The sequence below is a fragment of the Taudactylus pleione genome, unplaced genomic scaffold (genome assembly GCF_031769625.1).
Source record: "Taudactylus pleione unplaced genomic scaffold, aTauple2 ptg001166l, whole genome shotgun sequence".
In the NCBI taxonomy this organism is placed as follows: Eukaryota; Metazoa; Chordata; class Amphibia; order Anura; family Myobatrachidae; genus Taudactylus; species Taudactylus pleione.
In genome coordinates this window covers 837,314-981,492 of record NW_028285567.1, presented here as the reverse complement: position 1 = coordinate 981,492, position 144,179 = coordinate 837,314, and the positions used below count along the sequence as shown (strand labels likewise).

Sequence of the window (144,179 nt, the reverse complement as noted above, 5' to 3'; positions counted from 1 at the left end):
TGTCCTTCCTACTGTACTGGAGGACAGCAGGACAGAGTCCTCAGATAAGGACTTTGCTTCCTACTGGAGGACGGCTGGACAGAGTCCTCAGATTGAGACTCTTCCTGCAGAATTGGGACAATTGCGAATTATCTTTATGCCATTTTCAGCCAGGAACAGTCAATGCATAACTCTCCCCTGGATGAGGGTGTAAAATAATGTGACTGGGATTGTCGGGATTATTCAGGCCCTTTTGTACTGTATTGTACTGTACTGTATTGCAATCTTAAAACAGGATCTCCTTGCTTTTGCTTCACATCAACTGTATATTTATGGTACATTGTAATTTGTAATTTACTATGGGGCATATTCATCATCACTTAATTTTCACAAAAGCAGGTGAAAAAGCACATTTTCACCTGCAATTGTGAAAATTAAGTATTCAGGCCATTTATTAAGTAGGTAAAGCAGGAGATATCATACATATCTCCTACTTACCTTCGGTTTGCGGAATGGCCCGCTTTCCCCATACACTAGTATCATAGATATCTCCTACTTACCTTCGGTTTGCGGAATGGCCCGTTGTCCCCATACACTTGTATCATAGATATCTCCTACTTACCTTCTGTTTGCGGAATGGCCCGTTGTCCCCATACACTTGTATCACAGATATCTCCTACTTACCTTCGGTTTGCGGAATGGCCCGTTGTCCCCATACACTTGTATCATAGATATCTCCTACTTACCTTCGGTTTGCGGAATGGCCCGTTGTCCCCATACACTTGTATCATAGATATCTCCTACTTACCTTTTGTTTGCGGAATGGCCCGCTGTCCCCATACACTAGTATGGGGACAGAATTCATCAAGCTCCGAAAATATTATATTTTCGGAACTTGACTGCAGGAGCATTTGTCATCTTCAGATGGCGAATACCCCCGCTTGTGGATCGCTACCCGCTCTTCCTTATGGGAAGAAGGTCCGGGTTGCGAGAAGGGATCCTTTCGGATCCCTCCGTCCCTGTCCGGCTCGTTCCACTGGACGTCGGGGCTCTTGTGTGCATGCGTGACCTGTAGGTCGCGCATGCACACCGCCGTCACTGCTCCGATTGGAGCAGTGAAAAGATTCACTGTTCCGAAAGGAGCAGTGAAGCCGCTCGCGGAGGCAGCTGATATCACTTCAGCCGCAACCCCACACGGCACAATGCTAAATTGTACCGGTAGCCGCGGCGAGTTAGAATGTTAATTATCGGGGTCCGTTGGATAATTAACATCATGAATAGGCCCCTTTAAAATTTATAATGTATATTTGCCTCTAAATGAGTGTTCATCATGCAGAACATTCTATCGCACATGTTCTGTAAGCTTACGTAACATTCCATAAGTTTCTATTCCTATAAACAACATACAGACTGTGAGCACATCTATACCTGAGAGTGGGGGAACAACCACAATCTGTCGCAGAGCAGGATGATTACACAGGAGAACTATTAATATAGTGAAGACAAGAATATCAGGAGAAGGGAGAACAGAAGATTAATGGAACTGACAAACAGAATTAGAGGCGACGTGTCCGTGTCATAGTGACAGTTGCTAAGCAGCTTTTTTCATAACGTTTAGTAATAGGTAAAGTAACTGCGAGACATAGAATTTATTTGATGGAATGTCACAAATCTATGAAGAACATGACACGGTAAATTGTCAGTAAATGCTGCTTACAACACACTTTAGCCCAGTATTGCTCAGCCTCCCATTTTAATGAGTGATTGCAGCAAATGGAGACTTAAGCTGGCTGGGTATATATCGCCCATTCAATTGAGCAATAGATATATTGCGAGCACGTTGGCAAGTGTGTACCCCCCATATGTCTGTGAATGACATTGTATGCAGATATACTGGTGCATCTGCTTGTGTTTACGGGCGACCTGACGATCGCCCATACACATTCAGCAGTGTCCCGGCGGTGAGTGACAGCTAACTGGATGGGCAAATTTAAATGCCCGCCCAGTTGTGCCGTCAGGCCCGACACATTGGGGGGGGGGGGACTGGTAAGTATATATGCACTTACCAATCATCAGATAGGTCAGCCAACGGGCTGACCCATCAATCTAGTGTGTACCCAGCATTTCCGTAATATTGCAGATATAAGCAGCTATAGAAAAGCATCAGCTTTATCAAATGATTGCAGTAAACAGACCCCATAGATTGATCAGACAGATCAGCATTTGCATAAAGAGGAATTGTCAGACACAAGCATACAGACACAAATAGACATTTGGTTGGCAATTACATTTAGATCATGTTGGTACGATGTGCAGCAAGTTACTTCATCATTACCTGTCCCACCAGAGGCTTATTAAAGGCTAGGAGGCCCATATGCCGTGCCCCCTCCCCCACACCGCTCCATGCAGATGGTCTCCTTCTTCTCTCCCCCGGCGGCCATATTTTGTATGATACTTTCAGAAATAATGGTGCATATGCAGAAGATGTCAGAGGCTCTGGAATATAATATATCACCCTAAGGAGTCCACCGGTCGCAGGTATAGGGCTTCTTGGTACACAGTGCAGTGACACTAGGTTACGAGTGCACTGCACATACCCTGCACCCATTAGAGATACGCCTGCAGCTGGTGATAATCCTAGTCTTTTCACCTCAAGGACAAATGAAGAAACTATAGGTAGTGAAAAATCACACTAGCACTGGAAAAATATCCTCTGAAGAAAGCTCATATAACATTATGGGGCCTATTCGTCATCGATAAATGGCCCGGTAGCCATGCGGAAACACTAGTTTCTGCATATTTTAGTTACCATTCCATTCATCATCAAGTGTCAAAAATGGATCACCTGATATTCAGCAAACTCCGAAAACTGAAAGCAACATCTTCAGATGGCCCTTGTTCTCGGATCCCCGCTCCTTCATCAGGTCGCACATGCGTAGCCTATGGGGAGAGGTAAGTAACGCCTGCGGTACTAACCAAGGGGACAGCTGTTTTTCGGAGCAGCTGTCCCCGCACCAGAGCAATGAAGAATTGCTCTGGTATCACGTTTCCCCCCGCTGCGAGTTGGATCCCTTGCAGCGAGATCAATGAATAGGCCCCTGAGTCATAAAAGATTATATATCACATTTATTATAACAACAAACACAAATAACAATAAAAACTACCCATCGGCAAGGGACTATGACAAATATATGTACTTAGTACAGTGGATGAAATGAATACAATTACCCTTCAATAAGGGAGATGAGAAAAATAATAATAAGTAGAAGTTGACAGACAGACACATATCCTATTAGTGAGCATTGGGACCCTTAGGTTACTGATACCCTTAGGTTACCGGTACCGGATAGTCCTAAGAGGTCAGAAAGCACAATAGGATCCCAATGCTTACAAAGTCCATGAATCACTGGTCTGGTCGCCTCCACATATGAACACCTGCAGCCACTAACGCGTTTTGACCTTTGGGTCTTCCTCAGAGCATGTTGGGTGTGTGTCCTAGATCTCCTTTTATTCGCTAAGTGGGAGGTACTTCCTGGTCTTGTCACAGTATATTTTACTGCACTTCAATGACAATCTGCACACAGATCGTTGTGATAGCAGCTGTCTGCTGGCATCAGGTTGTTCCTGAAGGAGATACTGACTCGCACGTGCAACACTCCCATAACACGCCCAGGAACTTTGCCGCTCCATATCTGATACCGTCTCTCCCGATCGCTCAGAATCTTTGAGCGTATTCTCTGCGTAATGCAGGGAACATCCATATCAGTGACAGGTGTGGCAGAAGTTAACGATACAACATCTGTAAGCAATTTCTGATCATGATAAAGAATAGAAATGTCCGTACATGACTTTTCATTCACAAACCTGAGACCTTTCTTGCCAACATCCCCTGAACCAAGACCAACAAACTGCGACTGTGGACTTCAAAATACCTAGTGCCTGGCTCCGAGCCGCACACAACACGCACTAAATGCAGCGTATATTTACTACTACTCAAGTGACAAAAATTCTAGAAAAACTCCAAGCAGCGCATGCGTTACGCAGAGAATATGCATAAACGCGCTGTTGCGATCAGGGCAGACGGTACCAGAAATGGGGCGGAAAAGTAATTGGCGGTGACTGGGAGGTGGCTAGAAGTGAACGCAAAAAAGTTCAGTCTCATGGGCATATTATGGGAGTGTTGCTGGAGTGTCGGTGACATCGGCTGTGTTCCCAGACGCACGGCCATTGGAGGCCATAGTCAGACGGTGAGACTGCGTCTGCCACGGGGCTGGTGCAAGTGTTCATGGCGCAAGGGATTGTGCGCCGTCACTATTACAGAGTGCAGAGACACAGACACGCCCAGTTACATCGTGCCAATGTGATTCCCTGTGCCTACATACACTACGGTGCGCTTTGGCGTGCACTGCGATCGCACCATGCATCCCTATGGAGGCGCGGTCGCCTGCGGCAACGATATACCTGGGTATATCTGTATCTAGTACATTAATAAAGTGATAGCGACAATCTGATTGGTTGCTTTGGGAAACACCAACACTTGTCTTTGTTAGAAAGTTTGCAAAAACATAGTCACAATTCAGGGTAACCTTTCTGAAATATGTATCTACTGAGCTCAAGCTGGTTATTCAAACACTATAGTCACAGGATGAAGTATACAAAAATGTCTGCTTAGAAAGCAACAAATGGATGTTCAAGGTTCAACACATTGGGCCTGATTCAGAGCCGGTCGCTATTTGCGCTCGCTCGTCCAGAAAATAGGGGTGGCTATTCAAATGAACCGTTCGCTGTTTGCGGTCTGTTCACGCCTCTAGGTCTGAACGAGCGAACAAAACTTGCGGTCGTTTTTTGGGAAACTACGCCCCCTGTCCGCTCGCATCCTACGTCATGTCCGCTATTTATTAGATTAATCGAGTACATCGAACAGGGTATGAACTGCTCGCTATTCTTGTGGTTGGTATTTGCTACCACAATTTTGCGAGCAGTTCTGAGTTAAAAAAAACCAAGTGACGTGGTCAATGACGCTGCTGTATTAATTATGCACTCCCTTAAAACGCCCGTTTTGACCTTTAAGCACGCCTGCGATCGGATTTCCACTCCCCGTTTTCAAACACCTTCCCCTGTTACCACCCACATATGCCTCATTCTGTCACTCAAATTAGCAGGCACTCGCTATTTTGCGAGCACATGAATTTCGGCCGCACTGACTGGTTCGCGCATGCGTATAACGATCCGTACGCATGCGCAGTTGGGCAAACATCGCTCGGAGCGAACGAGCTGCCACTTACGAGTGGCTCTGAATCAGGCCCTTTATCTCCAAATCATCACATGTGGTCACTATAGAGATATACGTAACACTACTGTGCCACAATTACACAGAGATACAGACTCCGTCACTACGAACCAGTCACAAGAAAACACAACAACATTGTTTTGCACCATCAGCCGTATAAACCTCCTACGATTACAAAGCTATGTATTATCACATGTACGACAGTACTTACAGTAGCCACACCGCGTCCCGCCCTCAAAGACAAATCCATTCGCCACAGCTCCATAACGTCTCAGGTCTGACAGCTTCCACTGACCAATGACGACAGGTGGAAGGTCTCTTGCGAGCACCAAGATATCGTTGCACAAGTGCAGAGTAGCAGGTCCACTTTCTAGCTTGGTGCCGGGCAGTACTCCAACATGAAATCTGTGCACTGAGAGAAAAGGAGAAGTAAGTTCTGAGGTATGAAGTTCCACGAACATTGTAGCTGCATTTGCATATAGTCGCAGACAGGCGACCGCCAATAGACGTTGCTGCGTGCGCTTTTGCCTGTGACTCAGAATCAGGCCCAATGCGTCCATAGTAGGGGGTAATATAATAACAATATGAACAATGTAATCATTTAATGTCACTAAACGTTTTCCAAATTTGCATATTTTTATTCTTTTGGCTCAAACCCAAACTGATTTAACAAAAGAAAATAAATGACCAGAACCTAGGTCTTGCAAAGAGGCACAGCTCCAACCCCAAACACGGTGAGACCCTGCCCCCTTCAGCTCTACCAGCCGTACAGCATCGGCGGATGGGGCCTCAAGAGTCTGAGGGCTCTATTTATCCATCTATTTTTTTACACCCTTTTCACATTATTTTAGTTTCCCTGAAATGTATGAAAGGGCAATTGTAGTAGTTTTCATGAGAATGGGAAATGCGATCTGCCTGAAATTTACTAAGGGGGGGATTGTGAAAGAATACCGGGTGGGAGCCCTGCTATAACATCGCCATCTGGAGATGGCGTTAAGTATGGTTCCCCCCAGTTCCCCATCTCCTGCTTTGCTCTGACAGGCAGACGGGCTGGGGGTGGCATTAGCTGGCATCGGCGCATGCGCGGAGGCACTGTCTCTGGACTTTTTGAGAATAATACAGTGAACAGTGCATTGAGGATTCGCAGGGACAGAGCTTTCTCACAAGTTCTGTCCCTGCTTGGGAATGTTGATACATTCTCATGATAATTCTTAAATTCGCAATGCGAAATTAGGCGAAATTATCACACTACAATCTGCATTTCAAATACACATTGTAGTAAATAGGGGCCTAAATGTGGTGGGGGCACACCCACACATTGTAATTACACCGCCATTTGTGCTAGTGCCTGACATTTTTACTGCCATTCCTAATACAATAATATTTTGAATATAGACAACTAATTTTTACTTCTTTAAAGAACACCCCTCCCTTGCTACAGACTCATTTTCCAGCACGGTTAAGTAACAGCTGTAAAGTAATTGTCGTTCTCCGCTATCCCTGATACTGTAGCTGCATCTTGGTTGTAAGCTCTTTGGGCATTACATAGCTGCAGTAACCTCACTTATCTTCCACATAATGTAGTCAAAGTACAATATCTGTCTTTAATTAGAGAGATGTCAATTTTACCCATGATTCATTGAGCCATTTTAATCAACTTTCCATGGTCCAAAAAATAAAGAAATAACTGTGCTGACCTGATAACTATATAACACAGAAACACGGAAATTTAAATACCACATGTCAGATTACAAATAGATTCTGATGAAAAACCACAAACATATTTGCCTAATGATCATACAGCCTGATCTGACTAATTAATTAGTGATGTCTAGTGTATTTGATCAAAGTTGTTCAGTCGTCTTGTTTAAGAGGATGAAGATGTCACTGATGAAATTTCTAATATAGAAATAATAAGCACAAAAATGGCAGTAAAGCAAGTAAAATGACAGCAATGTATTTAGTAATAGTTGCAGAATGTCATGTATTGAACTGGAGGTGGAAAACCACTTTCTGCCCTATACATTGTTATTGCGTCATGTAATATATTGATAATATCTTGTCACTTTTATTTCATGTTACTAGTGGGTATACCAGTATGTTTCGGCGTAACTACCATAGGTGCAAGGGCTGCAGCTACTACGGGGCCCAGAGCTGAGGGGGGCTCATCTTCCTTGCCAAAGTTGCAGGTGTTATATACATTTTTCACCATTGGGTGGTACATAGGGGCCCTTACAAACTTTTACTATGGGGCCTAAAATACATAGTTACGCCCCTTACATGTATATCATACAGCTTGCTGCACACCAGTTTACTGAAATAAATCTCTTTGCCAGGTTTTGGGACACCGAGCTGCCTGTTACCTGGAGTAAATAAAATTAAAGTTGGGCGGTGGGTGTAGAGTATTGACAGGTGAGTGTTGGGCATAAGTCACCTTTCATCAGTAAATTTACTGAGAGTCTATAAAACTGTAATCCAATCTGACAGTACTATGGGGCCCATTGATCAATGAGTTCTACCGTACATAACGAGTTTTAAAACTCATTGTGTGTGATAAATGGTGCTCCAGCCAATCAGCTCCCAACTGTCATCTGTTTGAAAAATGACATTTGGGAGCTAATTGGCTGGTTGCGTATGATAAAACTCTTTGATAACTGGGACCCTAAATTACCCAAAGGATTCATCACACTAATGATTTGGAGTAAACGTTGGGAAATGAGCCCCTTTCCCAACTCCGCTGACCTTTGACATTTTCTCACATCACTTTGTACTAGGTGATTGGCTGTTGGCAGGGCTGTACTAGGTGATTGGTTACTGGCAGGGCTGTACTAGGTGATTGGTTATTGGCAGGGCTGTATTTATAGTCGGCGCTACCATAGACACATGGGTGGGTGTGCTATTGTTCATGTTTGGTGTGGCTACTATGCAAAGAAAGGCCTTGATTCTAAGGCTCAGGAAATCAGGATAGGTTACCTTCTCCTAAGCTGTAATGTATCCGTACATCCCAGGCATTCATAATTTCCTTATTGTCAAACCCCAGCATAACGACTTGTGAGAAACAGATAATTGCAAGAGTTTGGCTCATGCCCTCGTACGAGAGCCCGGCGTCCAAGCCACAGATATCTTCCAGGGTGATGCTGGCCTTCTCTTTGTGCCCCTTCGTCCTGTCTGACTTGTCTTTGTACACTAACATCAGCAAGCAATCTGAAAGTAACAGATACAATATGCAGATAAGACAGTGCACAGTATGACGTATGGATTTGCCTAGACATGAAGAATACTTTAATGAAGTGTTTCATTTCCTGTCACTTTTTTCATTGTTCCATACAGAGCGCAGCTATATAAATGATATTCTCTTCTCACATTCTGTATTATGCTAATAAAACTAGCAATATCATGTTATATATATTATTTTTGTCCATTCTGTATTTAAACCTACGCACGACCACAGCCAGTGTACATAACGGTAACACGCAGACTGGACGTCTGTCTGCTCTCCGGTGTGAGTTACACAGCATGTAAAGTAAGATCATTTTGGACGAATATAACTTAAAGCCCATGAAGGAATGTGTCAGATTTAGGGCGTAAACACAGTCGAGTCACATTATTATGACCACCAGCTAATAGGCAGAGTAACCGTTGTGTACAGCAGCTAGACGGGCTGGGAGTGACTCAATAAGGTGCTTTTAGGTTGGCACAGGTATCTGGAGCCATGCTGACTGCAGTGCATCCCACAGCTGCTGGAGGGTGCGTGGTGGAGAATCCATAGAGCGAACACAACGATCTAGGTGGTCCCACAGACGCTTAATTTTGTTCAAGTCTGGGGAATTAGGGGGCCAGGGAAGTACTTGAAAGTCTTGGTCGTGCTCGTCCAACCACTATCGGACATTTCTAGCCGTGTGACATGTCGCGTTGTCTTTCTAGAAGGATCCATCCGCCTCAAGGAAGACAATCAGCATGTATGGGTGTACCTGCTCTGCAAGGATGGATTCATAAGCAAATCGTTTACAGGTGCCTTCCACATGGATGAGTGGGCCCAAATAATGCCATGAAAATATTCCCCAGGCCATAACGCTGCCACCACCAGCTTGTGTTCTTCCAGCAATGGTTGCAGGGTGTTTGTTCTCCGATGTTTCTTGTCTGACACGCCAACGTCCATTTGTTCGATGCAGCAGAAAACGTGACTAATCGAAGGCAACCCTTTGCCAATCAGCGAAGGTCCAATTCCGATGCAAGCGTGAAAAATTGAAGCCTTCTCCAACAATGCACCTTCGTTAGCATAGGAGCAGTGACCATCCATTTGCTTCGGAACCTCAAACCCAGCAGGTTTTGCTGAACTGTCGTTTTAGACACACGTCTGGTGTCCCCCAGGTTAATTTTGACATTGATCTGCTCCACTGTAGTGTGTCAGTCAGCCCTCACGCACCTTCGTAGCCAACGTTCACCTCACATCAATGGAACATGGTGCTCCGCAGTTTCCACGTTCGTTATTCGCAATGGTGCCATTTGTCCAGTCACGATACACCTTCGCCACAGCAGCACGCGAACCGTACACAAACTGCGCTGTTTCAGAAATACGCCACTCTTGGCCCGAAAGCCAATAATCATCCTTTTTTGCAACTCGGATAAATTGCCCCTTTTACTCAAGACAACGACGAGTGATATGTGTGCAGACAGCCTATCGCACACCTTATATACCCACCAAGCCTACTTCATGGGCTACGCGCTGCTGACGTCAAATGTAGAAGGTGGTCATAATAATGTGACTCGACTGTGTATTTCACTTATTGTATAAGGATGCCTAGAGCCAGATTAAGGAAGGCATAAGGGGCCCCTCTGTCAGAGTCTGCCTCGACCCTGAAAAGGTAGGCACAGCGCAGACTACATGCTTTACCGATTACCCACTAATAAATGGGGAGCTGTATCAAACCTTTGAGAGATGGAATAGATGTATCAAAGCTTGGGGAGAGATAAAGCAGAGAGAGAGATAAGTACCAACCAAATCAGCTCCTGACTGTCAATTTACAGGCTTTGTTTTAAAAATGACAGTTAGAAGCTAAATGGTGGGTACTTTATCTCTCTCCAAGGTTTGATACATCTCCCCCATAAAGTGCAAAAGTTGCCATTTGCAATCAATCAACTTCTAACTTTCATTGTATAGACACTTCTAGATAAATGATAGCTATAAGCTGATTGGTTGCTATGGGCAACCTCTCCACTTTATCTCTCTCGAATGTTTGATACATCTCCCCAATAGCAACTAATCAGATTCTTGCTATTTAGTACATTCTCTAGAAAAAAGAAAAAAAAAGCTATAATTTGATTGGCTGCCATGGGCAAAGCCTTTTCTTGTCCTCTTTAGAAGATTTGGTAACTATCCCCTAAAGACACCAGACGGGTGGCTTAGGTCGGATAACGGGTGCCTCTTTATTTTGTTGGTACAGTATTGTATTTGTAGCTCTGATTCAGAGCTTCCAGTTGCCTAGCAACCAGGTACAGCGGACACACCTCCTGTCATGTTTTCGCCAATTCATTGCAGGCTCACAGCGCTACTGTGGGTTGCTCTCATGCTTAAGGGGGCCCTGTCTTAAGGTTTCAGGGTTTTACTCTTAAAGCAGAAATCCCACATTGTTCCATTAAACAGCAAGTTAAGTGCCTTTTAAGCATCTCTCTCCAGAGGGTAGACAAGTAAAGACCCTCCAACATGACCCTTTCCACCAGGTACAAAATGCTCTGGTCCTGGACTTCCCACTTGATCTAGGATTGCAATCACCAGTGTTACACTAGTTAATTAATGAGAGTGGTGTTTAAACACAGGTGAGTGCATACACGCCTACCCTCCCGGCTTTCGCAGGAGGCTCCCAATTTTTTGGGTAACCCCCCGCACCCCCGGAGGGTTAGGGTTAGGCACTACAAGGGACGGTTAGGGTCAGGTGCCTATCATGACGGTTAGGGTTAGCCGCAAGGAGGGGGGGTTAGGGTTCGGCACCAAGGCGAGGGTTCGGGTCAAGATTAGGGCTAAATAAAACAAAAAAAACCAATGTGTCGACCATTTTTGGGGCAACCTTTTGTCCCTGTCGACCATCTGTACCTGTCGACCTTTTTACATGTCAACCTTTAGTGTGTCGATATTTTGTCCCTGTCGACCTTTTGTCCCAGTCGACCTATTGACTGTCTAACATCTGGTGTCTATCTAGACACTGTTGCCTTTTTACTGTCTATCTGTTACTCCACACCCGAAAAATGGTAAGTAGCTAGCTTCTTACAGCCTACCGCCATGCATTTATGGTAAAAATAAAAAATAGACACCTCATTTTTTTCATGAGAGTGCTGATTTAATAAAGAACAATGAGCAGTAGACAAGGTTTGTTTAGGCAGCAAAAGTTTATTTGCACCGTCACTTGTGGGCATATTCAGTACTGAGCACATAAAGCACCTCAATAATGTATCTGATTCACAGCGAGTTGCAGTGGTGCATATTAAGCCAACAGAGCATTCAATATTGCTCCAGATCATGGACAGATTTCAGGGCCCTATTTATCAACGATGCATAAACCCTTTAGTACTCACATTAGGCTGCCAGCAGCTGAGCGGAGGACCTTGCCAACGAGAAGGACATCGCTGGATCTCTCCGGAGGGGTAAGTAATGATGAATACTGGTGGCATTTTCATTTGTATCACTGCGATACTAAACTAAATATGCCGCTGGTAATAAGCTTCATTAATTAATGGGCCCCCCAGTTTTCAGAGTTAGATGGATGTGGGTCCTCATACTAGTGTATGAGGATGGCATCGGGGATGCAAGGCAAGCAGGCGATATCAGTGATATCTCCTACATAACCTATTTAACAAATGACTCAAAGGTTTGATACATCTCCCCCAGAGTGAGGTGTAGAGCTGGGTGCCACAGGATGGAATATACAACATTTTCTCAGAGCATCGGCAATCATTGGAAATGAAGAAAATATAAGTTTTCAGAAATTCTGCATAACAAGTTTCCATAAATGTATCGCACCCTTATAATTATCTGATGGAAGCCTTTGCCCGCAGCTCTCAGATAGATGCATTAGACAAAGATTTCATCTGTTTTACTAATTTTTCGCATAGCAAATGTGATCATTAGAAAGTCCCTGTACTGACATCTTGACATGAACTCTAGCAGCAGGGACTATACATTTACACAGTGCCGTGACTGAATGGGAGAGCACCCTGTGCCGGCTCCGCCCTTGAACCCGTGATGTCACCCTTAGGTGGAGGGGCAACTGTTTCTAGGAAGTGGAGCACTAGCTGGAGTATCCATAGAATACTCCAGGCTGCAGGGTGCTATCCTAGAGAGTCCCTTGGCACCCTGCAAGCCACATGACACACAACCTTAGTTACAGCCCTGAATGTACACACACATCATATATATATATATATATATATATATATATACTACACATATAGGTCTTTACAAGGAGACTCCTGTATGTACGACAGCCACCCACCATACCTCTAGTCGTGCTACTCCCAGGGCCTCTGGTCACTGCCTACCAGCCATAGGCCCGTATTCAATTAGCGGCGAAAAGTCTGAATCCACGAAAAAGTATAGCGGATGACATCATTTTGCCAGGCGGAAACTATTCGTCCTATTCAATTGCAAACACTTTTCGCGTCCGCGGAAAGTCAATGCAATGTAATAGGCAAAAAAAGTTTTGAATAGGTGGTGAAAAAAAGTGCAAAATCATTATTATGGGGCGCAAAGGTGGGGAAACCACTCAGAACCCTTGGGACAGCCCCCCAAAGGATATCTGTATTAAAAAAATCCCTAAAAAAAAGTATGAACACCCCAAAAAAGTACTTTAATTTTGGGGGCGAAAAAGATCAAAGTTGGTGTACAAGCATAAAAACTAGCAAAATAGATTTTTTCGGGGGGGTCTGCAAGGATGGCTTTGGTGGTTTTTTGATTGCATGTGTTTGATGCTGGGGGGGTTTTCACAATTTTTAAAAATTCACTTTTGAGACTTGGAAACATTCTTGCACCCATTTTCAAGTATCCCAAATTTGACAGGACTACTTTTTTTCACCCAAAAATACTGATAATGCCATTCTTCACCACTAGTACAAAGATACTACTTAGAGACTACTGATACAACTTAACTTAAGTACCCCAAATAGCTTTATTAGGGCTATTCGGGGACCTCTACATTGATCCCCAATGTTAGTGCATCTTTTGGGGGTGTCAGGCTGATTTCCCCATTTTTGACAGCACTTTTCGCCTCTTTGAGTTTCGCCGGGTTGCGTTTTCGCGTGTTTTGGAATTGAATATGGCAAATAGCGGGGGCGCGCACGAAAAGTTTTTGCGGCCAAAACACGCAGTAACGGCGAAAAGTATGGCATGCGAAGAAGTATCGGTTGCTAAACTAATTGAATAAGGGCCTTAGTTGGACTCCAGCTCTTAAGCCGGCTTCCCGTTATTTCTATGATGAATGCAATAAGAGCAGCGTATGTGAAGATGATAGCAGTACAATATAAGTCATCCATCCCAGTGTCTCTGTTGAAATAACTTATTTAGTTACATGATCCGTCCTTGACAGTACAGTCAGGAGGTGACGCATTCTAACTTAGAGGAGGACCCAACGTTACAATGACCTGATAGATTTTGTTAACTAGAGGCTATTCAAGGCCTGCTGTAAGTAGAAAAATCCCCTCTTGCCTTTGATTCACAAAACTGAGCTCTGAGCCTCCCCCCCCCAAATCCTGTCTCTGCAAAAAGCCTTTCTGACTGAAATATAATACAGGTTGAGTCTCCCATATCCAAATATTTTGAAATACGGAATATTTTTAGAGTGACTGAGATAGTGAAACCTTTGATATTTGATGGTTCAATGTACACAAACTTTGTTTAAGGCACACAATTATTAAAAATAAAGTATAAAATGACCTATAGGCTGTGTGTAAGGTGTATATGACATATAAATGAATTTCATGTATGTACACAAACTTTGAGCCACAAAATTATTGAAAATATTGTATAAAATTACCTTCAGGCTGTGTGTATAAGGTGTATATAGAACATAAATGCATTCTGTGTTTAGATTTGGGCCCTATTCCTAAGACATTTCACTATGGTATGCAATTATTCCAAAATACAGAATATTCCGATATCCAAAATACCCCTGGTCCCAAACATTTTGAATATGGGAGACTCAACCTGTCTAGAACAACATTGCATAGTGATTTATTAATGACCTCTCACCAGGACAGAGGCCCCGCTGAGAGCCTGTCACTGCAAAAAGTGTATAGTGAAGTGATACCAATCTCTATCACTTTTCTTCCAGGTTCTGGAACTTACCTGCCAGTCAGCACCCAGGAACACTCCATGCATTTCCGGTCTGCATCCCCCGGCAGTAACCTTTGGGATGTATGTGCAGTGTGTCTTGCACAAATTTAAAACACTGGCTGCTTGCGTCCGATGCTTTAAATGCGCCCCCACCCCTGAATCAGCACCAAAGTGTATAAAGATTACAATAAACTATTAGCACACACAGAGACTTTGGCTTTGGGCCACTGTGCCATAATACAGGGTTTCTAGAATAATCAAGAAACCCTGTAAAGTGAGAGAATCATTTCAGGATTAGTAAATTGTGTTCATTTGTCAAAACCACAGGGGCAGTCCCAGGTTATAAAGATTTGTCCTTGGGAATCTTTGCTCCCTGGGATGTGACTATTTTCATTGTCTATTCCTACTACCAGGGTTGTATTACTTAATATTTATTAGCATCAAACTTTACAATATCAGCAGCCACAGGGGTGTAGATAAGAATGTTTAGGCTGCAAAGCAACTTTGTACTGCTAGAGGAAGACAAAAATATATGAATAGTATGGTCAGGGCCGTAACTAGGGGAGTGCGAGCGGCGTGGCCGCACAGAGCGCACCACCCTGTGGGATCACTGCCGCTCATCCACGGTTCCTGTAACTGGTTAGCAGAGTGCCTGGAACAGCACCCTGCAGCCAGAAACTATGCAGCAGTGCTGCCTGGAGCGTCACTAAGACGTGTACATCCTGAGGATGCCCTGGGCACTGCTGTAATGCTCAGTGTTCGTAGCCCCGCCCTTCCACGTGACATCACATGGAGGGGGTGTGGCCTCACCGGGCGGTGCGAGCCATAGTTACAGCTCTGAGTATGGTAGAACACAGTTTCCCAAACTCCGCCATTATAGTTCAGCTTTTAAGGATATCTATGCCTGAGCACAGGTTACCTCAGTCAATTTGATTTAACCATCTGGACACAAGCATGGATATCCTTAAAACCTGGACTGTAATGGCGGAGCTTTGGAAACTGCGGTAGTAAGCAGACATCGTACACTGGGATGTAAGCTTAATCCCTCCCTAAACGCTACGAGTGAACATGCTCTTCATATGTAATTGCACCTTCCAAACTATTTACTGGTAAAAAAAAAAAAAAAAACAGGATCATGTAGGAAATAACAAAAATCAAGAGGCAAAAGGTAGATAAAATGAACATAAAACCATATGCCTAGTTGGTCATACAGATAACCCAACATGATATAGTACTGAGTGATCTTTCTACTCTCTGGGGCAGATTCAGATCCGCACGCAATGTGCCATCGCAGCTGCGATCTCTCACGGATCATAACTGCGAAAATATGCTAAAGACTCGCCGTCAGGTCACACGATCTGATGTTTCATCAGCAGGTTTTTATAAATCGAAACGTTGAAACATCAGGTCATGTGACCCTATTTGGTCGTTAACCAGGTGTGCTGCCACCTCCATCATACATGTATCTCTTTACAATGGAAAGTACAGACGACGTAGCATCTAGTATTCTAGAATTCTGAGTTTCCATATTTGCTTAAATATATATTTTTATATATATATATATAATATATATATATACACACACCTACACACAGTATATACTTTCAATGGTAAAACAAACAAACTTTACAATGATTTGCAAACTTTGTAAATTGTGCTACTATTCTCTTACCACATTCCATTTAATTTAATCCAGAAAATAAGGGCTAGGGGGCCTATTCATCAAACGATAAATGGCCTAGTAACCATGCTAGTTTCCGTATTTTGAAGTTACCGGGCCATTCATCACTCATATCGATCCCGTCCCCCAAACCCTAATCCCCCCCCGGTATTCAGCAAACTCAGAAAACTGAAAGTTTTCGGAGTTTGCTGCCGACAGCAAGCGCCATCTTCAGACGGTGCTTGTTCTCGGATCCCCGATTCTTCCTATGGGAAAGAGTTCCGGGGATGCGAAGAGGTATCCGAACGGATCCCTCCGCCGCCTCCTCACGCATGCGTTGCCAGGACAACGGGGAGCAGGTAAGTAACGTAGCTACAGAAGTAGCTGCGATACTTTCCACCGGGGCAACTGCTTTTCGGAGCAGTTGTCTCCTCACCCAGTGGCAAACGCAGGATTTCTAGAGGGGGGTTTCCAAATTCTTGATTTTAGAGTGAGTGTGGCCTGTCCATGAAGATGGCATAATTAGCACTTATCCAGCTTTAATATGTTACATATAAAGTATATTGTGTTGCATAATTCCAGCATATACAGGACCAGCGATCACAATAAGCCATTAGATGCGGCAGTAGGGCCATCCTGTCTGAGCAAAATGTTTTTTTTCAGATGTGGGCACCATTCCATATATGTACATATCGTTCTCCTTACACTATACAGTATTAATTATTAACCCTATTGATGGTCTATAGCAGTGCACCCCTAACAGTGCATGTTTTCCACATCTCCTAGTTGGTGCACAGGTATATTTATTACTGGCTGACACATTTTAAAAGATCCACACTTGGTGCTAATCATTTCATTTGTGATACTGAAAAGAACATGCAGCACTAGTAACATTCTATTATATTACTATTTCTATTGTGGTCATGGTGTGTTCTGGTTAGGGGGGTTTCCAGGCAGACGGAACCCCCCCCTGCGTTTGCTTAAGTCACCGGAGCAACGATGAATTGCTCAAGTGTCAGGCTTCCCCCCGCTGCGAGTTGGATACTAAAGTATCCCTCACAGTGAGTTCTAAACTTCATCATATGGCCTTCGATGATGAATAGGCCCCTAGAAGAGAAATAGGAACTGTCACTATTCTCTCCACAATAACCTATTGTCTGTGATGAGTCCTAAAACCGGCTGCAGAGTTTTCAATGTCCTCTTTCCCTCACCCCTTTTCCTACAGCTCTCATACACGCTGCAGAGACTTCTGCGTCCTACTTCTATTTCTGTAAGTGCAATGCGATTTGAAGTAACCAGCCCCTCCTGTCTCCCATTGATATAACTGAAGGAAACAACTTTAACTATTGATCTGTAATATTTACTCTACCTGTAGCTGTGTTCAGACTCCATACTCACACAAGCTACAAACATGTCATCCTTTCTGTCTAGAGCGTTCGGTATTCCGAAATAACAACCCCAGTTAATAAGAACTTCAAAGAAAGAAAGAAATTCACTTTTTTTTTAATCTCAGCGACACAATACTGGCATCACAACGATAAAAGGGTTTTCTCATATTTCGCTAAAGACTTAAAGGGGGCGACAACTTTAATCATCAAGACATACGGTTTTGTTCCCAAAAGCATGTACCCCGTGCAATCTATCTGCATAGCACAGCTTCACACGCAGACTGGCTGGCTGCAATCTAACCGTACAGACTACAAACTGCTTCTACAGGTTCTCTTATTAGTTCATATTGTTTGAACGCCATGCAAGTAGCAAAGGTCCCAAAATAAAAATGACTGTACCTGCCACAGGGGAAGGCTTTCTGAGCAACACCCACCTATTCTTCCACTGAAATGACAAAACAACAGGATACGGTTAGGGAATCACGCGAATAACTATTTAAAATTCTAGGGCCTGTCGTCCAAGGGAAAAAATGCCCATTTCACTGACCTTTTTTCCATCTCTCAATCTGACTTGACCCTCCACCACAACCGAATCCGTCATCTTCAGTCATGGTTCCAAACAGCTGCTCCCTCCTCTCTCCCCTCTCTCTTTCTGAATGTACTTAAGCCCAAGGGTCACTTTCAAAATAGCTTTAATAGCTCTGCCTGGCAGGAGACAGAGACAGGGAAAGTTGAATTTTGTGACACACACGCAGACTGCTGAGCAAATGGGCACTAACGTCTCCAGCCGCCTCCCACCGGCTCTTACCAAGTCTCTCGCCCACACCAGTGGGCACGTCAAATTTAACAGCTGTCTAATCTTTTTTTTTTTTTGGGGGGGACTCTTTAAGGACATAAATGAAGTAAAGATTCCAGTGCAGTTAGCTTGTATTCGGCATAGAACGATTTATTCTGAAAGAGGAGTAAGTGGGAGTGGACGGCTGTTTGGACATGCAAGCCGTAATCCAACTTATTATCTCTTTATCTTGGGGCTTATGAATGGAAGAGGAGAAGTGGGCCGTCAAACAAATCCCACTCCCGAACTGAGAATGAGTTACATAGTGCAGGATATTAATACTGCTCGGCTACAATTAAGATATTTATAAGTTTTGTCTAAGCCCCCACATGTTCATTCATTTATAAAGCCAGATATTCCCTCAGTTGAGAGTGTCACTGTTTCTGAGATATGACACTCAACACAGTGGCCCTGATTCAGAGCCGCTCGCTCTGAATCAGGGCCGGGCATTTTTTTTTTTTTAGAACGGCCTCTTGGCTGCTCACATAGCTGTGGGTGACCACCCGCCCACCAAAGGGGGCGTGCTGTCACTCAACATCGACAGCACACCCCCTTTGGTGCGAGACCCGGAGCAACGGATTGCCCGTCGCTATCCGGGTCTCGCGCATGCGCATGACGGAGCCGGCTCCGTCGTGCGCATGCACTCTGGGCCACCATCGACTCGGTTGTGAGCGCACAGCGCTTGCGACCGGGTCTAAATCAGGCCCAGTGTTCGGTCTCATGCAGCCACACTGTCGATTTGTCCTAAATATTCGTTTCCACCTCACTCTATTGCCACCGTAGACCTTGCTTCCATTACCCCATTATTAACATGCAAACACTGTCTAAAGAACCTCAGTATTCTTTTCATAGGCTAAGAGTAGCTATTTTACAGGTTATCTTTGCAATCAGAAATCCCTGTGCTGCACTGATGAACTTTATTCAGGGTAATAGAGTATGCCTACATGGATTCTGTCACACAACAAGATTGTGAAATGCTCTCTCAGATGTCAGCCATGTTAACTGTATTTCCCAGAAGCCTGTTCAGCTGACTAAGACTGACTTATTTACTTTTATTTTGTTGTTGTTCCCACAGAGTAGCCGAAAGACCTCCCTTAAAAAAAAATGAACATAATAAATAACTCTGCAATGATTTAAATGTTTACCCTGGTAATCTTGTGCCTATTTTTACATAGGGACTACAATGGCACTTTCTCTGTAAGGCCCTATGTAGTTCATTGTTTCAGTGAAAACTGCACATTTATATTATTAATCCATATTTAAAATAAATAGATCTGGACAATCTCCAATAGCCACATGGTCACTGCTCCAAGAAATTCACTTCTAGGGGTAAATGTACTAAAGTGAGAGTTTTTAGAAGTGAGTTTCAGAAGTGATGTTGCCCATAGCAACCAATCAGATTCTAGCTATTATTTTCTAGAAGGTGCTAGTTAAATGTTAAGTAGAATCTGATTGGTTGCTATGGGCAACATCACTTTTAAAACACACTTCTAAAAACTCTCACTTTAGTAAATTTACCCCCTAGTACCTTATGCTTAACGATCATATATGTGATGCCATTTCCTTATGCAATGTTTCCCCCTTTTGGATGAATGTCTTCACTGGATTTTAAAACTTTGAGGTTTGGATCCAGCACAGCAGAGCTGAGCTCTACGATAAGCGATTTAATTCTGTATTATTTTCCACACATCGGCCTTTATGAATGTACCAAGAAACATTGCATCCAACACCTGAGATCTGTTCTTGGTGTTAGAAAATGTTAAATACATTATCCGTCCATGCTCGCCTATTTGTACTGCCTTTGTGACAGGGAATTACGGTTATCAATGTTCCCAGCTAGCAAAAAGGAAAAGTGATTTGGAAGTTGACAACATTCTATTGTGATATATAGGTAGAGAATGGCGCTGAGCGGGGGCACAAAACAATTCATAAGCAGCGTTATCTAGTCAGACTGTGGCGCGTTACAGCTCCCATCATGCCGATACTGAATACAGCAATAGGTTTTATTTTATCTTACTGTTCTTTCTATTCAATTATAACCCCAGAGAATAGGTAAAAAGAACTACACCTATTTCCATCTAATTCCATTATATCATACACAGGAGAAGAGGAGCTATAATGTAATGTAGCTAGTAGGAGTGAGCGGGTTCGGATTTCTGAAATCCGAACCCCCCCCGAGCCCCCCCGATCAGAGTCCGATCCGAGTCAGGCTCGACTTTTCTCGCCTGACTCGGATCTGAAATCGAGGCAAAACGTCATCATCCCGCCTTCCGAGTCTCGTGGGTTTTGGATCCTATATAAGGTACCCGCGTCGGCACCATTTTCTCACTCGGCTGTGGACAGTGAAGAGGGAGGGTGGGAGTTAGGGTTGGCTGGGCTGTGTAGTGTAGTGTAGTGTAGTGCTGCTGTTGTCCACTACTTCAAAGTCCATAGGGGCTGGCTGTGTTGTGCTGTGCTGCTGTTGTTAATAGGGGCTGTGTCCACTACTTCAAAGTCCATAGGGGCTGGCTGGACTGTGTTGTGCAGTCAGTTCTCCATAGGGGCTGTGTCCACTCCAAAGTCCTGTGCAGTGTCCCAGTCCTAAAGGGGTGCTGTAGTGTTGTCCAGGGGGTGCTCTGTCCATCAGGGGTGCTCCCCCCAAGTTCTAAAAAAATAATATATTTTCTGTGTTTGTGAATTGTGTGCGCCATAGCCGCACGTGCATCAACAAAGTAGTGCCAAGCGTGCGCCTGTGTCATAAGTAAAGGGCCGGCTGGCTTGACCGTTAAAGGGTGCTGTAACCCCCAAAGTACACTCCAGTCCAAACCCCCAAAAAAATTATTTTCTGTGTTTGTGAATTGTGTGCGCAGTAGCCGCACGTGCATCAACAAAGTAGTGCCAAGCGTGCGCCTGTGTCATAAGTAAAGGGCCGGCTGGCTTGACCGTTAAAGGGTGCTGTAACCCCCAAAGTACACTCCAGTCCAAACCAAAAAAAAAAATTATTTTCTGTGTTTGTGAATTGTGTGCGCAGTAGCCGCACGTGCATCAACAAAGTAGTGCCAAGCGTGCGCCTGTGTCATAAGTAAAGGGCCGGCTGGCTTGACCGTTAAAGGGTGCTGTAACCCCCAAAGTACACTCCAGTCCAAACCAAAAAAAAAATAATTTTCTGTGTTTGTGAATTGTGTGCGCTGTAGCCGCATGTGCATCAACAAAGTACTGCCAAGCGTGCGCCTGTGTCATAAGTAAAGGGCCGGCTGGCTTGACCGTTAAAGGGTGCTGTAACCCCCGAAAGTACACTCCAGTCCAAACCAAAAAAAAAATTATATTCTGTGTTTGTGAATTGTGTGCGCAGTAGCCGCACATGCATCAACAAAGTAGTGCCAAGCGTGCGCCTGTGTCATAAGTAAAGGGCCGGCTGGCTTGACCGTTAAAGGGTGCTGTAACCCCAAAGTACACTCCAGTCCAAACCAAAAAAAAAATTATTTTCTGTGTTTGTGAATTGTGTGCGCAGTAGCCGCACGTGCATCAACAAAGTAGTGCCAAGCGTGCGCCTGTGTCATAAGTAAAGGGCCGGCTGGCTTGACCGTTAAAGGGTGCTGTAACCCCAAAGTACACTCCAGTCCAAACCAAAAAAAAAATTATTTTCTGTGTTTGTGAATTGTGTGCGCAGTAGCCGCACGTGCATCAACAAAGTAGTGCCAAGCGTGCGCCTGTGTCATAAGTAAAGGGCCGGCTGGCTTGACCGTTAAAGGGTGCTGTAACCCCCAAAGTACACTCCAGTCCAAACCAAAAAAAAAAAATATTTTCTGTGTTTGTGAATTGTGTGCGCAGTAGCCGCACGTGCATCAACAAAGTAGTGCCAAGCGTGCGCCTGTGTCATAAGTAAAGGGTCGGCTGGCTTGACCGTTAAAGGGTGCTGTAACCCCCAAAGTACACTCCAGTCCAAACCAAAAAAAAAATAATTTTCTGTGTTTGTGAATTGTGTGCGCTGTAGCCGCATGTCCATCAACAAAGTACTGCCAAGCGTGCGCCTGTGTCAGAAGTAAAGGGCCAGCTGGCTTGACCATTAAAGGGTGCTGTAACCCCCAAAGTACACTCCAGTCCAAACCAAAAAATAATATATTTTCTGTGTTTGTGAATTGTGTGCGCAGTAGCCGCACGTGCATCAACAAAGTAGTGCCAAGCGTGCGCCTGTGTCATAAGTAAAGGGCCGGCTGGCTTGACCGTTAAAGGGTGCTGTAACCCCCAAAGTACACTCCAGTCCAAACCAAAAAAAAAATTATTTTCTGTGTTTGTGAATTGTGTGCGCAGTAGCCGCACGTGCATCAACAAAGTAGTGCCAAGCGTGCGCCTGTGTCATAAGTAAAGGGCCGGCTGGCTTGACCGTTAAAGGGTGCTGTAACCCCCAAAGTACACTCCAGTCCAAACCAAAAATAAAATTATTTTCTGTGTTTGTGAATTGTGTGCGCAGTAGCCGCACGTGCATCAACAAAGGAGCAGCGCCAAGCGTGCGCCTGTGTCCCATAAGTAAAGAGCCGGCTGGCTCATTTCTTAAAGGCTGGTGTAACCCACAAAGTGCACTACTCTCCAGCAAAAATAAAGAAATATTTTCTGTGTTTAGCCGCACGTATATATCAAATCGATATAACATAAATGGAGGACCAAACTTTCTCCGATAAAAATAAAATAGAGAAAGATCAAGAACCACTTCCTCCTAGTGCTGAAGCTGCTGCCACTAGTCATGACATAAACGATAACATGCCATCAACGTCGTCTGCCACGGCCGATGCCCAATGTCATAATAGAGGGCACATACAATCCCAAATGACAAAGTTCAGGAAAATGACCTTGAAAAAAACATTTAAATCAGCTGAAGAGAAACGTAAACTTACCAATATGCCATTTACGACACGGAGTGGCAAGGAACGGCTAAGGTCGATCCCTAGTATGTTCATGACTAGTGGTTCAGCTTCACATGACGATGGAAGCCCTCCTCCCACTAAAAAAATCAAAAGAGTTAAGCTGGCAAAAGCACAGCGAAGAACTGTGCTTTCTAAGAAGATATCACAAATCCCCAAGGAGAGTCCAAGTGTGGTGGTGGCTGCGATGCCTGACCTTCCCAGCACTGGACGGGAAGAGGTGGCCCTTTCCACCATTTGCACGCCCCCTGCAAGTGCTGAAAGGAGCACCCACAGTCCACTTGCTGATATGCAAATTGAAGATGTCACTGTTGAAGTACAACAGGATGAGGATACTGGTGTAGCTGGCGCTGAGGAGGAAGTTGGCAAGGAGGATTCAGATGGTGATGTGGTTTGTTTAAATCAGGCTCCGGGGGAGACAGTTGTTGTCCGTGGGATGAAAAAGCCCATCACGGTCATGCCTGGGCAGAAGACCAAACATTCCACCTCTTTGGTCTGGCAATATTTCTATCCAAATCCGGACAACAACTGTCTTGCCATATGTACCTTATGTAAAGGAGGAATAAGTAGGGGTAGGGACGTTAACCACCTAGGAACATCCTCCCTTATACGGCACCTGCAGCGCGTTCATAATAAGTTACTGTCAAGTTCAGAAACTTTGGCTAAGACCGTAAGCAGTCCAGGGACACCTAAATCCCGTTGTCCTGTTGTATCCAAGCGCCTGCAAACCACACCGTCAACTCCCTCCTCGTCAATTTCCTCCTTAGTCAGGATCGGAAGTAGTCCTGCAGGCCATGTCACTGGCATGACTGACTCTCCTATCCCGGATTCCTCCGGAGGATCCTGCATTGCTATGCCTACTGCTGCCGCTGCTGCTGTTGCTGCTGCTGGGAGTCGTTCATCATCCCAGAGAGGAAGTAGGAACACCACTACTTTTACTAAACAATTGACCCTCCAACAGTCCTTAGCGAGGAGGATGAAGTACGACAGCAGTCATCCTGAAGCAAAACATATAACTGAGGCCTTGACTGCTATGTTGGTGTTAGACGTGCGTCCGGTATCCGCCATTAGTGCAGTGGGATTTAGACAATTGATGGAGGTAGTGTGTCCCCGGTTCCAAATCCCGTCTAGATTCCACTTCACTAGGCAGGCGATACCGAGACTGTACAGAAACGTCAGAAAAAGTGTCCTCAGTGTCCTGAAAAATGCCGTTGTACCCAATGTCCACTTAACCACGGACATGTGGACAAGTGGAACAGGGCAGACTAAGGACTATATGACTGTGACAGCCCACTGGGTAGATGTATCACCTTACGCAGCAACAGCAGCAGCGTCACCAGTCGCAGCATCTCAGAAACGCCAGCTCGTTCCAAGGCAGGCTACGCTGTGTATCACCGGTTTCAGTAAGAGGCACACCGCCGACAACCTCTTAGAGAAACTGAGGGAAATCATCGCCCAGTGGCTTACCCCACTTAGACTCTCCTGGGGATTTGTGATATCTGACAACGCCACCAATATTGTGCGGGCATTACATCTGGGCAAATTCCAGCACGTCCCATGTTTTGCTCACACAATAAACTTGGTGGTGCAGAATTTTCTGAAAAGCGACAGGGGCATGCAGGAGACGCTTTGGGTGGCCCGAAAAATTTCAGGCCACTTTCGCCATTCAGCGACTGCGTGCCGAAGACTGGAGCGCCAGCAAACACTCTTGAACCTGCCCCGCCATCACCTGAAGCAAGAGGTTGTGACGCGGTGGAACTCAACCCTCTATATGCTTCAGAGGATGGAGGAGCAGCAAAAGGCCATTCAAGCCTATACATCCACCTATGACATAGGCAAAGGAGGGGGTATGCACCTGACTCAAGCGCAGTGGAGAATGATTTCCGTGTTGTGCAAGGTTCTCCAGCCCTTCGAACTTGCCACACGTGAAGTCAGTTCAGACACTGCCAGCTTGAGTCAGGTCATTCCCCTCATCAGGCTTTTGCAGAAGCAGCTGGAGAAAGTGAAGGAGGAGCTAAGACGAAGCGATTCCGCTCGGCATGTGGGACTTGTGGATGAAGCCCTTCATTCGCTTTGCCAGGATTCCAGGGTGGTCAATCTGTTGAAATCAGACCACTACATTTTGGCCACCGTGCTCGATCCTAGGTTTAAAGCCTATGTGGTGTCTCTCTTTCCGGCCGACACAAGCCTGCAGAGGTGCAAAGACCTGCTGGTGAACACACTGTCAGCTGAAGCGGAACGTGACACGTCAACGGCTCCTTCTTCATTTTCTCCCACAACTGGGGCTGCAAGGAAAAAACTTAGGTATCCTAAGCAACCCGCTGGCGGTGATGCAGGGCAGGCAGGACCAAGTTTGGACATCTGGTCCGGACTGAAGGACCTGGCAACAATTTCTGACATGTCTACTGTCACTGCATATGATACTGTCACCATTGACAGAATGGTGGAGGATTACATCGGTGACAGCATCCAAGTAGGCATGTCAGACAGTCCATACCTGTACTGGCAGGAAAAAGAGGCAATTTGGAGGCCCCTGTACAAACTGGCTCTATTTTACCTGAGTTGCCCCCCCTCCAGTTTGTACTCCGAAAGAGTGTTTAGTGCAGCCGGGAACCTTGTCAGCGAAAGGCGTAGGAGGTTGCTTCCACAGAATGTGGAGAAGATGATGTTCATCAAAATGAATTATCAGCTCTTCCAGGGAGACCAGCCTCCAGAACGTACAGAGGGACCTGTGGTGGTGGATTCAAGTGGGGACGAGTTAATACTTTGTGAGGATGAGGATGTACACACTGAAGAGGGTGAGGAATCGGTGGATGAGGAGGATGAGGATGACATCTTGCCTCCGTAGAGCCAGTTTGTGCAGGGACACATTAATTGCCAGCTTGTTTTGTGGGGGCCCAAACGAACCAATCATTTCAGCCACAGTTGTGTGGCAGACCCTGGCGCTGAAATGATTGGTTTGTTAAAGTGTGCATGTCCTGTTTATACAACATAAGGGTGGGTGGGAGGGCCCAAGGACAATTCCATCTTGCACCTCTTTTTTTTCTTTGCATTATGTACAGTTTGGGGCCTAGTTTTTCAAACTGCCATCCTGTCTGCCACTGCAGTATCACGCCTAGATGGGTCACGTGTTTGTGCCGCCCACTCGTGTCGCTTAGCATAGTCATCCAGCTACCTCGGTGCAACCTTTTGGACATAAAAACACTATTGTGAGGTGTGAGGTGTTCAGAATAGACTGGAAATGAGTGGAAATTAAGGTTATTGAGGTTAATAATAGCATAGGAGCAGAAAAACCTACAAATTCTGTGATTTTAGCTGTTTTTATGCTTTTTTTTCAAAAAAATACAGATCCAAAACACAAAACCCAAAACACGGAAGGGTGGTTTTGGCAAAACCAATCCAGATCCAAAACACGAAGAAAGATCCAGATCCAAAACCAAAACACAAAACACGAAAAGTGGCCGGTGCACACCCCTAGTAGCTAGCAATACTGAAAACATTTTTATAAAGGATAACAATTTCCAGGGACAGATGTTTAAAACCAGTATATTATGCTAAAATAGAGGCAATTATCAACTGGTTTTTGTTTCCATGCAATTGCCAGGGCCGTTGTGACATTCATGGGTCCAGGTACTGAGGGGAAAGTGACCAAATCCATGATACATGGCCACAGACACTCAGAAAAGAAAAACAATGCAAAAGCCTAAGGGGGTATATATTTACTAAAGATCGATTTTGATTGATTTGTTGTATTTCTGGGGCTAAATCACACATTTATTAACAGACAATTTTTTCTTTTTGTTAGTAAATGTGGGAATTAGCCTCAGAAACACAACATCGATGTTTATCAATTTTAATAGATTTTTATCGATTTTAAATCGATTAAAATCAGCCTTTAGTAAATATGGACCTCATTCAGACCCGCTCGCAAGCGCTGAGCGCTCGCAAGCGGGTCGATATTTAGGCCCTGCGCACGGCAAGCGGCCACACTCCGCGTGCGCATGCCCTGGAGCGAGAGAGAAATTCTCTCTCTCTAAGGAGCTCACTACAAAAGGGGCGGCTGTCGATGTCGATTGACAGCTAGCCCCATTTGTAGGTGTGGCGGGGGGGTGGTTTCACAAACGGAGGCGTTCCTTAAGGAGCGCCTGCCGTTTTGTGGGCGGCCGCACTGACATCAGCAGTGATGTCAGTGGGGAGCTTCCTGCTCGATTAGAGCAGGAAGCTCCCTGGGGCTTGCGGTTGCCGAGACCCAACCTTAGGGTCTCGTCGCAAGCCCTGATGGTCGCGATGGTCGCGACCATCAACCTGTTCGGTTGCTAAAGCTGTGGGTGGTAACCCACAGCTTAGCTAGCGACCAGGAGGCCACACTTCAAAACCCACATTCAGAGCGACCGCTCGCATTTTGCCAGCGCCTCTGAATGAGGGCCTATACCCCTAAGGGGTATATTTACTAATGTGTGGATTTTTAGAAGGGCAGATGTTGCCCATAGCAACCATCAGATTCTAGCTATTATCTTTTAGAAGTACTAGGTAAATGTTAAGTAGAATCTGATAGGTCGATATGGGCAACATCTCCACTTCTAAACTCCTAAGTGTCCATATTTACTCCGTGTTTGTTGTTGTGAATGCTTTTGTGTATACTCCTTCAGATTGGAGAGTGGGGAGAGAGGGCCTGCAGAATTTAGGGGGAGATGTATCAATCCTTCTAAATAGGACACGTGGAGAACTTGCCCATAGTGAACAATCCGCTTGTATCTTTCATTTTACAGTATGAATGTGTGCCTACTGTGGTTATTTTCTAACCAGGCGAACTACAGGTGCCAGCTAGCCCTTGAAGTCTGGGCATGCTAGCACTTGTTGTTGTGGGACTTGTAGACCGCCTGTAACAAACAGTATTATTTATTTGTCTATTATTTAATCGTTATTCCAGTAGACGATAAGTTGGACGATATGAACGATAACGATATCGTTCATCACGTTCAATATCGTCCAGTGTGTATGCAAGACATCGTTAATGATGCACGCTCCCGCGGAGCTTTCATCGCCCATACTTGCACGGCAACCTGACGATATCGTCAGGTTCTGCAAGTACAGGAATGAGGGAGGGTGCCATCACTGAACGGTATAGTTAACAATAGCGTTCAGTGTGTATGCTGAATGTCGTTAATGACATTGAGCCCGGCAGTGCAGGGGAAACACTTAACGATATCGCTCATGGAGCATATCGTTAAGTGTGTATGCGGCTTTAACTCCGCACTGCCCAGGGGTGCGGGAAATAGCGCAGAGCTTCAGCCCATGGCTGGCTGTCCCTTGGGACGGTAGGCCTCATTTTATTTTTGGAATTAAAGCCCTGGGCTGACCAGGTTGGGGCTGGTTAATGTGATAGCAGGGGGACCCCACACTGATTCAACCCGGTGCTGGTTATTGGAAAATAGGGACAACCCCATGTCGGTTTTCTACCCTATTTTCCCACACCAGGCCAACTTCCTAGGTCCAGGGCTGGTTATGGATTTGTGGGGAACATAAGCATTTTTTTTTTTTTTTTTTATTGTTTTAACTGCTGCTATCCTGGTTGGCTCTGACAGGCTTCTGAGCTACCGGCTATTAGCAGCATCTGGGCCGCAGGTCAGCTTTTCTAGCCGCTGGCTTTTGTTAGCGGCTGTATTATTGTAGTGTGACTGTTGAAATTGCTGTCAGTCACAATACATTAGCACAACCCCTGACAAACGCCTGCCTGCAGCTCAGACACGGCTAATGTCGCGATGGTCTCTGACCATCGGGGCTTACGACGAAACCCTAGGGTAGGGTCTCACTTGTCGTAAGCCCCGGAGAGCTTCTGGCTCTGTCAGAGCCGGAAGCTCTCCACTGACATCACTAGTGATGTCAGTGGGGCCTCCCCCAAACGGTAGGCGTTCCCATGGGAACGCCTCCGTTTGGGCTGCCACCACCCCGGCCCGCCTTCCAAACGGGGCGAGCTGTCAATCAACATTGACAGCTTGCCCCCTTTGGAAAGAGACCCGCTATGACCGGCGCTGTCGGTCGTAGCGGGTCTCACGCATGCGCACGAAGGAGCCGGCTCCCTCGTGCGCATGCGCACTTGACAAACATCGAGGCTGCCGTGCGGTCGTAGACCGTACGGCCACCTCTGAATGAAGGCCTTGATCTCTCTGTGCACCAAGGTGGACTTACGTTAAAGAACGAGCTTTTGTGAGAGGAGATTCGTTCATCCTAAACCTCGGTCGACAGTCTTGCCTCAGTCAGTGTGCCTCAGTCACTTTCTCCTCCCAAAGAGAAACTGATGCAAATAAACCATTCTCACCTATCTCAGGAAGAACGTCAAAGACGACAGTCTGAGAGTCTTTGCCTATACTGTGCTGCTCCTTCTCATCAACTCAACAATTGTCCCAAACGTCCGGGAAACTCCCGCTCCTAACTCGGCAAGGAGAGGCTAAGTTAGGAGTAGTTCATTCCTCTCCAAAGAAAGCCGATTGCACTCTCAGTTTCTCTTTAAGTAGCCAAATGCATCAAGCAAGTCTCTGCACTGTTGGAGTCAGGCGCAGCTGGCAACTTTGTCACATCTGAATTAGTCCAGCGACAGGCATTACCTACCAAGAGTCTGGTTCATTCTATCGACCTCACAGCGGTTGATGGAAGCCGCATCCTAGGGGCTAGGGGGTACAATTACCCTTCAGACTCGACTTCTGCGAGTCAAGATTGATGCCTGCACTCTGAACTTTTAAGTTTTCTTTTCATACCCAGGGCCTCACATTCCATAGTTCTGGGCTTGCCCTGGCTCCATCTACATAATCCTCAAATTGACTGGGGAACCTCACAAATTACCACCTGGGGATATTCCTGTTTTGGTTCTTGTCTTCAAAAGGTTCTTCCAGTATGTTCTGCAGCACCGTCTCATCTTGATACTCCTCCTCCTTCTTATTGAGAAATCACTGATGTCTTCAGTAAAGCCAGTGCTGATGTACTTCCTCCCATGCATGGGATTGTCCAATTGAGTTAATCCCTGGAAAATCTCCTCCCAAAGGGCAAATTTATCTGCTATTGCTCCCAGAAATAAAGTCCATGACTGACTATATCCAAGAGAATTTGGAAAAATGGTTCATCTACTCTTCCACCTCTCCTGCTGGTGCTGACGTCTTTTTCGTCAATAAAAAATAAAAGGATGGACGTTTGCGCCTCTGCATCTACTAAAGGGGCTTGAATGACATCACCATTGAAGATCGCTATCCTCTACCTCTGATCACAGAGCTTTTTGACCGAGTCAGTGGAGCCACCATCTTCACCAAATTGGACGTGCGAGGATCATATAATTTCATACGAATTCAGGAAGGAGACGAGTAGAAGAACGCATTTAACACCCACGACGGTCACTATGAGTACCGCTTTATGCCCTTCAGTCTCAGCAATGTAGTATTCCAGCACTATATCAATGAGATCTTCCGTGATCTGTTGTACAAACATGTTGCTGTTTATCTTGACAATATTCTCATATTCGCCAATGATCTGGAGGAACATCGCCGGCAAGTAAAGAAGGTTCTGACACATCTCCGTACCAATCATCTTTATTGTAAATTAGAGAAATGTGTCTTCGAAGTCAAGTCCATTTCTTTCCTGGGATATACTGTATCATTTCAGGCTCAGGTCTCAAAATAGAATCAGAGAAGCTCCAAGCAATTCAGGAGGGGCCGCTTCCTAATACTCTCAAGTCTGTTCAGCACTTCCTTGGGTTTGCGAACTTCTATCGTAAATTCATAAAGAACTTTTCCACCATCATTGCACCCATTATCGCTCTCACCAGGAAAGGTGCCAATCCAGAGGAAGCAAAGGAAGCCTTCCAAACAATCAAACAGAAATTAGCTTCTGCTCCTGTTCTTCGCCAACCTGATGTCACACAGCCATTCGTCTTGGAAGATGCTTCTTCCGTAGGAGTCGGAGCTGTGCTCTCTCAATGCACTCCCGATGGTCTTCTCCACCCCCGTGGATTATTCTCCAGGAAATTCACTCCGGCTGAGTGCAACTACTCTATTGAGGATCAAGAACTTCTCGCTACTAGGTTAGCCTTGGAAGAGTGGCATTATCTTCAACCTATTGACTGTCAACAATCTGGTATCGACCTATTGCTTGACCTTTTTACTGTAGACTTATTAATCCACACCCACAAATGGCCAATGTTTTCTGTCTGCGCATATGCCTGCATTGCACGACGCATGCACCATTACCATCAGTAGCCGCAGAATGGATTTGGTGGCAGAGAATTTTGGTGGGCGTTTCTGGGTGGTAACAGGGGGGTGGCTTTCTCCCAAGCTCTGTCCCTGCAAGGGATTTGTAGTAAATCCCTGTGATATTGCCTGAATTCGCAATGCGAATTCAGTCGTTAATATCACACTACAATCTGCATTACAAATGCGGATTGTAGTAAATAGAGCCCTAAAAAACTTCTTGTCCAGAGGCTGACACCCACAGGCTCGGTTGTTTAATTACCTCCATGTATATGAAATGCACTCTGTCCTACTGATTAGAGTGTGAACTAATTAGTCGAACAAAGCAGGCCTCAAACTAATTACACTGGTATTCTAAAAGTTGTATAGGGGCATCTATTTTGCCATGTGAGAGTTAAGTTCGCCCATTGGCCCAATTCGCCCCTGCACCTTACCAAATCCCAGTCCTCTCCCAATTAATTGTACTTTGGTGGAGATTCCTTTCCCAGGACCTCCATCATTTACTGTATTCAGCAGAGTAATAGAAAGCAACAGCCCTGAAGACGCCCATCACAATTTCTAACCGATGGCGCCTGCTCTTATATATTGTATATTAATGGTGCACTGAATGGTGCCCGGCTCTTCAACAGAATCGGCATGTCACTGTCGAAGCTGGATTAGTGGCTGAGACGGAATCAGCGTAGAAATTGGCGTGCGTGACGCCATCTTGCGAATGGCAGCTAGACTCCATTTTAGAAACAAGAATCTGCAAGACGCCATTTTGCGACCAGCGCCATTTTAAGTTACAACTCACGAGCTAAGTACAGATGGCAATTTTTTTGATAATCTACCAAAAACAACTAGAAATACAGCCCCTGAGAAAAGTAAATAGAATAGACAATGCACCAGAATACTGTGAGTGGTTTACATACAAATTGGGAATCCCTGTATGTAGGCAAGTATAGTTGTGGCAATTGTAATATAACCCAGGCATTGATCTACACAATTGAATTTGTCTGAATCCTAAACAGGTTTTAGTCCCACACCCAGACAGAATGGCTCCCGGCTTCACAGCTGGGGGTAACACATTTGCATTACAGTTTGAAACTGTAACTAAGGAATGAGATATGTGAGTGTGTGTGTGTATATGTATGTATATATATATATATATATATGTGTATAAATATATGTATACACATATATATATGTGTACGGAATCTCATGCATGAACACCGCACATTACGCACAGTTAAGCTGCTAACATGATGCACAGTAGCGAATGCACAATATCCTGCATGCGAACGCTGTTTATTAGCACATCTGCCCCAAATCAGATAAACCTAACTAGCGTCTTTACATCAAACCCCACATACTCATACATTACATATCCACATACAAGGTTCCATAAGCTTTAAGGTATAAGATTCAAGTATGCACATTTACTATAATTGCTATGAAATAAAGATTATTTTGTAACTAAGGTTTTATACGTGGTAAGTAAGTCATGTTTGGTATTGTACTGATGCGTACTCTCTCAACAGTATTCCAGTAACATCGATGTAGAGATCACAACAGGCATTCTCAACTTATGGACCGCAGAGACTTCAAGCAACAAAATGTACATTATATGACCAACTGTTAGGAATTGCATGAGGCGGGAAACCAGAGACCACCAGTTGTTAGAGGCTGTACTGTGTCTATTTGAACCAACCTGTTAGATGCCTTGTAACATATGCCCTCTCCTTTAGGACCAATGGTATTAGCAACAAACTTTTCTATTGTGTTGTCTATTTCTGGGGGGTATAAATATGTGTGCTCTAACCCTGGGTTTCTAGTCTTCGTGCTGAATGCTGATTGACGGGGGGCTTCTTGCTGATGCCTACATCTGGTCCAGAGCGCTGCGTATGTATAACTGTACTTTTACTTGAATAATACTTTGTGCTTTGGAACCACAGGTTCTAGGTCTGGAGTCTTTATTTACTGTATAACTGTGTACGCAAAATTGCGTCATCCTTAGAGGTTTATAGGCAGGATATCAGAAGGTATAGGAAGGGGTGTATAGAGGTTAGAACCCAGAATCCTTATCACTCATGCCCTCTAGTCTCCGCCTCCCTCCCAACCCAGTCCCCCGCTGTCGTTTTGTACGGGAGAGACGTCATGACATCTCGCCTCCACCGTTCCTAGGGTGAGGAGCTGTTGGGTGGGTCACCATCAAGTGCACAGTAGGATAGGCAATGGCAGCGCAGTGTCCAGCAGTAAGCATTGTCTCCAGCAGGTTTGGCGGCAGCGGACAGCAGCAGCAGGTCCGCATTTACTGCCGCAGCATGTGACAAGTGTCAGTGGGGAGAGTGTTTGATCCCCAGCGGTCAGAATGACTCGTTATCAATGGCGCTGTTCTAGTGCTGCGGCTGCAGACCAGTCACAGTGCATGAATATGAGGGGGTTGGAAGGTGGGGGTGAGGTGGGGATTATTAACCTTGGATCATGAATTAGATTTATGAGAATCCTATTAAAGCACTACTACTGTTACTATTGTGTCGGCATGTTTCTAAGGGGTACAACGGTGTAACGTAATGTGAATTGATACATTTGTGTGGCCACATCCCTTCCCCTTGAGGCCACGCCTCTTTATCTTTGATGCTTGCCTTAGCCGCGCACTGCCGCTGTTTAAAATATAAAGGGGGCATAGCAAGACCCATAGCAAAATTTCCACAGGGCCCCTCTGTGCAATTATTTTGCAGTTTATCCATTTTGATTGTTGATGGTCTAATATTTACACTCTATATGCTATCTGTCTGCTTATCTGACATGCAGGATTAAAAGGAATAATGATTAGCATATAGTATTATAAACAAAAAAATATATATTTTCTACAAAATTATATAGTCTCCCTAATCCTAATTGTTTATGATTAAGGGGCCTATTCATCAACACTAAATTAACGTTTTTAAGGACATTTTCCTTAAATAACGTTATTTTAGTACTCATGAAGTATCTTAACGCAGCAGATATCACTGATATTTCCTGGTTAAGTTCCCCTGCGTTAATTTCCACACTCCCCATAGATTAGTATGGGGATGTGGAAATTATGCTATTCACCAAATTCCAAAAATTATGTATTTTCGGAATTTGATGGAGGTACTATCCGCCACTGTGAGGTGGCAAATAGCAGGTGAGACTTACCTGCGGTGAGCTGGACAGGTCCCCCGGCATCTTCCTCCAGCGCTTTGGTCCCTCCTCTGGCTCTGGAGGCTGGTCGGACACTGTGTTCTCCCAGCAGAACACAATAAAGATTAGAAAAAAAAAACTTTTTTTTTTTCTAATCTGTACTGTGGTGTGCTGGGAGACCACATGTCAGACCAGCAGGACTGAGCCGGAGGCTGCTGCGAGGACAGGAAAGTCCAGGATGGGGGGGAAGGAGAGCGGAGGGGGGAAGGGGGGGTATACAAAATTACCGCAGCTCTAAGTAGTGCTGCGCATGCACTGGGTTTACGAATGTAACAGCGTATGCACAGCGCAGATTCCAGCTGTGGTAAGTTAGTGTAGAGAGGGATAACTATCTATTTTCCGAAAAGCTGTCATCGCAAAAATGAGTAGATAGTTATGGAGAGGAGGAATGATGAATTCCTCCTGTAATTAGGTAGAATTCCATGTGAGTTCTAAACCTAATTACCTCCATCGAATTTTATATGTTAATGAATAGGCCGTTCACGTGAGCGGAGACCACAGAGAGAGCATGGATCTGCCTACATTAAATATGCAGAACGTGCTGCACATGTGACTAGAATGCTTGTCATTATGGAAGTCCATACCATGTGACACAGGAGGGTGTCACGTGGTGGAAAACGGTCCTATTGAAAGCATTGTTGATGGTTACTATGCCAATAGTTCCCTGCTTCCCATAGATATCCTGTTTACATCACGTGGGGGCAGGAGATTACAGTTTAGTAACGGTAAGGTCCTACATGATCTAACCATACTATTTTAAATACATTGTCATTTTTATTTTGGGTAAGTCTGTCTCCTTTATTAGAATATAATGTATGATTAATATGTTGTCTGATTCTGATGTTTGTATGCTAAGTGGTAGCAGCTGCTAATTAGCAGCCATTTTGGACTGGACACTATAAATGGACTTTTTCACAACCACACTATCACCTTTGATAAAGCTGTGGTTTTGGCACAGCGAAACGCGTCAGAATTGTGGTTGTGATAGCCTCCACCACCCCATTTCCTACAAGGAGTGCGAGCTTTAAATCTTCACGTGCCTCTTCAGTTGTACCAGCATATCGCCATACCTATGACCAGGGGATCGGATGTATACGGAAGCTTGCCAGCACTGCTAATTGGGACCCCATAATATTTGGACATTGGACTTGGTAATTATCTGGCTTGGATTACACAGTATTTGAGCACTACCTATATTGGATAAAAACGCCTCCCAGGACATATGGATTAGGATTTTAGGGTGGATTGGATGTTGTTTTTAATGAATGAATTCATTGCACATGTCTTTTAATTTCAATTATATATTAAATATTAATTTTATGGTATTAGATTGTTGTTCTAGCGCTGTATTTCTGTTGTTTTATACTCTAATATATATATGTGTGTGTGTGTGTGTGTGTGTGTGTGCAGGCATTGCAAGATCCCACGTGCAGCCCCCGGAGCCAGCAGCTGCTGCAGCATGGACAGTGCCTTCCCTGCTGTGGTTATAGGGCAATGACAGCTGCAGCTATCAATATCAAATCGATAACACAACCACTACTGGGGGCACTACCACTACTGGGGGTACTGCATAAGGGGCACCACTACATGGGGGAATTCCATAAGGGGCACTACTGCTGTGGGCATTATGTAAGAGGCACTACTATTGTGGGCATTATGTGTATTAGGGGCACTACTACTGTGGGCATTATGTGTATTAGGGGCACTACTACTGTGGTCATTGTGCATAAGAGGCACTATTGTGGGCATTGTGTAAAAGGGGCACTACTGTGTGTCATGACATGAGTAAGGGGCACTAGTACTACGTGGTGTAAGGTGAATCAGGGGCACTATGTGCTGTGTAATGTGAATAAGATTGTGCAACTGGTGAGTAATATTTCATGTGGGTGCATATATGTGTGTGAGTTTTTCCTGTGGGTGTATATTGTGTTTTTCCTTGTGTGCGCTTGAAGTTTGATTTATCTGGGGAGACAGTGCTAAAGGGGTTACGTTACTCGCTAAATGTCCTCCTTCCTCCTTTCAGTACTTAACAAACAGCTCTAAGCTTAGCTTATCGCTGTTTGTCAATGTACCGCTTATGAGTGATATGGTCCCCATTCAGCATACCCCCATATCATCCATATTTAATAGGGGCCCCCACATGTTTGTTGCCCAGGGACCCCGCAGGCCTTAATCCGACCCTGCGTACTCCACATGTGCAGTATGGGTCTGGGATCCTGCACACAGTCCGGCAGCAGACTGTCAGTGGTTAACAGTCTGCTGCCATTTCTGTATGGCGAGATGGTGGATGTTGTTTCCCAAAACGGATACGGTGTCGCCACCGTATGGCTGGAGAGGCTAGGTTCTTCGTTGGCTGTCATAGATTTCCTGGCCTTTTTTTCTCATCTGTGGCAGCCAGCTTGCGTCAATCAGCATGGTCTCTCAGCTGGTCGAAGGGATAGCAGATGACCCAATACTGCGTCCTTCGACGCAGCTCGGATCAGTAGTGCATGCAGGAGGCGTGATACCTCCTGCTGTATTACCATATTACAGTATTACAGCTGCGATACCATATCCGTCCGCATCTGAATCACCCCCTCTGTTCTGCAGTGATTTCTGAAACTCAAATGATTTTGGAAGCTACACTGATTCTGTTCTGTAAGTCAGTCTGCTCCTGATATACCCCATTCCAAACGGTATGAGAATACGCTGCCTGCATTGTCATTTACTCCTAATGTGCATAGTTATCCAGGTTATAGGTGAGGACAGGGCGGTAACTAGACGGTACGCGAGCAGTGCCACGGCACAGGGCACCGCAGGGCAGGGGGCGCTGTTTGGGCCTGTTAATTTTTTGTGTATTATCATTCTCACTTGCAGCTTCTTTTATCCCCAGCAGCTCCTGGCCTCCCCTATCTCTTCCCTGGCCCTTTCCCATGTGGCCATGGCCTTTTTTCAGGTGCATTTCTTATGTCCCCATTTGAAATATAATGGGAGTGGGGGCGCCAATGCTCTTTCTGGCACAGGGCACCAAAAAGTCTAGTTACGGCTATGGGTGAGGACAATGTAAAAAATGAAGGCTGCAGGTGTACTTCAGGGTCCAGTTTTCAACCTAAGCAACGCCGGGTATCCCAGATAGTCTCAAATATATCATCTAGGTGGGATCCGAGCAAATGCAAATCTTTCATGACCTATTCCCCAGGCAGGAGTGCTGGTCTATTGCCTTGCTTTTCTGATACTGAGAGTGTTATTCTTTGAAATGCAGTTCTTAAGAGACCACTCGTAATTTATAATTACTTAGAGGGAGATGTATCAAACCTTGGAGAGAGATAAAGTACCAACCAATCAGCTTCTAACTGTCATTATACAGACTGTGTTTGAAAACTGATGCTTAGGAGCTGATTGGTTGGTACTTTATCTCTCTCCACTTTATCTCTTTCCAAGATTTGATAAATACCCCCCTTATTGAGTTTTACCTGCTTCTAAGCAGTGGCCAATCAGAGGAAGCACTTGGTTATTTAAACTCATCAGCTTTCTTGTTTCACTATACCTGTACATTGTCGTTTGTATCTGTGATCACTTCTGATTGGCTGGCCACCTATTAGGTAAATGGGACATTAACTCATTTTGCGACAGAAGCTCCTCTGGAGCAGTCCGTGACCCAATGATGTATTTTTGTTTAGCTAATAAATCACGTTGGATCAAGAAAATAAAATATAAGTAATTAAAGATACCACTTCATTACAGAAAATATGAGGGTGAAAGTGTAATACTGAACAAAACTAAATATTGTCTAGCATCAAATAATTATCACTATTACCCGTACTTTCCTACTTTTGAAAAAGCATTTCAGGGAGATTGTGACAGCACCTATGAGCGCGGCGGTAAAGTGGGCGTGTACTGTTACATCTGAGAGACGAGCCATAAAACTGACTTAGATCTAAATGTAAATGAGCCTCAAAGCAGTCAGTAAGATCTATTTGTTGATGAAAACACACTGATACTTTTCAGAAAATGCATGTAGCCATAGGCAGGGGCGGATTGGGATGGAAAACCAGCCCGGGAAATTTTTGGAAGCAGCCCTGGGGGCGGGGTATGTTAAGAGGGCGGGGTATGTTGAGGGGATGGGATTCTCTCTCCTTATAGGGCCTGATTCTGAGTTGGATGCAGTTGCGGCTAATACTAACTCCTTGCATGGTGCTGCTGACAGCAGCATATCACCTCCTCACTGACACCATCATATCACCTCCTCACTGACAGCAGCACATCACCTCCTCACTGACACCATCATATCACCTCCTCACTGACACCATCATATCACCTCCTCACTGACACCATCATATCACCTCCTCACTGACAGCAGGACATCACTCCCATAGTGCACTGTTTGAGCCGGAAGCTGGAGCTCATGTGAGCTCCGACTCCGGCTGCAGCTGTGCCGACGCTTGTCAAATGGAGCCTCCCTGCGGCGCCGGGGTTAGGTGTCCAGAGGAGGCGGAACTGGTTCCGTCTCCTCCGGTCCACTTTAACCCCGATGGGGGCACTTAACGTGTGGGGGCCCAGGGGGACGATAGCCCCCGTCGCCCCCCCCCCCGTTAATTCGACCCTGCCCAGTACCTACACCCCGCTCAGCTCTCAATGGCCCTAGCTACAAAAGGAATTGAGGAATTCATAATAATATACTTTCCAAATTACAGGTGTCTGGACCGTATGCAGTCGGGATGCCGACGGTCTAAATGCCCCTAAGGGAGGGTTAGGGTTAGGTGGGGGGGTTAGGTTAGTAAATACTAAAATACTTACCTGTCGGGAATAGAACCGCCGGTCTTCCAGCGTCGGGATTACAACCGCCGGACATGTGTCCGGCAGTATTTCATACCGATCCCGTCTGGACATGGGGCTGGCAGCTAATCGGTACGAATAATGAGACATTACCAAAACTCTACGAGACATTGATATACAAATAAAGGTGAAGTTTCCTTTATAGCATTCTTATTCCACCAAGGACACATCATTTACTACAAGGAGCCATTTTGAAGGTTTTAGAGGCCGATTTATCAAGGTTTTTTTTTCATAAAGTTATTGTAGAACCTACAGTTTCAGCATAAATTTATATATCCCCGCTATGTACTAATAGGAAAAAACAGGAGATTTCACAGAAATCTCCTGCAAATGACTGCAGTCTCCATTATTATCAATGGGGACTATGGTCTGATCCCGGTGTAAACCGCTTTGTGACTATATAAGCCTATTCAACCGGCCCCGGATGCGCAGTGTAAAATTCTGTGGAGTAGTCTTTAGAAAATGTGCAAGACTCCTCCAATATGCTGGGATGTAACTCGCAGGTGCAGAGGTTCTCGCTGCTGCCAGGGACACAGAGAGAGGAGGGAGAGCAGGTACTGATTACTCCCCGTCCCCCCTCTTAGTTTTGTCAGCTGCACCCAGCACACACTGCTGTGAGCTACAGGTAGGCTGCTGCCGCTGAGCGTAGCAGCAGTCTACTTTGCCTGCTCTTGATGGGAGGGCTTCGCGGCGCCAATATTACTTTATGCTATACCTTTTATCGTAGGGGGGCCAGGACCCCCCTGGTTGGGCCATACCACATACAGTACCCGTTCTCGGCACCGCTCTCTGCGGTCCTGGCTACTGCTGTCTTTGTGAGTTGGGGAATTTTTGCTAACAATGTAAAAATCTGTTGCGATATGGACTATTAATTATTGTGGAATTGCTGCAATTATTAATACATAGGGGTCTATTCAGCATCACTAATATTTACATTTTCACCTACTTTTGTATAAATTAAGTGTCAGCCTCATTCATCATTCATGTAATGCAGATATCTCCTGGTTACAAATGTGTATCGATAATTTCCATAGTCCCCATACTATAGTATGGGCATGTAGAAATTATGAAATTCATCAAGGACTGAAAAAGCTTTTTTTTTCGGTACTTGTGTCACTGTACGCCACTCTGAGATGGCGTACAGCCCACCAAAAGCCTTCACAAGTGGAAGATAGCCGCCAAAGTCAGTGGGGAAAGAGCAGGGAGGGATCTGAAAAGATCCCTCCCTGCTCTTTCCCCACTGACTTTGGCGGCTATCTTCCACAGCTCCCTCCCTACTCCCAGTCCCCACCACAGCCCCCTGCACGCTAACTTATCTGCCTCCGGGGCTCTCTGACACTGCTCACTGGCTTGCTCTTCAGTATCACCAATGGCTCGCTGTGGAAAGGGGAAGGGGTCTCGCTGTGGAAGAGAAGGGGAGAGGTGGGGCACCGACACCAGCAGGTAAAGAAGACACTGCAGGGACATCAGGGGAGAGAGGTTACATGGGGAGCCTAGTGCGGCCAGGGAGATGGGAGAGTTCGCCAGCAGGTTCGGCCAGGGAGAGGGGAGAGACGGGAGCCTAGTGCGGCCATTGATAGGGGAGAGATCGGCAGCAGGTGCGGCCAGGGAGAGGGGAGAGACCAGGAGCAGTTGCGGCTACGAAAATGGGAGAGAACGGGAGCAGGTGGGGCCAGGGACAGGGGAGACATGGGGAAGAGGTGTGGTGCTGAGGAGAGGGGAAAAACTGGGAACAGGCAGTGGGCACTGGAGTGGAGGGGGAAGAGACTCCGGGGACTGACTGTGGAGGGGGAAGAGACTCCGGGCCCGGGGACTGGCTATGGGCAGGAGAGTGGAGGGGGAAGACACATTGGGACTGACTGCTGGCAGGTGAGCTCATAGAGGAGGGAGGCAGAGGCTGGGAGAGGGGAGAGACGGGCAGAAGATCATTCTGGGGCCTATTCATCATACTAAAAATGGCCCATTACCCATGCGCAAATGCTAGTTTCCGCATATATAAGTTAGCGGGCCATTCATCATTAGGGGTCCAAATAGGACTACCTGATGCTGAAAGTTTTGGAGTTTGCCTGCGAGAATAAACGCCATCTGCAGGTGGCGCTTGTTCTCGTAGCCCCACTGCTTCCTATGGGAACGAGTTCCGGGGATGCGAAGAATTATCCCTCCACCGCGGCTTTTTTCCAGTCGTTTTGTACAGCGCCGGACCCCTGCAACGACGTGGGACTCCGGAGAGGTAAGTAATACTATGGGTACAGGGTGTGCCGTGCGGGGCCCCACTGGACCCAGGGGCCCGTGTGCCCGCACACCCTGCACCCATTATAGATATGCCCAGGCTTGCTTACCCTCCCGATTTGGCCGGGAGCCTCCCGATTTTCGGGTGCCGCTCCCGGCCCCCCGGAAAGGCAGGCAAGCCTGCCGGAAGCCTCCGACCCTCCCGTCCTCCCCCCTGAAAAGATTAGAAACCCCTGCAGCGGGGGAGCCGGGGACGCGATTCGCGCTGAATCGCGTCATCGCGGCCCCGCCCCCTGCTTCACACTGCCGAAAATAACCCCCAATGCACCACCAACTGGCTGGCCCGCCCCCGGCTCCGCCCCCAATGACCCCCCCCCCCCCGCTGTTAGCCGACAATCAGCTCCCTCCCGGAAGGCTGGAGCTGATTGTCGGCAAGTATGGATATGCCCCTGGGGGTGGGGTAGGGACAGCAGGTGTCTGAAATCACAGTAGCACAGACCCAGGACGCCCTGTTCAGATGGAGTAATTGGCATAGGACTGGCTCAAGCTTCAATGGTGCAGCAATGGTGGCGTCTAACGACGCACTGAGACGGATTAGCGCCATAGCCAGTGGGCACCTCAGTAGGAGTATATTCGGTCACGGCATGGTCATAAAGGCAAGGACGCGTCCTTATCATAAAGTCGCCGACACAGCTGTGACATAAGACGCCGTCGTGGCCACATCCGCAGCTGTGACATAAGACACCTTCGCGGCCACATCCGCAGCTTTGACAAAAGATGCCATCGCAGCCACATTTGTGTGCACCTCTGAATTAGGAATTGTGTTTTTGATTTTCTTTTTGTTTTCGGGTCGAATTCCCTAACAAAAGAATCCGATTGCTCCTGAGGTGAGGAAGAGAGGGATCACCTGCTCCGGGGACTGGTGACGATCCGCATCCACTGTACAGAAACAGAACTTTCAACTTGTTTGATCTATTTAGTCCCTATTTTCCCCTCCTGTGTTTTATTATAAGTTGTATGCTTCTGTGTTAAGGTGACACCATCGGGGGTCATTCAGTCCAAGCAGCTTTGTGCAGTAAAACATTAAGGGGTCTATGTACTAAGCCATGGAGAGAGATAAAGTACCAACCAATCAGCTCCTAACTGCCGTGTTACAGGCTGTGTCTGAAAAAGGACAGTGAGTTGATTGGTTGGTACCAATATCTTCGTTCACTTTATCTCTGCCCAAGGCTTAGTACATAGGGATCGATACAGACCCGCTCTAAGATGCGTTCGCACGCACCCAGCGTATGCAAATCCGGCACACTCCCAGCAAGGCAGGCAATTGCATGGCAAGGCATTAGCACGCCCACTATGTCTTGGCGTGCGATCGCTTTGTGCATGCAGACAAACACCAGCGTGTCTTAAGATGCCCCCTTGCGTACGTCATCTCCAGGAAGTGTATGCAACCATCGGTACCATTGAGTACCATCGGACCCATACGCAGCACTTGTGGCTGACCATACCCTACCTCAAGCACTGCGAGCGCTTCAGTGTAATATTCAACCAAGTGACGTGTACTATGACGCTGCCTCTTAATTATGCACGCCTCTGAAACGGCATTGAGACACTCAGGGACGCATGCGTTCGCACCTCCACTCCCACTCACTCATTCAGGCGGGCTGTCTATGCGCGGTGAGCGAAAGCTTCCTGATCGCTCCGACTGGTTTGCGCATGCGCACTGCGATGCATACGCATGCGCAGATTGCAAAAATCAGCTGTCTGCGTGCAAACGCTTCCTAGCGAGCGGGTCTGAATCGTGCCAATAGACCCTATAGTGCCAATCAGATCCTAACTGTCCTTTTTCACACACAGGGGTCTAGTTACTAAGCTGCGTTAGGAGACAGAGTGAAAAGTGATAAGAAAGTGATAAGGTGCCAGCCAATCAGCTCCCAACTGCCATGCAACAGGCTGTGTTTGAAAAATTACAGTTGGGAGCTGATTGGCTGGCACCTTATCACTTTCTTATCACTTTTCACTCTGTCTCCTAACACTGCTTAGTAAATAGACCCCACATCCTGTAAAGTGACAGGAGCTGATTGGATGGTACTTTATCCCCATCCACTTTATCTCTCTGCAAGGCTTAGTATATAGACCCCTTATAGTTTGTTATTGTAATAGTACAAACAAAACACTACACAGAAGCCTGGTACACAGTGTACTGTATGTGCACATGTAAGCCCATAGCTACTGTGAATATGCACCCCTGCGGTTATTTCGTCATGGGTGGGGGTGCGTACAGGGAAGAGGGACAGGATTACTGCACTCCTTTACATTTTCCTAGTTAAATTCTTAAAGGATATTAACAGTTGGCTTAAAAAGGTTTTCATTCTTTTTTTACATATATTACATTATCATTTACTGACTTTATGAGGTTGGGGAACAATGTAAATGTAATGAAATCTGATCTGCAGTTTATAGGAAAGAGCGGCATGATTGATCGTTTGTGTTATTAGGTCATTCATTAATTGTAAGTGCGACCCAGAAAGTACACACTTCTGCAGAGCAGCATAATTATAGTGTCAAATGACCTGTGAAAGGCAGAACTGTAAGAGAAGCTGCACTGCAATCATACACACAGCTGATGCAGCAATACCCTACTCCAACACAACATCATGGAAACAAGGGACAACTGTGAGCTGGCTTCTATGTTCCATCTCCATTGAAAAATCAGGTATACGCCTTATTCAGTATCCTCACACAGTCCTGACTTAAGGCTTTGATTGCAGCAATCGTGCAATTTGCAATCTATTGTGTATAAAAATCTTTCCCTTTTTCAATCGATTGCAGATTGCAAAATTACCACAATCGATTGAAAAAGGGAAAGATTTTTATACACAATCGATTGCAAATTGCACGATTGATGCAATCAATTGCTGATGTATGGGGGCACATATGCAGTACGCCTGGTCTGGGCTGGACTAAAGCTGGCCACACACTAGACCAACTTACATCCAACCAGCCAACTTGTTGATTGGTTGGAATGAAAATCTGGTAAGGTATGGGAGTAACTGATGATCAGCAATTTGCTCCTAAATGCCAGAAAACAGATGAAAATGGTCGTCAGACAAGTTTGTTAAATGTTTGATCTAAACAATTTGTTCAAACAACAGTTTTTGTCCATTTTCCGGCGTTTGGGAGCAAATTGCTGATTGTCATTTGCTTTCATACCTTACCAGGTTTTCATTCCAACCAATCAACTAGTTGGCTGGTTGGATGAAAGTTGGTCTAGTGTGTGGCCAGCTTAAGGGTCTGATTTAGAGATGGACGGTATTGCACATTCACACGCTAACGGCTGTACAATACCGTCCATCTAAAATGCTAATGCTGCAGAAGGCGTCCACAGAGAAGAAACGCCTCCTGTCAGCATCTGCGATCCCAGCGCAGCCACCGAGGTCGTTGCAGCCTCGGATCACCACTGCGACCATTGGATGCGATGTACCTCGGCATTGGCCAGCTGAGCGAGCCTGTCTGCGAAGCCAGGAAGACTGCGTACGTGGACGCAGACTCTGGCCTCAGCACTCCTTGAAAACTGGGGCAACATGCCTCCGTTTCCGGGAACGCAGTCCGTCCCCGCCCCCCGCACTACCCCCCAAATGATTGACAGGTAGAGACTTGGGGGCAGACTCACAAACCTGCTAATCAGTACTTTAGCAAACAATTTAAGGTCAGGGATGGTACCAGGGGAGATGCACTAATCCTTGGAGAGTGATAAAGTGGAGAGTGAATAACTACCAACCAACCAATCAGCTCCTAACTATCATGTTACAGGCTGTGTTTGAAAAATGACAGTTAGGAGCCGATTAGTTAGTACTTTCTCATTTTCCACTTTATCACTCTCCAAGGCTTAGTGCATGAGTCTTTTCCTGGCATAGGGATCACTATTATTTCTGCTTTTGGTGTTGTCAGGACGAAAGGACATCCAAGATGCGAATGACCTTGGGATCTTAAACGGGGTGCAAAAGTTTAATAGTTAAGCTGGCCATACAAGCTACAATTATCAGGGCGATCCGCCCGATATCCACGGATCGCCCCGATAATTGTAGCATGTGTGCGGGCGACCGAGGGTTAAATATTGCTCGGTTGGGCATGCCAAATTGTCCAGCATGCCCATCCGATGCGATATTTAGGGAGTAACCTGTCAGCCGCATGGGGCTGTGTATGCCCAGCCGCGGGCGTCAGACAGATATTTCCTGTGTTCCTTACGTCCTTCCCATGGAAGGAACGGGGCAAGGTCTCCTCGACCGGGGGCAGAGCGTAGATGTCGGGCTAATACACTGTGAGAAATCTCTCAGTGTATGCTGCGGAAATCTGCGGCTGGCATGCTGCCAGATAAAATGTCTGTCAGTCTGACAGGCATTTTATCTGGACGTGTATGCCCAGCTTAAGCCATAGAGTAAATATCAAACCACGGGGCAAAGAAGGCTTCAAGTGATTTATTTGTATCTTAATTTTCTTCCTCTGTGATATCGTTACTTATATGCACTGCGATGCAGGGGTCAGCATTGGATAATGCCCTCTAAGATAGGCACTGCTTGTTGGGTAGGAGGGACTTGTCTCTCTGTGGGTCTGTCTGGTGACTATCAAATGCTCACTACAGAGATAAAATTGTCAGCATTGTTACTTACTACCAACCGGAGCTACAGTCTGACACTGGATATATAACTACAGTCTGACACTGGATATATAGCTACAGTCTGACACTGTATATATAACTACAGTCTGACACTGTATATATAACAGTGACTTATTTTGGACTTATTGTGGGACATATTGTGAGGGGGACATATTCCAAATCAGGTATTATCTCCTCTCCTGTCCCCCGACTGTTTACTAATTATAGATCCTGGTCAGTCAATTAATACATTTATTCTGGACATATGTGCTTGGTTACTTTTTAGCAGGGGTAGCCAACCCTGGTCCTCGAGAGCTACAAACAGTGCATGTTTTCCAGGTCTCCTCACAGAATCACGAGTGAAATAATTAGCTCCACCTGAAGATCTTTTCAAATGTGCAAGTGAGTAATGAACACACCTGTGCACCTACTAGGTGGTCTGGAAAACATGAACTGTTAGTAGCTCTCGAGGACCGAAGTTGGCTAGCCCTGCTTTATAGGAACACCCTGTTATGTGGAATGCTGATTTTATTCAGCTATACATCCTGATGATTTTGGATTGAAATCATTCTATTATGATGTACCCTGTGTGTTTTTGTATTAGCAGTGCACTCATACTTGCTTGTGTTACTATTTAATACTTGTTTTTATTGACATTGTTGCAACATTGCTGATGTGTTTATTTGATAGTTATCTGTAATAAATATCCTACTATAACCTTGGAGCTATTAGCTTTATCTTGTCCTAAACTCTGTTTATTTTATATTTTACTGATTCTTTACTGTCTATAAACCACACAGAGGATTATTTTAAACAGATGCTAAGGGTTTGATGCATTTTTTTAAATGTGTGTGGTATATTAGCGCCTTTGGTTTATATATATAGTTGTGTCATAAGGCCCCCATACATCAGCAATCTGAAAACCACAATTGAACAATTTGAAGATTTATTGCCCGATCTTAGGATTTCCCAATCGAGCAATCTGCGCCCATACACTACAGATCTTTTTCAGTAATTTGCAGATCGATTGCAACAAACACAGATCTGGCAATCTTGAAAGGCCCATCATTTTGCTAGAAACGGTCTGCAAATCTGCTGATCATTTCCATACACTAGCAATCTATAGCCCCAATCGATCTGTGAAATCCAACATGTTGGACACTCTGATTAAACAATTCCAATCACTTTTTGGTTGCAATCTGTGAAGCCCATACATTGCAGATTTTTATACACAATCGATTGCAAATTGCACGATTGCTGCAATCCATCTCTGATGTATGGGGGCCTTTAGTCAAAGTCTCTGGCTAGTCCTTACAGTGACTCACAAAAACATGGATTGCTCTGCATCATTTGGAACCAGGTGTCACACAGATTTTATACACAAACTATGCTTTTTTTATATATATAAGGTGCTCACATCTTGGGAGACCACACATGGTTAGAGGAGAAGCCTCATTCTATAGGAAGGACTATTTTATTTTTAAGAAATACTATTCCTGTAAACCGTTTGTAGGACTTGATGTGGTCCTTCACCCTCATGAATGTCTGAGGTCATATGTGTACAATCTTTGCATTCATTTCACCCCTGACGAAGTCTGTCTAAGATGAAATGCGTTGGACGAAGGGGCAGGTTTTATTTGGCATTGTGGGGCAGTAGCTACTCTCAGAAGTATGTACCCTTAGTAGGAAGAAATAAGTGGTGACACACTTTATCCCCCACAAGGATTAAAACCAAATTTGTATATGAAGTTTGTGTAAGTGGAATCTTAAAAACTTCTGTTACAAAGATTTTTAATAAAAGTAAGAATATTTTTTATATATCTAACAGTGGACTGTTTGTTGTTTCTGGGTGTCATTTTGGTGTGAGGGTCTACTTACAGAATAGCTTTTTAAATCATCAGTCTATGGAAAGCCTATAAGTTTGAATACCAGTTCTTTTTAATCAGTCTTCAGCGAAGGAAATATAAGCTTGATTACGAGTCATATTTAATCAATCTTCAGAGACATCACACGGGGACTTTGGCCATCTCTGAATTCCATTGAATTGACTCGTTTTACTATTCAAGGACATTTGAACTTCAGGACTTTTAAGTGTATTTAGGTTTTAAAAGTTATCCACTGACCATTCAAAGTAAGATGGGTTTATAAATATCGATTTGAGCGCCCCCTTGATCCTTATTGTTTCTACATGTTTTGTTGGATCCCTTGCTGATAGAGACCCAACTATGGGGGCAGCCCCTACAATGGAAGATTGTTGTTTGTTATAAGCGGTTATAAATATATTATAAATATAAGCAGATGTATAATATATCGTACATAGGGCCCGATGCATCACAGGACGGAATTGCAAAGCTGCACGCAAGCAACTTTGCAATTCCATCCTTGTAACTGTGGTAATGCAGCAGGGGGCGTCACACCTCCTGCATGCATTACTTCTCAGAGCTGCGTCCAAGGACACAGCATTATATAATCTGCCGGCTAAGTGACCCTTGGGGTTACGCAAGACGGCCGCCGCAGATACAACAAAGAGGCCAGGAAATCTCCCTCAGTAGTACTGCAGATCGTGTGTATATGTAATCTGCGATAGATATACACGTGATCTGCGATAGTATCCTGTATATGTAATCTGCGATAGTTATACTGTATATGTAATCTGCGATACATCTGCAATAGTTATCCTTTATATGTAATCTGCGATAGATATACACGTGATCTGCGATAGTTATACTGTATATGTAATCTGCGATAGATATACACGTGATCTGCGATAGTTATCCTGTATATGTAATCTGCGATAGTTATTCTGTATATGTAATCTGCGATAGATATACACGTGATCTGCAATAGTTATCCTGTATATGTAATCTGCGATAGATATACACGTGATCTGCAATAGTTATCCTGTATATGTAATCTGCGATAGATATACACGTGATCTGCGATAGTTATACTGTATACGTAATCTGCGATAGATATACATGTGATCTGCAATAGTTATCCTGTATATGTAATCTCTGATTGTTATACTGTATATGTAATCTGCGATAGTTATCCTGTATATGCAATCTGTGATAGATATACACGTGATCTGCAATAGTTATCCTGTATATGTTTTCTGTGATAGATATACACGTGATCTGCGATAGTTATACCGTATATGTAATCTGCGATAGATATACACGTGATCTGCGATAGTTATACCGTATATGTAATCTGCGATAGATATACATGTGATCTGCAATAGTTATCCTGTATATGTAATCTGTGATAGATATACACGTGATCTGCAATACTTATCCTGTATATGTAATCTGCGATAGATATACACGTGATCTGCGATAGTTATCCTGTATATGTAATCTGCGCCAGATATACACGTGATCTGCGATAGTTATACTGTATATGTAATCTGCGATAGATATACACGTGATCTGCGATAGTTATAACGTATATGTAATCTGCGGTAGATATACACGTGATCTGCGATAGTTATAACGTATATGTAATCTGTGATAGATATACACGTGATCTGCGATAGTTATACATGTGATCTGCAATAGTTATACTGTATATGTAATCTGCGATAGATATACACGTGATCTGCGATAGTTATAATAACATATATGTAATCTGCGATAGATATGCACGTGATCTGCGATAGTTATACCGTATATGTAATCTGTGATAGATATACACGTGATCTGCGATAGTTATACCGTATATGTAATCTGCGACAGATATACACGTGATCTGCGATAGTTATACTGTATATGTAATCTGTGATAGATATAAACGTGATCTGCGATAGTTATACTGTATATGCAATCTGCGATAGATATACATGTGATCTGTGATAGATATACTGTATATGTAATCTGTGATATACACGTGATCTGCGATAGTTATACTGTATATGTAATCTGTGATAGATATACACGTGATCTGTGATAGTTATACTGTATATGTAATCTGCGATAGATATACACATGATCTGCAATAGTTATCCTGTATATGTAATCTGTGATAGATATACACGTGATCTGCAATAGTTATCCTGCATATGTAATCTGCGATAGATATACACGTGATCTGCGATAGTTATCCTGTATATGTAATCTGCGCCAGATATACATGTGATCTGCGATAGTTATACTGTATATGTAATCTGCGATAGATATACACGTGATCTGCAATAGTTATCCTGCATATGTAATCTGCGATAGATATACACGTGATCTGCGATAGTTATCCTGTATATGTAATCTGCGCCAGATATACACGTGATCTGTGATAGTTATACTGTATATGCAATCTGTGATAGATATACACGTGATCTGCAATAGTTATCCTGTATATGTTTTCTGTGATAGATATACACGTGATCTGCGATAGTTATAACGTATATGTAATCTGCGATAGATATACACGTGATCTGCGATAGTTATAACGTATATGTAATCTGTGATAGATATACACATGATCTGCGATAGTTATACATGTGATCTGCAATAGTTATACTGTATATGTAATCTGCGATAGATATACACGTGATCTGCGATAGTTATAATAACATATATGTAATCTGCGATAGATATACACGTGATCTGCGATAGTTATACCGTATATGTAATCTGTGATAGATATACACGTGATCTGCGATAGTTATACCGTGTATGTAATCTGCGATAGATATACACGTGATCTGCGATAGTTATACTGTATATGTAATCTGTGATAGATATACATGTGATCTGCGATAGATATACACGTGATCTGCGATAGTTATACACTTGATCTGCGATATTTATACTGTATATGTAATCTGCGATAGATATACATGTGATCTGTGATAGATATACTGTATATGTAATCTGTGATATACACGTGATCTGCGATAGTTATACTGTACATGTAATCTGTGATAGATATACACGTGATCTGTGATAGTTATACTGTATATGTAATCTGCGATAGATATACATGTGATCTGTGATAGATATACATGTGATCTGCAATAGTTATCCCGTATATGTAATCTGTGATAGATATACACGTGATCTGCGATAGTTATCCCGTATATGTAATTTGTGATAGATATACACGTGATCTGCGATAGTTATACTGTATATGTAATCTGTGATAAATATACACGTAATCTGCAATAGTTATACTGTATATGTAATCTGTGATAGATATACACGTAATCTGTGATAGTTATAATGTATATGTAATCTGCGATAGATATACATGTGATCTGCGATAGTTATACTGTATATGTAATCTGTGATAATTATACACGTAATCTGCGATAGTTATACTGTATATGTAATCTGCGATAGATATACATGTGATCTGCAATAGTTATAATGTATATGTAATCTGCGATAGATATACACGTAATCTGCGATAGTTATACACGTGATCTGCGATAGTTATAAATGTGATCTGCAATAGTTATACTGTATATGTAATCTGCGATAGAGATACACGTGATCTGCAATAGTCATTCTATATATGTAATCTGCGATAGATATACACGTGATCTGCAATAGTCATTCTGTATATGTGATCTGCGATAGATATACACGTGATCTGCGATAGATATACACGTGATCTGCAATAGCTATACACAGGGGGGATTTATGGCCATAATTAAGAAGTTAATTTGGAGTGATAAGTCCTGTGCAGCCTAGGTTACACTGATCAATCCATGACAACTATAACAATTTATAACTTTAATATGTTTATTTTGAAATAAAAATATGAAGCAGAAAAAAACTCATACAGTTATCTTTTATCTGTTTTCTTAGGCATAGTTTTGCTATTGATCCACTGCACGTAGTTGGTGACTTTGGTGTACACTCCGGGCTTGTTGAGTCTTCCACATCCATCTCCCCAGCTGACAATTCCGTATAGATAGAAAATCGTATCCTGCTCGCAAGCCAGCGGCCCTCCTGAGTCACCCTGAAACGACAACCAATAGATTTTCTAGCCAATGAAACACGTCATCCTGCGGCAATTCGTAACTGGGGAAGTCTGTCCTAAGCGTTCTATCTGGTATAAATAAATGACACAGAGACATGTACCAACATTTATGTTCAAGTAGGGGAACGTCACCTGTGTATATTTATTTCTACTATACTGTTGAATTCCACACAGGTCACATCTAGCGAGTTTAAGCAAAATGTGCATGTGCCATAGCGAGCATACGAATGTTTGCGTGACTGGAGTGTCAGTGGACACGGGTGCTGATCCAGCAGTGGACGGAATTGCAAAGCCGCACACAAGCGGTCGCAGCCTGGGGTCACCATCACAACCATCGCACGAAACATGGCTTGCAAAGGCCGGCTGGCTTGTGAGGCCAGGAAGTCTGCATCCATGGACGGAGAACCTGGCCTCGTCCCTTCCGGAAAACGGGGGCGACACACTCCCGGGAACGCAGACTATCTCCGTACATGCACAGAACATGTCCTGCGCATGTGCAGATTACCGGTAATCGGGAATCTGTGTATCACCACACCATCAGCCCCAGTGAGCGGAGCCATAAAGAGAGATTGTTGGGTAGTGTGGAGAGGAGTTATGTCTATCATACTTTGTCATAACATACTTTGGACTGGACTTTCAGTGGCAAAGGTAAGTAAGCCAAGGCAAGGGTATGAGGGATTTCTAGGCTGGCATATAAGGGCATGATGGGGCTCTTGGATGGTGGGCATTAAGGGATCTCTAATACTTATAGGGGCATATGTATCAAAGCATGATGTGAGATATATATCACCGACCAATCAGCTCCTAACTATCATTTTTTAAACATAGCCTGCAAAATGTAAGTTAGAAGCCGATTGGTTGGTGATATATATCTTACAAATTTATCTCACATCAAGCTTTGATACATATGCCCCATAATGTTGAAGCTGGAGCACGCTACTGCGCATGTTCCCTTTTGGCTTCTTTAGGGAGGCTTTAATTCCTAAACAAGATGGGAACTATCTTTTGCGCATGCGCGGCGTCAAACTTGTGGTTCCTTACTGTGTTGGAGTGCACAACAATGCAAAAGAAGAAACTATTCCTTATATGGGGCACTCTCAGGAGTTTATTGGAACCCTCTACTTTTGGTCTATTATCTAATCATGACCTGGAGATCAAGAACAGAGGCAATCTGCCCAATTAATGAAACATAACTTTTATTACATATCCCTAAAATTCAAAGCAAGCGAAATATGACACACACATTAAAATTTGTAATTTGAATATTCTACAAATAAATGATATATAATGTCCCCAGTTGTCTTGTGCTTTTATTTTTACACTTCTGTTCCATATTTATCCGTGTTGTCATACATTAAGTGAAAAAAAGAAGGGCTTATATATTTATCCAATAGTTTTTCACCAATAACCTGTAGGATGACTGGGATCCAATATGTTTGTACCTCCTCATACCCCTTTTACACCAAAGTCCCCGGGCTGACCCGGGATTTGGAACACGTTTCCAACCCGGATCAGACCTGGGACAACCCCCTTTTACACTGCGGCGCCGACCCGGGCTATGCCCAAGTCGGCACCATTCACATCTGACCCGGCTGAGCACTGACCCGGCTGTCCGGCGAAGGTGACCAGTGCTTTTTCCCCTCCCTCCCCCTCCGCGACCTACTTACCTTATCCTGCAGCGGTCCGGAGGCAGAGAGAGCAGGTGGGGTGCGTTGCTTCGTGCCGATGATGCCATCTCCAAGCGCCACTGAAGCCGGCCAATCAGGCGGCATGCGGCGCGACCCGGGTCATCGTGAGCCGCGCCGCACCGTTTACATTGCAGGGTGACACGGGAACAACCCGCGTTCAACCCTGCAATCGAGCAGGGTCGGATCCCCGGGTCACTGGACCCGGGTTGATCCGTTTACACCGACTAAAATCCTGGGGTTATGCGCGTTCACGTGCATCAACCTGGGATATTTCAGTCGGTGTAAACGGGGTATCAGTGGTGATAATTGGAATGATTAGTATCATATCATTGTATTATTATCATTCAATATCAACTAAGTCAGGTATCAGATATAAACTTCAATATTATCTTAGTATATGGGATGTGTATTAAATCCTTCCTATGATTGATCTTCTCCTATTACTGTTTTTAGAGAAATATTCATTCATTCACTATGAATGTTTATCCAAATTATAAGTGCTGGGCTCTCATTACAGGTGATTTATAAATATCACATCTGGTGACAGCCTTATTATCTCCCTGAATATTTATTTTATTGTCACTGTGTGAATATAATATTATTGCTATGATCAATGAGGTTCTCCACTTAAATTTAAATTGTGTAATGTTTCGTATTGCACAACATACATTAACGTTTATAGAAAGCGAAGGTTGCATAAACGTGAGATTAAATAAGAATCCTTGGGTTTTTGCTGATTGGCTGTCTTGTACAGCCTTGTTACTGGGCAGATTAAGTGGTCTCAAGGGTCAGGTGATTGTTAGGTGACCAATGGTGTGAATTGTGGGTGTGCCTGTGATTACGGGTATAAAAGAGGTGGTGTGCATGTGATCAGCCTCTTTGCAGAGTCTGGAGCCCACCCTCCCGCCCAAAGCTTTGCTATTTGTATTTTGTTGTGTTTATTATTTCCTTATTCAGGGAAGGCTCAGCATGGCGGGAGAACGCTGCATCTCAGTGGCTTTATTGTGGAGCAAGAGAGCGTTGTGAGGGCACTGGACCTCGAAGTAACATGGTGAGTTTGTCCTTCTCGTACAAGGGGACCCTAGTGTTTTTGTACGGAAACGCTCGGACTAGGCTGGACCAGGAGGGAGGCGGGACCTTCGCAACGTAAGTGCGTCTTTAGGGCGAGAGTTTCAGTCGTTCCCCGTTTGTGTCTCCAGCTTGAAAGCTAGAACTGAGTATGCAGCGTCTCCTGGCCACCTTGGTTAGGTGAATTAATTAATTCGGAAATAGAAGCTGTGACCTTTTATCCAAGCTGTTATGGTGTCCGTCTCTTTATTTTATAGATAAGTTAAGTGCTAAGTAAGTAAGGATGTTTAAGGTATTTAATTAGCAATAAACCAATGGAGAACTAGTTCACTTGATGTTGTAATCATATGCAACATAGTAGCAATATTGTTGTAACTCCTGTGTGAATATCTGATTTAACAGCACATTCTATATTGCACAATATCCAGTTCATTCACTTAATCTCATGATCATTTGCAGAATTGCAACATTATTTTTGCAAGTTCCTATTACTGTGTAAGTATTCGATTTATTAGCACTTGTCTAGAGTATAATCAAATCTATCAATTGCAATCATTTGTATTATGCACCAATATTTGAATAGGGCAGCATTGCCCTGGACAAACACCTAATTTAGTTATATAGTTACTCTTAGAGGGGCCCATTTATTAATGATCACATTTTGCAATGCGATCAGGGCATGCAGTACCACCCCTGATCGCATTGCAAAATGCGATCCTATCTGCCGGATGTATTATCCGGGACATGCAGGGAGACGGGCTCCGAAAAGAGCCCGTCCCTGCGATGTCTCCGGAGGGCAGGTGGAGCTGCTGCGCATGCGCAGTCCCGCGGACTGCACATGAGCGGCTCTCATTGCCGGCGGAGGGATCCGTGAGATCCCTCCGCTGGCTAAATATGCGGTAAGTCCCCATAGGCTACAGCGGCAAACGTTATCTTCAGTTGGCGTTAGCTGCTGGGAACAATATCCGGAATGCTTTGCATTCCCGATGTTGATACATTTGGCAGCATCACATCCCCCATAGTCCCTCCTTCATACATCCGGGGGATACTTAGTATTTGGGGTAAACCCCCGAAAACAGGTGTTTTCGGGGAATTTACCGCAAATTCACTTTGATAAATGGGCCCCTTAGTGTACATATCCCTATGTTCCAGTACAGACACCAAGGTAAACAATGTAACAAAGCAATGAGGAAGGCAAGTCAGATGCTTGGTTGCATAGGGAGAGGAATCAGTAGCAGGAAGAAAGAAGTAACATTGCCCCTGTATAGGTCATTGTCACGGCCTCATCTAGAATACTGTGGGGCATTACGTAAGTGCATTACTGAACGCAGATTCCCGATTATCGGGAATCCGCACATATGCAGGACCAGTTCTGAACAATTTCTGTGATGGCCGCTCTGATGCGCACGTGCAGGTCAACCAGCGTTGCTGCAGGCGGTGGTACAAACACACGATCCTTGATGAAACCCCAGAAGAAGACATCACACGGGGTGAGATCTGGGGAGCGTGGTGGCCAATGCAGCAGTTCTTGATCCGCAACAGCTACAAGGCCAACCCGTCTGTGCGGCTGGCCCCCAATGTCATCATGCACCTTGCGAAACTTGCTGGGACACGTTCCACTGCTTCATCCCCTATTCAAGACACCCAGTTGATTTTTGCTTGCAAATCCAGCCAGTGTCTTGAAATTGTGAATACTACCACAGACATGACTTACCGCTTGGTGGGTCACCTACCAAATTTTGTCCGAAAATGCAGTTATACGCTCACTCAGACTAGTTTGTATGAAATTCAAGAACAAAGAATGCTTTATGCTTCCCGCTAGTCGCCATTTTCCTCAGCTGGCTCCTGGCGGATGCTAGCGGAATCAATGAGGAACCGGCAGCCGGGAATATGAACTTTGAGAGATTGCCTTTCAAAACACACATTTCACAACCACAACCACTCATTACATTTCGCAAATCATGAACATCATTTTGTGCATTTTGTGTGTAATTCGTGTATTTCTCCCCCTGTCAGGGCCAATGTGTGTTTTTTTGTTACATATGTGTTTTTTTGTTACTGGCGGGAATGAAGGGGGAGGCAAGGAGTTGTTGGATTGGGAGTGGGAGGAAAGTATGCGCCACAAATTCTCGCACAGGGGGCCTGATTCAGAGCCGGACGCTCTGACCAGAGCGCTCACTCTGAATCAGGGCCCTCCTACCTAAACTTGGAGCGGCCTCTTGAGGGCTCGCATAGCTGAGGGTTACCACCCACAGCTTATGCGAGCGTCCATGATGATGGTCGCGATGGTCAAGACCATCGCGACCATCGGGCTTGCGACGAGACCCTGCGGTAGGGTCTCGGTGACCACAAGCCCTGGAGTGATTTTGGCTCTATCAGAGCCAAACTCACTCCCACTGACATCACTAGTGATGTCAGTGGGGCCGGACCCAGACGGTAGGCGTTCCCATGGGAACGCCTCCGTCTGGCAGGCACGCCCACCAAAGGGGGCGTGCTGTCACTCAACATCGACAGCACGCCCGATTTTGTGCGAGACCTGGAGCGACGGCTTCCCCGTCACTCCCCGGGTCTCGCGCATGCGCACGACGGAGCTCCCTCCATCATGCGCATGCGCACTAGGGCACCATCGACCCGCTTGCAAGCACTCAGCGCTCGCGAGCGGGTCTGAATCAGGCCCAGGATGCTAGTAGAATAGGGCCAGCTCTGCTTATGTCTGTAGGCCTTGGCTGTAGTTAGATTGTCATAAATGCAGATTTCGCAATTGCAAAATAGATTTTAAGAAACATTTCGGCATTCTTGGCTATATCCTCAGCAGTTATTGATTGAACTGACCCCTCCTATCTCTGTCTCCAACCAAATTTGTTATCTGAAGTCTGCTGCAGAACATTACTCCTGTTGTGATGCTTTGTTTGAAATATATATTTAGGTAAACCAAATTTGTTATCTGTAGTTTGCAAGTATATAAATTACCATAAGTACTATCTCCAGTCTTTAGATTGAGTGTAGGCATGATTGATCTTAAGTCCTAGATGTTTGGTATGTGCTACATGTTTGTTTAACCCATTTTATTGCTAGGTCTGTATTGGCTGGCCAGTGGGGGGTTGTCATTAATTAGGGTGCACACTGGCTGTAGGCCTTGGCTGTAGTTAGGAGGTTGTCATACAGTAAGTGCAGATTTCACAAGTTCAAAATAGATTTTAAGAAACATTTCGGCGTTAGACCGGCGTTAAACCGAAGGAAAACAGAAAGAGAACATTTCAACATCCTTAACTCACCTGCAATCAACACTGTATATGGACATCTATGGAGAATCAAGTGTGAGTTCACTACCCCTTCACAACAAACACCTGCTGCCTGCATATCCAGGACATGCAACACTGAACTCCTTGTTTGATCATTGCAAAGAAATTATCTTGTCACTTCTAATTTCATATCTGTACCAATGCCAATTTTCCTTGTCAACCCTCCTGATGCTGTCTGATCTACCATTGCTTTTTTTGCCTAGCCTCACAACTTCAAACTTCTTTATTACTATTTTTTTGAAACAATTAGATCTTCACATACTATATTCCCCTCAATAAAAAAAATATATTAACATTGGGCATACACATTTACCACCAGTGTTCTTTCATCGGCTTTTTTTGCAAATCTTTAGCACTATCTTTCTCATACAGACACTATTCCTACTTCCAGTTTTCCTCCCCCTTCTTACCTCATCCACACCATGACCATGTTTTCTTCAAATTCTCCATTTACTCAGTGCCTCCCTTATCCTTTATTCTGTCCTTCCCCCCTAGTCTCCTCCACTTCTTCCTCCTCTTCTCTCCTCCTCTGTCTGTATTCCTCCCCTCTGCTTCCCTCCCCCTCCTCTCACTCCACTTTCATTATTTTCTCCCCCACAATGGTCCCACTACCCCACCACTATGCTTTGCACTCACCCTCCTCCAGGACCGTAACTAGGGTGGTGCAACCTGTGCCATGGCACAGGGCACCACAGGGCAGGGGGCGCTGTTTGGGCTTGTCAATTTTCCTGTTTATTATCATTCTCACTTGTAGCTTCCTCTTCTTTTATCCCCAGCATTTCCTGGCCTCCCCTATCTCTTCCCCATGAGACCATGGGGAAGAGATAGGGTATCTCCTGGCCCTTCCCCATGAGGCCATGGCCCTTTTTCGGTATCTTATGTCCCTATTTAAAAAATGAAGGGGGGGGGTGGGCGCCAATGCTCTTTCTGGCACAGGGTAACAAAAAGTCTAGTTACGGCTCTGCCCCCCTCTCCCTATCACCTCACCACACCTTAATCAGCATCACACTAAACTCCCTTCCCTACTTCTACAGGTTCTCTTCCTAGTTCAGGTGCCCTCACTATCCCAACACTCTCTTCAACCCTGCCTTCCAAATTTGTATCACCTCAATTCTACAGCAACCCTAATAATCTCATTCACATCTCTCCTACTACCTCGGTCCCTCAATCCTGTGCCCTCCGGAATGCCAGATCTCTCTGTAATAAACTGGTTCCAACCCATTACCTTTTCATCTCCAACTCCCTGAATTTCTTAGCCATTACTGAAACCTGGATTTCCCCTTCTGACACCAGTTCTCCTGCTGCACTCTCCTCTGGAGGCCTCTCATTCTCTCACACCCCCCGCCACGGTGGTGGTGTTGGGATCCTTCTATCCCCCAGCTACTCCTACCAACTCATACCCTCGGAACCATCCCTTACATTTTCTACATTTGAGGTTCATGCCATACGCCTCTTCAAACTGGGATCGGTATGAATGACCGCCGGATCTATGTCCGGCGATTCAAATCCCGACGCCAGAAGACTGGCAGCAGTGAAGATCCCAACAGGTAAGTATACTAACTAACCTAACCCTCTCCCCCCCTAACCCTCCCTTAGGGGTGCCTAACCCTAACCTCCCCTCCTAGTGCCTAACCTCCCCGTAAGTCCCTAAACCTAACCCTCCCCAGGGGTGCCTATCCCTAACCCCCCTTCCCATAGCCTAACCATAACCTTCTTGGGGGGGTTCCTAACTCTAAGTCCCCCTCCCAGGGAGCACCTAAACTAACCCTCTCCCCCCCTCCGTGGCTGTCCGTGCATGCCGCCCGGCTTAGCTACGTTCGGTATGCTGGGCGTCAGGCTCCCGGCGTATGTATAATGATAGGTGCTGGGATTTCAATGCCTATCATTAGACCGGAAGCTGGCGGTCGGCATTTCAACCATCGGCTTCCTGACTGCATCCCCTTCCAACCAATACATCTGCGAGTAGCTGTCATTTACCATCCCCCTGGCCCTCCTTCCAAGTTCCTAGACAACTTTGCTTCCTGGCTCCCTCACTTTTTCTCCTCTGATCTTCCATCTATTATCTTAGGTGACCTCAATATCCCAAACAATGTCCCTACAGAATCCTCTGCCTCTAAACTCCTTAACTTTACATCTTCATTTGGTCTTGCCCAATGGACATCCTCACCCTCCCATGCGAGTGGCCACTCTCTTGATCTGGTTTTCACTCACCGTTGTGATATTACTGATTACTCCAACTCCCCATTCCCCCTCTCGGACCATCACCTTCTCTCTTTTAACCTATCACTCTCTTCTCCGCCTCTGCCTCCAAAGGCTACCATTACAAAGTGTAACATTGACGCCATTGACACAGTTTCCTTATCCTCCCATCTCAACTCTCTTCTCTCCCTGATTCTCCCTCTCTCCTGTCCAGAACAAGCAGTTTCCTTATACAATGCCTCCCTTACTTCTGCACTGGACTCTGTTGCTCTGGTGATCACTACTCACCCTCACAGATCCACACCTCAACCCTGGCATTCCAATTGCACCAGATACCTAAAAGTGTTCACGTTCCGCCGAGCGACAGTTGAGGAAATCGCTCTCTAAAGGCTGACTTTCTCCATTTTAAATTTATGTTCATCCGACAGTGCTGCCCTTTCCCTCTAAACAGTCATATTTCAAGAACCTCATCTCCTTCCAGTCCTCTAACCCCCGGAGTCTCTTCGCCACTTTTAACTCCTTCCTCTGTCCATCCCCTCTTCACCCACCTCCACACTCTCTGCCCTTGACTTTGCCACCTTCTTGCCACCTAAAATTGAATCCATACATCAGGACATCATATCCCAGCAAACCCTTGCACTCCACCCCCTTGCTTCCCTGATCATTTCTCCCCTTCCATCTCACCTACTCTGAAATCTTTCTCCACTTCTTCAAGAGAATAAGTCATGGCCCTCATCCGGTCCTCCCCCCCCTCCTCCTCCCCCCTTGACCCTATCCCCTCCCACCTCCTCCGCTACCTCTCTCCTTCAGCCTGCGCCCATCTTGCCCACCTTCTTAATCTCTCCCTCTCATCAGGAACTGTCCCTTCTGCATTCAAGCATGCCCTTGTCTCCCCCATTCTTAAAAAACCTTCCCTTGATCCTAACACTTTCTCTAATTACCGACCCATCTATCTCCTCCCTTTTGCCTCCAAGCTCCTTGAGCATATTGTCTATAATCGCCTTACTACCTTTCTTTCCTCCAACTCCCTGCTTGACCCACTTCATTCTGGCTTCCGTTCTCTCCACTCCACTGAAACTGCCCTTACAAAAGTCAGCAATGACCTCCTTACTGCGAAATCCAAGGGCCAATACTCTCTGCTCATACTCCTTGACCTCTCTACTGCTTTTGACACTGTGGACCACCCTCTCCTCATGCAGATCCTTCACTCACTTGGTCTACGTGATACTGCCCTCTCCTGGCTGTCCTCTTACCTCTCTGATCGCACCTTCTCTGTCTCCTCTCATATCTCCTTTTCCCACCTGTTTCCACTAACTGTAGTGTTTCCCAAGGTTCTGTTTTTGGACCTCTCCTATTTTCCCTCTATACATCTTCTTTATTTGAACTCATCAGCTCTTTTGGCCTCCAATATCATCTACCTTTCCTCCCCTGAGCTCTCCCCCTCTCTCCTCACCCGAATCTCCAACTGCCTCTCTGCTATCCCTTCCTGGATGTCCCAGCGCATTCTTGAACTTAACATGTCCAAGACTGAGCTGTTCATCTTCCCACTCTCCCGCATAACCTCGCTTCCCACAATATCACTATCTATTAACGGCACAACTATCTACTCTAGCACCCAAGTGCACTGTCTTGGAGTTATCCTTGACTTCTCCCTCTCCTTCAAACCACACATTCAGTACCTCTCACAGTCCTGCCACTTTCATCTCAAAAGTATTTCCAGGATCAGACTCTTACTTACCCTGGAGGCAACTAAAGCCCTCATACACTCACTGGTCATCTCCAGATTGGACTATTTTAACTAGGGATGTGCAGGCTCGGATAGGTTCGAGTTTGCACGTGGAGTTCGGATTTTTCCCTCCAAAAAAACGGAACTCAGAAAGAGGCAAAATGTCATCTTACATGGACGAACATCATCATTCCTGGACTTTTGTCCAGGAATGATGATGTTCGTCCATGTAAGATGACGTTTGGCCTCTTTCTGAGTTCCGTTTTTTTGGAGGGAAAAATCCGAACTCCACGTGCAAACGAACCTATCCGAGCCTGCACATCCCTATTTTTAACCTCCTCTTATCTGGCCTCCCTGACTCCCACCTCTCTCCTCTCCAATCTGTCCTCAATGCTGCTGCTCGACTCATCTTCCTCTCCAAACATTCTACATCTGCCTCCCCTCTCCTACAATCCCTACACTGGCTCCGCTTCCCCTTCAGAACCAAGTTCAAGGTTCTTACACTCACTTACAACGCCCTCACCCATTCCTCTCCCATTTACATCTCTGATCTCATCTCGGATCACACTCCTGCCTGCCCACTTCGCTCAACAAATGTATGCTGCCTCTCTTGCCAACTGATGACTTTCTCCCACTCCCGCATCCAAGATTTTGCCCATGCTGCTCCCTACCTCTGGAACTCTCTCCCTCTCCCTATCAGACTCGCCACCTCTCTACAATCCTTCAAACAGGCTCTCAAAACTCACTACTTCATCAAAGCCTTGTAGCTCTCATCCTAACCTGCTACTCCATTCTTCTTCCTGTGGACCCCATCTGTGTCACCCGTCTGTCTGCCTGTTAGGATCTGCGGTTAGCAGATCATATTGTTTGACTGGGAACTGCATAGTTGCTACTGGCACACTGCACTAATTACTGCCTGTCTCTGTGCAGCCCAGCTGCACACTAATTGATTCTCCTGTCTGTGCACAGCCCAGGTGCACACTAGTCTATCATTAGGGAGGCTTGCTAGGCTTGCTTTGATTGGGCCCTGTATCTGTATCTGTTAAATTCCAGCCAGCCCTTCACTCCATGCCGGTGATAGCGTTCCACGTGTTTCCTGTTCTGGCATAGTCTCCTGTATTCAGTCAAGTTCCCAGGATCCAGTCGGCTTTATTGTTCCAGCCATTTGTATCCTCTAGGTGGCACGGTCTGCATTACCTTCTTCTGCCATTTGTGTGACCGCAATCAGTGTCCAGAGTGTGCAACATAGCGTACAGCGGCTCGTGTCAACTTGGCGGCATTGGTTGCACACCATTGCACGCGATTGTGTGTACTACCACTAGTGTCATCCCGGCGGCACTTAGCGTACCTCAGCATCACCTTGCCAGTTCTACCAGGCTAGAGGCTGCTTCTTGGCCCAAAGGCCACATCAAGCCAAGGTTGCCAGCCCTCAATGCTACTAAACAGCCCAAAAGCTGCTCCCTGGCCCAAAGGCCACACCAAGCCAAGGTTTCCAGCCCTCAAGGCTGCTACACAGCCAAAAGGCCACACCAAGCCAAGGTTTCCAGCCCTCAAGGCTGCTACACAGCCCAAAGGCTGCATCTCGGCCCAAAGGCTGCATCTCGGCCCAAAGGCCGCATCAAGCCAAGGTTTCCAGCCCTCAAGGCTGCTACACAGCCCAAAGGCCACACCAAGCCAAGGTTTCCAGCCCTCAAGGCTGCTACACAGCCCAAAGGCTGCATCTCGACCCAAAGGCTGCATCTCGGCCCAAAGGCCGCATCAAGCCAAGGTTTCCAGCCCACAAGGCTGCTACACAGCATCCTTGCTGAATGGATGCCGCTGCTACTCAGCCCAAAGGCTGCCACACTACTCTTAAGACTTACATCTCTGCCCTCAAGACTGTGCAGGACTAGGCTCTTGGGTAATCAAGTAAGCTCTAACGAGCAGGGCCCTCTTCTCTCATGTGCTTCTACTTCCCTCACTCATACGATCATCTACTCCAAACTCCCCACAAGGGCACCTAACACTTGGTAGCTGATGCCCTGCTACTTATTTTTGTGTGTTATGACTGCTATTGCAGCAATGTATATATACTATATCCTTGTCCTGCATTGTTTTGTACTGTAAGTTGCTGTTTTTGTGTGTGCTCATTTGTTTATGTACTTTGTGAGGCGCTGTGGAACCCTTGTGGCGCCATATAAATAAAGGATAATAATAATGTCCCCAGACTAGACCAGGGAAATACACCTCTTGTCTGCGTTTCCTGCTCACCTGACAAGCATCAATGCTGCAATCAAAATATCCGGCACAAAACATATTTTCACTGAGCTCAAATCCATAGACTTCAGGGCTGCTGCATTTACTAAACGGGATGATCGGCACCGCAGCTTGTTGCAGGACTCCTGCATATTCCTCAGCGTCTGCAAATATGGATGTACAAAAAGAAATATTCAAAATTCAGTATTTCCGCACCTTCAAATGCTTATACTTCTGCCATCCTCAGTGGCGTGACATCACACATTCAGCTAACCCACTACTAAGCAGGTGTAACTGCAGGATGACTCTCTCTCACCTAACATGCCTCATAAATGCTTAAAGCTGCTCTAATACTTAAGGAAAACATTTTAATAACATGCACCCCCTCTTAGAGCTGCATGCAGCCATTTGTCCCAGGGTTCCTCTTACAGCCCTAGACTGTACCAAGAAGAGAATGGGGGGGGGGAGACCAATCACAAGCTGATCAAACCCCTCATACATCTATATTATAGAACCGGCAAGCCCCAGGAAAAACGACTGCACTTGTCCATAGAGATCAGACTTGCTGCAAGTGTAGGTGAACAAAATGAATGACATCAGCCATGTTACTCCTTAGGATGAATGATTAGGTTGCTTCCAGCTTCATTGGGGCATGGAAGTGTTGGCAATAGATGACTGCACTTAGAAACATGTCCTATCAGCTGTGACAGGATTATTATTAGGCATCACAGTGATTTATGACACGTGTGATATATTGAGAGTATGGAACCACGGCAGGCGTGATTTTGGCGGGTAACAGTCATATAGTGGATGACCTATTCCCCCAGAGCTTCCACACATCACTCATAAACCGCAAACTCCGTTTACAGCATTTCCTAATTCCTAAAATCCCCTATGAGATGAGCAGCAAGTAATTCCAGTGCAGAGACATACAGTAAGGACGAACCTTCCTGCATGACTACAGATGGGTCGCGCTATTCCCATGATACACACTTTTTCCTGAATTTTGCTACTACTTCTCCTTGTACGGGACACCTGCTTGTGCACAGTTGGTGTCCACTGAGTCACAGACAGCCGTTTCGCTGAACCGCTTCCTTAATGTGTGATACACAGCGATACGGCCGTCTGTGACTCAGTGGACACCAGCTGTGCACGGGCAGGGTGTCCCGTACAAGGCAGCAGCAGCAATTTTTCTTTTTCTCTTACCTGCACTCCACTTCACCGCCGCTGGACTACAGACCTGTGTTCCCGGCAACCTGTTCAGGTATCGCCCTTCAGGTAGGAGGTGTTTTGCTGGCACGGATGTGAGCTGTGACCCTGCAATGTCCTTTTGAAAACAGGGCTCCCTCACCAGGGGCATTTCTAGAGAGGAGGGGGCCTGTGTCAGAGACTCCTCTCTGTTATAGACTCTGGGCACTAGAGTGCGGCCACAGTCTATAGAGGATGCGCTGGTCACCGGGAAAATGGCAGCGGCGGCCATTTTCCCTGTACTGCGCATACGATGGGAATTTGGCTGCGGCCATTTTCCAGTCGATTTTACAGCGCCACACCCCCACGCCGACGTGGGACTCCAGAGAGGAAAGTAATTCTATGGGTGCAGGGTGTGCGGTGCGGGGCCCCCCTGGACCCAGGGGGCCCGTGTTCCCCGCACACCCTGTACCTATTATAGATACGCCCTTGCTCCTTACTGCCCCATTTAGCGATCCACCCGACCTATATCTTATCTCTTCTAAATGCCACTCACAGCGGTGTACCGCTCACTCCCCATCAATGCCTTTTAGTGAATAGGGAGCAGCAGCACACACCACTGCACGATTATAACATTATTTCTCTTTATTCATACTTTGATTCTCTAAACTACATTCTACACTTCCTTTTATTTCTTTGGGTACTATCATTGGGTCAGTGATTTAGGAGATCCCAGCGCTGATTCAACACAGTTCACCTCTATCTACGTCACAAAAGCAGATGCCCTATAAACTTATTCACACCCTTGGACAATCAGAGGGTACGCTCACTCTTTGTATAAATACATTCACACAAGGAGCAAGCAGCTGCCTTCTTGATATGTCTGTAATCAGAGCCGTAACTAGACTTTTTGGTGCCCTGTGCCAGAGAGAGCATTGGCGCCCCCCCCATTTTTTAAATAGGGACATAAGAAAGTGCACCTGAAAAAGGGCCATGACCTCATGGGGAAGGGCCAGGGAAGACATAGAGGAGGCCAAGAGATGCTGGGGATACAAGAAGAGGAAGCTACAAGTGAGAATGATAATAAACAGGGAAATTGACAGGCCCAAACAGCGCCCCCAGCCCCGAGGTGCCCTGTGCCATGGCACTGGTCGCACTACCCTAGTTACGGCCCTGTCTGTAATGGAGTAGATTTATTTAATTTTTTTTAGCGATACCTCTACACACTACCATATTTTTGGCAAAAGCTATTTTTCTCTATATATAGCCAAAAACTATTTTTGTATAGCAACCAACATAACTATTACATGATACTTTGATACATTAGACCAACCTTTCTACATATTTTTCAATACCATCTATTGATCCGCTCTAATTGGCATATAAATTGTTTTTGTGGCTATAGGCTGATATTGTTTAGCAGACAAACCGATTATCTGTACTACTAAACCTATACTACATTATGTTCAGCGGAACCATTTATTTGTATTGATTTATTGCCGGTATTGATGGGCGGCAATACTTATTGTACCATTGGTATTAACACTCAGTAATACCATACTAGTTATTATTAATATTTTCGCGGTATCATCGTTTGATACTTTTTATGTGTTGTACATTGTTTGTTTGTTGTTAAGATCATTTTAACATACATAATAAAAGTTATATTTTAATATCTTGTCAAAGAGTGCCCCCAGCAAAGATGAGAGTTCCTTTTCTTCTTTTGTTATATATCTCACACCTGGAATATTTTAAGACTTCTATGGTACAGGAAACCCACCCAGTGTAAACAACATTATTATTATTATTATTATTATTATTATTATTATTAGTTACTATTTTTATCTTTTGTTTTTCGGTGCCACAAAGTTTATGCACTACAATATAAGGAATACACATAGTAACAGTTTAACTTGACACATCATAAATACAATATAATGTAAATGTACATATCTAGGAACAACAAAAAAATTATAGACTGGGCAGGATGGTGGCACAGGGCGATCATAGGGCAACACATTATCTTGTAAGGCAGGTGGTAAGGCGCAGAGAAGGGAAGCAGTTTGTCACTATATGAGCCAGGGTATGGGCGAGCATACAGTATTAGAGTCTCTGAATGTACTTGGAAACAGAAGACAGGGTGCACATGTGGCATGAGTGGTGCATAGATGGCATGGGTGGTGCAAAGGTGAGAGCAATAGAGTCTTGTCTCTGAGATCTTACACACTACAGGAAGGTGTGAAATGGGAAGAAGGGCAGGTGAAGGGTGGAGAGGTAAGTGGATATTTAGAAGGAGGGCTAGTAGGCTTTAATGAACGTGTGTGTTTTGTGTGCACAGTGCCGGAGCACCTAAACACATGACATCATGACATCACAACGAGGGGGGCAAGGCAGCCAGCATCAGGAAGTACAGCACTGCCTGGAGCAATAACTAGGAGTGTGGGAGTAGTGCCATTCCAGGCCCCCTGCAATCCAAAGGCAGGGAGTGTGGGTCATCGACAGTGCCACTCTCTGGGTCCTGCACCATGGGTGATGGCACCCCTGGCACACACAGAGTTACAGCCTTGTGTGTGCATGCTTGACTTTGAGAGGGAGTGAGTTCCAGAGGAGTGGGGATGGATCAGGATAAATCACGGAGGTAGGCAGGAGAAAGAGGTAACAAATGTAGAAGTAATCAGTGGAAGAGCAGCTGGGAAGGGAAGTGTTGTGGACAGAAATGAGGTTACAGGTGTAGATAAGGAAGGAGTGATTAAGGACATTATATGTGAGGGTGAGGAGTTTGAACAGGACTCTAGGGGGATAGAGAGTCAGTGAAGCAGGTTGCAGAGGTAAATGAGACCAGCAGCAGAGTTCAGGACGGAATGAAGTGGGGTAAGTCGAGGACAGGATGCCAGAGAGGACGATGTTACAGTAGTTGAGGAGAGATGAAGCAGAAGATGAGAGTCTTGGAGACATCTTGCCTGATGTTGCAGAGTTTGATTGTGGTAATTCTGAGCATGAGAAAGTGCTGGGATCACATCAGGACGAAATGGCATGGAGAATGGAAGAGACACAAAAGAGGATAGAAGGACAGAGGTCAGGTGAAGACAGGTATATTTAAGTGCCATCACCATAGAGGTGTTATTGGAGACCTACTGTAAAAAGCAGATTAGGTTACTAAGGGAGGTGGTGTAAAGGGAGAAGATGTTGGTGTCCCTCAAGGATGGACCCTTCGGGGGCACCAACAGATAGAGAGGAAGGGACAAGGTTTATTCAGAGGATTCTAAAAGATGATGGAGACAAGGGCATGCTGGAAGGAGGATGGGACAGAAGTCACAGAACAAGTAGAGAGGGACAGGTTGAAGAGATGCTTAAGGTGGGAGCAGGCTTCAGGAGAGAGGAAGGGAAATAGCAGAGGGAAAAGAAGGGAAAGGAGGAGGTTGGAGGGAGGAGATGTCATTGCTGATGTTGTCAATTTTGAATGTGAAATGGAAGGTGAAGTTAAGGGCAGAGGAAGGAGTGGGTGGGCAAAGGAGTGAGTTGAGGGTGATGAACAAGCTGCAAGGATTGGATGATTGGAAGGAGATGAGATAGTTAAAGTAAGACTGTCTAGCTGTAGGAAGAGGAGAAAGTAGTGTTCTTCCAGTGCTATTCAGCTGCGGAGGCCATTGATAAGCTATGATATGTAACATTGTTCTATAATATTCTATACTAGTATTTTAGACCCTTCAGTCGCTGAGTAGCAAGTATCCAAAAATGCATGAAAAATTTGAATCTGTGTCCAACCTATGGCAGCCACGTGCACTGCATGTCATTGTGGACATGCCCACGACGTGGACATGCAGTCACATGCTTCACTTGCCATGAAAAAAGTGTCTAAATTGCAGGCAAACAATTGGCTAAGTTAGTGGGTAAGGAGGATGAGTGGCCTGGCCAAAAGGACCCAGTGTGGTGGTATAAATATATACTTTCTTCCATTGCATGAGATTTAATGTACGAACGGAGAGATCACTTTCGGGTCAGTTACTATGTAGGCTGCTAGGTGGCCGTAGGTTTTCACAAAGCATTTCTGAAAACTGCCTTCTGGACATTCCCCGTCTTATCACGGTCTCTGTAGGTTGGTGCTAATGAAAGGAGTAACCAAAACACATCTGCACTAAGTAACAGCTACATTATAGTTGGTCTGACCCCTCCCTCCAGAGTCAGTAATGTCATTACCTGAAAGATCAGGACATGCTTTGTAGATTCTATATAATAAAATCAACTGCTGACAAAAATTATGTCATCAGGTTGGAATGTAATGGCAGTTGTTAAGGGGGGGGGGGTTGAAGAGAGGCCGAGAGAAAGTGGAAGAGGAGAACCAAGGGCAGGAATGAATATAATGGAGAATTATTACCTTCATTTATCCGGCCCCATCCAGCTATATCACATTTATGCCCATCCTCAAAACTGATCCCATTCTCCGGCAGACAGATTGTCTGGACAAACTGCGTCTTCTTTGCACACTGGTTATCTTTCCTTTTCAGTTTTATTAACACTGTAACAAAATGTAAGCATGAGATGGATAATGTTAGTAATTAATATAAAAAAAAATCATTATCAGTTAGGAATGTGTTTAATAATGGCATTTAACAATTACATTAGTGCATTTCTGTATGGCTTTGCAATATCAAGCATATAAAGGCAGAGGGGGTGATTCAGTACTGGACGGAATTGCAAAGCTGCATGCAAGCACCTTTGCAATTCCGTCCATGCAAACATGCAAATGCAGCAAGAGGTGTATGACACCCCCTGTATGACACCCCTTGTATGACACCCCTTGTTGCACCTGCGATTCCAGCACTGCGACCAAGGTCTTAGGCTGGGATAACCTGGTCGCGATGGCGGACGGAGCCGGGCCACCGGCCAGCTGAGTGAGGCAAGGAAACTGTGGATGCAGCCCCTGGCCTTGCCACTCCCGGAAAACGGGGTGGAAACGCCCCCCCCCCACCCGTTTCCAGGAATGCCAGGCGCCCCCGCACCGCCCCTAAATGCCTCTGCCTGTCAATCAGGACCCGTTCTGCACATTCGCTGAGACCAGAAAAAGTAATTCAGGTGTTAAGGGCACTGATGGATCAACAACAACACTGAGGGGGAGCTGTATCAAGCTGTTTTCTGGTGTTACCCGCCAATAATATGGTTCCGCCAGATGTACTATGGAGGGATTGATCAGATATCTCCGATATCGGCCGCGGTCCTTACATTTTCATCCACGAATACAGCCCCATAGAAACTTTCTATGGGGGGCTTCTGTGCTGCCGAATTTACCAAGTTCCAGAATGTGAATAATTATGTACCTTGAATCTGATGGGCTACTATTTCGTACCGACCGCGACAGCCACTCATGCGCAGTGTGCGCCCAGGATCCTAACCAGGAAGCAGTGTGATGTCAGGAAGTGGTGTGATGTCAGGAAGCAGTGTGATGTCAGGAAGCGGTGTGATGTCAGGAAGCGGTGTGATGTCAGGAAGCAGTGTGATGTCAGGAAGCGGTGTGATGTCAGGAAGCGGTGTGATGTCAGGAAGCAGCATGATGTCAGGAAGCAGTGTGATGTCAGGAAGCGGTGTGATGTTAGGAAGCGGTGTGATGTCAGGAAGCGGTGTGATGTCAGGAAGCGGTGTGATGTCAGGAAGCAGTATGATGTCAGGAAGCGGTGTGATGTTAGGAAGCGGTGTGATGTCAGGAAGCGGTGTGATGTCAGGAAGCGGTGTGATGTTAGGAAGCGGTGTGATGTCAGGAAGCAGTGTGATGTCAGGAAGCAGTATGATGTCAGGAAGCGGTGTGATGTCAGGAAGCGGTGTGATGTCAGGAAGCGGTGTGATGTCAGGAAGCAGTGTGCGCCCAGGATCCTAACCAGGAAGCAGTGTGATGTCAGGAAGCGGTGTGATGTGAGGAAGCGGTGTGATGTCAGGAAGCGGTGTGATGTGAGGAAGCAGTGTGATGTCAGGAAGCGGTGTGATGTCAGGAAGCAGTGTGATGTCAGGAAGCAGTGTGATGTCAGGAAGCGGTGTGATGTCAGGAAGCAGTATGATGTCAGGAAGCAGTGTGATGTCAGGAAGCAGTATGATGTCAGGAAGCGGTGTGATGTCAGGAAGCGGTGTGATGTCAGGAAGCGGTGTGATGTCAGGAAGCGGTGTGATGTCAGGAAGCAGTATGATGTCAGGAAGCGGTGTGATGTCAGGAAGCAGTGTGATGTCAGGAAGCGGTGTGATGTCAGGAAGCGGTGTGATGTCAGGAAGCGGTGTGATGTCAGGAAGCAGTGTGCTGTCAGGAAGCGGTGTTATGTCAGGAAGCGGTGTGATGTCAGGAAGCGGTGTGATGTCAGGAAGCGGTGTGATGTCACACTGCTTCCAGCTCCTCACCAGGGTGGGCTCCAATCAGAGCCAGTCTCTTGGCAAGAGCAGAATAGTAAATTTGCGTGAAAATTTTCTTTTTCATGTTTCAAATTTAAGCGAAAAATATCACATGCACTTAATAAAATGCTGATTTGAATAAATATGCCCCTTGGAGAGATAAAGTGGAGAAGTTGCCCAAAGCCACCAATTAGCTTCTAACTGTCAATACAAACTAGATATATGACAGTGAGAAGCTGATTGGTTGCTTTGGGAAACATCTCCACTTTATCTCTCACCAAAGCTCGATACATCTCCCCCACAGAAACGTATATATCCACTTGGACACATTTTCTCACAGAATGAGGACGCCTAACTTTAATGACTTCTCCATCACTCACCATAGGCAGGTGCACCAAGGGGCGGGCGGTGCATGTACAAAGTACCTGGGCCTGGGTCTTTCTGAGGGTTGTCTATACCCCCGTTAATGCAAAATTATTTTGGAAGTCCCTGTTATTTGCAAAAGGAAGTGACCATTCTCCCCAAGCTTGGACACACACCCCTCTAGTACAGGGGTCCGGCAAATCTCTTGGTTGGCCAGACCATGGCAAGTAAGGACAAGATGCAATAAATTAAATCCATTAATCCCCAGTTAAACCCTCTCCTCATGCCACCTTCAATCAATAATGTTACAAGCATGTAAAGTCTTATGGAGCATACACACGGTCAGATTTTTCTTCAGAACTGAACGATAACAATTTGAAAAATCGTTCATATCTGAAGGAAAATCTGACATATCTGTCAGATCTGTCAGATGAACGATTTGAACGATGCGTGTTCCCGATGGTCAGATAACGATATCTGACATCTGATGTGTTTTCAGTCAGACTTGGACGATTCCATTCATTTTAATGCAGTCAAAAATCGTTCAATCGTTCAAATCGTTCAAATCTTTGGTAAAATCGTTCAAATCGTTCATCTGACAGATCTGACAAATCTGACATATCTGACCGTGTGTATGCTCCTTTAGAGGGATCAGCCTTACCCAGTTACTCAGTTACTCCTGAGTATAAAGAGGGATCTAACGGAAAAGTGTGCCTTCCAGAGTACTGGGTCCCATACCCATTCCTGATTTCTGCCCAGCTATTCCATGTACCATAGGTCAACTGTTTATCAGTTTATAATTCTGAGTGTGTGACACTGACTTTCACTTTGCCTGATTATCCTTTAAGTCACCCATTTGTTTTATTATTCCCTTTTGTTAACTTAACTTAATCCTAAACCTAGAAATAAACACACTGACACATGTATGGAATTCAAAGAGGTCACAGCCAGAATTTATTGATCAAATTGAAATTTTAGAATAGGTGGCAAGAAGAAAGCAGTGCTCCAAGGCCACAGCCCGGTGGATATCAATACAAATAAAAAGGGGTGGATCCCCGCCCTGGACAGACTGACCTGGGGCAGTACCATCCTTCCCTAATTGGCACAGCATTGGTCCCTCCCTTGGAACAATGACCATGTCCCCCCTTTAGGCGGTGACAAACTGGCCGCTCTCAAAGGAAGAATGCTACCACAGGCACTCCTGCGCTAATAATAGGCCGCCCATGAGCACTGCTTCCCGCCAGGCTGCACCTCTACCTGTTGGAAGCAAACACAGACAAATGCACAAACCAACAACAGAAAAATTTACACAAACCGGCTTACACTTTTTGAAATAAACTGGAAAGAGGAAGATGGCTCCCCTCACCAGGCTATTTATATGGGACCTCTAAGCCCTCCATTAAATCCTACCATAGGCTTATACTCCTCAAGTGACGAATACTAACCACATCCCCCTCCAGCTTTTAACCCTTAACTTACCTAACAAAATTACATATCAAACAGGGTGCTTATCTATCCTCAAACTTATTCAAGTATTCGGATGCATTAGTAGTATCTGTCTCTCCACCACATGACGTTACCCCCCTACCCTCCCAGCTAGTCATTTTAGGGGATAGTCAGAAGGATGCAAGCTGTGGTCTCCCAGCGGCGAAGTCCATACCACCTTGTAGTGGCTCCTGGTGAAATCTTAGGGGTTCCGGAAGACTTTGTTCATCGGCACTGCCTGAGCCGACTCCTACCACACAGTCTGCCACGTGACACAGATCACTTTCATATCGATCGTGTAATGAAAAGTTGTGAAAGAAAATTAGGGTACAAGGCAAACTCCCACTGCGGTAAGTGTATCACCTTCTAAGCGATCGCTCCCCCTGCACATCACGCAGGGAGAGAGAGAGGATTGAGCACACAACAGTAGTCAGTCCTCTCTCTCGCTGTGCGCAGTCCCGTATTCTGGTACTGGGAGGTGGGGGTGGCTGCAGGACCTGGGCCCCTCCAACAGGCCCGGGTAAAGAGTCCCTGCACCCCCCTCCTCTCGGCGCCCGACCAAACTATAGAACACATGGTGGTGTGAGAAAATCATCTAACTTTAAATCCTATTGGCTTGCATCCTGTTAGCTCAATTCAGCAGAATAAATAGGGAAAGAACTGCAGGACTGCCACTGGCTATGAACCCAGATAGTTAAAGCGGGTTGGGTATGAAATCCCAGCGGCTGTTCAGCGCCGGGTGAAAAGCCGACGCCGAAAACCTGAAATACTAGAATCCCGACAGGGCAGGTAAGTATACTAACCGTACCCCTGCCCCCCCCTAACCGTCCCTTAGGGTTGCCTAACCCTAAAACTCTTGGGGTGGTGCCTAAAGCTAAGGCCCCCTTCCCGCACCCAAAATCTATCTCTCCCGGGGGGTGCCTAACCCTAACCTCCCCCCGATGGTGCCTAACCCTAACCCCCCCTTCCCCTAACCCAGGGGTGGGGAACCTTTTTTCTGCCAAGGGCCATTTTGATATATAACATTATTTGCGGGCACTGTGCAGGCCACGCCCCCTCCATGTGATGTCACACGGGGTGGGGCCACAATTTCCGGTGATTACAGCAATGCCTGGTGCATCCTGTGGAGTATCCTGTGGAGCTGTAAGTGTGACCGTCTGAAGCATCCTATGGACGCGCCAGGTGGCACTGCTGCATAGATTCTGGCTGCAGGGTGCCATTATAGGCACCCTGCTAGCCAGATGAGGCTAGCAGAAAAAAGCTCAGAGGGGCCAGACCAAACGATTCCGGGGGCCTTATACGGCCCCCGGGTCTGAGGTTCCCTATCCCTGCCCTAGCCCAACCCTAAACCTCCCTGGGGGGGTGCCTAACCCTAAGTCCCCCCAGGGGTGCCTAAACCTATCCCCCCCCCCGCAGCTAACGCTAACCCTGTCCCTGCTTACCTTCTTTCAGGGTGCCGTCTGTCGGGATTCCGTCATCGGGCTAAAGATAGGCGTCGATATTTAGACGCCTATCTTTAGTACTAAGTCGGGATTTCGACACCGGTATTCTAACTACATACCCTTAAAGTGCAGCATGGGTTACACTGACATTGGCTGTCCCGAATGACCATCATCACTAGGGAAATTGGAGCTGAGGGCCTGATTCAGACCCGCTCGTGAGCGCTCGCAAGCGGGTCGATGGTGCCCTAGTGCGCATGCGCACCAAAGGGGGCGTGCTGTCGATGTTGATTGACGGCACGCCCACCAAGGGCTGCCCGACGGAGGCGTTCCCATGGGAACGCCTACCGTCTGGGTCCGGTCCCACTGACATCACTAGTGTCAGTGGGGCCGGACTGACTAGTGATGTCAGTGGGAGTGATTTTGGCTCTGATAGAGCCAAAATCACTCCAGGGCTTGCGGTCACCGAGACCCTACCGCAGGGTCTCGTCGCATCATCATGGACGCTCGCATAAGCTGTGGGTTGTAACCCACAGCTATGCGAGCGTCCAAGAGGCCGCTCCAAGTTTAGGTAGGAGGGCCCTGATTTAGGGCGAGCGGTCTGGTCAGAGCGTCCGGCTCTGAATCAGGCCCTGAGACCCAACGTAGATGGCTTCAAGGATTGAGAGCACAAAAACCATCCCAAGTGAGGACAATTAACAACTGAAAATAGGTGGCATTAATCACAGATTTAATTGGAGGCTAATTAGCTAATCAATTGCATCCTGTCCTGCGCTTGTGATATTTGAACCCATTGGTGCCACTGCCATTGTATTGTCCAGGAAATTAGAATAAACAAGAGTACAAGTTTGAGGGAAGAAAGCACAGATCTGATTGGTCACTGGAAGTTACAGCACATGTTCTATTTACACTCAGTAAAGGGGGGGGTTACTATACCAGGTTATATTGTTGTCTTTATGCTCTAACTTTACTCACCAATATCATGTTCCGTGGGCTTAAATATCGAATATTTGTCATAAAACATATATTTGTCTATTTCAAATGTCTGAGTGACATCTGTTGAGTGATTGAAGCTTTGCTGTCCCAGGACCACTTTCACAGATGATTTCTTAGGGCTGTGCGATGACAAAGACATTTATATTGTCAGGAGAAGGGAAAACATACTCTGTCAGTATTACTGCTGGTAATTGCAGCGATGTGTCATTGCGAAGCCAGAATACAGAAAAAGCCAGATACATGTTTTCTCCCTTCGTAGCAGCAAGTTGTGGAATAAACAAGATAATTAATTATATTTTGCACTGCAACAAAAAGTATATTAAGTACTATTACAGAGGAACCAAGTCCGAAAATCTAAATATACTTTGTTAATAATCCTAACCTACTGGAGCCGCTGTGCAATATACAATTTAAAATCGGCTGACGTTGGCTGATATTGGCACAGATGGCACAGGTGTGGGGGCGCACCACATGTTTCATCCCCATACAGCACCTACCCTCATATCAGAGCCGCTATAATGCAGTCTTTAGTTCTAGAATCATCTGCTAGAGACTGTAACTAAGGCCAAGCAACCATTGGTATTATAATTATGTGTTTGCCTGCGTTTTATTGCACATTAAATGCAGGTATGGGCAGCACAGACTGTGTAATGATTAGCATTACTGCCTCACAGCACTGAGGTCGTGGGTTAGATTCCCACTATGGCCCTAACTGTGTGGAGTTGTATATTCTCCCTGTGCTTGCGTGTGTTTCCTCCGGGTGCTCCGGTTTCCTCCCACACTCCAAAAATATACTGGTAGGTTAATTGGCTCTAAACAAAATTGACCCTTGAGTGTACAGGCACACATCCACTAGACAACAGGCAAACGACTGCACAATTACGACATTGTAATCGTGCAGTCGTTTGTCAGTCTGTGATGAGCCTGCACTGAACAAGCAGTCGCTCAGTGCAGGCTCATCAATCATCTGCAAATATGTTGAACCTGACGATATCGTCAGGTTGTACAACATATTTGTACGATGATAGATGTCTAAACGACCAGCGGGAGTGCGCATCACTGGTCATTTTAGACATTTTTTATTCAATCTGCAAACGATTTTCAAACGATTATCGAATGATAATGATATCGTTATCATTTAATCGCTCAACTTAATCGTCTAGAAGATGGGCACCTTTGTGTGCGTGTACATGTGGTAGAGAATATAGGGTCTCATTCAGACCCGGTCGCAAGCGCTGAGCGCTCGCAACTGGGTCGATGTTAAGGCCCTGCGCACGCGCAGCGGCCGCACTGCGCTCTCGCTCTGGAGCTACTACAAAAGGGGCGGCTGTCGATGTTGATCGACAGCTCGCCCCGTTTTGTAGGGGGGGCGGGGAGGTGGCTACACAAACGGAACGCCTGCCATTTTGTGGGTGGCCGCAATGACATCAGCAGTGATGTCAGTGGGGAGCTTCCTGCTCGATCACAGCAGGAAGCTCCCTGGGGCTTGCGGTTGCCGAGACCCAACCTTAGGGTCTCGTCGTAAGCCCCGATGGTCGCGATGGTCTTGACCATCGCGACCATCACCCTGGACGGTCGCTGAAGCTGTGGGTGGTAACCCACAGCTTAGCTAGCGACCAGGAGGCCGCACTAAAAAAAACAAGCGGACGCCCTCATTCAGAACGCTTCTTGAATGAGGGCCATAGATTGTAAGCTCCACTGGGGCAGGGACTGATGTGAATGGCCAAACAATCTCTGTAAAGTGCTGCGGAATATGTGTGCGCTATGTAATAAAACTATGTAACTGGTAATAAATAATAAATAAAATGTAATAGAAGTAAAAATCAGTGTAACAACAGAGAACATAGAAATTAGTATTTTGCAAAGTGGTAAAACTGCTTTTTCTTGTACACTATTTTGAACACTTGGCCTGAATCATAGTTGCACCTACGCATGGCCGATGGTTTGCGTACAACTCCAATTGTTGGAGACCTGCGCATGTGTAGGATCTGCTGGCTCATGTGCAGATCTTTTTGTATGCCCCAGCATGTCAACCAATTTGGGGATGGTTTCAGGGTAGGGTCCAGATTAAAGAGGGTGAAATTTGGAGTGGGAGGAAATGAATGTGGTAAAGCGGTGATACACAATCCTCTCAAGGAGTTTGGAGTCGTAGAGGAGGAGAGAGGTAGGGTGGTAGCTGGAGAGAGAGTCAGGGGTGTGAGAGAGGATTTCTTAAGTATGGACATGACAATGGTGTGATTGAAGGATGAGGGGAGGGTTGCTGCTATTTCCTAGTTGGAGAAAGGACCTCTGTGACGTATCCACCACGTGACCGCTCCTGCGTTACCATCCACTAGGGCATAGAGGGGGAATAAATATTATATCGCCCGAAGCGTGGCGAGCGCAGCGAGCCCGCGAGGGGACACTTTTGGTCCCCCGTTAGCATCCCTGCCCCTTCCCCTTTCAGGCCGGGTCACGTGGGTGTGATGTCACAGGTCCATCTGCGCTCTATAGTCTAGTCCTAACCATGAGGGAAGAGAGCCAAAGGAGAGCATGTAAGGGGGAATGGGATCTCAAGGGCAGGTGCTGGGGTAGATAGAGAGAGGAGTATGTGGATTTTGTCCTTTGTGGTTAGTTTGATGACAATGGCAGGGGTGGAGGAGATGGCATCATGGATGGTTTCATTTCGGTAATAAAGTGGGTGGCGAAGTCACGTGCAGAAAGGTATGAGGGAAGGGGAGGAGCGGTGGGGTGGAGGAGGGAGTTGAAAGTAGCAAAGATACAACTTGGGTCAGAGCATTAAGAGAAGATAAAAGATTTGAAGTGAAGAGTTAGGGTGGAGCTGTAGGAAGAGAGCATGAGATTGACTTGGAGGTAGTCTGTGTGAGCGTGTAATTTCCTCCAGTACCATTCAGCTTTTCTGAAGGTAGCGAGTGTAAAGTGCCAGGGTTGGGGTGCAGAGCGACGATGTCTGAGAGTTACGGCCAGGGCAAAAGAGTCGAGAGTAAAGGCGAGTGTGTAATTGTAAAGTGTGCAATTGTATGGTCAGGGCACGAGATGGTGGGGATGGGAGGGGGTCCAGTGAAGAGGACAGGGAGTTTCTTCTGCCAGTGGAATGTCCCGATATCGGCACTACAGTACACGCTAAACAAACTTAATGAACAATCTGTCATTTGCTGGTGCATGGATGGATAATTTGCTTGTGTCAGACTACAAGGATGATGAATTAAACATAACAAATAGGAGGGAATAGAGTCAGATTATCGTGAATGCCCACACACTACACAAATATCAGGACTTGTAGCCGACATTTTTTGGCAAGTTTGCATGATTGGATAATAGAAAACGAGTGTTCACACTACAGAAAAATCGGCCATATATCCCCATTATTACCTGATCGGCCTGATAGTTGTATAGTGTATTACGTTGCTTTAGAACTGCATCAAAATACAAAACGTTAGATGTACCTGTGAGCAAAGCAGTGTGCGGCGGAGACCACCCAACAAGGCAATATGAGGCTGCCGGAGCAGAAGTCATTCCCGATATATATTGCTGCGATCCAGGGGTGAGATCCCGGCAGTGCTGAACGACCACCTGCCACTCGTCCTTTCACCGAAACGCGTTTCTCATGTTTTTTCCCGCACTTTGGTTTCGGGGCAGCGAATGCTTCCTCCTGTTGTATTATCCTCCTGGCAGTACCAGCTAGAGAATACCAAGCATTGAAATTCTGATGAACTTTGGGATTTTATTCTGCTACAGGGACATTTATGCAGTTTCTCTAATATTCAACCCCCACTTTCCAAACAACTCATCAATAATTTTTGTTTCAATTTTACTGAAAGTTTGGTGGTATAAACAGTAAAATGGAGAAGACCAGGTGGGGGGGGGGGGGGCAAGGGGGAGAGCATAATATTACAGCAGTACATTCTGATCAATCCATTAATAGTTAACTAAATAAAGTTATGCATTTTGAAAATACTATAGTCATGTCATAGATTATTTCTAAACCCAGGGTTAGTAGTGCTCAGCTTTCTCTATTGCTGAGAATACCATTGTCAATATGCCACCCTGCTAGCACATCACTAATACCTCTTTTCCAATAAAATCCGGGTCTGACCTGGGTTTTCAGACATAGTTCCAACCCAGGTCAGACCCCGTTTGCACAGCACCATCGATCTGGGTTATTCTCAAGTCAGCCCCATTCACACTGAACCTGGGCCTGCCCTGCTAAACTTGTGAGGTCATAACAAGTGGGAGGTGACTGCTCCACAACCACCAATCAGCTCATTTTAGGCATGACCCAGGTTGGTTAACCCGGGTTGCGCCGTTTACACAGCACCATTTCCCAGGTCCATCTAGGGTCCTACCCTGGTAGCTACCTGGGTTGGGTTGCTGGATCTCTTCACCCGGGATATTTTTCAGGGACCCTTTTACACTGAGCTGCGACCCGGGTAGACCCAGCAATAACCCAGGATTATGTTCTTGTGTAAAAGGGGTATAAAATGTATACAGTTAGCAGCGAGGTGCAACTGCATACATCACCGCTAATTATGGCAGCCCAACCACACGCCTCTATTGGGTGCGAGGAAACACCTGTGATGTTGGTGATCACAAGATACTGTCAAAATTCTAGGATTGCCGGCGTAGGCAATTGGGGTAATTGCCCTCATTGAAAAGGCATCACTTTGGGTCCTTTCTGAGCATGCCCTATGGAATTTCAACGGGCAGCAAAGTTTTCCACTGGCTAGCACTGTGAGACCATCGTCAGGGACATACTGGTCTGGGCATGACTACCATAGGTGCAAGGGGTGCAGCTGCCATGGGGCCCATCTTCCTTGTCAAAGTTACATATGTAATACCCCTTTTACACCGGAGCTAAAACCCGGGTTATTGCAGGGTTAACCCGGGTAGCTCCTTGGTGTAAAAGGGGAGAGGGTCGGATCGCCGGGTCGTCTGACCCAGCAATCCAACCCAGGTAACTTGCAGGGTTTAACATGGGAGTAACCCGTGAAACCCTGCAGTGTGAACGGTGCGCTCCGGGTCAAGATGACCTGGAGCGCGCCGCATGCCGGCTGATTAGTCCGGCTTCAGTGGCGGTTGGAGATGACGTCATCTCCAAACGTCCACTTCAACTCCGGAAAAACCGGGTCTATGCAGACCTGGCTCCGCTGTGAACGGCGCCGACTCGGGAATATACTGGGTCGGTGCCGACTAAATTCCAGGTCTGATCCGGATTGGAACCCTGTTCCAACTCCGGGTCAGACCCGGAATTTAGGTGTAAAAGTGGTATTATATACATTTTTCACCATTGGGTGGTACATAAGGGCCCTTACAAGCTTTTGCTATGGGGCCTTCAGATACCTAGTTATGACTCTGGTTCTGGGGCTGCTCAATGCAGGAGCACAATGGATGCCTATGCCACATCCTAGCAAGGATAAGCACAATCCAGCTATAATTAAGCCCATGCTGTGTTTTGCTTTTATCATGATTGCCATTTTAAATTTCGGGGTTAAACATGCAGAGGAGCGCTTATTAAATGCACCCATTATGGTCACTTATTTTAGACACAGAAGACTAAATATTGGGCAGCTAAGCCTTCATTAATATGACTTTTTCATATTGTGGTAATTGTCTGCTTCTGGTTTTCTCACTTCCTTCCAAACTCCAATAACCTGGGCTAATTAACTTAATTGCAGCATAAAATGCTTTTTAACTCCAGGTAATTCACTCATCCCAGGAAACGACAATTGAAATAGAATTGGGAAAAGGAGAACTTGCTATCATAGTGACGAGGTATCAGGTTGGCACATATGATATAGAAACGCATATACTGTATGTAAATAGTGTATAATAGCGGGCTGTATCGCCACTTAATATAACAAAAACTTCAGTTTACAAAGCAAAGCTAAGGAAAAAGACTGAGTACTTACCACACTGCGATATGGGGCAATGCTCCCAAGACACGTAGGTATCCTTTATCACATAACACCAAGGAAATTCATCATTGTCTGGGCTCCTATAAATGTCAATTATAAATATAAAATCTTATCAGGACCGAATATATTTGAGATAAATTGTTGGGTGGGGGGAGGGGGATAGTTTTCTGTGCACATCAGACTTCCTGACTGTAACCCTACTGAATGGCACCGCATTAAAACACTCAGAAACAACAGAGAACAATAGCTTGCACTTAACGTTATTACAACAATCAATACAATTGCAAGTGTATTCTGTTTTAGAGGATTGTGTATTAGATTCTGTTTAATATTGGTTCAACTAGTTATCAGCATAATCTGAAAGAGATAACAAATGCCAGAAGGGCCCATGGCCTGATGGGACGGTCCAGTCTGAAAGCCTGGCTGAGCAACTATGCCTCCTGGTGCTCTGTTTGGTCAGAATATTGAGAGGTGGTGGCGTGCCGCTAGGCCAAGCCCCCCAGAGATTTAGCCACGCCCCTGTGAAGCAAGGTCACACCCCTGTTACGCAAGGGGAATGGCAGGGCTGATCTAGTCCTTTCCTGTGCTACAAAGACCTTCCCTGGAGTACATTTGTTCCCCTGAATGCGCGTGGACGGAGACGCCCATTTTTAGCGTCCGCATGCGATGAAATACCGCTTGCTGCGTCTTTAGGTGCATCATCGGTCGCAGCATCATAACTTGCACTAGCTATTATCAGCGACACACACGCGACACTCCCACAACGCACCCATAAGACGGAGCATCTCTGTGCGTCCCCTTAGCCACCTCCCTGTCACGGCCCATGAATGTCCAATAAATCTACAAAGCTTTTTTGAAACTGTGCATTTCCCGTGCGCCTCAGTCGTAACGGTGACTGCGTGCGCACACTGTATCTGGACGCAAGCGCAGTGCGGCTTAGATCCACGTGCAGAAGAAAATAAATTGCTCCACTGCGTCTGACATCGCTGATGCGTCTAATTCAGAATCAGGCTCTTTGTTTTGCAGATTGTTCATTATGAGAAGGTACAAATGGGATGAAAACGAAGGGCAAAGGCCATTTACGTGCATCTCCTTTAAGGGATGGAATTCTGGTATAAATCTGTTATTTAAATCGTGAGGCTCATTAAAACTTCAGCACATGATCAGCTGGTGTCAATAAAGAATTCTAATAAAAACCGGCTTTAAAAACTAAACTTGACAGCTTTCTCCCACACTGGCCAACAGGGCAGCACCATAGGGCCAAATTATGAGGGTTACATTAACATAATTAAACTGACTGAATGAATACATGCACATAATTATTTACCGCCCATGCTCTGAATTTCCATGTTTTAAACAGTGTACTCTATAACAGTTCTACACTTGTGAACACTACGCTGATGGATACTGCCACCTTCTGGCTATTGCTGGTAGTGGAATATATGCTACATTATATACTGTACTATGAGCTTGAATAAAGCAATTTATAGTATATGTTACAGTAGCACTGAGAATAGGTACAGAAAAGGCAGAGGTTATAGTATATGTCATTTTACTATCGTCCTTGTGGCTAAAGCTCCCGAAGTTTGATATACCGTCTATGAGCCTTTGCTTTGTATAATGTGAAAATGCAGCGCATTACAACAGATAAAATCCAAGGCTTAAAATAGTGCACATTCATTTTGGTCATTGCTCTGCCGCTCACCTGCTTCATTGCGTCACTGAGGGTGGCCTTAGCCCTTGGGCCACCAACAGACAGTTGAACAGATGCCAAAACTGTAGATTCAACTATAAAAAGGACTGAAATTAAATATATACTGCGTGTGTATATGTATAATGCCGTAAACTAGCATATATATTTTTTACTGACCACTACTTTTTCCTAACTGACAAGTAAAAATTGGCGTTTTTTTACTGACGGTTGGCAAATCTGTCTTAGCCGACTCTAGCAAGCACACTGCAGTCTGCCTGATCTACCAGTGCTTAAAAATGACATAATCTCGCCGCTGTTCCGTCTCTCTTGTCCTTTTACTGTGACCTGAGTCAAATAATCCAGGTCGCAACGTTCACACAGTAGACTACCTGGGTTGTTGCTGTTTCACCCAGGTAGCCTACCAGGATCGGATTCCCGGGTAACACAACCTGGGTTGACCCTTTCACACCAAACTTGGACCCAGGTTGCCCTGGCAATAACACGGGTTAAAAGTTTGGCATTAAAGAGGTATGTGTCAACTCAAAGACTTGATAGATACTCATAAATGACGGGAGCTAATTGGTTGCTTTGGGAAACTTCTTCACTTTATCCATCTGGTGGTCATCAGATGTTGATTAATCTTCATGCAACTGTAAATTCCTATAACTTTGTAAGCGAGTCCCCAAAAACGCAAGTAGCAAAAGCACCTCCGAGACTAACTTTCAAGAGATAATATAGCTCATTTACAGTAGCACGACCTTGTGAGCCAATTGGTCATTAGCCCTTCTAACTCTATGGTAAGGATGTCGTTCGAAAGGGATCTTCTGATCTCTCCCCGGCAACCTCTTCGCCGGAACAGGCTCCTATTTGCAGTGACTGTCCGGACAAGGGTGTTTAGTTTCGCCACCCATGATTAATTTATCCCAAATATTGATATTAGACAGATCCTACAGTCAGATAGCCTTAGCCTGCAAGAATTATAAAGGGAAGACGTAGCTGAGGATGAAGCAAAGAGAATCTTGCTAGAACCCAATGCAGGGTGGCAGATGAGCAATATATAACATAAGCGCAATGGGAAATGCTGGCGTTATATAAACGTACATCGATGACTGCCTTGTTTAATTGTTAATTCCCATCTGTTTGTGAAAGTATTACAAGAGCATTGACCTCAATAGGCACCAGCCTTAGGCAGACTCTTAAGATCTACGTTCTACCAGAGGTGGGGCTGCAGCACGGTCCAAAATTCAAATAGGGGAGCCACACCAACTACCGGGGAGCCACACCAACTACCAGTGAGTCCCGTCCAGCGATGTTTGGAGGGGCAGTTGGCGTGGCTCTCCTATTTGAATTTCGGATTGTGCCACAGCCCCTCCTCTGGAGCCGCCACTGTGTCCTAACACTGTTATACTATGAGCCCCATTGCTGTATAGCTGTCATCCTCTGAACAGATCATTCTAGGCGCTTCCACCTGCAGTATGGATGGGTTCCTAAACCTTTGAGGATAAAATCGGTCACGGTGTAGATGTTCATCTCATCGTGGAGGATGTCAGAATTCCACCTAAGGCAACTATGGCTGGACTGACTCCTCTTCATGACGCCTCTGTATTCTGTTGCGTTTTCGTAGTTGAAACATTTCTGCCGGGCAACTAAAACACAAATCAGACAATGGTTAGAAATAAGTGTTCCGTTTTTATAGCCTTCATAACAGCTGGTTGAAAAACTGAGTTATATTTTAATTAAGGGGTATATATACATACAGCATATGGCGGCTCCCTGCTGCTAATTATAACCTAGAAGAACAATTTCCGAAAGAAATGATCTGCAAGGAACTGGGGGATAAAATTAAGTTGTCCCTCGGCCATCTCTTACTGAATTATCCCCGCAGTGTGTTGTTAACCACAGTCTCCATCGTGCAAGTCATCTGCGGCTGAAGATCTGGCAGGCGCTTCAAAAAGCTTGAAAGTCAGGCCACAAATTAAATGATTGGAATTCTTTAATATCTCTGTCCTGGGCAGAACAATGCTCGCAGAGCCGGGCGGCTAACTGGCAGCTACATGAGAAGCCGCTGGAGGAACAGAGTCTGACAGTTTAACTTTGGCTCATTCACTAATTCAAGGGTTATCAAGACCCTCGAAATTAGATCTAATCTGGCGTGTCACCATTTTTGGTCTATTTATGTAAAGCATCATTTGTTTAGATATTGTTTTTTTTGTTGTTTTGTTTTTTTATTAACTTTCTCTCAAATATCATAATATTTATATCATAAAACACATTTATTTAACATTTATGCATCTACATTTATGTATAAATAACATATATCACCTAAAACTACTGGCACCATCCCCACTCGCCCAAACAACTGGTGCCATCCAAATGACCTATTCTAAGTACTGATCCTGAGTCAGCTTGGACCGCAGTTGCTAAAACGCACGCAATTGGCCAATTGTTGCATGCGTATACATCGCAGTGCACGTGCGCGAACTAGCCACTGCGATTGGGACTGTGATCGCAGTGGCTACGCAGAGTGATTGACAGTAAGTGCCGTTTGTGGTTGGTGATGGGTGGGGTGGTCAGAGAAATACAGGTGTACCACTGATTTCACGCACCGTTTCAGGGGCGTGCATAAATGAGTCACTGGGAAGCCATACGCAGCTTCAGGCCTCATAGCGTGTGTGGCTGTTAGCAATGTCTGAGTAAGGTCAGGGCTTGTGCACGTGTGCGTATGGGTCTGATGGCACTCGATTGTACCGATGGATTTGCCATTCTGCTAAGTATTACGGATGTGCGTATGGTAAAGTGAGCGTCCTTATGTAGTGCTGAGTTTGCATTGCGATCGCAGTGGATTGGCTGGCTGTCGCGGTTGAACTGCGTGAGTACGCAGTATTGCGATCTGTAGTGAATCAGGCCCACTGTCTCCAGTAACCAAAGTTCTGGCATTATCTGCACCAGCTCTGCCTTGCATAGTTACTGTCACATTGTTTGTCATCCCATCCTCATACTGGGGCTGGTGCGGATTGCGGAGTTGAACGTAAACCTGTATACCAGTGTATCATTTGTGAATTCCCGCTGCGTATGCTCAGTACGCAAGTGTGGCTATGAGAGGCTCATGGGTAGCAAGGGGGCGTTCTCACGTAGCCAATGTCCAGTAAAGACTTGTTGACGCAAATATGCCCAATACAAACCTATGTGGATGCACAAAAGAAGGCAACAATTTGCATCAGCTACCAGGAAAGGTACAAATACATCAGGATGATTAGGATGATGATGTACAGCAACATGACCTCATCAGTTCTGTGGGATGATTGGTGCAACCCCTCCTATAGCTCTCATTAGGCATAATTACCTACATAACATGGGGGAGCCAGCGCCTGTTTGTGGGGGTCTTGCAGGAGGACAGTGCACTAGAGCAGGTGAGCCAATGTGCTTTTCCTGCGCTTACACTGACAGACGCATGCATGAGCTCCGCTAGCCGGCCGATGCACTAATTAAAAGGCAATTTTTGAATGAACGCATTATCATTTAATCCTGTGGGGCTTTATCGTATTATTATTATTATTATTTGTAGTATTATTCCTTTCTGTTTTAGCAACAATTAAAAGAAAGCTTTTAGGGCTCTATTTACTACAATCCACATATTGAATGCGGATTGTAGTGTGATATTACCGAGTGAATTCGCATTGCAAATTCAGGAAATATCACAGGGATTTACTATAAATCCCTTGCAGGGACAGAGCTTGCGATAAAGCTCTGTCCCTGCGGATACCATCCGCGCTCTAGTCGCGGTATTTTCGGAAAAAATACAGCGACTAAGAGCTCGCGCATGTGCCGACCGACCACCGCTACTACCCCCCACCGCCGCTAAGCCCGCCCCCGGTGCTAAGCCCCGCCCCCCGCGATCGCAGACCCCCGCGACCCCCCCTCCCTTCATTACACTTACCTGCATCCTCCTGGCCTCCGGTGATCTTCTCCGGGCCTCCCGATCAGGTGATCTCCCATACTGCACTGGGACCCGATCACCTGATGACCGGGCCCCAGTGTACTATGGGAGACCAGCTGACCGGAGAGGAGCCATCACCGGAGGCCCGATCACCGGTTCCTGGATTCAGGTAAGTAAAAAAAAAAATGTTTAATTTTTTTTTTCTTTTTTTTACAACAATCAGCTTGCGGTCTCTTTAGACCACATAGCTGATTACTGGTACCGGCTCCCGCCTCTGCTCTCCCCGTTAGAGCAGAGTGGGAGCCCGGTAACCGGGGGAGACCCTGGATAACGCCACCTCCAGGTGGCGTTATTATCACAGGGCTTCCCCCGGTATTTTTTTACAATTTATTTTTAGTAACTTGCACACAGATCACATTTCCCATTACAATTATGGGAAATGCGATCTGCTTTACTAAAAATAAGTGATACTGGGGGTTGGAGTAGAATTTTACTAATTCTACTCCAATTGCCCTGTAATAACTACAGGTGAAACTAAAATAATGTGAAAAGGGTGTGAAAACACCCTTTTTCACTTTATTTTAGTAAAAATAATGTTAATAAATAGAGCCCACTGGGATCAATCCTATTATGAGCGAAGGATGCTAGTTGCCATTGCAACGGTATTAAAATGCTGGCAATGGACCAGTACTTCGTGGCCCGCCCCCAGCCCGAATGCATCGGCCTATAGGGCTGCGAGCAAAATTCTGCAAATCTGGTCTGCTGTAAAGTGCGCCCATTGCAGCGATGACTTGCAAGGGCGAGATAATCGCAGCTAATAGGATTTACCCCTAAAGATCATTTAAAAAATGTGATAACAGCGAGTGAGTGATGTGGTAAAGTGCAACAATGGCATCATTTGTTAAAAACATAATGCATTATAGGTAGGATAATTTGCATATATGTGATCTATTTTACCCAGAATGCATTTTGTTTGTTATTGATGCAATGTTTGCGCTCTTTTCCTGTGTTGTTTTGTATGAAGAAATTAATAAACAGTGGTTTGCAATATAGTAAGCGTTATAAAATAAATATATTTTAGAAAGAAAATAAAAAAATGATTCTCCCTATTTCTACAGGTGTGTGATTTAAACTACCCCCAGTGTCATGATAAATGTTTTTGGAAGAGGGGAAAGGGTATGGTCTTTAATGGGCTACCCTTGTTCCATGTTCTCTCCTTCTGTGAAGAGCTGAGGAAAACAATCTAGAGCGGGGATGGGGAAGCTTAGGCCTGGGGGATGTACTGTATGAGGTCCCTGGAATGATTTGATCTGGCACTCTGAGCTTTTTTCTGCTAGCTAGTCTCATCTGACTAGCAGGGTGCATAGAATGGAACCATGCAGCCAGAATCTATGCAGCAGTGCAGCCTGGAGCATCCTTGTAATCACTAGCGATTGTGGCCTTGCCCGTGTGTGACATCACATGGAGGGGGTGTGGCCTGCACCAGGCCTGCGAATAATGTTATTTATATCAAAATGGTGCTTGGCAGAAAAAAGGTTCCACACCCATAGATTTTTTTTTATTGGAGGGTTGGGATGCCCTTTTTCAATTGCCCTGGGCTCCAAAAACCCTAGTTATGCTACTGTCCGCCGCTGACTATTGTCTGTATTAATTTCTGTGCAATAGGGCAGAGTTTTCCTGAACTCTGCAATTGCAGTTCAGGTATTTTTGGCTATCCATGCTTGAGTCCAGGTACAAAAATGCTCAAGCATCTTAAAACCTGGACTGTAGTGAGTTTGGCAACATCTGCAATAGGGTCTTTTCAGACCACACCCATATTGGTACTGCAGCATTTCTGTCATAATTCATTTGCGGATAGGGCCACCCAGAACACAGGACAGTTCCCATTGGGCCAGCCAGCTTGGAGGTGCCCCAGTCCTCCCTCTATCACCAGGCCAATGCTGCCAATCAGATGACCAAAGTGATCCGCGGCCCAATTTATAGGAGGTGCACTCTGTGCTGCCTATGTATTGAAGATAGACAGCCGCTGGGTACTAGGACCCAGTGGCATGCCAGAGACGCGACCTCCTACCTCTGCCATCTGCACATGCATGCCACCCTGCCGCATATTCTCTCCTCTCTGTCCGTTATACGGAAATGCCTTTGAGTAACCTCCTTAGTGACCCCATAGGCACAATGTTACCAGGGCAGCATTATAATAAGAATCCCACTGCAACCATTGCAGCGTAGTACAGTGAGTGCACATATACTTGGCACACCACTGCATGACCCAAATGCTCCTGGCTGCAACTGGACAATCCTTGTAACCTGTACCTGCTGTTAACCCTGTGTTATCCTGTTCCTACATGGTTAATAATGCCTTACCTGGTTAAGTCCTCTGCCATGTGGATTAACCTTCATTTGCACCCTGCTGCTCCTTACCCCCATAGTGTCTGCTAATATGGCCCGCTGCTGCTGACAGCATATGGTGACCTGGGCCTACTGTAGGAATGCCTGTGCAGACTCAGTGACTAACACTGGCCGCACTGGCTGTAGGGATTGGGAAACGGATGAGCGAGCTGACAGGTGTCAGTATAGCACATGAGAAGGTGTCTAAGCCTGTCTATAGTGCTGGATGCCCGCGACCAGTCTGCCCGGATCTGGCTGTCATCTGCTCCCCACATCTTATGTTCGACTGCGACACTGATACAGTAAAAAGTGACTGACATGGGCAGTCAGACGTCTATCATGCCCACCCGGGAAGACGGGCGCTGCAAAACAGGAGCGTCTCCCCGGCCAGCCAGAGACCAGCCCCAGACCAGAGGGAAGACAACAATAAAGACAGAAGAATTTCAGCAGATGCAGAACGAAAAACGAGGATAGGAAGAAGCAGCGGCGGAGGAGCAGGTAAGAAATGAGTGGGAGGGGGAAACTCAGACATTAAATATAAATAAAGGGTAGGGTTGGGATCATTTAAACAAAAATGGGGTCCTACTTTTTTATAGGAATCGGTATGAAATACAGATGAACGGGATGCCAGCTGTCAGTACACGGGATTTGAACCATGCAGCCAGCGGTAATAACTACTACACCCATAATCAGGGCCGGTTCTCCCGTTAGGCATGGTACGCAGCTGCGTAAGGCGCCACATGGTGAAGGGCGCCTCAGCTGCGTACCATGCGGGCCGCGGTGCAGACTGTGTCTCTGTGACACAGCTGCACCGCGTGTGTATCACTGACCGGATGGAGTCTGGATAGCGCTACAAAGCACAAACACACATCCGCCAGCTCCGGCAGCTGTGTGTTTGCTTTAGCAGCTGATGAGAGTCAGACAGACTCTCATCGGCTGCTGCTCCCACTGCCAGAGCCGGACATCTTCCGGCTCCCGCAGTGGGTAATGGGAGTGACGTCATGACGTGACGTCACTCCCATAATGCAAAGCGGCGGACGGAGGAGCTGATATCGGCGGCAGGACCAGGACCAGGAGTGGATTCCAGGTAAGTGGTTTTTTTTTAATTTTCATTATGTCTCTACAGCGGGGACACTACAAGGGGGGATTACTAGGGGGGGAATACTACTGGGGGGCACTACAAGGGGGGATTACTAGGGGGGGAATACTACTTATGACACTACAGGGGGTAATTCTACTGGGGGCACTACAAGGGGGGATTACTAGGGGGGGATTACTACTGGGAACACTACAGGGGGTAATACTACTGGGGACACTACAGGGGGTAATACTACTGGGGGCACTACTACTGGAGGCACTACAGGGGGTAATACTACTGGGGACACTACAGGGGGTAATACTACTGGGGGCACTACAGGGGGGGAATACTACTGGGGGCTCTACAAGGGGGGGATTACTACTGGGGCACTACAAGGGAGTGATTACTAGGGGGGGATTACTACTGGGGACACTACAGGGGGTAATACTACAGGGGGTAATACTACTGGGGGCACTACAGGGAGGGAATACTACTGGGAGCACTACAAGGGGGAGGATTACTACTGGGGGCACTACAAGGGGGGGATTACTACTGGGGGCACTACAAGGGGGACTACTAATGGGGGCACTACAAGGGGGGGCTACTACTGGGAGCACTACAAGGGGAGATTACTACTGGGGGCACTACAAGGGGGGAGGAATACTACTGGGGGCACTACAAGGGGGGGATTACTACTAGGGGCACTACAAGGGAGGGGACCACTACATAAAGGGCACTGCATAGTGGGTACCACTACTGGGGGCACTGCATAGGGGGGGGAGTACTACTGGGGCACTATATAAGGGGAATACTACTGGGGGCACAAGGAGCACTGCATAGGGGGTCACTACTGGGGGCACTGCATAGGGGGACTACTACTGGGTGCACTATATAAGGGGAATACTACTGGGGGCACAAGGGGCACTGCACAGGGGGGACCACTACCGGTGGCACTGTAAAAGGGGCACTGCATAGAGGGGGGCCAAAAAATATACTTGCTTACCAAAAAATTTGCGCTAGAGCCGGCCCTGCCCGTAATGTCACACAGTGTGTCGGTGTTACTGTAGCTATAACTGCACCGTAATGTATATTCTTACAATTCCTCCATCTCATCCTAACCCACTGCCCCATGCTGACTGTCTACACTTCCTGTGTCACCCCTGTCTGTCTGCTCCTCCTCTTTAGAATGTAAGCACTCACAGGCAGGGCCCTCTTCCCCTACTTACACTATCATCTACTCCATACTCCCTACAATGGCACCTAACCCTTGGTTTCTGCCGCCGTGCTGCTTATATGAGTGTTATGTAAGTCACTGTTTTCTTGCTTTGCTCAGTTGTTTATCTTCTTTGTAAAGCTGGCCACACATCTGAAGTTGCCCACACACATAGCGACATTTTACACGATTTGGCCGATTTCGACGAATCGTGACGACGAATCGGGTAAAAAAAGTACAAATCGTGAGTTTATACTCACGAGCACGATGCCGATGCGCGTCCCCGCTCGTCGTATATCGCATCTTCTGATCTGCCGTGCTGTAGGGCAGATTAGCCAATCTGGGATACAATGCATTGGCTGCAAGATAGATCTTTAGTCAGATTGGACATTTTTAACTCCAAATCGTGATCACAACGGCAAGGGAGCTCCCGTGAAAGCTCATGAGGAAATTGGCCATAAAATCGTATCGTGAGCACATCGGTATATGTGTGGGCACCTTAAAGATTATCTGTCCAACCAGCCAACTAGTTGATTGGTTGGAATGAAAATCTGGTAAGGGATGAAAGTAAATGACAATCAGCAATTTGCTCCCAAACTCCGGAAAATGGACAAAAACTGTTTGAACAAATTGTTTAGATCAAACATTTAACAAACTTGTCTGAACGACCATTTTCATCTGTTTTCTGGCATTTAGGAGCAAATTGCTGATCATCAGTTACTCCCATACGTTACCAGATTTTCATTCCAACCAATCAACTAGTTGGCTGGTTGGACAGATAATCTTTAGATGTGTGCAAAGAAAAAGCGAATACCACAGTTCCAGCGCTATAATCTATAGGATACTTATGATGATTAATAGGAGCTGCGTCTTGCAGTGTCCAACAATTCAAGGGTTTGTCCTTTTCTCAACAGGCAAAGATTCCATATAAAAGAGAAAAGTGCATATAGTGCAATACCATTTAATCACATATAAACAAAAAATAACATAAAAGAACACAGTGTCTAACTGATGATCAATATTAATATCGAAATAATATGTATATAAACATATTAGGGATCCCCAAACGGCTGGAGGACAACAATTACGGGATCATAGAAGAAGGCTGGCAGTAATCTGGTCTTTATCATGCATATCAAATGTCGTGGTCCTGTGTAAATGCCAGGAATGGATTCACACCAGCGTCCTTTGTAGATCCGTAGCGTGTCGTCAGGTTGGGTCCATAAACAAGCAAAACCAACGCGTTTTGACCCGTATCTAGTATTTCAAGGTTAAAGTCAGAATGATCCTAGTGTCTGTCTCAGTCCATTAAATATCTAGTCCAATCTGGATACACCGGACATATGTTACATACCGGAAGTGATGCCGTATGGAAAGGAACTATTCCAATGTATATGCTGAGCGGAATTGGAGGAGTCACATGCTTGTTCTCTACAATAGGAGATTGGCCGGACGCAGCAAAGGGTCATGGGATTTGTAGTTTTCTTTGTCTATGGACCAGCTGCGTCCGGTGTATCCAGATTGGACTAGGTATTTAATGGACTGAGACAGGCACTAGGGGCCTGATTCAGACCCACTCGCGAGCGGCTGTCCGCTCGCAAGTGGGTCGATGGTCTGCACTGAGCATGCGCACGACGGAGGGAGCTCCGTCGTGCGCATGCGCCAGACGCGACGAGCGTAGGACTTTCCTTCGCTCGTTGTGTCTGATCAAAGGGGGCGTGCTGTCGATGTTGATTGACAGCACGCCCCCTTTGGCGGGCGTGCTGGGGGCGTGCCTCCCTGACGGGGGCATTCCCATGGGAACGCCTACCGTCAGAAGCCGGCCCACTGACATCACTAGTGATGTCAGTGGGAGTGATTTTGGCTCTGATAGAGCCAACATCACTCCGGGCCTTGCGGTTGAAAACCTCAACTGCAGGCTCCGGCTCGCAGTTTCGATGGTCGCGATGGTCAAGACCATCGCGGCCATCAAACTGCGCGCTCGTATAGGCTGTGGGTGGTGACCCACAGCTATACGAGCGTCCAGGAGTACGCTCCATGTTTATGGAGGGCGGCCCTCATTCAGAGCGTGCGCTCTGCTCAGAGCGTACGGCTCTGAATGAGGGCCTAGGATCATTCTGACTTTAACCTTGAAAAAGACCCTAGATACGGGTCAAAACGTGTTGGTTTTGCTTGTTTATGGACCCAACCTGACTACACGCTACGGATCTACAAAGGACGCTGGTGTGAATCCATTCCTGGCATTTACGCAGGACCACGGCATTTGATATGCATGAAAAAGACCAGATTACTGCCAGCCTTCTTCTATGATCCCGTAATTGTTGTCCTCCAGCCGTTTGGGGATCCCTAATATGTTTATATACATATTATTTCGATATTAATATTGATCATCAGTTAGACACTGTGTTCTTTTATGTTATTTTTTGTTTATATGTGATTAAATGGTATTGCACTATATGCACTTTTCTCTTTTATATGGAATCTTTGCCTGTTGAGAAAAGGACAAACCCTTGAATTGTTGGACACTGCTCCTATTAATCATCATAAGTATCCTATAGATTATAGCGCTGGAACTGTGGTGTTCGCTTTTTCTTTGCACACATCCATATCTGGAGGGTGGAGGGCACCTCTGACACCATTTGCACCAGCTGCTTATTTGCGCACTCACCTCTTTTCCTTTAAATCTTCTATTTGTGTAGATAATCTTTAAATGTGTGGCCAGCTTTAGGCGCTGTGGAACCCTTGTGGTGCCACATAAATAAAGGATGATAATAATAATTTGGAAGTACACCCCCCTTCCCGCAAACTGTAGTTGGTGACAGAAATAAGTCGCTGTTTTAATAATGTCCTCCTGTAGCATTCTGCTAGAGCCTGTAACCGCACGTTATTGAGGCAATAAATGCTTGTGTAATGATCTTTGTGATACATATTACTCTGCCTGCTTTACTAATATGTTGTGTTTGAATTTTGTCACAGTCGTGGAGGAAACGGTACTGCCTGCAATACCTTTCCTAGCGGGACTATCTGCGTGGTCTGCCAGAGGAGGTCAGCAGTAGCCGCAAGTGTCTACACCAGTGGTTCTCAAACTCGGTCCTCATGACCCCACACAGGTCACGTTTTGCAGGTCACCCAGCAGGTGCACAGGTGTCCTCATTACTCACTGACACAGTTTAAAAGATCCACAGGTGGAGCTAATTATTTCACTTGTGATTCTGTGGGGAGACCTGGAAAACATGCACTGTTTGGGGTCCTGAAGATCAAGTTTGAGAACCTGTGGTCTACACCATTCTTGAGGAAATGTAACTTTTGTATCATACGCCATATTAGCTTTTTGCGTTTTCTGAATGCACGATGCAACCATTTTACGTCCAACACTACATAAGCCCGTTTATGGTCTCCTCTAAACATGAACTTTGCTATCCCAAATAAATCGCACACATAGCATCATTAACATTTCATTAGATTATAGGGTTCCCCTCTGCGCGCTCCACAAAACACACCTTACTGAGAGCCACAACTTGTATCCTAGAGATGATGTAACCTTCCGTGGTTCTTGTCTTACCAATATTGCAGTGTTTTCCAGCGTATCCCTCCTTACACCCACACACCGTTTTCCCGGTTGCGATCATCAGGCGACAGGCTCCACCATTAAGGCACGGGTTCACAATGCAAACTGTAAATGCAATATCGCCATGTTATCGGCATAGTCTATCCAACATCTACATTGATAAACTATATCTAGTTGTAGGACCTGAAACTTGCTTTGCAAAGTCATACATAATGCATTGTGTACTGTAGATGCCTCTTCAGTTATCTATTACCAGCTATATAGTATACAAGCAGTACAATCAACCTTAGATGGATTGACTTGGGGATGTAGTCGGCCGGTGCTGGAATCCTGACCGCTGACATGCCGACGGTAAGTATTAGGCTTTGAGTTAGGGTAGGGGTTAGGGTTAGGCACTAGGGGGAGGGTTAGGTTTAGGCTACATAGGGTTAGGCTGTAGGAAAGGAGGGTTAGATTGCGGGAGGGGAAGGTTAGAGTTAGGCTGAGGGCAAGGAGGGTTAGAGTTAGGGTGAAGGTTAGTGTACTTATATGCAGGCGTCGAGATTTTGACTGTCGGGATGCCAATGTCGGTATTATGACCGCCGGCATCCCATAACGCAATCCTTAACTTGGATGTACAAAGAGTTAGTTCCACCAAGTATCCACAGAAGCCACATAAGGGTGTTTTAGGTTTGTTAAGCACTGCAGACAGGCCTGGCCACCGTGCGGGACACTTCTTGGTTGAGCATGAAACCCTGATGGTACTTTGTAACATTTCAAATCACAAGCCCTATGGCATTGTGTGGACAATCATTCATCGACTGTGTGCCTCATGGCGGTACCCACTGCCCTTAACCATCTGTGAATAATGGTAGATAGTCATATACGGGAAGGATCACTACCAGTGCTACCTACCTATAAAGGGACAATCAATCAAAACAGAGGAATCTTCTTACATGATCATAGACAAAAACATCACCTGTGTATCTGTCTCCGCTGTGACACTCTATCTGGCTGTTCTGACACGAACACGTTTCCACCCTCCCTTTGTGAATTCTGGTCCATGTGTCTCCAACATCATAATGCTGGTAATGGGCCTCATCGAAACACTTTGCTAAACAAAGAACAAGGAACATCCATGCAAGATTACAGCGTTGCCGTACCACGTAATCTACAAATGTACAGTATACTAAATTACTGGAGCCTATGCGTGAATTTGAAAGTAGAAAATATCCATTGTAAGACCGTTTAGTACTTACCTATCTCGCAGTCGTGTCCTGAGAACTCCTCCGGGCACCAACAGCTATAAGTGTTTCTGAACGGTGCATTGATACAGGTGCCGCCATTTTGGCAGGGGTTCTTGGCACAGTGATTTTGAAAAACTATAGGGCACAATAAAAACTATATCATAATACAAGAAAGAAGGTAATAAAATTTATACAACATACAGTTACCAGAGCTAAGTAGAGATCATGTTGTTGTTCATGTTAGAAAACAATAAAAACAGCTCTTCCACATGGTGCTACCTGACTGGGAGCTTGCAGTATATCTAGAGCGGAGTTAAAAGGTTTATTGCAGAAATATAAAGCATTTGCAGAAATATGGCAGCGTGCAATAGGAAATCCCCCAATGATTTCCTGTGTAAAAGTGACAACACACTGTATGGGCCAACTAGACGATATCACTTCTGATATGATTGTGGTCTATTAGGATAATCTGAATGACTGTGATGATCTGTTGTAATCCCCTGACCACAATAACCAAAATGCCCGATAATAGCCCAGAAGCAGGGTTGCATAAAATTGGATTTAAAAAAAATAAATAAAAATAAATAAATCAAATATGGATTTGATTTAAATAGGATATTTTATTAAAAAAATTTTTTCCTTTAAACATATACATTTTAAAACGTTTACTTAAAAATTTTTATTTATTTTTTTTAAATCAAAAAAAATCTGATTTAAATCAAATAAATCCGTTTGTTTTTTTTTTTTTTTTTTTTTTTTTTTTTTAATCCGATTTTTATGCAACCCTGCCCAGAAGTAATTCACATATTATAGAAACTTTGGGGACATATCGCCTAATGTGTACCCGGCACGAGACGCCAAGCTTGAGCATTTGTAGATGCTGTAATACCACCGGGTGCATCTTTAGATGCCACCATCGCTTGCACCATCGGAAATTGCGCCAACACTATGGTAGGTACAGATTCTCCACCCGAGTATGGCTTCCAAAGTGAACGATTATTCGTTTAAGAATGCAAACACTTTCATCGTCCTGCCGGGAACACTCTACCCTAACACAGACCATATCCATGCATCTGTGGAGCCACCTCCCAGTCATCGCACAGGAACACACAGCACCTTTCAAGACTCCTCTGATACCCTGCGTCACAATTCGCAACAGCGCCTCTGTGTGTAAACTGTGTGTAATGCATGCGCCATAGGGGTTTTTAGGGATTCACTGAACTCCGTCGGCACACTCCTGCGTTCTCTGCTGCTCCTCGTTATCTCCCCACGGTATGTTTAGACAAAGATGCACAAATGCACATAAATAAAATATTAATGACAGGTTAGTTTTACAGAACTCTCCGGCCTCTGTGAAATGGTTCACTGGCAAATTCCCATGTACCATGTGTCCAACAGCGGTCATTATTAATGGCGCTCGATATAGACAACAAGAAGAATGTTTATTTCTGGCCATTCTGAAGGGAAAAAAAATGTTTCTAAAGGATGATATATACAGTAAGTTGGTAGCGGCTGGATATTTTGCCGATGTTGGTCAGCTCCAGACACAGTGATGGCTACTGACACCAATAAGAGAGTGAGACCTTATTGGTGTCAGGAATGGATAACCTCGCACACTCCTGCTAGTGATTGACTCCTGGCTTTATGAGCATTTAGAGAGCATTATGGGAAATGACATAGATAGATCATTTATTGATTTGGTGCCTTTTATATCCTAGGCCCTGTATATTTTAGTTTTATTGATTTTGTGCCTTTTTCTCTCCTCTACCCTCTGCATACACAGGATATCATAAGGGCTCTGCCAGCTAAGCTACAACTCACAGAAGTCAGATATTTATAGGCCCATTTATCAACAATTGCATTTGCATTGCGGTCTGGGCACGTTAAATGCGACCTTAGTGCCGGCATGTATCAAACAGCCCCTGAAGAGACTGTGGGACACGGACATGTTACACTTAGCTCCAGAGACCCTTCTGCCTTATACTGTTTATTAGCCTGTATGCATACCTCCTAACTGTCCCGCATTCAGCGGGACAGCCCCATTTTTGTGGGACTGTCCTGCTGTCCCACCCGCGGGCCGCAGCGTCCCGCAGTGCGGGGGGGAGATGGGGGAGCACACACCCGGCCCGGCTCTTGGCATCCCTGTCACTACCTCCATATATCACCGGCTAATGCTCTGTATGTTCTGCTCAAGCTCCGCTCTATCAAGATTAACAAGTGTGTAATTGTGAGTACAGCTATACCAGTAACTACTAATACACTTCAGTAAGCCTGACACCTGGTTAAGCAGATGCTCTAAGCCTTGGAGAGTGACAAAGTACCAACCAATCAGCTCCTAACTGTCAGTTTACAGGCTGTGCTTGACAAATGACACTTAGTAGCTGATTGGTTGGTACTTTATCTCTCTCCAAGGCTTAGTGCATCTGCCCTCTGGACTATTTGGTGTATCTGCAGTTCCGCTGGTGTTGCTATCCAACTCTGCATAGCACCGCCAATTAGCACACACATATAAACATGAATTAAGCCACTACTCTTGACGGGTTGGGTACGGGATGCCGGGGCTCGGGATCTCGACGGTCAGAATGCCGACACCGGCATTCCGACAGGATTAGGATATCGACACCTGTTGGTCAGTATCTTAACCCTACCCTCCCCGGTGCCTAAACCTAACCGCCCCGCACCCTAAACCTAACCCTCCCCTCTTAGTGCCTAACCTAACCCTCCCTCTAGTGCCAAACCTAACCCTCCCCCCTTAGTACCTAAAACTTCCACTCCCTCTAGTGCCTAAACCTATCCCTCCCCCCTTAGTTCCAAAACCCAGGGGTGCCGACAGCCGCGCGGGGCCCAGTGGAAGAAGGGGGCGTGGCCAATCACGGGAGGCGTGGCCATGCCCCCTTAGAGAGAAAAAATGCTGGGGAGGGGGGGGCGCTGTGAGACCCTCAGCCCGGCGCATAGCCAGTGGAGGGCACGATCAGTGTGATCGCTCTCCCCACAGGCATAGGAGATTGCTGTGGCTGCTACTCAGCAGCCGCGAGCAGTCTCCCAGTGCAGCCCAGCAACGTGTGCTGGGCTGCTTTGATGTAAGAGGGAAGGGGGGGCAGCACCGGACCCAGGCCCCAGCTGGGCCCCTCCCGCAAGCCCGTACCCGGGTAATTAGTACCCGAACCCCCCTCTCGGCGCCCCTGCCTAAACCTCCCCCTCCCTCTAGTGCCTAAACCTAACCCTCCCCCCTTAGTGCCTAAACCTAACACTCCCTCTAGTGCCTAAACCCTAACGCTAACTCTCGCCCTAACCCTGCTACTGTTGGGATGGCAGCGGTTGGAATGCAGACACCAGGATTCTGCCAGGTGTCGGGATTCTGGTGCCGGCATTCTGAGCACCGGAATCCCATGGTCGGTATTATTATAACTGCATCCCTTCTTGACACCTCAAAAAAGATCTATGCAGCCTGTTGTCAATCAAAAGTTATTTTCATTTTTTAGGATGTCAGGCCTACTCATTAAGGAGGTAAAGGTGAAATGTATTTCAGAATATCTAAATGGTTATTACTAGTAAAGATGTTAATTAGGAAAAGATATGCAGAGACTAGAAGATTCCGGTTCTCTAAATGTAAACTGTAGCCTATCGTCTGTTGAAGCCGAATGAACCCTATGCTGCATGCTTACTTTGCAATATAAATGATTAGTTCAATGATGAATTAATGTACATGTAAATAAGAACAACAACCATTGGGCCTTATTCAGATTTGGGAATAGAGGCCCTGATTCAGAGCCGGTCGTTCTGACAGAGCGCTCGCTCTGAATCAGGGCCGGTCTTTTTTTTTTTTTAGAACGGCCTCCTGGCCACTCGCATGGCTGTGGGTGACCACCCACAGCTATAGCGAGCGGCCAGGAAGATGGTCGCGATGGTCAAGACCATCGCAACCATAGGGCTTGCGACGAGACCCTTGTGGTAGGGTCTCATTGCCACAAGCCCCAGAGAGCTTTCGGCTCTAACAGAGCCAAAAGCTCTCCCACTTATAATGTCAGTGGGGCCGCCCCCAGACGGTAGGCGTTCTCATGGGAACACCTCCGTCTGGGCAGTCACCCCCCCGGCCCGCCCCTTTGGTGCGATACCCGGAACGACGGCTTGCCCGCCGCTTTCCGGGTTTCGCGCATGCGCACGACGGAGCCGGCTCCATCGTGCACATGCGCTCTGGGCCACCATCGACCCGGTTGCAAGCGCTCAGCGCTTGCGACCGGGTCTGAATCAGGCCCAGAGTAAGTAACGGTGTATCTTGGTGAAACCATGCTCCACTGCAGGTGGGGCAGATTTAAAATGTGCAGAGAGATTTAGATTTGGGAGGGGTGTTCAAACTAAAATCTAAATTGCAGTGTAAAAATAAAGCTGTCCAGCATGTGTGGGCTACATACAAAAGCAGCCAGTATTTACCCTGCATGCAAAAACAATGTATGTATTCACACCCCTTGCATTGCAACCAGAGGAGTAGCGTGGAACCATGGCGCCCGGAGAAAGTGCATGTCATAGCGTCCCCCCCCTGTACTGAACTGTGCCATTGGGGTTTGGCCAGCCTGCGGGGGAATACTCAAGTGAAGAGATAGCACAGCAAACAGTGGCAGTATCACGCTGGGGCATGGAGGTGCCATTGGGGGTACAAAATGCTTCAATGATGCATTATCTGAAATTTGAGTAGAGAAGAGGGACTGGATCAAAGAGGGCAGGGGAGAAGAAAGAGCCGATCAGAGCGGTAAGGTGACAGAAGCCAATAAGAAAGGAGAGGGGAGGGGCAATGCCAATCAGTGGGGCAGTGACAGAAGCAAATAAGAAAAGGAGAATAGACGGGTAATGACAGAAGGAAATAAGACAGGAGAGAGGAGGGGAAATGCTAATCAGAGAGGGGCAGTGACAGAAGCGAATAACAAAAGGAGAGGAGAGAGGTAGTGACAGAAGCCAATAAGAAAGGAGAGGGGAGGGGCAAGGAGTCGTTCAGAGAGGGGTGGTGACAGAGCCAGAAAGGAGTGGACAGGGCAGGGCCGCAACTAGGGGCGGGGGGGGCTAACAGGGCACGTGACCCGGGTGCCGGCCTTGAGGGGGTGCCGGGAGGCTAGGTTGCTGCTCTTGTAGGTTTGGAACCGCATCTCGGCCTTGAGAGGCACAGAGACACAATCAGTCTAATGTCGTGCCGGTGGCAAGCCAATCAGTGCTCGCAGACCGGGAGCCAATTGGCAGAGGCTGCTGGTCCGTGAGCTCCAATTGGTTCGCAAGCAGCGCCACATTACAATGATGGCAGTACTGACAGTTCCCGTGCCCCGTCCCATGCCACCCACCGCACGGCCCTGGCAGTTAAAAGATGGGAGATGGGGCCTTACTGTGGCTTAATGTAAAAGAGGTCTTACTGTGACATAATGTGTAAGGGGCCTTACTGTGGCATAATGTGTAAGGGGCCTTACTGTGGCATAATGTGTAAGGGGCATTATTGTGGCATACTGTATATGGGGCATTACTGTGGCATAGTGTAAATCTATAAGGGGCATTACTGTGGCATAATGTGTAAGGGGCCTTACTGTGGCATAATGTGTAAGGAGCCTTACTGTGGCATAATGTGTAAGGGGCATTACTGTGGCATAATGTGTAAGGGGCATTACTGTGGCATGATGTATATGGGGCATTACTGTGGCATAGTGTAAATGTATAAGGGGCATTACTGTGGCATAGTGTGTAAGGGGCATTACTGTGGCATAATGTGTAAGGGGCATTACTGTGGCATAATGTATAAGGGGCATTACTTTGGCTTAATGTGTAAGGGGCAATACTGTGGCATAATATGTTGCAAGGGGCATTACTGTGGCAGAATGTGTTGTAAGAGTCATTACTGTGTGGCATAATGTGTTATAAGGGTCATTAATGTGTGGCATAATGTGTCACAAAACCACACACCATTTTCTTCCTCTATGTTGTATTTTTTTTAGGGGGCGCCAAATTATGGCCTTGCCCCGGGTGATAAAATTCCTAGGTTCGTCCCTGGACAGGGGCAAAGAGACTATCACAGGGTAGAGAGGGGAGGCAATTAAAGAGGTGAGAAGTGAATGTAATCAATCTGACAGGAAAGGGGAGATGACAGAAGATGATCAGAGGAGGGAGGGCTGGAGGGGAGACAATATAGGCAGCTTGAGGGAGCATGAAATGTAGAAACGGATCTCAGATCTGTAACTTATTTAGGATATAGAGCAAACAAACCAAGATAAAGCTAACAGGTGGCCGTCATACTGTGCAGTGCCCCATGATTTCCAGAACCCTGGATGGCGCCCTCTGTCCATTTTGGCGCCCAGAGCTCATGCTCCACTGGAACCACCCTCGCTACACCCCTGATTGCTACATGGTATTATCCAGGTACACAGTTACTTGCTATTTCTTACTCTATTCTCAAATCTGAATCAGGCCCATAAAAATGTATGTTTTTAATTTCAATACAAATTTGTTTTCGGTTGAAGGGCCCCTTTAGTATAAGAAACAGGGCCAAAACGGCACTACTGGCAAAAGCCTGGCCAAACAGCTCCTATGGCTCATGACATGCTGTGGGGAGTGATCATGCAGCCCCAGTCCATCCCTTATAAGAATTTTTAGTTATTTATGGGTCTTTCTTATAGACTTTACTTATCTGCTCCCCAGAAGATGTCCGGGGAGCAGACACTGGGGACCGCTTAGGGGGGCGGGGCAGGCCTGCTACGTCATTAGGCCATGAATCGTGGGAGCGTGATGAGGGGGCGGGCTAAATGATGCATTTATATGTAATTTAGCTCCGCCCCCTCCATTTGGAGCCGCGAGTCACGGCATTTACCTCCTCATTCTGCACACTTCAGTAGGAAGTCGGTGGGATGCTGGAGATGTGGATACTTTGCTGGGGGTGCGGGGGGGCTCCCTGACACTTCCGGGAGGGTAGGTAAGTATGTTCTGGGTAGGAAGTCACAAGTCTATGGTAGGTGCTTACGTGTGTTCATTCTCATTGTGTCATGTCCTACATCAATCCCAGTATGGTGAACGGCATAGTGGTTAGCATTGCTAGCAGTACTATAGCAGCGGGATTTATTTCAACCAGACCTCTGTCTATGTGGATTTTATATGTTTTCTCCATGTTTGCGTGGGCTTCCTACAGGTGGTCCAATTAACTACTGTACAGCCATGGCCAAAAGTTTTGAGAATGACACAAGTTGGTTTTCACAAAGTTTTGTCAGATGTTACTATGGTATACTGAAGTAAAATTACAAGCATTTCTTAAGTGTCAAAGGCTTTTATTGACAATTACATTAAGTTTATGCAAAGAGTCAATATTTGCAGTGTTGACCCTTCTTTTTCAAGACCTCTGCAATTCGCCCTGGCATGCTGTCAATCAACTTCTGGGCCACATACTGACTGATGGCCGCCCATTCTTGCCTAATCAATGCTTGGAGTTCGTCATAATTTGTGGGTTTTTGTTTGTCCACCCACCTCTTGAGTATTGACCACAAGTTCTCAATGGGATCAAGGTATGGAGAGTTTCCTGGCCATGGACCCAAAGTTTCGATGTTTTGCTCCCAGAGCCACTTAGTTATCACTTTTGCCTTATGGCAAAGTGGTCCATCATAATGGAAAAGGCATTGTTCATCACCAAACTGTTCTTGGATGGTTGGGAGAAGTTGCTCTTGGAGGATGTTTTGGTACTATTCTTTATTCATGGCTGTGTTATTAGGCAAAATTGTGAGTGAGCTCACTCCCTTGGCTGAGATTCAACCCCACACATGAATGGTCTCAGGATGCTTTACTGTTGTCATGACACAGGTCTGATGGTAGCGCTCACCTTTCCTTCTCCGGACAAGCGTTTTTCCAGATGCCCCAAACAATCTGAAAGGGGATTCATCAGAGAAAATAACTTAACTGCAGTCCTCTGCAGTTCAATCACTGTACCTTTTGCAGAATATCAGTCTGTCCCTGATGCTTTTCCTTGTGAGAAGTGGCTTCTTTGCTGCCTTTCTTGACACCAGGCCATCCTCCAAAAGTCTTCGTCCTGTGTCTTCGCCTCACTGTGCATGCAGATGCACTCACACCTGCCTGCTGCCATTCCTGAGCAAGCTCTGCACTGGTGGTGCCCCGATCGTGCAGCTGAACCAACTTTAGGAGATGGTCCTGGCGCTTGGACATTCTTGGGCGCCCTGAACCCTTCTTCACAACTATTGAACCTCTCTCCTTGAATTCTTGATGATCTGATAAATGGTTGATTTAGGTGCAATCTTACTAGCAGCAATATCCTTGCCTATGAAGACCTTTTTGTGCAAAGCAATGATGACTGCAAGTGTTTCCTTGCAGGTATCCATGGTTAACAGAGGAAAAACAATGATTTCAAGCACCACCCTCCTTTTAAAGCTTCCAGTCTGTTATTCTAACTCAATCAGCATGACAGAGTGATCTCCAGCCTTGTCCTCGTCAACACTCTCACCTGTGTTAACGAGCGAATCACTGACATGATGTCAGCTGGTCCTTTTGTGGCAGTGCTGAAATGCAGTGGAAATATTTTTGGGATTGAGGGCCTGATTCAGCAAGGGGGAGAACGCACGCTTTCGGCCACTGCGTGTATATGCTAATCAATGCATACGTGCGACATCCGCAGCACAAGGGTGCAGATGCCCAGCAATACATAGTGTCGTCCATCTCCCTTTGAGCATTGAATAATCAGTACGCAGAATAGCGCAAACATCAGTAACATCAAGAACCATCGGACCCAGAGGCACAATAGAGGATGACCTGACCCGGCGCAAGATTTTGGCCACTTCCTGCGTGCATCGAGTCATCTGGCTGCGTATTCCACAGCACTGCCTTAATTATGCACCCCCTATAACGGCGTCACAACACACAGGCACGCCTGCATTCACCCAGTCACCCCCCACAAACGGCACTTCCTGTCAATCAATATCGGAAAGGTCTGCGTACACACTGCGTGTAGTCTGCTTACCCGATCGCACTGGCTAGTTCGTGCACGCGCAGTGCGATGCATACGACCGAGTGCGTGCGTTCTCTCACTTGCATCCCTTGCTGAATCAGGCCCTAAGTCAATTATCATAGCAAAGAGGGACTTTGCAATTAATTGCAATTCATCTGATCACTCTTCATGACATTCTGGAGTATTTGCAAATTGCCATCATAAACACTGAAGCAGCAGACTTTGTGAAAACCAATACTTGTGTCATTCTCAAAACCTTTGGCCATGGCTGTATGCTGTCCAAAAGCAGACTGGTAGATTAACTGGCTGCTAACAATAGTGGACCCTATTGTGTGTACATGTTGTAGGTTACAGACTGTAAACTCCATTATAGCAGGGACTGATGTGAATGATTAAATATTCTCTGTAAGGTGCTGAGTTTAGGGGCGTATCTTTAATGGGTGCAGGGTGTGCGGGGCACACGGGCCCCCAGGTCCAGGGGGGCCCACACTGCAAACCCTGCACCCATAGTTAATTATACTTACCTGTCCATTGATTCCCGAAGTGCTGCTCCGCAGAGCCGGACCGGTGCTGTAGAGCAGCAAACACTCACTGGGAAAATGGTGGCGACCATTTTCCCAGTGATCTGTGCATGCGCAGAAAAGATGTCCCCGGGAAAGTAGGCGCCATTTTCCCGGAGACCCGTGCATGCGCTGTAGACTCTGGCATGAAGCCAGAATCTACAGCCCTCAGTGCTGCTGAGCCGCAGTCAGAGAGGAAGGGACCCAAACGGAGGCTGCACACGGGCCCCCTCTTCTCTTAAAACGCCCCTGGCTGAGTTATAATATGTAACCACTGATACAGTCTACCAGGCTCAAGGCAGCACCAAGCCATACAGTATACAATATTTACAGGTAATTTTAGGCTTTTCCTTTCAGGCCAACCAGGAAATTCCAGTCTGGGCTTCATCCCTGCCAGCCCTGGACGTGATCCAAGTTAAACTTATAGTCAATAATGGCAGCACATTTTCTAGAGTCCCAATTTCTAAGGATCACAACTATGGGTGTTACGTTCCCTGCTCTGAGCCAACGTGGATACTGAAGGCACAAACTGAAAGCAGTTTAGCACCTAATATCAGCAGGTTTGGATAAAGTCCATATTTGTCCTTATTTAATAGTCCTTGTTGTAATAAAAATTTCCTTTTTTTCTGATAGAGTTTGGAAGTAATGATCTTTTCATTAAAATGAACGCCTATATCTTAGAAATTGCTGTAAGATATTATACTAGACCAGTGGTTCCCAAACTTTTTTGAATCATGGTGCCCTAGAGTATCAGCATTGTTTTCATGGCACCCCTAAGCCAAAAGTTTGTTATTGAGAAATTCAGAAATGTAGTAAAGTGAAGTATATTGTGCTTACCTGTCCTCCTTATGCTCAGTTATGTGGTGGTGGATAGATTTGCGCTTCTTTTTGTCCACATATTTACACTACATTGACCATATCTAATTTGATTTGGTGCTGGACCACCAACCTGAGGCACCCCTCCAAGTGTCCCGGGGCACCCCAGGGTGTCACGGCGCACGGTTTGGGAACCACCTTACTATACTATAATATACTAGGGGACACAGATCCAGCAGTTGCATAGATAACAACTATCAACTGTGATCTGTTTAAGGAATGTGAATAATGTACAAGAGAATATTATAATGTTATAAGATAATGCCACCTGGAAACTGGTGTCCCAATCCTGCCCAGTAATCAGTGGCAGATGAAGGGGAAGGGCAGGTGGTATTTGGAGTGAGGGAGCAATGAGGGAGATTACCAATCAATCAGCGATCTGGGCACGATATTAGTGCCCATGAATGCATTGCAAGATGCGATCACAGCGCCCAGATTCACTAAAGAACACAAGCAAAGACAATGGCTCCGAAAGGAGCCCGTCCCTGCGATGTGCTAGGAATGAAATGACCGCATCAATGTGTAATACCCTGCTATGTGAGGCATTATGTCAGACATTGTGCCATTACACAGAGACAATTTCCAGCAACCTCTGCAACTGCTAAAGAGGTCATGAGAAGGTCACATGACCGGGGTCAGGTGGTTGGGCCTGGGACAGTTGGATGTTGGTGACAGTTGGGCAGACTCCTGAGGTAACTTGCTGGGTGGTTGTAGCTGCGCTGGCTGAGCACTGTCAGCTGTGGCTAATGGAGGCAGTGAGAGAGTCAGCACTGAGGTTTGCCTGCTGCAGGAGACCTCTACTGTGCTGCAGGAGACCTCTACTGTGCTGCAGGAGAGCTCTATTGTGCTGCAGGAGACCTCTACTGTGCTGCAGGAGACCTCTACTGTGCTGCAGGAGAACTCTATTGTGCTGCAGGAGAGCTCTATTGTGCTGCAGGAGACCTCTACTGTGCTGCAGGAGACCTCTACTGTGCTGCAGGAGAACTCTACTGTGCTGCAGGAGAGCTCTATTGTGCTGCAGGAGACCTCTACTGTGCTGCAGGAGACCTCTACTGTGCTGCAGGAGACCTCTATTGTGCTGCAGGAGAGCTCTATTGTGCTGCAGGAGAGCTCTATTGTGCTGCAGGAGACCTCTACTGTGCTGCAGGAGACCTCTACTGTGCTGCAGGAGACCTCTATTGTGCTGCAGGAGACCTCTACTGTGCTGCAGGAGACCTCTACTGTGCTGCAGGAGACCTCTATTGTGCTGCAGGAGAGCTCTACTGTGCTGCAGGAGAGGTCTGTCAGTGAGCGCTGTTAGAAGACAGCTCTGGTGCTGCCCCTGAAGCCTCCCCTTTCCAGTTGAGTGACAGCTGAGGCTCTGCACTGAGGAGAGAGCACTGTACCAGCCTCTGGTGGCGCTGAACTGCATACCTCTGCCAACGAGGATCAGGTAAAAGCTTCCTTCACTGCGGCCAAGTTAACAAGCACGGGTTTGCACCGTGCAAGCGCCCATTACAGCAACATATTGAGCAGCAGGAACCTTCCCACAGTCCTGTTCATTCAACCAATACACCAGCAATCCATTAACCACATATGTGCACCAACGCAAGGGTATCTGGTCAAAAGGGTGCATTTCTTCTGGGAAAATGATTGTGTTTTCGTTAGAATGTGAATGTATACTGAAATGAATAGTTACTTTGTTGTTAGCATAACATATAAAATTGATGGCAAACAAAACTTTATTCTGAATGCGACAGTTCTTGAATTTTCTTATGAACTCTGAAGTGTAACTCAATTTACCTTTCAGCATACTTTGGAGTTCCTGCTAAATAAACTGCCATAGGGTGTATTAATTGATTTATGTGAATTTCTATTGTTTGAATGTATTGTGTGAAGCTGTATATGTGACTTTTATTACCCAAACTGTCTGGACTAATCCTCCTTACCTCTCTGGTGGAATAAGAAGATAACAGGAAGTGAAACAGCATAGAGGAATTTCTTCCCCAAACAGCTAAGTACGCAAACAACTCAACTTAACACACCTACTGTATACATCACCTGGCGGGGCATCACAAGTGGTCTCTTCACTCCTGTGCCGGGGATCCTGTGCAATGCGCAGCTTACTGACCACGAATATGCAGCTGCCATAGCCATGGGAGTTTTCTATGGAACCCTCTCCCAATAGTTTTTGCGATGTGTAGCCCATAGGCTATATATCGGCTCACACCATCTTCACTCTTCAGATGGCATAAGCTGCAGGAACCAAGTTCCAGAATGCTTCACATTCCGGAGATTGGTAAACCTGCCAGCATCGTACTTGTACATCGTACTCTCCATAGAAACCTACAGTATGGAGGTTGCAGCTACTGTCTGAAATGGAGGGAACACAGGAGATATCGGAGATATCTGCTGTGATCCCTTCATAATACTTCTGGGGGATACTAAATATTTGCGCGTATCCCTCAAAAATAGAAGATATCTCCTGCTTACCTTTCTCTCTCGGAATGGCCCGCTATCCCCATACACTAGTATCACAGATATCTCCTGCTTACCTTCCACTCCCGGCATGGCCGTTGTCCCCATACACCAGTATCACAGATATCTCCTGCTTACTTTCCTCTGCCGGAATGGCCCGCTGTCCCCATATACTAGTATCAGAAATATCTCCTACTTACCTTCCTCTCCTGGAATGGCCCACTGTCCCCATACACCAGTATCACAGATATCTCCTGCTTACTTTCCTCTGCCGGAATGGCCCGCTGTCCCCATACACTAGTATCACAGATATCTCCTGCTTACCTTTCTCTCTCGGAATGGCCCGCTATCCCCATACACTAGTATCACAGATATCTCCTGCTTACCTTCCTCTCCCGGCATGGCTGTTGTCCCCATACACCAGTATCACAGATATCTCCTGCTTACTTTCCTCTGCCGGAATGGCCCGCTGTCCCCATATACTAGTATCACAGATATCTCCTGCTTACCTTTCTCTCTTGGAATGGCCTGCTATCCCCATACACTAGTATCACAGATATCTCCTGCTTACCTTCCTCTCCCGACATGGCCGTTGTCCCCATACACCAGTATCACAGATATCTCCTGCTTACTTTCCTCTGCCGGAATGGCCCGCTGTCCCCATACACTAGTATCACAGGTATCTCCTGCTTACCTTTCTCTCCTGGAATGGCCCGCTGTCCCCATACACTAGTATGGGGACAGAATTCATCAAGCTCTAAAAATACAATATTTTCGGAGCTTGACTGCGGGAGCATTCGCCATCTTCAGATGGCGTTTGCTCCCGCAACCCGCTCCTATGCTGGTGGCATATTGGGCCGCCTTAGGCCAGTCAGTGCGCCCATTTGTGCTATTTTCCACTAATATTCTCCTGGGCCGGCCTGATGCCTGTGCAGTCACCCAGACTAGAAAGACACAAACATAACACTCTCTCCTCATTGCTCACAGCTACCCGCTGATGTAAAGCCATATATTCCATGCAATTTATCCACAATCACTGCTGAATAGCTGTCAAAACACATATGTCCCGCATAATACTGCACTGCTACTGAAGCACGCATCAAACAGTGGTTACTAAACAGGGATATCTTCCCTTCTCCATTGAATAATCCCTCTATAGCGATATGAAATATATAGCTCACTCTTTACCACACAGTGCATGTTTTTTGTTGGGACGGGAATGGAGAGGGAGGGGTTGGAGGATGGTTCGGGGCTAGGCACACACACACAATCCTCTGGCTATGACAAACATTGGGCCACATGATTGGACTGGCCCTCAGGGCTGAAAGTTCCCAGCCAGCCCCCGAACAGGGGCAAATGGAAATAACGGTGCAAGTCAGTTGAATGAGGGGCGGATTAAACAACGATCTAGACATTTCAGTATGAGGAACAGTAGAGTTTGTGTATAAATGTACAGAAAAGAAAGCAAAGCTGAAGTTTTACAAATTTCCCATTGACACTACACCACAAAACAAGATTACAGTTCTCATTCTAGAGTATAGAGACTCACCGATTTCTAGACTGGAGTTTGTCACGCAATATCCCCACTCTCTGTCCCTGTCATAGTTTCCAGTTGTTGCACACCTGCAATGTAAATGACACATACATTTACTGCATTAAAAACAGTATTCAGTGAGGTCAATGGCTGGGGAGGCACACATGGAGATGGGTCCGAGTGCTGGGAGCCTGTGTCACCCCCAGCTCACTGTAACTCTCCCCTCACTACACTAAGCTTCAGTGTCCATTGATTCTCCTACTTGCATCAATGTGTCTTCTCTTGCTTTTGCTGACTGAGCTTTGATCTCTAAACACTGCAGTGCACTTCCTGGTCACATGACACATCCAAGGTGTCCATCAGTGCTCAAGGCACTCCCCCATATGCAGAGGCATGCCTTTATTAGCTCTCTTTCTGTGCAGCTTACTGCCCGTGGTGTGGCCCCACCCCCAGCTCTGCAAGCAGTGTCTGACTATACAGAAGCGAGGCAGAGCTGTTGCTGCCTCATCTCTCGTCTTCCTGCAGTCCCAGGGAGCTCCACAAAGCTGGTGAAGTGTTAACTGTAAATAAACAAAGAAGATGTTTATAAGTTATAAATATCTTCTTTGTATTATTCTAATAATTTTCATATCAAATCTCAAGAGTATGACAAGGGAGACTATGCCTCCCCTGTCTACCCTGACTGCACATCCCTGACAGTATTATATTTCCCTAATATCGCTGAGGGGTGTGCAGTTACAACATAATGAGGTCATGGTCTAGTGCTCCTTTAAGGTCTATGCTACCCCCTCCAAACACTCAATGATTGTAATGTGCACCAATGTCAAGTGCATGTGGCACCCATTCACTGCAGCAGTTCCTCGTTGCAGTCACCAGAAAGATCATCCAACCATGCTGTTGCCCGAAAAGTTAATTCAGGCAGCTGCTCTGTCTCTGCCTTAGGGGTCAATCCTATTCCATGCTATGGAAGTTCAGTTAAAACGCAGGCAACACACCACACCTCGCACCCATCGCGGCCTGCTCTGAGTCCGAAATAGCGCTTAATTTTGCTCGGAGCCCTACGGGACTGCAAGCACTTTTATGCGAATCTGGGCTCCCGTCTAGCACGGCCATTGTCGTGATGACTCGCACCCGCGAGTACATTGCGTACAATTGCATTGACCCTTTAATGTAATTTGACTGCTGCAGTTACATTGTACTTACTGTGAGCACTTTCTGTGCAGCAATGGAGGAGAATCTAGAAAGGGCAAAGTAAGGCACACTATTGGGTAGAGGGGTATGTGAGGGAGACAGTTGGTAGGCTGCATTGCACATGTGAGGAAATAGCTGGTTGTCAGAGGAGTATATAAAGTAAAAGTTGGTGTGTAGGGTGTATGTGAGGGAATAGCTGGTGGGCAAAGGTGCATGTGAGGGAAAAGCTGTGGGGTCTGAGGGTCATGTGAAGGAAAAGCTGGTGGGCAGAGGGGAATGTGTGGTGAAAGTTGGTGGGTAGAACAGCATGTAAGAGAAAAGCTGGTGAGCTGAGGTGCATGTGAGGGAAAAGCTGGGGGCTGAGGAGCTTGTGAAGAATAAGCTGGTGGGCAGAGGGACATGTGAGTAAAAGCAGTTGGGCAGAGGGGCATGTAATGGAAAAGCTGGGCGGTAAATAGGTATACATGGGAGAAGCTGTTGGAGATTTTCATGCTTTCATTTTTTTTTTCTCCTCTAATCAGAACACACTATACAATTAGCAGGTATAAAGGCATGTCACACTGCCTTTAAACGAGTGTATAATACTTAGACAAGAAACTTGATTTATCATTTAGCAAAAAAATCAACAATTTTATCTGCATTATTTTCTTGAGTTACAAATCGGTGTGGTGGGTTTAAAATTTTATTTTATGTTTAACAATAATAATTATAATAATATATTTTAATTATTTTAGAATAATGATAGAATCTGGTACTGGTGGCGGGTTGTGTACAGGACAGAGTTAGGATACAGACATCTCTCAATAAGTATCCTAACCCCCCCTCTCCCCGCCCCCCTAAACCTAACCTCCCCCCAATGCCTAACCCACCCCCACTAGAGCCTAACGCTCCCCCTAGTGCCTAACCCTAAGCCTCCCCCTAACCCCACCACTTACCGCAAGGATGCCTGGGGTCAGGATGTCGGTGCCAGGATTTCCGACTGGTGTCAGGATACCGGCACCGGCATTGTGAGTGCCTGCATCCCGGTTGTCTGGATTACAACTACCTCCCTTTGTGGCAACGCAAACATTTCTGTACAGTTATGCCTGTTTGTTGCTGTCTGAAAAATTACAGAAAACACACACACAAAACATAAAAGCAAAGTTATCAAATTGCTGGCTGATTGTGAAGTTTATTTATTTATTTTTGCGTCGCTCCCCTCTATTAATTCTGCATTTACCCCTGGGCAGAGGTGGAGCTTGGACAACATTCTACACAACTGGACTACAGACTTTCCAGCCAACCAGTAAGGAGGAGTAAGGAATAGCTATTAGTTTTATTTTACAAAAATCAAGTATGTAAAGTGCTGGGAAGTGGGTGTTATGACGACAAGGAGGAGGAGGGTGGTGAGCTGAAGCTTTGCCAAGGGGGGTGCCAAGAAACCTTGACCAGCACTTGTCTAAGTTAGGTTTTCTCACACTAGGGAATACTTATGAAAACTGCACAGAAAAGTTGTTATTGCCAAAGAATCATACTCTGTCATTCGCCTATTGTATTTCAAAATCAGAAATAAACCTATTTGTGGTTGCTCTGCATTACAGCACCTTTACTCCACGGCTACCTGTTGAAGCGTTTTCATAATGTCCTCCTACCATGTTTTGCCCAGCTTGTATTGCTTACTTCTTCCACTTGCACTAAATCCATTGGTATGATAAAGTATAAAAGACACTGCATACAGTAATTTCCTCACCACTTTTTCTGGAAGTGACGTTTTGATGTACAGGAGAAATGCAAACGTCCCCCAGCTCGGAATGGGAACTTGCACGGCTTACCGTTTTCTGTCATGACTGGAGAGAAGAGAAAGAGAGAAGCTGTAAATATGTATTACTAACCCTAACTGCGGATAGTCTTTTCACTTGTCAGCCCCATGTTCCGCAGTCTGCAGAGGTCATTGTTGGATACAGGGAAAACCTTCATAGGTGCCTTTGATCTGACTGAATGACATGGTTGCAGTGTCCTCTATTTAGTCATGAGGCGGCGTTTATTGCTGTCGGCACACACGTAGCATTCTGGCCAGACAAGTTGGTCATTTTTGAGCAAACATAGATGGATAGAAGCTTATGTTGGCCTTAGTGCATCTAATTTGCATATATTGGACGTGTTACTGTGTCTGGCTGGGGGGAGGGGGTCACAAGTACCACTTTCTGCTCTGTCTGTGTGCAGCTTGTGGGTTAGTACATAACCATGCTGTTCTGCATTGTACATATATTCATCTGAAGTTTCCTGGCATGTGACCTCTGTATATAGCAATATATAAATATATATTAGCTCACGCACTGTAACAAGCAGTCCTTGGTGCTGCAGGTGCAAAGATTTATTTTTTATTATTTCAATAGAACATATAACAATAATTGCCATAGAAACACAATGTTACATGACTAAGCACAAGGCCTTCTGCATAAGACATGTACAAGGGAAGGTCACGGGGTCATATCTGTCGCAGTGAAGAATTGTATGTGTATTTAATACCTAATAAATGAATAAGTCCTGTTGCTAGGGCCCTCATTTTCCAACAAAGCCCAAGGTTCACATATTTATATATAATATTATTATTACAACCTATATGTGTGGCTAAGCCAAGGATATTATATTGCCAAATCCTGTACTGGTCATAGACAGGGCGGCCATCCCAAATTGATATGTCTAGTACGAAAGAAACAAGCAGGGCCCTTTTACCTTCTTTTCTCCCTTTTTCGCCCACTCTTTTTAATCACGTGGGCACCTTGGCATTGCTCATCACACTCTATTGAAAATGCATCATTGATGCAGCTACACTTTGTCATCCATTGTTCCCTGTGTAAATCTTATCTACCTACATAGATTTTAGCTGGTCAAGATTACGACGGTCAGAATAGCCACTCAGAATCCCAATGGTCATCAGAACACTGGCTCCGAAATCCTGATGGCCACCATCCCAACAGTATTAGGGTTACAGTTAGGCACTAGGGGGAGAGTTAGGGTTAGGCTGCAGGAAGGGATGGTTAGAGTTAAGGCACACATCCACTAGACTATTAAATTGAGCGATATAACGATATCGTAATCGTCTGAAAATCGTTTAAACATCATTTAAATAATTTCTAAAACAACCAGCGATGCGCGCTCCCGCTGGTCATTTAGACATCTATTATCGGGCTAAGGATATTGAATTAGAACCTCTATACACTCCTGCCTATACCTTCTAATATCCTGCCTATACCTTCTAATATCCTGACTATAAACCTCTAAGGATGACGCTATTTTGCGTACGCAGTCATATAGTAAATAAAGACTCCAGACCTTGAACCTGTGGTTCCAAAGCACAAAGTGATATTTCAAGTAAAAGTACAGTCAGTTACACGCTATGATCTAAGTACAATTTAGCACAAAGAATTATACAGACCCAAGTACAGTTATACATTCGCAGCGCTCTGGGCCAGATGTAGGCATCAGCAAGAAACCCCCGTCAATCAGCATTCAGCAAGAAGACCCAGACTGGGGTCACAACACACACGTTTATACTCTCACAGAAACAGACAACACAATAGAGAGGCTTGTCGCTGATGCCATTGGTTCCCAAGGAGGATGCATCTGTTGCAGAGCATTTAACAGGTTGATTCAAATAGACACAGTCCAGCCTCTAACAACTGGTTGTCTCTGGTTTCCTGCCTCATGCACATCCTAACAGTTGGTCATATAATGTACATTTCGGTGCTTTAAGTCTCTGCGGTCCATAAGTTGAGAATGGCTGTTGCGATCTTCACACTGACGATACCAGAATGCCGTTGAAAGAGTGCAGATCAGTATAATATCAAACATGACTTACTTATCATGTATTAAACCTTAGCTACCAAATAACCTTTATTTCTCAGCAATTATAATAAATGAACAAACTTGAATCTTATACTTTAAAGCTTATGAGACCTTTTATGTGAATATGTAATGTGTAAGTATGTGGGGTTTGATATAAAGACGCTAGTTAACTTGGGGCAGATGCGTGCGCATGAAGCTAATAAACAGCGTTTTCATACAGGATCTTATGCATTCGCTAATATGCGACTAGTTAACAGCGCAATTGTGCGTATTAATGTATGTATGAGAAATGGTGATCTCCATATGTACTTAAGTGTGAGTTTACCTAAAATGGCGCTTGGGCGGCCATTCGCAAAATGGCGTCTTGCGATCTCATTTTCTAAAATGGCGTCTTGCGGCCAGTCGCGAGATGGTGTCTTTACGATCTAATTTTAAGCTGATCTTGTCTCAGCCAATTATCCAGCTTCGACAGGGCAAATATGTTGTACAACCTGACGATAACGTCAGATTCAGCATGTTTGCAGATGATTGATGTGCCTACACTGAGCGACTGCTTCTTCAGTGTAGACACATCACAGACTGACAAATGACTGTACGATCACAATGTCGTAATCGTGCAGTCGTTTGCCGGTCTTCTAGTGGATGTGTGCTTTTAGGCTTCCAAAGGGGATGGTTAGGGTTAGGCTGCTGGGAAGTTACAATACTTACCAAGATTTTGACCGTCGGGATTCCCAAACCAGCATTGTGACCACTGAGATTCTGACCGCCAGGACCCTGTACCCAACCCTTTAAGATCAGTAGAATCAGGAAATCTACTTTCTTGACTCGCATTCCCTTTTGTTTAAAATCACATATACTTTTAAAGCCAGTTATACATAGGCATGAACAATACCTCAATTTAATTTAACGTTACAAAACTGTAGCAGGAGCCTGGCAGAGCAGATACAAGCGTCATAAGATATATCATTGAGTTTCTTCTCCATCAGTGTATAAGATCGTAATTAATAATAATAATAATTTGTGCGGAATTCAATTGTTTCCTGCCCTCATCGCACCCGATGGAGCTATTCAATTGTTGCTCCTGTCGGGCGCAATCAGCGGTCAGTGCTCCATTTCAGCTCGCAGCCCCAGGGGGGTGAGAGCTGAAATGTGCGAAAAGTGACCTGTTTGGGCGCCCAAACATCACTTTTCGCGGTCGCGCCCAGCACTTTGGTCGGGGGTAGCTGCTTTACGCGGCTAAACCCAACCACTTTGGGTGCGATTAGTGCGAAAAATGGCAGCAATTGAATAGTGGGACCACTGGTACTAAGCAACACAAGATCCATCCGCGTGTGCCATACTGAATCAGCTCACTGTTTATGTATAGGAGGATTTGTTTTGTGTGGTTATTTAATTTATTAAACAAGATTAAAAGTCCCTATTTAACTAAATTTCAGAATTAATGTTTATACATCTGTTACAACTCTTTAAATTTTTATTGTATACATGAACAAGAGCTGTTAAATCCTGCGGTGTTCATTGTGTTTATACAGATGATAATTTATTTTAGCACTGATCCTTGCATAGCAGCAGAAGGTTTGCTCCTTGAGTATACAGCATTTCAATTAACTTTTTACTGGTAGTGTGCATAAATGGGGCTGTATAATAACTTTCACACTCAGGGGGAGGGAGTAATATATTCAGGTCTGATGCCAGCTACTGTATATTACATTTTTACAAATGCATTTTCCTGTCCGTGAGTCATTTGCAGCTTGAACTATTTTGGTTACTAAAGCCCCTGGCAAGCGCGCTCCAAAAGTCATCCCAGTTGAGACATCCGGATGCAGCCATGCTAGCCATAATTATATGCAACTGGGGCAGTCCAGCATTTTCATGACCCTCACCATGCATGTTATTTGCATTATTAAAATGCATGAGTAGCTTTTTTATATGCTTTTTATGCCTCATTAACCCAGGTGTTTGCATTTTTTTGTCCGCTATATGTAGTTTAACAGCTGAGCTTTACTTCAGTGTCAGACAAAGACATAGAATTCGGCAGTTATCTGTTTCCCCAAGTTTCAGGCAGTTTCTAGACTTCACCTTTTTTATTTTTATTTCACGTTATCACGTCCGTATTCTGCTTCTGGGAAATAGAAGAAGAGGGGACAAGCTGCGCTTATCTAAAGCATTGAAGAAACAATAGAAAGTAACTGTACTGCATAGAGAGATAAGTCCTGTAATGTGTCAGCTGTCTTATTTTAGCCGTAAGCAATTCAGCATTTTCACAGATGTAAAACCTTTATTTAATATTTACAACTCATGAGGCAATCTGTGCGCAACTGCTGCGGTGACAAATCTATTTAGGCAGCCAGCTTAGAGGAGAAATCTCCATTAGAAGGTTTTTCTCACAATGGGCTCTATTTATTAACATTATTTTTACTAAAATAAAGTGAAAAAGGGTGTTTTCACACCCTTTTCACATTATTTTAGTTTCACCTGTAGTTATTACAGGGCAATTGGAGTAGAATTAGTAAAATTCTACTCCAACCCCCAGTATCACTTATTTTTAGTAAAGCAGATCGCATTTCCCATAATTGTAATGGGAAATGTGATCAACCATAGTTACTAAAAATAAATTGTAAAAAAATATCGGGGAAAGCCCTGTGATAATAATGCCACCTGGAGGTGGCGTTATCCAGGGTCTCCCCCGGTTACCGGGCTCCCACTCTGCTCTAACGGGGAGAGCAGAGGCGGGAGCCGGTACCAGTAATCAGCTGTGTGGTCTAAGCAGACCGCAAGCTGATTGCTGTAAAAAAAAGAAAAAAAAAATTAAACATTTTTTTTACTTACCTGACTCCAGGGACCAGTGATCGGGCCTCCGGTGATGGCTCCTCTCCGGTCAGCTGGTCTCCCACAGTGCACTGGGGCCCGGTCATCAGGTGATCGGGCCCCAGTGCAGTATGGGAGATCACCTGATCGGGAAGCCCGGAGAAGATCACCGGAGGCCAGGAGGATGCAGGTAAGTCTAATGAAGGGAGGGGGGGTCGCGGGGGTCCGCGATCGCAGGGGGCGGGGCTTAGCGCCGGGGGGCAGGGCTTAGCATCGGTGGGGGGGTAGTAGCGGTGGTCGGTCGGCGCATGCACGGGCTCTTAGTCGCGGTATTTTTTCCGAAAATACCGCGACTAGAGTGCGGATGGGATCCGCAGGGACAGAGCTTTATCGCAAGCTCTGTCCCTGCAAGGGATTTATAGTAAATCCCTGTGATATTGCCTGAATTCGCAATGCGAATTCACTCGGTAATATCACACTACAATCCGCATTCAATATGCGGATTGTAGTAAATAGAGCCCAATCTCATACCTCTCTCTACATCCCCAGAAAAAAAGAAAACATAGATTTAAGTCGGGATGTAGTTATGTTACCGGCGTCCGGAATGCAGGGCACCAGAATCCCAACGCGGAAAGACCAATTTGGGAGTAAAGATAGGCGTCCAAATACTGACGCCTATCTTTAGCTCGGCATCTAAATCCCGACAACCGGCATCCTGAACGAAGGTAAGTAGGAACAGGTTAGCATTAGCCGCGGGGGGAGGGAGGTTAGGTTTAGGGACCCCCAGGGGAGATTAGAGTTAGGCAACCCCCGGGGACGGTTAGGGTTAGGCTAGGGGAAGGGGGGGTTAGGGTTAGGCACCACTGGGGGAGGTTAGGGTTAGGCACCACCAGGGGACGGTTAGGGATAGACACCACCGGGGGGAGGTTAGGGTTAGGCACCACTAAAGGAGGGTTAGGGTTAGAGGGGGGACAGGGGAGGGTTAGGGTACTTACCAGCCCCAGTTGGTATGTAGAGCCTTTGGTCTTCCGGTGTCTGTATTTATTCCGGCAACTAATCAGCCGCCAGCATTACATACCTATTCCATTGGAGCCAATAGAAACTTAATTTATCAAGAGTTTAAAAAGTGAAAGTGTTTGACCTATTTATATATATTCTGTTCTAAGAATACTTTATTGAATATTGAAATGATGGTATTTCGTGATGAATTCTGCACCAGTAAAGACCTGTGTGTGTGTGGACTGTCTGGGACGGTAAAATTTAATTTATCTCTTACTAGCCACTAGGGCAACCAACACTTGGCTGCTTATGCGGGCGTTAATGTCACTAATATAGCAATGTTTATCCATGTCCTGTATTGTATTGTAAGTCAATGGTTACTTTTTTGTCTATGTACTTTGTAAGGCGCTGCGGAACACTTGTGGCGCCATATAAATAAATGATAATAATAATAATAAATAAAATGTCCCCTAACGTTCGATCAGCCAGTGACACAGCTGGCAGCAACGCCACAGGTTTTCCCAATCCATTTCATCATTTGCATCCTTTGGGCACAGTCTATTTTTGTACATTTGTTGATGCGCAGGATTTTTGGATGCCTCCAGGCCCTGTCAGACTAGTGGTAACTGGCTCCCTGAACCTGGGAAGAGCAGAATCTGACCAGGGATACGTTTATGCGCCTCACCGAAAATGAAGGTAATTCTCAACAGTTAAGCTGGGTACACACTAGACGATATATCGGATGATTTGTCGTTATGAGGCAAATTGGAACAACAAATGATCCACGTTTTGTCCAGTGTGTACGAACTATTGCGCAATCCAATGCGTCGTTCCTCGTATCTTCAGATCTGTTTGCAGTGCAGGCCAAACTGAGGATCCGGCGAACGACATCAAGCTTCTGGCGGGGGAACGATATAGCGGGCGGTCATACACCAGATCGTGTGTGCGGACCTCACGATATATCGTGCCATCGCACATGCCGTCGCTGGATACACATATCGTCTAGTGTGTACCTGGCTTTAGGGGCCTATTCATCATTACTCAACATACGATGGAGGTAATTAGGTTTAGAACTCGCATGGAGTTCTACCTAATTACCGTAGGAATTCACCATTCCTCCTCAGTGGCAAACGCAGGATTTCTAGAGAGGGGTTTCCAAATGCTTGATTTTAGAGTGAGTGTGGCCAGTCCATGAAGAGGGCATAATTATCACTTATCCAGCTTTAATATGTCACATACAAAGTGTATTGTGTTGCATAATTGGAGCATATACAGGACCAGCGATCATAGTATGCCATTAGATGCGGAAGTAGGTCCATACTGTCTGAGCTGAATGTTTCTACAGTATGTCAGATGTGGGTACCATTCCTGAGCATTGGAGCAAGTCCGGGAGTCTGAGGGAGCAGCAGCAGTACCTAGCACTGCCCTGGACATATATGTACATATCGGTGTCCTTATGTACTGGATAGTATATTATAATACAGTATTAATAATTAACCCTATTGATGGTCTATAGCAGTGCACCACTAACAGTGCATGTTTTCCACATCTCCTAGTTGGGGCACAGGTACATTTATTACTGGTTGGCACATTTTAAAAGATCCACAGGTGGTGCTAATCATTTCATTTGTGATACTGAGAAGAACATGCAGCACTAGTAATATTCTATTATATTACTATTTCTATTGTGATCATGGTTTGTGCTGGGGAGGGGGGTTTCCAGGCAGATGGAAACCCCCCCTGTGTTTGCCTATGCTCCTCTCCATAACTATCTATTCCGAAAAGCTGTAATTTTTGCGATGACAGCTTTTTGGGAAATAGATACTTTTCCCTGCTTCTCCTACCTTAGCGCAGCTGTAGTCAGTTTTGCGCATGCACCGTTTCTAATCACAGAAGCGTCGCATGTGCAGCATTGATTTCAGCTGCGGTAATTGAATATGAAATATATTTGTATTTGCAAATAACTTTTACCCATGTTCCCCCCCGGCGCTCCATCCTGCTGCAGACTGAAGCTCTTTCAATTAACTGTTTACAGTAAGTAAACAGTTAATTATTAAGCTTACTTACAAGTGTCACTGGGGAGCAGAGGGGAGATGCTTCAGTTTGCAGCAGGATGGAGTGCCGGGGTGGGGAACACAAGTTGAGCCAGAGCCGGAGCCACCCGAATGAAGAGGTCACGTGAGGTCCCGAAGTAGACAGCAGCCGGGGTAAGATCTGGGTCCTGCTGAGTAGAGGGAGGGGGAGCGCACAGACTGGGGGAATATCTGCTATACAAGCTGCCGTGCCATCTAAAGGGCAGCTTCTTAGCACATTCGGGGGGCTGTACGCCGTCTGCAGACAACGTAAATTAACAGCATCAATTACCGAAAAATCTATGATTTTCGGTGTTCGATGTATACAGTAATTTCCACATCCCCATATTACTATATGGTGAGTGTGGAAACTACCGGAGACTGACTTAACCAGGAGATATTAGTCATATCTCCTGCGTTAAGTCTTTTAATGAATATATACAACACATACATAAGTAGGTAATAAAAATACATGAAAAGTTAAACTTTAGGTTTAATGAATAGGCCCCTTAGACTGGTCCGAAAGAACATCATTATCTAAAAATAATTTATGTGTGGTACCCCACTAAAGCTATACATGTAATTATGAGTGTACATCCGGAGTGCTTATTTTATTGATTTACTAATGTGTAACAGAAGAGATATGGTAGAACAGTGGCTGGTGTACAAGGCTAGCTATGATAGGAGATGATGCTACTAGGCAGAGATTCCTATGAAGTGTAGTGATTGGGTAAAAGGAAAAGTGTGAGGAGATAGTAGGGACTCAGGAGGGAGCAGCTGTGACACGTGAGGTAGTTATGTAGGTAGTCGCTCCCATTTAGCCGTGGGCAGTGTGCAGTAGGGATGGCCATCAGTGAGGTGCCTATAAATGGCACAAAAATCATATATGGTGAACACCCCTCGATAGCTACCGTTGCTGGGGGCTCGCCGGGGGGTGCTTAGAGGCTGCTGGGGGGGTGGGGCTAAACTCTCTTCCGTCAAGAGATTATATTTTAGTACTTAGTAGGATATTTTAGTTCTTCAAGGATCTTAAGTCCACACCAGTGGCGGCTCCAGAGGTGGGGTGGCAGCACAGTTCAAAATTCAAATAGGGGAGCATCACCAACTGCCCTAACAGACATCACCAGCCGGGACTCACTGGCAGTTGGAGTGGCTCCCCTATTTGAATTTTGAATTGCGCTGCATCACCGCCACTGGTCCACACTGATACCTTACAATAAATTCTTTACCTCTACTCACAGTTAATAGGTGGTTGAGTTACCCAGGCAATCATCATCAGATTCTGTGTGACTGTAGGACAGTGGTTCTCAAACTCGGGGCCTGATTCAGACCCGCTCGCGAGCGCATAGCGGGTCGATGGTAGCCCAGTGCACGTGCGCGAGCCCCAGAGCGAGTGAGACCTTCACTCGCTCCGGAGCTCGCAGCAAAACAGGGCAGCTGTCGATGTTGATCGACAGCTCACCCAGTTTTGTAGGCGGGTAGGGGGGATTGCTGAACAAACGGAGGCGCTCCCGAAGGAACGCCTGCCGTTTGTGGGCGGCCCTACTGACATCACTCGTGATGTCAGTAGTGGATTTTCGGCTCTATTAGAGCTTGAAGTCCACTTGGCATTGCGAGTGCTGAGACCCTACCACAAGGGTCTCCTCGCAATGCCGGTGGTCGCGATTATCGCCAGGCCGCTCGCACAAGCTGTGGGTGGTCACTCACAGCTGTGTGAGCGGCCTGGAGGCCGGAATTAAAAAAAAATAGGGACGCCCTGATTCAGAGCGAGCGCACGCAAATAGCGTGCGCCTCTGTATCAGGCTCTCGGTTCTCCGGACCCCACACAGGTCACATTTTCCTCATATTCATTAGTCAATGACACAATTTAAAAGCTACACTGGTGGAGCTAATTATTTCACTTGTGATTCTGTGAGGAGACCTGGAAAACATGCACTGTTTGGGGTCCTGAGGACCGAGAACCTGTGCTGTAGGATAAATTCCACTATTGTTGGGGATTTATTCCTTTCTTCTCTACGAGTGTTTATTAATAGTTCACTTAAGGGCCTATACATGATGTTAATTAACCCCGATAATTAACATTCTAACTCGCCGCAGATTCCAAAGCAATTCATCATTGCTCGGTACGGTGACAGCTGAGGCGAAATCAGCTGTCCCCGCGAGCGGCTTCACTGCTCCTTTTCGGGGCAGTGAATCTTGCAGGTTACAAAATTTTCATTTTCACCTGCTTTTGTAAAAATAAAGAGATGATGAATAGGTCCCTAATGTCGGCACCAAGACAAATCTTCCCAGCATTGATCCCAGATTACCTGTTCTTGCAGTCTGCTTCAGTGGCATTTTTTGAGCAATTGGGGACTTCCGATCAAGTCTTGAGTTCTGGAGGCCCGGTTTCTGTTAGAATATAACAGCATGTAAATGTTACCCAAATAAATTTAAAATTCAAATCATTAAAGAAAATAAATACTGTAATACTTAATACTTTTAAGATGTAATTATCATTACTACCATTTGTTTTAAGGTGTGTTTGACAAGTATTTAATCCTCCATTCCTGCTCATCTGGGATGTCCTCAGTTTTCAAGTGGATGATATAGAAACACATATGGCCAATCAGATAATTAGATTGTTCACAGCAGCACATGGTATGTCAGGAGCAGAGTGTGTTGATCCTATAGGATGCATGCAGTAGTTACCTGCCCACTTGTTTGATAGCATGAGGAAAGGGCTACAGATGGCAGGAAGAGACATACTAAGAAATAAGTAGTGGGAGAAGCAAGGTGCCCCAATAGCAATGCACTTATGGTAGCCCAGTGCACGTGCGCGAGCCCCAGAGCGAGTGAGACCTTCACTCGCTCCGGAGCTCACAGCAAAACGGGGCGGCTGTCGATGTTGATCGACAGTTCACCCAGTTTTGTAGGCGGGTAGGGGGGATGGCTGAACAAAGATTATGCAAGGAACATGTAGGGGTCAAACCAATTAGGTGTGAGTTCCTCTCACCCGTTAGTAAGAAGTATTTCATATGGGGATAATGTATAGAGAGGGACAAGCGATTACAATGACCATGTTGCACGACATACAAATTACAGTACCTTCTCGTTGATGTTCTGCTTGCACATGAAAGGAAGCTGGTTAACTATTACACACTAACTGAGATGGGCAAGGTATGACTGAAATGGAATCGGTATGAAATCCAGGCAGTCGGGATGCCTGCTGTCAATATACCGATGCTCAGGATCCCAACAAGGGTCTGGTAAGTATAGTAACCCTACCCCCTTCTCCCCCTAACCCTCCTTTCCTGCATCCTAACACTAACTCTCCCTACCCTGCACCCTAACCCAAACCCTCCCCTTTAGTGTCTAAAGTGGTGCCTAACCCTAGCCTAACCCTAAAACTGTGACACCTAAATCTAACCCTCCTCCCCCGCGGCTAAAATCTAACAAGCCCCATTATTCTTACGATCGGCATCCCGGCTGTCGGAATGTCCACTACTGTCGGTATTCCGGGGCTGGCCTTCTGGCCGGGTAATGGCATTCCAGTGCCGGGATGTCATACTCCTGAGATTTGATATAAAAAAAGATTAGAATAATACAAAGAAGATATAACTTATAAACATCTTCTTTGTTTATTGTAATAATTTTTATAGTTAACACTCACCAGCTTTGTGGGGCTCCCTGGGGCTGCAGGGAGACTAGAGATGAGGCAGCAACAGTTTGGCCTCGCTTCTGTATAGTCAGACACTGCTTGCAGAGCTGCGGACGGGGCCACACCACGGGCAGTAAGCTGCACAGAAAGAGAGCTAATAGAGGCATGCCTCTGAGTATGGGGGGTGAGCTCTGAGCACTGATGGACATCTTGGATGTGTCATGTGGCCAGGAAGTGCACTGCAGTGTTTAAAGATCAGAGTTCAGTCAGCAGCAGCAAGAGAAAACACAGTGATGCAGGTAGGAGAATCAATGGACACTGAAGCTTAGTGTAGTGAGGGGAGAGTAGGGGGTTAGACAGCCTCCCAGCACTCAGACCCATCTCCATGTGTGCCTCTCCAGCCACTGACTTCACCGCATGTCACTGTCCTATACCTCCCAACTGTACTGATTATGGTGCACTGTCCAGCTATTAACAGTCAGGGAACATTGGTTTCAGTGCCACAAACCTGCCACTAGTACATGCAGCAATGCAGAGGCGTAAATAGAGGAGGAGAGGGTGCCCCAAGTTGCGGCTATACCAAATTGTAACATGGTCAAGCCTACTACTGGGGTGTACTGTTCTAATACACACTTCCAGGCAGGGGCGTTTTAAGAAAGCCTCCGTTTGGGCCCCCTCCTCTTTGTCGGCGCACTGAGAGCGGTAGATTCTGGCTTCATGCCAGAATTTACTGCGCATGCGCAGGTCTCCGGGAAAATGGTGTCAGTGCCTATTTTCCTGGTGGACATCTTTTCTGCGCACGCACAGAAGTCACCGAGAAAGTGGCCACCACCATTTTCCCAGTGATTTTTTTGCCGATCTGCAGTGTCGGTCCGGCTCTGCGGAGCAGCACATCGGGATCAGCGGAGAGGTAAGTATTTATTAACAATGAGTGCAGGGTGTGCGGTGACGGCGCCCCTAGACCCAGGGGCCACGCACACCTTGCACCCATCATAAAGACGCCTATGCTTCGGGGGGGGGGGTTGTATAATTAGCCAAACAATATTTGGTGTCATCTAACACCGAGAGCCATATCTGATGCCAAGTCTAATATGCAGAGTTATGGGCCTGATGTAGAGATGTACGCACGCTTGCGACTTTTGGCTGCCCCTTCCGGGAGGGAGCAGCCAGATCGGCATGACAGGGGGCGTGGCCAGCACAAGGTGGGGGGCCGGCCAGACTACCAGTATTTGTGGTTGGGTAGGGTGGGGCATTGTTACGCAGGGGGCGGGGCCAATATGAGGCAATTCAGCGTGAATCGCGTCAACGCCCCCCCACTGCGGGGGTTTCAAAGGTAATTGCGGGGGGGATAGGAGGGGTGGGTGGCAGCCGGGAGGATTGCCTGCCTTCCCGGGAGGTCGGGAGCGGCACCCGATTTTCGGGAGGCTCCCGACCAAATTGGGAGGGTAGTGAAGTATGGATGTACGCTAGGCGCAGGACCCGTTCTGAGCATGCTGTGGCGTTTGGGGGCGGAGCAGGGGTGGCGACTGGAACCGTTCTTTATAAGAGGGGCGTGTTGCCCCGGTTTTTGAGGCATACCGAGCCCAGGGTCTGCATCAGTGGATGCAGGCTTCCTGGAGCCGGCTGTCCATATCTGTCAGCCAGGATGAGTAAGTATCAGTTTACAAAGCCAAAGCAGCAAACCTTGTGACCAATGGTCACGAAGGTTGCTATGGTGATCTGAGGCAGCATCTCTGGCCACTGCACTGGGATAGCAGATGCAGCCAGGAGGTGGCTATTTCCTACAATCCCCTCTGCTGCATTTACATTTTAGTTGGACAGTATTGCACAGCCGCTTCCTGTGCTATACTGTCCATGTCTGAATCAGGCCCAATATCTGCAGGCAGGTCTAACAAACAAAATAATATTGATTGTCAAGTCAAAATGCAGAGCCAAAACTAAAGCCAAGCCTTATACCGTATGCATAGCAGTAACGGAAGCCAAGTTCAATATACAGAGCCATTTATGTTGTTAAGTCTAATCTGCAGATCCAAAACTAAAGGCAGGTCTAATATGCAGAGACATAATCAGGTTTAGAAAATCGTATAATATTGTTATAAAGTTTAGTATGCAGAGCAATAACTGAAGCCATAAACTTTCTAACGTCAGATGATAGATGTGACCCATAAAATGAAACTAAACTTAACTAAAATAAACACACGAGACCAAGTTATGCCGTTTAAAAATAAATGGTCAGCTTTATTTAGTTACAATGGTAGGTATGGTGGCAGAAGAAAGAACGGCAAACAACCAGCGTCCACTTGTCTTAGGCCAAAAGTATATCATAACTCACAAGGGCCAACTATCCCAGACAAGGGCAAGTGTGATCTTAAAACTTGCAAGGGCCAACTATCCATTTCAAAGCAAGTGATGCGGTCCCAACACCCATGCCAATGCACTATTCATCCTGCTCGGTCGAGAGGTGCCGCTGACCCCAATAGGGTGAAATCAGCCTATCAGTGCATTGAAGGGGTGCACACCGCTCATACTGCGCAAGATGGACGCTTCAACATTGCCGGTCTTTCCCACCACAGAGGTTCTCAGTAAAGAACCAACCAGCCACCATACTAAGTAACTAAACCTCCTAACAAGGAAAATATGCCTTCCAGAAACAAAAAATTAACCTCCTCAGTCAGATGAACTCCATTCCCTACGAAAAAGATGGGCATCTTAGATCCGAATTAAAGGATGATGCACCACTAGCCCCCCCAACTCCAGCACATGCCTAGCCACCCATTTGTTCACTTTCCTCCTGGACCTGTCCAAAGCCACACTATTGCAGGTTGAGTCTCCCATATCCAAATTTTCCGAAATACGGAATATTCCGAAATACAGAATTTTTTTGGCATGACTGAGATAATGAAACCTTTTGATTTTTGATTGTTCAATGTACACAAACTTTGTCTAAGGCACAAATTATTAACCATATTGTATAAAATTACCTCCAGGCTGTGTGTATAAGGTGTTTATGAAACATAAATGAATTTCATTTCTGTACACAAACTTTGTTTGAGCCTCAAAATTATTGAATATATTGTATAAAATGACCTGCAGGCTGTGTGTATAAGGTGTATATAACACATAAATGCATTTTGTGTGTATATTTGGGTCCCATTCCCAAGATATTTCATTATGGCATGCACATATTCCAAAATACGGAATATTCCGTTATATAAAATACCCCTGGTCCCAAGCATTTTGGATACGGGAGACTCAACCTGTATAACAATAGCGCCAGGAAAGCCTGGCGATGATAGAGGACCATACCACAATGCAGTTAGGCCATAGCCGCACAATTATTATTATTATTATTGTTTATTTATATGGCGCCACAAGTGTTCCGCAGAGCCTTACAAAGTACATAAATAGATTGATTTCCAGTGACTTACAGTACAATACAATACAATACCTTACAGGGCATGGATAATATGCATTGCTACATTCACAACCATAACACCCAGATAAGCAACAATGCAAAGCAACCAAGTGTTAGGTGCCCTGGTAGAGAGTAAGAAGTAGATGAAGGTAGAGTAAGGAGAAGCACAAGAGGGTAGAGGGCCCTGCTCATAGGAGCTTACAATCTCCATCAAGTCACGAACAATCGCATGGCGCAGCTCTAAAGAAGTTTTCTGACCCAAATCATTGCCCCCGAGATGAATTATTAACACTATGGGCGTTCCGAATTCAGCCACTGACCTGTGTAAGCTGCGCAACAAAGCTTCCCACAGCATGCCCCTTAGTCCCAAGCACCTAACACACTCCCAACGCGGGAACACAGAGGCATCCGTTGCGAAGCGCGACTGCCCAGCCCAAAAAATAAAAGAGTGGCCAATACACCAAATGGGCCTAGCGTCCTGGAAACCTGCAAATATACAGAAATAATAATAGATGAGTATATATGCAACATGTCAATCATAAGGAGGAGTGGGAGGGGGGGAGGGAGACGACCCGAGGTAAAAACCTACAAAAAACCTAGTGGATCTTTTCTAGGGGTGTGCACCGGACACTTTTCGTGTTTTGTGTTTTGGTTTTGGATCTGGATCTTTCTTCGTGTTTTGGATCTGGATTGGTTTTGCCAAAACCACCCTTCCGTGTTTTGGGTTCTGGGTTTTGTGTTTTGGATCTGGATTTTTTCTTAAAAAAAAAAAAAAAAACGCTAAAATCACATAAATGGGCCTTTTTTTGTTCCTACGCTATTAATAACCCCAATAACATTAATTTCCACTCATTTCCACTCTATTCTGAACACCTCACACCTCACAATATTGTTTTTAGGCCAAAAGGTTGTACCGAGGAAGCTGGATGACTATGCTAAGCGACACAAGGGGGCGGCACACACACGTGGCCCATCTAGGAGTGGCACTGCAGTGGCAGACAGGAAGCCAATCAGCGTTATGGTGCCCATTTGCATGTAGCACGAACCCGGGAGATCCGTGCTACATGCATCTGTGTGATTGGCACAGAGCAATGACAGGTCCGTGAGACCCGTCTGTGCTGCTGTGGTAAAAAAAAAAAAAAAAACCTGTGTAAAAAAAGAAAAAAATGGCGTGCACCCCCCCAAAAAAGAGCAACCAGCCCCGGGCATTAGTAACCCAGTGCTGGGTGTGCTTAAATACAGGGGACAAACGACGTAGGGGTCCCCTGTACTTAAGCACAACCAGCACCGGGCTAGTCAGAACCAGCGCTGGTTGCCAAAATACGGGGGACAAACGACGTAGGGGTCCCCTGTATTCTGCGCAACCAGCTCTGGGCTCTGATCCGGTCCTGGTTCTGGAAATATAGGGGACAAAAAATGAGTAGGGTTCCCCTGTATGTTCCAGAACCAGCACTGGACTTTTTCTAGCGGGGGGCTGATGCCACAGCCAGGGGAGCCCTTTCACCGGGCCCCCCAGCCGCAGCATCAACCCTGACCGCTAGTCAGCCCAGGCCGGGGATCCCTGGAGAGCTGGGGACCCCCCCAATAAAGGGGTCACCCTCTCCAGGGCACCCCAGGCCCAGGCTGATAGCCCGGGGCTATCCCCGCCACCCCTGGTGGCGGTGGGTGGCGGGTTGATTGTGTGGTGTGGTGTAAATAAAGAATATCAAACATTCTTTACAAGTAGAACTGCAAGTCCCAGCTAGCCTGCCCCGCATGCTGGTACTTGGAGAACCACAAGTACCAGCATGCAGGGCATTAAGGGCCCACTAGTACCTGTAGTTCACCTGTAAAAAAAATGTTTAAAAAAACACAGGACACACACACCGTGACAGTATAAGTTTATTAAACATACATACACACACACACACACACACACATGTACACATACTCACCTATGTAACCTGTAGCATCGGTCCACTTGTCCGGTAAAGTATCCCTAGGGGACCTGTGAAAAAAAACATACTCACCATCTCCTATGCGAGGTTCTGTCCTCTTCGTTCCAAAGTAGGCATCCCCGGACTTGGCAAAAAAAAAAAACGAAAACGCGATCCACGAACTTAGTACCGTTCTATAGAACGGTACTTCCCGAATGAGAGCTTAGCGGCGGGGTATCACCATGGAAACCCCGCTGCTAAGCGTTCATTGGCTGAGAGAGGTCATCTCCCGTCTCTCAGCCAATGAACGGCTCCCTCCATTGTAGTCAATGGTGGGAACCGCAGGGTAAACTTTAATAACCTTGCGGCTCCCAGCATTGACTACAATGGAGGGAGCCGTTCATTGGCTGAGAGAGACGGGAGATGGCCTCTCTCAGCCAATGAACGCTTAGCAGCGGGGTTTCCATGGTGATACCCCGCCGCTAAGCTCTCATTCGGGAAGTACCGTTCTATAGAACGGTACTAAGTTCGTGGATCGCGTTTTCGTTTTTTTTTTTTGCCAAGTCCGGGGATGCCTACTTTGGAACGAAGAGGACAGAACCTCGCATAGGAGATGGTGAGTATGTTTTTTTTCACAGGTCCCCTATGGATACTTTACCGGACAAGTGGACCGATGCTACAGGGTTACATAGGTGAGTATGTGTACATGTGTGTGTGTGTGTGTGTGTGTATGTATGTTTAATAAACTTATACTGTCACGGTGTGTGTGTCCTGTGTTTTTTTTAAACATTTTTTTACAGGTGAACTACAGGTACTAGTGGGCCCTTAATGCCCTGCATGCTGGTACTTGTGGTTCTCCAAGTACCAGCATGCGGGGCAGGCTTGCTGGGACTTGCAGTTCTACTTGTAAAGACAATGTTTGATATTCTTTATTTACACCACACCACACAATCAACCCGCCACCCACCGCCACCAGGGGTGGCGGGGATAGCCCCGGGCTATCAGCATGGGCCTGGGGAGCCCTGGAGAGGGTGACCCCTTTATTGGGGGGGTCCCCAGCTCTCCAGGGATCCCCGGCCTGGGCTGACTAGCGGTCAGGGCTGATGCTGCGGCTGGGGGGCCCGGTGAAAGGGCTCCCCTGGCTGTGGCATCAGCCCCCCGCTAGAAAAAGTCCAGTGCTGGTTCTGGAACATACAGGGGAACCCTACTCATTTTTTTCCCCTGTATTTCCAGAACCAGGACCGGATCAGAGCCCAGAGCTGGTTGTGCAGAATACGGGGGACCCCTACGTCGTTTGTCCCCCGTATTTTGGCAACCAGCTCTGGTTCTGACTAGCCCGGTGCTGGTTGTGTTTAAGTACAGGGGACCCCTATGTCGTTTGTCCCCTGTATTTAAGCACACCCAGCACTGGGTCACTAATGCCCGGGGCTGGTTGCTCTTTTTTTGGGGGGGGGCACGCCATTTTTTTCTCTTTTTACACAGGTTTTTTTTTTTTTTTTTTACCACAGCAGCACAGACGGGTCTCACGGACCCGTTAGTGCTCTGTGTCAATGACACAGATGCAAGTAGCACGGATCTCCTGGTCCGTGCGTGCATCTGTGTCATTGAAATACACAGCAGCACAGACGGGTCTCACTGACCCATCTGTGCTCTGTGTCACTGTCAATCACACAGATGCATGTAGCACGGATCTCACGAGTCCGTGCTACATGCAAATGAGCACCATAATGCTGATTGGCTGAGAGCCGTGACAGACGGCTCTGTCAGCCAATCAGCACTTTGCCCATTAAAGGCAAAGGCATTTTTTTTAAAATGGCCGCTCGAGGCAAAACCTCGAGATCCGACAGCAGATCTCGAGGTTTTGCCTCGGGAGAGGGATCCGGGGCAGACAGGGAGATCCGAGCTTGGGCTCGGATCGCCCCGGATCCCCGAAGTTCGGGTGGGTTCGGTTCTCAGGGAACCGAACCCGCTCATCCCTAATCTTTTCTATAGTAAATATTTTCCTTTCATGTGTTTCTTTTATTTTTTTAGTTATTCATTTATTTATTTTATTTTAATCTAACCGATCAATGTCCAAAGCAGGGCAAAATCTCTCGGGACCCCCACCGGAAAGGTGGCGAGTTGGCCAAAGCACTCAAATAAAACGAATAAAGTATAACAATTTATGGTTCCTCCGCCCGAACATATCTTCTGTAGGCATTGGACTTCCACCTTCCGAGAGCCTGGATCTCCTGTGAAGAAAGACCTGAAGAGGCCGCGAAAGTTGCAGCACCGATTCCAAAAGAATGGGTGCCGTACTCCGAAGGGGGAAGCCCGAGGTGCTGTATGCAGCGATGGAAGACCGACCAAAATTAAAATTTTGTCAGAGGAAAACCATCCTCATGAACGAGCCAAACCCCTGGCAGCACCGGCAGGGAGAGATAGTATTGGGAGGCCAAGTGAACTGGACAAATCCTGTTATCAGGACAGGATCTCAGGGACACTCAGCGCCCCTTCCCCCATCTGATCGGTCTTAGAACGCCGAATACGGCACAACATCATATCGCGCAGCAGAATGTGCTCGCTTATGCAAAAAGCCCATCGCAAAAGCGAGGTGGAATAAACGAACCTTGAACTGTGTGGAACAAATGATTGTCAAGCTTTCACATAGCCGCACACAAATCAGGGCCAATAGGACTACGCTGATCATCCACCGTAGGCATGGCGCTAGACCAACCACTAAGGGCCAATTGTGTTAAAAAACCCTTAGTGATGTCTCTCAGTCCCGCTAAGTGCAAAAAGAATTAAATCCCGGCAAGTCTCTGGGCAACATAAGCCCGCAACCTCCCAGAATCAAACAAAAACCATACATATGTGACCATATTAGAATAATGGGATCTACCTGACGAACTCCTTCTTTGCAGAAAATTCTCCCACTGCTGCCAAGATGCCTGGTAAGAAGTCAAAGTCTGTGGGGCCATGGACCGACGTGTGAGATCTTCCATTCTGGCTTGATGATCAGCCAACAATGAGATGGACAAGGCTCACCAATCAATGCCGCGTGCAGTGCTAATTCACGAAACCTTCGCCAATCCTGCCTGGAGAGCGCATCTGCGATGGAATTGTCAGTACCCGGCACATGACGGGCTGTAAACAGAATGTTAAATTGCAGAGCGCGTAGGATTAGGCAAGCAAGGAGACGTAGCACTGGTAGCAATGACGATCTTTGATTGTTGATCGCATGTACTATACCCATGTTATCGCACCAAAACACGACGGATCAGTTGCGCAACCGAGGACTCCATAGCTCCAATGCCACAACTATGGGAAACAGTTTAAGCAGGAGCAAATTCTTGGTCAGACCTGCCTACACCCATTCCTCCGGCCAAGCCGAAAAACACCAATCACCACCCAAAAAAGCTCCAAAACCTGACGATCCTGCAGCATCCGTGAAGAGCTGCAGGCCATTAGGACGAGGATCCGCAGGCCAGACGCGCACTCCTTTGAAACTGAACGAAAAGGTCTCCCAAACCGCCAGGTCCAGTTTCAATTCAGCCGACAGCCACAGAAAATGGTGTGGCCGATGTAGCCCTCTGCAGCTTGCGACAAAAAACCCTCCCCATCGGGATAACGTGACACGCAAAGTTAAACAGCCCGAGCAAGGATTGACCTTGACGAAGCGTTACCTTCTCTCCTGCCAACGCTAGGCGGATAGTATCCTGCAAGCGACGCACCTTGTCCAGCGGCAGCCTGCAAAGACCCTCCAAGGTATCAATTTCAATAACCAAGAAAACCGAATTAGTAGTGGGGCCCTCAGTCTTGTCATGCGCAATGGGAAGCCCGAATTCCGAAAAGAGTGCTTGCAATGAAAAACAGGAGGCGATAGTAGCGATCAGAACCAGCGGGACCCACGCACAAGAAGTCGTCCAGGTAATGTGCTATTCCCGCTTCCCCAGACCCTACTGCGATGCATCAATGGAGAAAGGAACTGAAAGCGCAGGGAACCGAACATCCCATGGGTAGACATTTGTCCAGGTAATACCCATCCGGCAACTGAAACCCCATGGATTGAAACGATTCCTGATGCAGGGGCAACAATCTGAAAGCGGACTCAATGTCCACTTTCGCCAGCAAGGAACCCGGACCTGCAGAGCGAACTAACACTAATGCCGAGTCAAAGGACTGATACCGTACGCGACAGACTTCAAACAGTATGGCGTCGTTAACCGATGTGACAAGTGCTGAATTAAACTGTAACTACCCGAGGCTTTCTTGGGGACAACTCCCACAGGTGAAAGGACAAGATCAGGTACCGGAGGTTGCAGGAAAGGCAAAACATGCGACCCAGTCCGACCTCTTTCATAACCTTGTCCTTAACCACGTGAGGCAAATCGTAGGCTGAACGTAAATTCCTAGGGGACCCGGAACCCACTGGCCGAAATATTGGAAGCGAAACCCCTCCCTGCAAAACCCTCAAGCAAAAAAGTGGCATCGTCCCGCACAGCATACCAATCTAGCCATCTTGCCATAGCCTCCAGACAGATGGGAGTTGCTGCTCTACTTAGAATTTCTGACCCCTGGCCACTTAGCAGAGGGTGCTGTGGAGGCGGCCTGAGGCCCTCATGGGCCACGGGAACAATCTGTACTGGGGTGCGTTGCCCCCCAGGGTAGGCACAGGTGTCGAAAACGACACCTGTTTCCCAGGGTATAATTCCCATTATTGTGCGCGTAACACCTACCCTTGTTCTGCCCTCCACTAACAGCCCGTGGCGCCGAGGGGGACGAGGGTTGAACTGGCCACCCAGGGCACGGATCATGTCCGAATCCCTGCTGCTATCATCAGAGGGCAGCAAAGGAAAGGGAGCATTAACCTGCCTGTCACTGTGCAGGCACTGGCTCCGCCCCCTCCAACTCCACCCCCTCCGGCTCCACTCCCATCTTCCCCCTGCTGCGATACTATGGCCTGCGTGCAAGCCGGCGCCATGACAGGCGACTGCCTACACGCTTATGTGGCTATTTTTTCCGCCGCCCCTGCCCCTGGACATCATCCGCCCCTAGCTGGGCGACCACCAGGGGACAAGGGGAAGGCGGCGTAACTTGCCACATGTGCCCGCGAGAACTCCGCGAACGCGCGCCCATGACCACCGCGGGCGCCGCAGTGTTCGCGGAGTCCGTACCTGACCACCCCTGGCCCCGGACAACAGCCGCTCAAGGTCGGGCGACCGCCGGGGGACAAGGGGCGGACGGTGGCACGCAGTGGTGTAACTTGCCACGTGCGCCCGCGAGAACTCCGCGAACGCGCGCCCATGACCACCGCGGGCGCCGCAGTGTTCGCGGAGTCCGTACCTGACCTCCCCTGGCCCCGGACAACAGCCGCTCCAGGTTCGGCGACCGCCTGAGGTACAGGAGCCGGCCTGACCCTCCAGACCGCCAGGAGAGTAGACGCGGCGAAGGGGTCAGTAAAGCTAAAGCACCGGACCTGGTACCGTCGGAAAGACGGGCAGGTCCCGAGCGTGTGCAAAATAAGAAAAGAGAGAGTAGGGAAAGAACCTTTAGAATCTAAAGAAAGAGTAAAGACTGAAGGACAGGGACAGAAAAACAAGTATAGATCAAAGAACAGATCTGCCAAGCAACAAACTGAACTTCCCTTGCTGCAGATCAAATTCAAAGAGGCAGATTTACAACAGCAGATTCCCCAAACCCTCTCACATAACATGCCCCCTAACCTCTCACCACACCCTCTCACATAACACATCCCCTAACCTCTCACCACACCCTCTCACATAACATGCCCCCTAACCTCTCACCACACCCTTTCACATAACACACCCCCTAACCTCTCACCACACCCTCTCACATAACACACCCCCTAACCTCTCACCACACCCTCTCACATAACACACCCCCTAACCTCTCACCACACCCTTTCACATAACACGCCCCCTAACCTCTCACCACACCCTCTCACATAACACACCCCCTAACCTCTCACCACACCCTCTCACATAACACACCCCTTAACCTCTCACCACACCCTCTCACATAACACGCCCCCTAACCTCTCACCACACCCTCTTACATAATACGCCCCCTAACCTCTCACCACACCCTCTCACATAACACGCCCCCTAACCTCTCGCCCTATCACATCTGCCGACCCACTGTCAAACAGCACAAACATCTTTAACTTTATTAACCCTTCTATCCCTGACTAGAAGTTTATGTGCCCCTGGTTCTAGTCCAAACCTCCGTTATATGTAGGGATGTGTGCTGGACCATTTTTGCCGGATTTGGATTTGGTTCCAATTCGTCGTCCGGCTTTGGATTTGGATTTGCCAAACTGCGGTGACTGGCTTTGGATTAGGATTTGGATTTTTTTACAAAAATGGACAAAAAAAGCTAAAATCGCATAAATTGGTCTTTTTTTTCTTCCTAGAGTATTATTAACCTCAATAACATTAATTTCCAGTCAATTTAGAACACCTCACAGCTTATAATATTGTTTTCAACATTATTGGCCAAAGGTTGCAGTGAGCTGACTGGTTACTAAGCAACAAAGCAGCGGCACAACGATACCGACACCACAGTATAAAGCACATCTATGACACAGTGCCACACAGCGGTGGCAGAAATGAAAAGTAGTGCACCCACCCAGTGGGGTACTGCCAGCAGAATCACAGTACTTGTTTACAAAGTGGGCTACGGCCCAAGGAGTCACAGTGCACAATCTTATTCACTACTCTAGCGAGAAGCCGACATCAGGCGGCCGAGTCAGGCGGGGAACACCCGAACATGGTTCGGGTGGACTCGGATTCCCTATGTTCGGAGCGGTTCGGATTCCACAGAATCCTAACCGCTCATCTCTAGTTATATATATGCAGAGACATACCTAATGCCAAATTTCATATGCAGAGCCATATCCGGTGACAGGTCTAATATACAGAACAATATTGATGTCAAGTCTAATATGCAGAGCAATAACTGATGCCAATTCTAATAAGCACAGTCACAACTAAAGCTAAGTCATATGTGCAGAGCCATAACTGGTAACAGGTCTAGCAAATAGAAAGTAGTGGGGGGAGGGGGGTGGCGGCCAGTCCAGGAGAGTTGCCATCTCCTGTGGAGGGCTGTGAGCGCCATACAATTTTTTGGAGCCTCCCAGACATTGTGGGAGGGTCGGCAGGTATGTATTGGCAGAGCCGTAACTAGACTTTTTTGTGCCCTGTGCCAGAGAGAGCATTGGCGCCCCCTCATTTTTCAAAGGGACATAATACACCCAAAAAACGGGAATGGCCTCATGGGGAAGGGCCAGGGAAGAGATAGGGGAGGCCAGGAGATGCTGGGGATGAAATAAGAGGAAGCTACAAGCAAGAATGATAATAAACAGAAATTTGACAGGCCCAAACAGCGCCCCCTGACCTATGGTGCCCTGTGTGATGGCACCGGCCGCACTACCCCTGGCTACGGCCCTGTGTATTGGTGTCAAGTCTAAAATGCAGAACCACCTCTGGTATTAGGTCTAGCAAACAGAACAATACTGTTGACAAGTTTAGTCTGCATATCAATATGTGAGCGGGGTCACCATTATAGGACCTGATCAATGCCGGAATCCAGGGTCCACTGGACCGGCAGGTGTCGGCGTTCCGGGCATCGTGGTGCGGCGGCAGGAGACAGGGCTGGACGGGCTTTCATCTGAAAAGATTCAAGCTCGTCCAACCAAAGACGCGGATTTTAAACTTGGCGCCGTTTGCGAGCCAGTAATGGCTCGCGGGCGGACAGCCAATCCGGTGCGCGAGCCAATCATGGCTTGCTGCATCATGGCTCCGCCCCCTTGCGGCTCTGTATATTAGGCGCTGTTGAGTGGGGCGAGGCAGTCCGTCGGCGGGGATCAAGCGAAGAGAATCGTCTGCAGGAAAGAAGAGCTCCAGAGGCGCTGTAAGACGCCGGAAGACGCCACGATCAACAGCTGAAGACAGAAGCACCTAGGCTGGACAAGGGAGACTGTGGCTGGCAGCGGGGAGCGGAGTTGAAGCTAAAGACCGTAGAGCCAGGCAGTGGTGGGAAGAAAAAGAGCTTATCGAAGTTCCCCACTACAGGCTCTCCCGACGAGAAAGGTAGGCGGCCGTGGGCCATCCTTACTTATTTGTAATTCCTCCCTAGACCACCAGGATTCGGGCACTAGGCCCGTGGCACGATCAGGCACTAGGCCCAGGTATGTAAGTGGGCGCTAGGCCCCACTAGATTGAATTGTTAGGCGGGCCAACAGTATAAAGTGGTCTGGGCATTAGGCCCAGATCACCAGATTGAATTGTCAGGCGGCTCAGCAGTATAAAGTGAGCTGGGCATCAGGCCCAGATCACTAGGGATTGCCCACAAGTAGGTGGGCCTGCATAATAGTGCCTGGGCATTAGGCCCAGATCACTAGGTACAGAGCACTGGTAGGTGAGCTTGTGTGTAAAGGTGATTTGGGTATTAGACCCAGATAGCCTCAGCTAAGTGGGCCTGTGTATTAGACTCACGACACTGGGCATTTTTCCTCAGAAGATAGTGCAAGAGGCTGGCCGGTCTCGGCACTGAATTTACGCAGGTTCTTGTAAGGACAGCGGGGTGCTCCCCTGAAGAACCAGACTAAGGGAATAAGGTAAAGATAGTGGTGTTTTCCTAAAGGGCACAGACAGGGCCGGCCGGAAAGAGAGAGGGGCAGTTACATTGAGAGTACCTCCATTAGATTTGTATTGTCACTAAGCCTAGTTTATGTAGTATGTTAAAGCATGTTTATTTGTTTACTGTGTCAAATCCTTTAGTTACAATAGCAGAGAGCTTGTGAAGAAACGTACCTTACTTGTACACCTAGTTTTGGGAAGTGAAGTCTGTGCTTTCGGGCTTACAATCAGGTAACCCAGTTGGTTCAGCATTGTTTGTGTGACCTGTCTGTTAGAGAAGGAGGATTGTTCTGTTTTGACACTTAGGGGCTGGCGACAACTCCTCAAGGTGACAAGTGGTCTAGTGTGAGTATCTCTCCGTGTCTGTCTGTCTTTCACCTGGGCGTCAGAAAGAGGATCTTATACAATGGTGTGAGATCCAAAATCCATATCTCTCTTTCTCTGTCTGTCCTTCACTTGAACACCGGATAGGGGATCTCGCACAATGGTGGGAGATCCAAAGTACACCTGAGTGCGTGAGCACTATATAGGTGATTACTGGGTAGCTGAGGCTTTGTGCCAATGATGACCATTCACCCAACCACTGAAGGTCGCAGTCATCCTTAGTATTTACAGTGTCACCAAGGGCGGGAGAACGATTACTGACTGTCCGATTTTCCCATAGCCTTGGTCTGGTTCAACCCGACGTCTGAGTGGTGAAGAAGGTCCGGACTATAGGTCGAGTGGGTAACCAGATACAAAGACTCCAGAACTCTGCCATGGGAAAAGTGGTGAGTGTTGGCTAACGAGCTTCCGCTAAACTTTCACAAATAACTGTAGCCAATATTTATGTAGAGCCAAATCTAATGCCAAAATGAATATGCAGTCATATTTGGTGCCAGGCTGGGGCGTATCTATAATGGATGCAGGGTATGCGGTGCACACGGGCCCCCGGACCCTGCACCCATATTTCTTTAAAACTTACCTCTCCGACGTCCCGCCCCGGGTGTCAGCGCTGTACAAAAAGCTGGAAAAATGGCCGCAGCATTTTGCACATGCGCAGTAGACTCCGGGCACACTATTGTGCCCAGAGTCTACTAATGCTCCGGTGGCCGGCCAGCCATTTCAGTTGGCTGCCAGACGCCGGGAAGAGAGGAGGTGGCCCCGGACGGGGAAGGCACACGGGCCGCCTCCTCTCTAAAGACGCCCCTGGTGCCTGGTCTAAAATACAGAACAATATTGCTATCAAGCTTAATATGCAGAGTCAAAACTTAAGCTAGGTCTAATGTGCAGAGCCATATCTGATGCCAGGTATAGAAAGCTGAACAACATTGTTATCAAGTCTAATATGCAGAGCCATAACTGAAGCCAAGTCTAATATGCAGACCCATAACTGAAGCCAAGTCTAATATGCAGACCCATAACTGAAGCCAAGTCTAATATGCAGACCCATAACTGAAGCCAAGTCTAATATGCAGAGCCATAACTGAAGCCAAGTCTAATATGCAGAGCCATAACTGAAGCCAAGTCTAATATGCAGAGCCATAACTGGTATCAGGTCTAGCAAACAGACCAGTATCGTTGACAAGTTTAATATGCAGAGCAATAACTGAAACCAATGTATATGCAGAACCAATTCTAATGCTAAAATGAATATGCAGAGCCATATCTGGTTATCTAGTCTCATATACAGTATAAAACAACATTGATTTCAAGTCTAATAGGCAGAGCAATCACTGATGCTAAGTATAATATGCACAGACAAAACTAAAGATGCAGAGCCACATTTGGTATCAGGTCTAGCAAACAGAACAAACTTTTGACAAGTTTAGTATGCAGAGCAATAACTGAAGCCAATGTATATGCAGAGCCATATCTAATGCCAGTACGAATATGCAGAGCCATAGCTGATGCCAGGTCTAATATACAGTACAATATTGATGTCAAGCTTAATATGCAAAGCCAAAACTGAAGCCAAGTCTAATATGCAGAGCATTATCTGATGCCAGGTATAGAAAGCAGAACAATATTCTTATCAAAACTAATATGCAGAGCCATAACTGAAGCCAAGTCTAATATGCAGAGCAATAACTAAAGCCAAGTCTAATATGGGGAACAATAACTGATGCCAAGTCTAATATACAATGCCATAACTGGTATTAGGGGCAGGATGCATGACGAATGCGATGCGTCCCGATACCCCTCCATCTGCGCTTTTTCAATAAAGGGACAGCGTGCCAACTAAAAAGGGGCGTGGTCTCAAAAAGGACACGGTCACACAATAGTACTTCCAATTCAAATTATGCCACACAGTAGTACAATCTTAGCCACATTACACCGCACATGGGAGCTGGCCGCTCGCTGGTAATGTGGGCGTTTTTTTTTTATTATCTCCGGCAAAGCTGTGGGAGACCACCCACAGATTGTGTGGGCGGCCAGGCTCTAAATTGCCGCAAGGCCGAGTGGACTTCCTGCTCTAATAGAACAGAAAGTCCACTACTGACATCAGTAGTGATATAAGTTAGACCTCCCAACAAACGCCAGGCGTTCCTAAGGGAAGAGATCGCAGTGGCCAATTATACAGAACAAATAACAACATTACAACACACAAAAGTAACAAACGTGCTTTTAAGGGGCCTATCCATTACACGACTTTGTGAATAATCCGACCGCAACCAGGTCGCATTGTTCACAAAGTCGTGTAATGGATAGCCGGAAAGGACCAGCGATGAGCGTGCACGCTGGGTCCTTGCTGACCGCAACTATCTACTGAACATGCCCATCAACCTGAAGACGCTCGTCAGGTTCGGCATGTTCAGAGATAGTAGGTCGGGCTCCTGCACTGAATGATGTTCAGTGAACGCCGTTCAGTGCGGGCACCGCACCTCGGCGACCTGAAGGTCTGAACGCTAGACGTTGAGTCTTTCAGGTCGCCTTACTCTTATGATTCCTCAAGACAGGACGTCAGTAAGCAGCATTTTCAGAGAAAAATTCACAGTTGAATTTAATGAATGTTGCTGTCCTAGAGTGTTACTGTTGTGCTTCCTAAACAAGGCCCTTATTGTGTCCTAAGCTCACCGTCCTGGGTATTTCCGCAGAGACAGAAAAATAATTTCAATTTAAATGTACAGACATGTTGGGGAACCTACGGCCTCATCGTATTTTCTGATTAGTAACTTTCGTAAGTGAAATACTATTGTGTAATGTAACACATATTGCTGACAGTTAACGACAGCTTTGTTGCAAGACGGAACCGTAGTGCAAAGCTGCCTATAGAGTACAACACGCAGGCTGCTATTTGACCCACTTCTACCTATATGCTGAAGTACTACAGGAATGGGCAACACAATAGAGACTATTTACAGTATACTATAACTTAAAACAAAGTACTCACCAATGCTCCAGAGGTATGGGAGATATAATAGGTGAATATAAGTGCCCATGTCAGCAGACGGAGAGCCTCCATGCTGTGCTGCCTATGTGTGATAAATGTTTGCTGCAGGGTTGAGCTTAAGTAAATAACATGCTGATGGTCAAATGGTCATCTTTTGCAAGCAGCAGTGATTTCCTGTTCTGCTGTCTCTGCCTCTCTCAACACAAGAAGGGTCATCTGAAAAATGGACATTTAATTATTAACTACTGGTTGATCTTGCAAGTGAGTTGTGCAAGTCAGTATAGGGTTGCCTGTATTTGTTGCATTTTTGGAGAAGACTAAAACA

At 46.2% G+C, this 144,179-nt stretch overlaps 2 protein-coding genes across 4 annotated transcripts in view; both read right to left on the bottom strand.

Annotated features, from left to right (window-relative positions):
• The window catches only part of DOK7 (docking protein 7), a 205,724-nt gene extending 187,336 nt beyond the window's left edge, over nucleotides 1–18,388 (bottom strand). For all 3 annotated transcript variants that reach the window (XM_088462233.1, XM_088462234.1, XM_088462235.1), the window contains exons 1-4: nucleotides 18,187–18,388; nucleotides 18,039–18,084; nucleotides 8,243–8,473; nucleotides 5,481–5,681 (exon numbers count right to left, since the gene is read on the bottom strand). In XM_088462233.1, the coding sequence (XP_088318359.1) occupies nucleotides 5,481–5,681; nucleotides 8,243–8,473; nucleotides 18,039–18,084; nucleotides 18,187–18,240 (532 nt within the window). In that variant the 5' untranslated portion in view covers nucleotides 18,241–18,388. The remainder of the gene's footprint in view (nucleotides 1–5,480; nucleotides 5,682–8,242; nucleotides 8,474–18,038; nucleotides 18,085–18,186) is intronic.
• A 33,910-nt stretch (nucleotides 18,389–52,298) lies between these two features.
• On the bottom strand, nucleotides 52,299–143,933 carry HGFAC (HGF activator). The gene is made up of 14 exons (XM_088462232.1): nucleotides 143,855–143,933; nucleotides 125,178–125,259; nucleotides 114,891–114,987; nucleotides 111,986–112,059; nucleotides 97,585–97,707; nucleotides 97,305–97,439; nucleotides 96,341–96,451; nucleotides 85,631–85,808; nucleotides 82,464–82,549; nucleotides 80,001–80,235; nucleotides 76,534–76,673; nucleotides 70,278–70,418; nucleotides 64,730–64,878; nucleotides 52,299–52,475 (listed from the first exon to the last, which is right to left on the bottom strand). Exons 1-14 carry the CDS (start codon nucleotides 143,924–143,926, stop codon nucleotides 52,299–52,301), a joined length of 1,800 nt encoding a protein of 599 aa, XP_088318358.1. The 5' UTR covers nucleotides 143,927–143,933.
• Nucleotides 143,934–144,179: the final 246 nt, after the last annotated feature.

Coding starts and splice junctions, on each gene's coding strand:
- HGFAC (XM_088462232.1), bottom strand. CDS start 143,926: ATGGAGGCTCTCCGTCTGCTGACATGGGCACTTATATTCACCTATTAT. Junction 97,708..111,985: donor AAACTCCAGTCTAGAAATCG/GTGAGTCTCTAT, acceptor TGTGCCCTATAG/TTTTTCAAAATCACTGTGCC. Junction 80,236..82,463: donor TTGCCCCATATCGCAGTGTG/GTAAGTACTCAG, acceptor GGTATTCTCTAG/CTGGTACTGCCAGGAGGATA.